We start from the raw sequence: 134,825 nt of genomic DNA, 5'->3' as shown, positions 1-134,825 counted from the left end.
CTCTAGATTTTTCAGGGAGGGCAGAAGTTCCAGATTCCTTCAAAGATTTTTGTTATCTGGTACAATGTGCATTGCATTCACATTCAGCAATTCTACCATAGATTTAATCTATTCTTCTGTTATTTGGGGCTTCCTATATAACTGACTGCTTCACCCTCTCCTGTGGAGATACCTCAGAGGGCATGGACATGCCAGATGGATCTCTTTATGGGTTCCCCAAATCATTTTTAATTAGGTGAAAATTATTTAAAAAAATGTAGTGGCTCCTGGGGAATCCAAGCTTCCAGTTTTTCTCTTTGTTAATGGAAAATAAAAAAGATAAAAGCTGTAACAGTGGACAGTAAATACCACATATCAGATGCTAGACGGTTTGTGCTTTAAATGACTTTGGAGAGGGTGCACAGATGGGCAAAAAGGGATGGGGATGATATTTTAAGGCTCAATTCTGCCTTTTAGGCATCTGAATTGTGCTAAGGCATAGTCAGAGGTGCACCCACAAACTGAGCAATCTAAGGAATGCTGCTACACTGAGAGCATCTTTTCAAAAGGGGCAGCCAACCATCACCCTTCCCCCTGTGCAGGCAGCTTGATGGGAGCCATGGCTTTTTCTAAACCAAATACAACTCCTCCAGAGCCATGAGCAGTACTAAACTCCTTCCCACACCTCACAACTTGCACTCCTAATGCTTACAAGTTTGCCTCTTGTATGAGTATATTGGAATGGGAACAGACCTCCTGCATGCTCATTCCCTCCAACACATCCCTGTTCAAGCAGTTGTAATTTAGTCCTTAGTATTGTTAATGCTAGATAAAGATGATAATATAAATGGATTGTTTACAGTGAGCTGATAAAATTGTTCCATTGTTATACAGTGGCAATCACACTAGATACATTACACTTAACTTTGAGATTTTGTTCTAGGCTGAATGTGCTGTGGTAAGTGTATTGTGGGACATCACCTTACATTAATGGTAATCTGTTCTATTTCCAATCAAACTATTTTTTTCCACCAGGAGGATCTTTGCATGCCTCACAGGAAGTTAATATGTAAATCAGGCTATCACTTAAATGTGCTGCACGTGTCCTTATTTTCCTCTAGTAAGAGGTTGAAGCAGAATGCGTAAATGCCACCAATAAAAGATGTACCAAATCATTTTGTTTTCATATAAACATTGAGTTAATGGTATAATATCCCACTTACTGTGTCATAAAAATTTGGAGTTTTAAAATTTGTAATTTTGTAGCATAAGGTAATATTTCTGAACAAGAGGATGGAACTCTGAGTCAACAAAGGGAAGATATACATGTAGCTGAATTTAGTTCTGTAAAATGAATGAGGTTGGGTATTTTCTGACATAAAATACAGTCTATATTACTGTCTTCATTTACTGAGGAATTGAAAAGTGGAAGACCTTTGCAAAATACTAGAATGATCCCTTTCTAGGGATACCAGCTCCTCGTATAATTTAGTTGCCACTAAAGAAACATTCTTTAAACCTACAATCAAAATGTGAGACTAAATGCAACTGACTGAAGCCCTTCTGGTTTGTTAATACACAACGTTTTTAAATCCTAGGGGTTGTAGATACTTTTAGTACTCATTACCAGTCTTTCTGTGGCATCTGCCAGAGTCTTAAAGACATGTCCTAATTAGAAGCACATACAGTAAGATTGTGTTTACCTTGACCATAGCTCCACCCGCATGTATTTAATCTTGCAAAAGTTCATTTGGTTCTAGAATAATTTGAGTAAAACTGGATGAGGGAAAGATATAGTAACTTTCTTTTATTTCCTAACAAGCATTTAAGAGGTGCTTAAGTTCCCTTTGTGAATCTAACCCTTACAGCCTTGTAGCTGCTGAGTTACACCCTTTCGTATTAGTCGCTTAGGCGCTGTTATACCAGTCATGCACTCCCAGAGCACAGTGTGCTCTGACTACTCATACACTCCTTCCGACTAATGCCAGGCAGCATAGCACAAAGCCAGCTACACTGGTTCTATGCCATCTGAGGATTCCTGGACTAAAGGAGGAAGCTTACAGCACTTTTAAGTCCACTTGGGCTGCTGCAGTGACACAAAGAGGTCTGAACATAAGCCAGGAGCTGGCCTTTGGAGGCATAAGGCAGGATGAAAGGCTCAGACATTAAAGTTAATGGCTGTTTTAGCGATCTGAGAACATTACTTTCTGCTTTTGGCTAATATTTGCATCACCAGCATTCAGAACATTACGGTCTAATTCAGCTGCATGGAATCACCAATCCTTTTAAAGCTACAATCAGACTTCCCAAATTAAACTATCTGTGATTTAGCCAGCCATGTCAGTAATCTAATCAAAGTGTAACAGCACAAGCAAGATGTAGGAAGTAACACACTGAGAGAGAGAGAGAGAGAGAAACAGAGAGAAGTAAAATCCCAAGTAGTGTAAGGTATAGGACAGCCAAAGGATATAGGATAACAGGAATTTATTTCAGCATATTTAATAGACTGAAGTGGGATTTGTTGAAGGATGGGGAAAGGCATGGCACACTTAGGGGGATATAGATGGCAGATCACTGAAAGGGGTGAAATAGGGTGGGAAATGGGGCACTGAAGAGGGGATGGGGTACAGGGTTATAACCATTTGGGCAAGCATTTGAAGATATTGAATAAAATATTCCACTATGAAAGCTCATTTCAACTTTACAGTAAAATTATTCCTACAAAATAATAAACATGGAAACTGACTGAGGCTGACATTGCACCTGACCCAACTCCCATTGAAGGCAGGGTAAAGATTCTTATTGACTTAAATGGGAGTTGGACTGGGCCTAAGTTTAGGCTAAAAATATTCCTAATAGAGTTGAAAGGGCCTTTTTGCATTAGCTAGGCCATTCCCCTGCATTGTTGTAAGCCAGTTTTTGTATGTTTGTGTAAAGCATTTCTAATACTTTATTTATAGACATTTCTATAAGAGCATATTATCATAGTATTCAAGTGCTTCTGATTTATGGATCTGTAAATTTTAACCCAGAGAGGCTGTGAAAGCGGTGTACCATGTGAAGAATTTCTGGGTTTCCCTTGACTAAGTCCAACATTTAGGCTTCACTGGGATTCACAAAACCCGCGCTCATATGCTGCCTAACCCTAAATTGCCTAGGGCACAGATCTACATAGGTAATTAAGTGCCAGTTTTCATGTCTACTGTGATACACAAAACTTCCACCTCACCCTGTAGGTGCCTAACTTCACTTGGGGCCTATGATTTCAGGGTTATTGTTTCCTAGGTATCTATGTGTCTGCCTCTGGGCATGTGCACTGATGCCTCGCTCTAGGCATCTGCCCATCACAGTCCCAGAGCAAGTCATGAAATAAGGGAAGATATGTGTTCACCCATCTAGCTCATGGGCAGGGACTGATCAAGTAGGCACCTAACTGAAGCTTTGTGGATCACAGGATTGTTCCTGTGATTCTTTAGGTGCCTAAAAGTTAAGACATTGTGATGCTGAGTATTGCAACACTAAGTTCCTTTGTGGATTCAGGCCTAGGTGCCTATGTTTTTGCCTTTAAAGTCCTTAAAATGCCTAAATTTCAGCAGGTGGGCATGGGCCCAACCACCTCAGCCCTGACCCCACCGAGCAGCAGGATTCACAAATGAAGGCTTCCCTCAAGCTTGCCTTTTGGGCCCAAGTTTGTAGGTGTGGTCAGAGCCCTGCTAAAGCCACACAGAGGAGGCAGTGGCAGTGGCAGCTTTTTCCCTGCCCCTTTCAGTTGACTAGTTAAGCACTCACACAGGATGCAAGAGACTCAGGTTCAATTCCCCCCTTTGCCTGATGTCAAGAAAAGATTTGAACATAGCGCTCCCATCTCCCAGGAGAGTCCTTGAACACTGCTGGACCTGTTCGACTGTATCTAACTTGTTGCACAGAATTGGGGCAGAAAGAGTGAGAATGACTGAATAACCTAGTGGCTAGGGCTCTCATCTGAGACATGGAATCACAAATTTCAGTGCCCTTGCTCCAGTGGGCTAAAGGTTATACATGGTGTTCCTCCTCCCTGTTTATTTGTGAAAAACCACTAGCCTGGCATAAGCACCTAACTTCAGGGAAGGGTATATGTCTGTGAATCCAGAGTAGAGAGAGGTACTTCCCTCCCTCCCTCCAGCCCAGCAGTAGGTGCCCCCTTTGACAGATGGGACTTTGGTCATGCCCGCTCTGCCTTTCCATTTCCTATTGGATAGCTTAGATGGCTCCTCACTCAGCTTCTGTGAATCCCTTTTATAAGATGTCTAATTGTTCTTCTGCATTATATGGGGAACTTGGGTGCTTAGAAGTCACAAAGGTATTTAAACACCTAACTCCCATTAAAGTCAGCTGGAGTTAGGCACCTAAATTCTTTTGTGAATCTTACCCTAGGCACCTATCTTGTGGTTGTAAATTCCACTAGGCAGCAAGGCATTAAAGTTCCAGATACAGAAGATGTTCAAACCCAAAGACAGAGTATTTTAAGTTTGTCCAGCTAGTACACAAGTCCAGTCTAAAGTTAATTTGGGAAATTTGGTTGTGTACAGACCAACAAATTAGATTAGACACAACACATCCTGCATCTTTGTAGAGGATTAGAGGGGTACATAACAAATCCTGCATCTTTGCAGAAATTCATATGAGCTTTACAAGTTGCCAAAGAAGAAAGCCCAGATCATTGGATGCATTGGAGCAGTTCTCAGTGCACCAGAGATGTGTGGTAGGGAAAGATGAATTCTTGCCATCCTGGGGCTAGCAAGATCCAGCCTCACTATGTTGGCTTTATACCACTCAAGGATACCCCTTGTTTAGGGAAATCACCAGCTGACTTTTTAAAGCTAGTTTTCCATCCCTTTGGCTCTGTTGGAATGGCAAGAGATGAGAGGCAGAAGGGGGTTGAGGATATGGTATTGTCTTTGGTTGACTCCATTTGATATTAAGAAAAGGGTAAAATTGCAACCTCTGAGTAAAAGTTCTAGCTCACCAGTGTTGTGTGATCCCCAGCTGATGTAAATCACCATAGCTCATTGAAATCATTGCGGCTCAGGCCTGTTCTGATCAACTTTGAGCATGTTTGACAGATTTATCAGAACCGACTTAAAGTAAAATGTAGCTAAATGCATCTGAATAAAAAAAAGTCTCTTTTTTAAAATTGAAAACAATCTATTAAAGAAACATCACAATATGTTTATCAACCCTTCATATAAGTTTTTATAGTATGCATAATCATAGTAATATATCAGACAAGTTATAAACATCAGTATGTTAACTCTGTTGGTTCTAAGTGGTGATCATACAGGGAAAAATAAATATTTCCCGTTTTGTGACATATTAGTGGCCATGCATACTAGTAAGCCAAGCACAGTATATGACCATCTTTTGACCATTACTATTACCCGGGTTTTACTCTGATGTGCTGTAAGCATTTTCTCTATGAATGCATTAGTTAGGTTATGTCAGTAGACAAATAACTTTCAGATTTAATACTGTAGACATTATATAGATTCACTAGACGCTAGTACTTATGCGTAGTGGACATTATAATTAAAAGTATAGCTATATGTAAAATGGCAACAATATAAAAACCATCAGTTTAATGTAGGCAAACAGAAGTTATTTCCAAAATGAACAAACAGTTTCTTATATTATTTTAAATACAAGAAAATGGTTGTATTACATTTTCCTTAGAGAGAGATTTGATGAATGCAAGAAATATTTTAAATTATTTCATATGAATAAACATTAAAAGCACGGGAACTTTTTAAATACAATGGAAAGGAAAAGCTAAATAATTCTAATAAATATGCAGAATACATACAACAAATGAAGTAGATAATATGGTTTCAGGTACTGTGTTACTGGTGCCACTGTTTATCACTTTCAGTCAGAATCAGAATTCTCACAGTCTTTGCTAAGTGGGGGAAATGTGGTTAGCCCTTCTTTCCTTGCCATTCTTAGTTGTCGCAAATGTTCCTTCGTTTCCTTGGAAATGTGACAAATTCTTCCTTCTATGCCAGGCACTGCAACTACTGATGTGCTTTTATCTGTTCTTGTTTCAAAGGCTTGTGGTAAATTCATGAAATGTTAGTGCTAATTAAGCTAAACAACCTAAATATGCATCTGACTATATTGGTATTAAAATAATTAACATATTAAAAACCTGCCTTACTTACCAGTAACTGGAATTTTCCGATTGGCCCTTCATAAATTCACGCTCCACAAAGCTTACCACGAGTACTCCTTTTGCAGACCCAGAGAGCTATATTTTAATAGTGTTATCTCAGACATCAACAAATGAGCTAAGCACAATTCTCTTACTTGTTGAAAATATGTCAGAAATAATTTTTGCAGAATGTGAGCCAATCTGCCGCTGTGGCTCTCTAGATTTAAAATACATGAATATAGGATTAATGACTGTTCAAGAGATTAGTAATGGGATGGCCTGCTGCCTTTCACTTTTAGGTCCCTAGTTCAAGTCTTACCTAGACTGGTGAAGATTGAATGTTGAAACTATTCCTCTGTTTTAGATATTTCAAATGTACTCATCACTCAAATTAAGGCTAGCACATACATTGTGCAAAAGGAACATCACACACTACCATTCTGATAGAAGACAAAGTCAAAAATGTGAAAAAGGAAGCAGCAAGATTAGAAAAAAGGCAGAGAGAAAAAGGACAGGAGTTAAGTAGGAGCCTGTAGATGAGGAAGAAGAGTTTGAATAAGATGTGGTAAGAGAGAGGAAGCAAATATGGAATTCAAAGAGGACAAATACCATAGTTTGAGGTGGAGGTGAGGAAGATGCTTTCAGCCCTGCATTTTGGACACAAAAGAGAGTTGACTAGCAGCAAGGCCAGACAAGGTAAGCAGCTGATGGACATGTGTTTAGCCATTCGTTTAGTAAAAAGAGTGGATTTTGAATATATTAAAAGTAAATGTGGTTTAATGAGAGACTAGATATGTAGGAAGAAAAAGAAAAGAGTCAACCTTTATGGGCCAGATTATCTGATGCATTGAGATTCTGCTTGCTACAGCAGAAGGGAGTCTATCCAGTTATGGCTCCCTGATTCTCTGTCTTGGACCCAAATAGAGTAATCTGGGGTTGCTCTTCATGCACCAGACAACAACAGCTTTGGATAGCACGAGTACAGCATGCTGAAGTCATGCCTCTTTGCACCCAATGCTGCTATTATGATAGGGATTGTAGGGAAAGGTGATTAGGAAGCTGGCTATGCCAGCTTTATGCCCACAGCAAGGACCCCATGCAGGAGGTAATCCCAAAAGGGAGATAAAGCCAGATTTTCTCCCCTTTGTGCCACCAAAATAGTGCAAAGGAAAAAGCAGGTCCTCTGAGTCCAGGAGACAAGGAAGAGGCAATGGAGAAGAAGGAGAGAAGGGGAAGAAAGGGATTAAAAGAAAAGATAAGAGGTTAAGTTTTGAAGAGTAAATCTGAGATGGTAACTGGGCATCCAAGAGGCATCCGAGAGGCAACATTAACAAACCGCTTTGTCTAAATGCAGATTTCAGTCCCAAGTAGTGTTATCTTGATACATAAATTATTGATTGCTAAAAGTAGTTTTTTAGCTTGTGTTTCTGAATAGAGTATACAGTACTTTGGCTTTGACCTGGCTTCTCCTGTGTTACCTGAGACAGATGCTTTGTGGGATTTGGGGTTAGAAAATAGTTTGGCAGCATTACAAATAGGAATATTGAACTAATACACAGAGTTTTGAGTCGGACTTTTTAGTAAATTGTTTATACTTTTTAGCATATAAATCACAGGTGAATATGACAGTCTGTCTTGCCCAATTGAGAGCTCTGAGGATATTTTGAAGTCCAGTTATCTCAACATTCCATAACATTCTCAGGATTAGATGAACTGCACCAAAAACATACAGCAGACTGCTTAAACACAGAAAGTCAAGACCATCTTCTGGAAGAGATTAAAGCATACTTGACACTGTACCTGCTGCAAAGAGAGCTATCTAAAGCATATCCCACTTCACACAAATGCTCTGAATTTCCTGTCTGAAGGTTCTGAAAAAAATCTGCTCTGGCATATTGTGAGGTGAATTATGATGTGCAAATAAGGCAGATTCTGGTTTCTTGGAAATAGGGAAAACTGAAAATAACTTAAGATAGAGATTGTTAGAGGATTCCTTAGCTTACTTAATTATGGATAGAGACTTTTTTAGTGCAAGGATGCAATATACAATGAATAATGCATTCTTTCTGGATTCTGCATGTCCCTGACTAAAGGGAAATATATTTTTATGCAGAGCTTCCTGGATTACTGACATGATTTTTCTGACTGTGTTGAAATTGCCAGAAGGGAACTATGTCTTTTTTACTGTTATGGAGGTAAGAGGAAATATTACATTTTATCCTATTGAAATTGCTGAATAGATGCACAAGTGTCTGGCAGAGAAGGTCTACAAATTGGGATGGAATCAATTGAGGATGTCTCAAAAACAGTACCCTCTCCTTCAGACAAATAATTAATATTCTTTAAAAAGGCAGCTTTTGTCTAATATTCATTGGGAAGAGGCTGACATTAAAGAACTGGGGACCACAGTAAAAAACTTTAAAGAATAAAATGCTGGGTGGGATTTTCAGAACTACCTAGGTAAAGTTAGGCATACAAGTCCCAAACTACTACTTCTTGTTGCAGTATGTGACAGAGAAGACATTCATGTTAGTTCCAGGTGTAATTCAGTATTGCCAAAAGTGCTGAGGTATAAAGTATACATTTATAATACTGAGCGATAAAGAGATATTCTATTAGTGCTTGATAATATCAACCTTGGATTAGTTCCATGGTGCCAAGATTTGTTGATTGAGCCAAAGTCATTTGGCTGATACAGTTCCTCAGGAAGAAATAAATGAGAGCTCAAGATACTCCTGCAAGTTTTGCCGGCCCCCTATTGTAGACTAGTTGAAAAATTACTTTCAAACTATGCAATAAAAAACAGCTAAGTATGGAAATAATGGAAAAGTAGGAATTTAGAAAAAAAGAGAGGGAGAAGACAGATCTAAATGAGGGTCTGCAGCCACTAACACTTGCAATGGAGAAAGGGAATGGAACTTTAACTTTTTACATACAAAAGATAACTCTATTAAAATGTTAATTTCAACCAGTATTTAGATTGGGGTGTTGTAGAAAATTATGAAGAGCTGGGATCTGTGAGAAAGATCCCAAAACAGAGCACAAGCCTGTTTTTTAAAGGCTTTAATTTGTCTTAATATTTCAATGCCAGACTGAAAGTATATATTAAGTACAAGAGTATATATTAAGTACAATTCTATGAATTTGAATGTACTTGTAGCATAACATCCATATTCTATATGCAAAAAAGTGTATGTAGAATTTGTGCAGTATCAAACCCAAATTTCTTATAGCTTCTCAGATGTATTTGCTTTTTTTCTTAACAAGGAACACCAATTACTTCAGTAAATGTAAAAAATCTTTAACATTTTATCAAGTTTTTATAGATCATTTAAAGCTTTCTAGTTCTATGGAGGATGCCATTCTCACCAGGCATTACAAATCAGACCAGATCACCATCCAAAATTGGAAAGAACCAAGTCCCTCTTTCTAACATTTCTCCCTAAATTATTCAATGATTGTTCTTGGCAAGCCCTCATTCCAAGCCATGTTTGCACCCTAATGATTGTTGTGAAAAACTCACCACAATTATAGATACTGTATAAGGCATCTTATTAAATTATTAATACTAAAGAAATAATAGATATTGTAACTTCACTGTTACATTGATAAATATATCCTTATCCCCAAAGGAATCAAATTTTGCTCCTATAATCATCACACAACAAGATTCAGAAGTCAGACAGCTTGGAATGTCCAGTTGTCTTTGTAATTTTTCCTTTTATGCTACCATATAAATACACTTGATACAGCAATCCTTCAGTCTTCTTCCCCAGGAGGTGGGCGGAGTCACTTAGGCTTAGATCCAATGAGAGTTAACCACCTCAATAGCTTTGAGGATCTGGGCCTTAGTTCACAATGCTTAAAATGAAAGGAGGTATGGATGACTAGCTCATTTTTCATTTACAGAGTGATTTATTTCAGGCTAAATCCAGCCTGACCCTCTGTGATCATGGAAGACTCTAAAGACAACACAACTTCTGCAATTGCTGCATGGAAGAGTAGGGAAAAGACAGCTACCCATTCTTCAGAGGGATACTACAGTTCTCTATATGCCATGGATCTGAGATCCATAGGGTGATGGATTGTGAGAGTGTCAGTAGACCTACAACCTGCGAAAATCCTCTTGCCAGAGATACTGTGTAGGGGGAGAGGGATGAAGCAGGGATACTATAGAAGGCTGTGGCTATTGATACAGACCATGGGTTTTGTCCCCCAAAGCCTTAGATTGCTCCTTCATGTTAAGTCCTCTTACTGAAGATTGACAAAGGAGCCCAGAATTTCCCCCCAATTTAGGGGTTTAAGCTTCTGAAGTCTATGTTCTTCTTCCATTTTTCCATCCCTTCAGAAATCTCACCTCCACCCCCCTGTGCAGTCTGTCACCATTCCCTCTGCAGAAGACAACCCTCAGGGAAAAAGAGGTCAGTCCCATTCCCACACAACAGACCATATGCTCTGATTGCTACCTTTAGTGGATAAAGAGATTATTCTTTGAGAAATCACTATATGCTGCACAACAAATTAAGAAAGTGAGGCGCAAATACACTTAATTATTTGTATTGCCATAGTACCCAAAGTCCACAGTAAGGACTGCAGCCCCATTGTGCCTCAAATTATATATTTTAAATTACCTGTTAGTGATGCTGATTTGGACATGGTAATTAAACTCATTCGGTGACCTGAGATGCACTTTTTGATGCCATGCACAATCTTGATAGATTCAAAGTGATTAACAACAACTGTGGAAAGCGTCTGTGCAGTTTCTGTATCAAACATCCTTGGACAGTTCTGAAACATTACATAGCCATCCTTTCCCTGAAAAGTAAATATATTTAATGACAAATATCTTTAAAATATGAGCACTTAATTGCCTATTTCTAAACTATTATAAATTATAAATTTGAATAACAGCTAGGGTTGATTTCATGAAAAATATTGTGTTCATTGACAGAGTAAGAATGAATGTTAGAAAACAGACTTTCAAATAACTTCCAAATTGAACACACACACACATTTTTCATGAAAGTAGAGTCAGTGGAGCTACTGGGTGACCTACTACTTGATTTAAATATGCAGAAACAATTTTTGCATGTGCAAAATTCACCAGCAGAATTATAGTGAAAGATAAAGCACACTCAGAAATCAGGTCTAATATTTTGCAAGGAATAGGAAGGGGGTGGAGAATTATAGGGTTTTTATAAGAAATAAGGACAGATAGAAACTCGGGGGGTGGAGGGAGTGAACAACATATAAAAAAGTAAAATAGAGTCAAATTACAATCCCTACACTGTCATAATTAAGCCATCAACACAAGGCAGTATTTCATAAAAACAACACTCTTGAAGCATGAAAATCATTCAAAATATTTAAACACATTAGAACTTACATTAGCTAAGTATTCCTTAATGGCAAGTCGATAGATTTTCTTTTTCTTGAGATATTGTCCTTGAATCTTTACAGAGTCTCTTATAATTCGGTGCCCTGGTTCTGCATTTGGATCAAATGCAAATTCCATTCCTGCTACTTGAGGAAACCTGGAAGTTAAAAAAAAACAAACTTTTTTTTGGTATGTAGAGAGAATAAACCAAAGTCTGACCCTTCCAGAATCTAGAACAAGTATACTTCAGTAAACTGCCATCATGAACGCTCAATAATTAATTCAGTGTTTGAGGTATGTTTGTAATACTGTTTCCAAAGAGAGTACTTTCACTGATTACCATATGAAATACTACACTGAAAAGGCAGCTTTTAATCTTTTTACCAGTGGTGTCCATTGGTCCCAGGGCTACAGAGTAAAAGGTCTGAATTTTCCAATTCTTGCACCATGATCACAATGGTTTCCAAGTTTCATTTTAAAGCGTCAACTGAACTTTTGGACCAGTTGCTAAATCCCAATCTGTCATACGCACCCAATTAATTCAGACAGTCTGAAAATTCAATTAATGAATCTATTATCTGGGGAATCAAGTAAGTTCCAGAATTTAACCTCTGCTAGCCAGCAATATACAAGTTTCCTTATTTTTGTTATTTGTTTTTTATTTTTGTTATTAAAAAATAAGTCATCTCCAAATAAGAATCACATTTATTTTGTATAGCTTTTCATACATTGTGTGTGACAAAGATTTATCTGTATCCATAGGTTTTATGTTTGTACTTACAGTAGTCATTTGTCTTGCTTAGATGGAGTATTAACATGCTCAATACAGTTATCACACAGGCTTGTGAATTTTGAATGTTAATATTAAAGTGGCTACTCCTAGGGACAGTGTGGAGAATTTCCACAAGTGTTCAGAACAATTGGCATTTTCACATAAAAAGGGGTTGGTTGGATAAATACTCTATTTACCTTCCATCAAGAGCTGGATATCTGAAGACTCCATTTTCAAGAGCTTCCAGCAGTTGTTCTCCTGTAATTCTGACTACTAGAAGTGGGTCCACAATGGGAAGGATTGTTAAAAGATCATGCATAGTAAAATCTCCTGCAGGATGTATGTGGTTTGAACGAAGGGTACCTACAATAATCATAAAAGAAAATCAAGATCCTCCCTGGTGCTTTTTCTACCGTAGGTAAATAGCCTGATTATCTAATACAAATGATACAAGTTTTAAGGTCTGTTGTCTGGATGAGAAAGGATTTATATTGTTAATAATGATTACTTCAGTAACATCATGGACTCTGGTTCAGCAAAGACTTAAATACATGCCTAACTTTATGTGCTGTGAATATTCCTATTATTTAAAAAACTAAGAAAGTATGCTAATTTTAGTGACTTCAATGGGATTGTTCACACTGCATAAAATTAAGCATATGTGGAAGTCTTTGCAGATTGTAGACTTATTTCTCAAGGAAACACAAAGTACTTTACAGCTCTACTATAGTGGATGCTGCATAACACCTACTATAGATAAGCTTACAGAACAGTTTCCACAAAAATTCCGTTTTTATACATATTCTTAACTTTCCAAAACCCTTTGGCCTGTAAGTTTTAATTTTAGTTCTCTGCCCAAAAAGTGAGTTTTCCAGGACAATAATTTCAATTTTAAATTAACAAAAACCTCTCTGACAACAAACTTGCTATTTTAAAAATGAAAAACCATGGCAAACCATCTCCTTCTTAAAACAAAAAACAGACTCAAAGACTCCATCTAGCACCATCATGTTTTCAGTTTTAAAACATACAAGCAACAATTCCCTTTTAGAATATAAAAAGGTACATTCAGTATTTTCCCTTTAAAACAAACATTCAGCAAAAGCCCAATTCTACACTGAAGAACTATGCTGGCAACATTCTCTTTTTAAAAGAAAACAACAGCAAGACAAAAAACAGAATTGAAATAGGCATATTTTTAGACCCTGATTGTACAAATACTTACACATATGGGACTACTCACATATGTAAATTTTTCACTTGCATGTGCAACATGTGTTTGGAGGATCAGTCTTAATTTTAAACTGAAAAACCATGCTGGTAACAAATATTGCATCCAATTTTAAAATAAAACCATGTAGGCACCAATCAAAATTTCTTGTTTTAAAGGAAAACTATTTATAAAAGAATAATTGCTTACTAGGAAAAGAGGAGCAGGGGAAAGGGGATTTTAATCTAACCAAACTAACTTTATCCATAAAGATTTGTGGAAGCATTTTTTTAAAACAAATTTTGGAACGGGTAGGAGAGGGAAGCAAATGGTTCTCTGTACCAATGTGAAGTGTGTACATGTGGAAATTGGCATATTATTATTCTTATTATTTTATTATTTATTTGAGTGGGGAGGGGAAGGGGAAGAATTACAAAATGGGGCCAAGATTTTGCCTTAGATATTTAGTTTCACTGAGATACTGTTGCTCCATAACCCCTTTAAGTCTCGTTTACTACTATTGCTATCCTTAGTTTGTTTCCAGTAGAAGTACAAACACATGAGGCATGGTTCCTACCCAGGAGACCATACACTTTAAGAAATAAAGAAAATAGACAAAGATGGAGGTTAGGAAAGGGTACAGTTTTCAACAAGGTGGTAACTGGTCACATCCTGCTGATATGGTGCTTTAATACCATTTTTGTTTGTTTCGGTAAGATGTATAAACTTATCATGTACTCCAAAATCTTACCAAAATTAGCCAGTTAGCTTACTTGTTTACTGTTCTGACACCCTAATATTTTAGATACATATTATAATTGTCACACTGTCTATGAACCAATCAAATTTATTTTAATTTGTTATCCACTAAAAACTAGCTCCTGATTTCTTCAGGGGCTTTTGTCATTTTTAGGTAACTCATTTGAAGTCTTCAAATCTCTTGACTTCTTGAGGTACTCTTACTCAGATGAGTGGCTGGGACCACACCTAATTAAATCATTAAAAAATATGGCAAACATTGCTTCAATCCTAATAAGTAAATTAATGTTAAAACATTCCAAACATTTTGGATTATAATAAATGTGTTTTAAAAGGATAACCTGAATTAAGTAATGCTACATCAGCATGAGTAGCTTCTAACATTGCATTAGTTATCAGGTTTCCCAGGTTGCTCTCTGATCTTCTTACAGTAGAAACACGACCATCTAATTCTGTGTCGATTGGACAAAGCACTTCCTCTAAAAGAGGCTAAAAAGAGAGAAGGGTTTATAACACACTTTATTTATTTGAAACAAATTTGTCCTAAAAACTAAATAATTACACTGTAGAAATGTTTAAAATTTTGAGCAGAAAACAAAAAAGAGAAAAAAACAAAGCCACGATATGAAAAAAGAATATAGTCTCTTCTCAATCCCCAATGAATCTGAATAGATGTACAGAAGGTGATTTATTCTGGCAATGACCAAACAGCAACAATTCCAAACCCACCTGGCTTCCATTTTACACCTTCACTGATGAGAACTTAACATTGCCCACAGATCTGCAAAAATATATTTCTCTGAGTTTGACTAGGTAGGGGAAATCCCATTTTGTTATTTCTTGTTGTTATATTATATACAGACAGGGTGCAGATAATAGTAATCAGCAAACAAGAAAAGAGATCAAGAAATCTGTTCTGAGGTTTTAACCACAGTTTCTGAAATGCAGTTTGTTCTTGTTCTTGTTATATTATATACAGACAGGGTGCAGATAATAGTAATCAGCAAACAAGAAAAGAGATCAAGAAATCTGTTCTGAGGTTTTAACCACAGTTTCTGAAATGCAGTTTGTTCTTGGCTACTCTTTCACATAGCCATATGCAGCACAAATTCAAGTGCACTCATTGACAGTCATTATCAGAAATGGATACTTTTCCTAGCATAGAGAAGCTAAAAATAGATTCAGTCATTCTGGGATTACAAACAATTTTAGAGTCAATCTGAGTTTAACAGTTTCAAAGTCCTCCTATAATGTGTGCTAGTTTTTAGTACCCCTGTGAATGCAGACAATGCAATTAAACTTTCCTTGTGAGCTTTAGTCCCTTTAGCATTGTAGAATACAGTAGTTCAGAGATGTACCCTCCTACACAAACTAAAGACTGCTGTGCAGGAAGCCACCATGGACTGAAAATGGTATCAATGTTGCATATCAGAGGAACTAGCTTAATTGGCATTTTAACATTTTGTCAGAAATATTTTATGCTCAGTACATATGTACTATACAAATCAACAGTCATAGCAAATTAAATGTACTTAAATATAAAGCTCTGGGGTTCCCAGGTACAACAGTAATACAAATAATAGACAATAACTGTAATAATAAAAGAAAGGAAATTCTTAATTAAGGCTAGTGGCTTTCCATTGCATTCATTGAATGGAGGATTCTATATGCTACTACATTAATTCACACATATATAGACACTGAGATTCTTAGGATTCACTGAGGAAGGGACTTCAGTGGTGTTCTTTTTTGCCATGAGAGCTTTAATATATATTATAAGGACTATATTTACTGCAGATACAAAATGGATAAAATTATCTATTGTTCTGAGGCTCCTGTGCTTACACTTGGTCTCAAAACTAAGTTTGATATGGTGGTATCTTTTAATCACAATCCACTCATGGATGCACTATTTAAAGTTTAACTTCCCATTAAAAAAAAATAAGCTGAAGCCAATAAAATATAATGGGCCAAATTTCTTCTTAATGGAATTCCATTGAAGTCAGTGGAGCTACATCAGGAAGGAATTTTGCCCTCAGTTTCAATCTTAATGCACTTATCAATTTTGGTAGGCCTGAAATAAAACTATTTCTTTTGTATCTGTTTGCAAATTCAATTTAATTTGTATTTGTACAGGCAAAGTAATTTCACTGACTTCAGTGTAAATATCGTGTTACTCCATTGAATAGAATGTATTTAATCCTGATTTATATCATAACTGAGATGAGAATTTGGCCCACTGTTAGCAGTCTGGTCATTTAAAACAACTATTATTAGCTTCTTCTTTCTAGAACAAGGTATTTAAGGAAGTTGTATCTACCTGCAGGTTTTGAGTATAATCATCCACCACTGATTTTATAAAAGAATCTTCTTCTAGGTTCCTCAGAATGTCATTTCTATGAAATGTGTACTGACGTGATGCACCAAACTTTTTTATATTTATTTTTGAGAAATTCCTGAAGTCAGACCCACTTTTGACGATCCAAGTTCCATTCACCTTTTTGATTCCATACTCATGGTCATGGCCTCCCAGAACCAGATCTATTCCTTGGGTATTCTGGGCAAGTCTGATGTCATTGCTCCATTTCATGTGTGTCATAGCAATTATAAATTCTGCTCCTTCTGCTTCAAGTTCTGCAGATATTTCATTAGCTGCTTTGACATAATCTATGTAGTTTAGGTTTGATTTGTTAACGGTAGCCAAGGTATCCAGCCAGTCTTCTTCTACTAAACCCATTAAACCAAGTTTTGTATTATTCCATTTAACTACTTTTTTTACTGTTCCATGGCCTAGTGGTTTAGAGGTAAATCTGTCATATACATTGCTGAGGAACCATGGAAATTTCATTTGTTGTATATACTCTTCCAGAACATCAACACCAAAATCAAATTCATGGTTTCCTAAAAATAAAAAAGTTCAGAAACTAGCTTGTTAAGGTTAACACAAAAAGCTGGTCAGATGAGATTATTTTAGTTTTTATATATCATTTACAATAGCTTTAGAGATATGCAAGCTTTTTTCCTTCAAACTAAACAAAGGACCAAATTCCTCTCTTTTACAGCAGTGAAAACCATTAGTCATTCCATTTATTTCTGTAGTTACTCCAGATTTATACTGTTGTAAAGGATAACAAAATGCTTTGCCCAGACTATCCACTTTTATGCATCTACTTCTTTTTATACATAGGTTATCTAATTTTTAACAAGCCCAATTTTTATGGCTAGAAAAACATCTTATGTAATACCCAGGGCAAGATTCTTGAAAGAAAAATAGAGATACATCTCTCAGTTTATTATCATACCATGTTTTTGGTTGACCTTTGAAATGTAATGGAGGGGTAAGGTGGGAAAGGTGCTTTATGGTACCATGCCAAAAGCTATCAGAGATTACAAAGGTATGTGTAAATAATGCTGACTGTACTACTTTTAGGCCTGTTTAAGAAATACTCTTGGTACAGCCAGGATTAATCAGGTCAGTTGGTCAAGTCTTGGACCCATTATTTGTGATCTTGTATGTGATTTTCAGGAACCCCTATATCTACTGTGCATTATGCGAAACAATTATGTATGTCAAATTGCTTGGGAGGACGGTCCAAATGTTAATGTGCAAAAACCCACAGGCCTAGAACGAACTCTTAACATGCAAAAGGGGGCAATTTCATGCATAGGCGCCTCTTAACATGCACAAATACAGGTTTTTATGAACATACCCATTGCACTCTCTGAAAATATGGTCCTTTATCTAGTGCTATGGTCTATATAGTGCTGTATAAATGTACACTGAATATTTAGAATAGGAAGATTAGGAAAACACAAAGTTGGTGTTACAGAATTTATTTATTTATTTATTTATTTATTTTTACCGTCAGCTGAGCGGCTTTTGAGTTTTGCAAAGACATGACTGATAAGTAGAAAGGTACAGGGAAAATTAAAAAAAAAAAAAAAGACTAGCTAACCTTGCTCTTCTGCTCAAATCAATTTGCATTGGAAAAGACAGGCATCTAGCCTATGCTGTTTGAAAAACCAAACATAATGACGAATAAGTAGTTGCTTTATACATTTCTCTTCCCTCCTTTTTAACCAGGAAGAAGCCCTGGTGCTGGCAGAATGATCCCTAAAATGCTACTCTCACCTTAGCCCTCTCTCTCTATATATATATATATCAGACATCTGTTTACCTAACAGAACTCTAGACCCAGATACAGCTTGTGTTTGTTTGATTTATTATGGTTAATAAGAATACATTCTGCTACCTGAAAGGATCAGTTAGCTGGTCTACAGGTGCTGACATTGTTGGGTCTGGGGTTATTCAAAGGATTGGGCATTTGCTCTTGGTATCAAAGGAAAGTTGGTTTCATGTGGCGAGTATATTAATCTGTTTGCTTAAGTGCTGTTTCTTTTCACAAGCACATTAAACCTGTGCTCTACCTTTTGCACTGGCTGCCTATTGGTTTCCAGGTTGATTATTGGTCAAAACCAGTCTTATAAAGCCCTAAATAGCCTGGGGCCTACCTCTCTAAGAGGCCTTCTCTCCCCTGTGAAATGATGCCATATTCATGAACAGCAGAGGCATCTGAATTAGAGCCTGATTGGTATATGCACACTGTATAAAGAAGAGGTGGCTGCTGGCAGGGCATTCTTTGTTATGACCCCTTGCTTCTGGTATTTGCTTTCCCCTTTGATCCCCTATTTATAAAGGCAAATCCTGCCACCTCCTCTATAGCTGCAGAGGGCATCCTTCAAAGGGAATCAGTACAGTTATGTGGCACAAAAAAAGGGTGGGGTTTGAAAAGGTTCTGCATGGTGCCCCCCCCCCATGCATTGTGAAGCCTTGCTCCACAGAAACTCTCTTGTGCCATAACTTGCAGGGGCAGAGAGCAAGGCCAAGGGAGCTGCCATCATACAGATCCTATAGTGCTTGCTCCAATGGAAGAAAAGGCACATTGTGTCTGCAGAGCACTAGTCCAGACCTTAGGCTGAAGTATCCTGTAGTGAATGGCTCCCCAGCTTCCTGAGGGAGGAGACAATTTCTCTCCCACCCACTTGTGCTTGGCCATTAGAGCTCAGATCAGCTTTCAAACAAGCTGCTGGGTTAAGGATTTGATCCATCATGCAACAACATAAATTATGTTTTACAAGACATAAGAACATAAGGGACACACAATCTAAGTCTTTTAGTCACTATAGAGCTTACAATCTAACAAACTCTAGGTGATCCTATAAAAGGTAGCCATAAATAAACTAGCATGCCACAGGTATTATGAAATTCATCTGTAAATAACATTTACTTACCAAAGACTGCAAAGTGTACTCCCACTGCATTTAATATAGGAATCATATGTTTTCCTTTTGTTATTGAACTTAAAGCTGATGGGTTTAAGCAGTCTCCACTAAATATTATAAGTGGATTCAGGGAACTGAACATTTTTATAGCTGTAGCAAATCTACAAGAAAAAAATACCACTTTCAGCTTGCTTTATTAGATACGTAGTGCTGTTGGACCATCTTTGTAGCTTCTTTGTCTGTGTGGAATTAAGCTGTTTTAGAGTGTGGCAACTGCTTCAAACTAGGCAAAGGTTTACTTAAATACAAAATAAGTGGGAAGGAGTGTTCATTCCATTCTTTGAGTTTTTGTAGAAGGAAGGTCTCTGAACAGAAAGGGAGGAAAAGAAACAGGGAGGAGCTGGAGGCAGAAAATAGCAACAGCCTTTTCCCCTTAGCACAATTTCCCCATTTAACACAAATAATAAATAACATCTCTCTTGTCTTTTCCATTTCCTTATTTCTACTTTCACTTCCCCATGCTCTTCCGCTTCCTCTATTTCCATCTTATCTATTCTCTTCTTTCCCAAATACTATCTATTGTCTTTTAGCCTTTCCCCTTTCTTTGCTTTTACACTCCCATTTCTAGCTTATCCCTTTCTTTCCTTTCTTCCATATTACTCTATCTTCCTTATATTTAAACATGCAAATTATTGGAATATTTCATCAGTGCTGACATTGCTGCCATTAAACCACTTTACCAATGCTCTACTAAGCCAATCTTTTTGAGAACAGCACTTCCAACCACTGATTGACAATAAAGATTGCTCTCAGGAATACTGATTCTGCAAAGTGAAAAATATGTGGCAGGAATGGCAAATGCAGGGGGAGAAAAGGTCTCAGTATCCAACAGTTACATGACTAGTCATAACTGAAGTGAAGGTACCCTTAAATCTAAAGTTGATTTTAAGCTTCCTGGGTGCTATAATAGATAATAAAAGCTTAAACAATATTCTGTATATTGAGAGTGTTCATTCCAGGGTGAGTATATTGTGTGTCAATTTCATAGTCATTACATTAAAATACAAAAGAATATAAAAAACAGATTTGTGCAAGTTTATGTGTAGACAAGTCCTAAGTCACAAGGAGAAACCTGAAAGCAGAAACCAGCTGAAGAGTATGCTTTACAGAGTCAGTGTCTCCTTTCCTCTAGTTAATCACCTTTGTCCTGAATTAAAATGTTTTTCCCCTGTAGGAAAATTTATTGGTAGAGTTCTCCTGTAGTAGGGAGAGGTCATCTTAAATCGGGAGGGGGTGTATGATTGGTCAGAACTTATTAGAGGTGGAGCTCAGGAACTATAAAGCCTGCTTCAATGCAAAGTGGGTCACTCTAGTGTGGTAATCCATTTTAAGTAGAGATCTCAAACCCTGACACTGTTACTCCAATAACACTATAACACCATGAAGTTGAAGCTGATTTATCAGACTTCCCAGTATCGTGAATAAATCTCTTCAATATTGTCTGTACTGCCTTATTCTTGGAGAAAGAATCCTTCTTGCATTACAGTATACATTTAATAATATCAGTTTTAATAAAAATATTCTATATGTGCAATATAGATGATTTATGGTTACTACTTTTGCATTTTCTAACTTTAGAATGTTTTAAATTTTAGCCTTAATATTACATTTTTTGGTGTTAGCTAAAGTTAAAATGGTTTGAATCTTTCCATCCCTTGTACACCTCATCTCTCTAAAGCATCACCGCTATTATAATCTTTCCAAGCTTATCTTTATTTTCAGGATCTTAAACTAGGAGAGGACTTCACCTGACCCTGTAGTTACCAAGTTTCCTTAAATACCTCTCAAGGTGGTATTTTACCAAAAGCATTTCTAAAATCTAAGAGACAAATTCCATCTTTGGATGCATATGCAAGTCTCCCTTTGAAGTCAAGGGGAACCACACGTGCATTTGCACACAGAATTTTATAATTAATGCACAAAAATATTTGTGAAGTAGTAAGAGTTGCTACATACATAGCATAGGTAACACAAACCCACAAAAGCAGGGAAATGGAAATTTAAGCCACCTAATAATGCATACTGTCTTCTACCTCTGTAGAAGCACACACCATTCACATTATCACAACCATCATACATTAGAGACCAAGCACACTAACCTTGACTTTCCCACTTCAGCCCACCCTCATCCATGTAACCCTTTACTGAACTACCCCTCCCAACACTGTTTGTTGTAGTAGTTTGCTGTTTGGGGATGAGATCGTTTGGTGATGTGGTGATGGAAGCCAGCATCTACAGGGGGTTGCATTAAGGTTGCGGGGCATGGTCTCTGATGTATTGTGGTTTTGGTAATGGTAATGGGCCTGCAGATGGACAAGAAGAAGGTCTGAACTGTTAGGTAGCTTACTTTTTCATATTCTTGCTTTTGAGTGAGCATGTCAGCTGTGTCGTGTGTAGTAATTATAACTGCTTCACAATGAATTTTTCTATATATCAATTCCTAGGATTTTATAACATTTAAATGGGGTTTGGAATTTGGTTCAGAAACGGTGTGGGTGAACCTGAATCAGGGAGGAAATGCAGCTGCTGACAGAAAAATTTTATTTGCTAGCCACTGTACACAAAATCCTTCCTCTGTTATGCACAACTGCACATAAAACCCTTCCATACTGTAGCATAAAACCCTTCTACACTGAAGCTTAAAAATCTGACAGTCATGATGGAAAAGATTTTATCTGACAGAAATATTTTCATGTATGCACTGGCACACAGGTATTTATGTACCAGTTTATATATCATCACACACAAAAAGTTTATGCATCTGTGCTGGCACATTAACTTTCAGCTATGATGAATAATAATTAAAAATGACCCTAAGTACAAATTTTAAAACACCCAAAGAACTACACCTTGCACCACATCTACTCAGGATTTACCTATGCACCAAAATTAGCTAGATAATACTTTTCAAGAGATATCAGTCAACAATGAAAGATTGGATTGCCAAAGACAAATTTCAGACAGAATTCATCTTCAAGGATTACCAACTGAAAAAAAGTATAAAGAGAAACCAAACAAAAACTACTTAAAAATCTCAAAATACATAAAAGCTAAGTCAACCACCAGCTTTTAGAGTAAAACAGGAATTTGTCCCTTTTTCAGAATACAACCCTAACTATGGTATCACAACCAGTTGCCACCATAATGGGTAATATTTTATACTGTAAGTAAGTTTTCTCAAATACTATACTAGCTTGTTGTAGTTGTTGCTGATTTCTGCATCTGTTTGTCCAAGCTGGGAACCGTAGGCCAAATCTTGCCTCCCCCTCCATTTCCTAGTATAGTGAAGACAGTGCTGGAAGTCAGTTTCCTTCATTCCATCATTTTCTCTTATTACTGGAGGGATAAATGGAGAGGGCACTTCCTTGTTCTCCTACTTTTCTTGGTGATATCCTAGGTGTGAATTAAAGGGAGGGAGGATTTCCTCAGAGCACCCCTTTTCCTGGTATCACAAAAAAGGCTGAAGGGAATTTCTTATTCCCTGGTGCCTCCCTTTCTCAGTATCCAAGAATGCAGGGCAAGGTGGGGGGAAAGTTGAGGGGGAAGACACTATCACAAAATGGTCCCCTGTAAGTCCCTTTAGAGACCACAACCATGTTTTATTGTATTTTATATTTACAGTGAGTCACTTGCTTCCCCCTTTGTTTCAGGGGAAGGATACCATAGCAGCAGCCAGTCCTACCTATTTCTACCTTCCTTCAGGCTCTTCCTCTTACATAGCCTTCCTGTCTGCTTATATAGGCCTAACTGCTGGGGCTACTTCCACCTAATTAGCCCCTCAACTGTATCCCCACCCAGTTAATTGGCCTCCTCTGCCAACTGTCTGTCTTTCAATCAAAGCTCAATTAATGTACACAGGTGGGGATTTGAGTGACAGGGTACTTAGTTAGCTCTGGAGTCAGCCTATCCTGTTACATACAGATATGGCAATTTCCTGCAATATCCTTGGGAAATATTATTGAATTAGATTTAAGTATCTTTAGGGTGCATTGCATTAAAGGAAGGGTTTATGTATTATTGTGGGCCTGGATTGTATATAACCTCTAAAGGGGGGGCAGATGTAACAGATGTGATACCTGGGTATTCAAAGGACTACACCAAACATGTGCCAGAAAAGAATGGACTCTTGGAACAAAATGTGTTAAGTAGTTTTCCTGGGGAATATCTAGGGGGAAGTGAATACAAATTCCCCAGCTCTGGTTATGCAAATACCCAGCCTTCTGAAGCTGAGGGGTGAGCCATTGTCTGTTGATCTCCTGTTACATGAGGCCAAGATCAAAGGCCCAAGCTATATAAAGGAAAAGTCTGAACAATCCTGGAGGTTCTGGTTCTGAATCTGAGACATTATGAACTTGTAACCATAGGGAAAACCCAATTGAGGGTTTTGAATGACTGACACCTACCAGATCCCAATTTGGAGTTGCAGGAGGGGAATGGGGAGTTAATTCCAGTAAGTTGTTTAGCATGCATGTAGGGTTGGTTTGGTTTTCTTAAGATGTTTTCTCTGTAATGCTTTCATCTTAAGAATAAATATGTTTGCTTATAAAGAATTGTGCAGTAACTTATAACTGTAGGCCATTAGGCCATTCATAGCCTTCAAAGAGAAAGCAAAGTGCAGACGCTGGCCTGGTTAGCCAGACTGACTTACTGCAAATATCATATGTTGGCAGGGACCTATGCAGCCTGGAAAAACACCAGTCCAGAAGGAGGGAGACAGGGATCTCTACCCAAGAGAGGTGATGGCTGAAGAGCTGATTGCCTAGGCCGGGTACTGTTGTGGACCACAGAGGGGAATACAGGTGCAGTTGCCCTGAACTGTGACAGAGGATAGGGATGAAGGTAATTTCCTTTCTCATAGACTATAAGGTCAAAAGGGACCATTATGATCATCTAGTCTGACCTCCTGCTCAGCACAGGCCACAGAACTTCACTCACCCCCTCCTGTAATAGACATCTAATGTAAGACTGAGTTATTGAAGTCCTCAAATAATTATTTAAAGACTTCAAGATACAGAGAATCCACCAGCAAGTGACCCAGGCCCCATGCTGCACAGGAACATTTCTCTTCCACAAACATATTCTGTCAACGTGGGAGGGTGCAGGTAGAGTTATTTCCTTAGTTTTCCATCTTTCCTAGTACCACAGGGAGAAGGGAATGAATATTCTTGCATTTCATATCCCAGAAAGAGAGAGGGAAGGGAAAGGATATTTCCCTAGCTTTTACACACCCCCTCACAGCTGCCAAATTTTGTGTAGCTCTGAGTGACATCTTGTGCAAATTATTTAATGAAATTATTTGGAAATAACCATAATCTTTAATTGATGGTCCACACTCTGACACAAGAAGTGGCAGAAGTCACACACAGAGTAGCACAAAACTTGGCAGCTGTAGTTGGGTGGATTTCTGGATGTGTGGGAAGACAAGAAGCACCCAGCTGGGGTGCTTGGTAGCTGGGTGGGTGCTGGAAGGTGTCCAGGGGTGCTTGGGTTAGTAGGTACTGGAGGTTGTTGTGTTGGGGTGTCTGAAGGGTGCTGAGATTTCTGTAGTGTCTGGGTGCTAAAGTATCTGGGCTGGGGGAGGGATCTAAGGTATCTGGGTGCTGTCTGGGGGGTAGATGGAGTTATATGGGGAGTGGCTGGGGTAGAAGCATGGGGGGGGGGGCTTTGGGGAATCCTGAGTGCTAATGGGATGCTGCCTGGGAGGGTTATTGGGATCTGTGTGGTGGACTGGGGTCTTGTTGGGATGCTGGGGCCTGTCTAGTGAGCTGGTGGCTAGTAGCAGGACACCAGCTGGCCCCTGTAGCTACTTCCTGCTTCTCCTATCTGCACTTACCCTGCTGGGATCCAGCAGTGGAAGCGAAAACAGGAAAGACAGAGAGACCACTGTAAACCTGCTCATGTGGCAGAAAGGTGGAACTACAGCCTTATGCTGGCTGCCTTTCTTCAGCCCCGGAATGTGGACGAGGCTTCAGCCACAAGGCAGGAATGCCTGGGGCTGTCAAACGTGCGCATGCTCTGTAAGTCTGTGATACTGAGCAGCCATGCCCTGCCATCACTCACCTCAGGAGGGACAGGGTGTTTCCCTGCCTCCACCCTCAGGAGGGGAATAGGAATTGCGATTCCTCTCCCACCACACAGCTCAGTGTCTGGAGTGGGCCAGGGGTGGCTCCTACCTGGCAGCGCCTCCTACCGGCTCCTCCTGCCTGGACTCCACCTCATAGACGTCATTGAAATGGAGGATGACTAGGTCACTCTGGCTCTCGCCTAGGAGCTCCTGGCTGGGGCAGGGGCAGAGGCCAGGGCCAGGGCCGTGGCTCTCCTTGTCCTTGTCCCCAGGCCCAGCAGCCACAGAAAAGGGAGAGCAACCCTGCTCCTGAGGTAACGAAGGCTCCATCCCCACTTCCCCAGCAGGACAAGATGGCGCCTGAACACCCACTGCCAGAGGGGTGGGGGAGGGGTGAGCCAGGCCCACTAGATTCACATAGTCTGTGGGAGGGGGAAGAGGAGTTGCTGTAGCTCTTATGGGACTCCTGGTGTTTTATCTGGAAGGCCATGAACATCTCAGGGTGGTGCCCTCATGGATCCCCCTCACACCCATACTCAGCCAGGTGCCAATGCATAGCACCTCACATGGATACTATTATTGCAGGCAACCCCCTCCCATGCCATGGCAGCTTGACAGGAATCCTGCCCGTCTGCCATGAAATAGAGCGATGTCCTCCCTAAAACATGGTGTCAGGACCAGAACGGCATGAAAAATTGATTTTTTTGGTTCAGAGTTGAACAATAACAATAAAAAAAAATTGCATTTTAGATCAAGCCAGAATGGAAATTCTTCAATTTTTCTCCACTCAAACCAAAACTGAAAAGATTTAAATAAAGAAAAGAGTTAAATAAAACATTTCATTCCTCCCGAACAAGTTGGGTTCTTTTGGTTTTGGGTGCTTTTAGCCTTTTGGTTTTTTAAATAGATTTAGCTAACTTTCTAAATGAAACTTCATTTCTAACCAAAAAGTCAAACTGTTTTGTCTCAAAAATGGCAAAATGAAAGTCTGACCTTTCCAAATTTATTTTTTTCCTTTTTTTCCCCCAACCCAAACTTTTCACTGAATTAGATCCAAACTAGTGACTACTTGTGGTTGATCCAAAACTGCATTTTTTTATTGAATAAACTATTCATTGAAAAAAATTTGTAGTTTTAGTCAGCACTTATTGTTAGGATCCCCAGTCCTTTCAGTTCTTAGTTCGCTGACAGAAGCAGAAGTCCAGAATCCATCCAGCAACAGGCAATACGACAGGTTTATTGGGATCTTTTCAAGCAAGTGTTCATTAGGACCCCCCAGTCCTTTACACCATAAATCTTCCCCCCATTTCCTGTTTTACCTCAGTTTTTATAATGTGTCTTAACCAACCATTTATTTAACAATATTACAAGATGATTCTTTAACCAATCCTAACATACTGTAACATAATGCTTTAACCAATCATATCCCACCACCTTAACTGATCAACTTAGTTATGCAACAGACAGAAACAATCAAAGAACCAGACAGAAATCATTCAAATAGATAATAGAGAATTTGGTACCATAAAGACAAGTGTAGGAAGAAGTGTAGATTTTACAACCACAGCTGTTGATAAGTAATTATTTTGCCAGACAGAATGCTATCAAACCAAGTTTCCTTTAAACATTCTAGGATCTTTTCTTTATCTGGAGGTGTTAGACTGGATCACCGTCTTAACAGCCTGGTATTAGATGTTATGTTGGAATGTACGTATGTGACCGCACGCTTCCCACATGGCCGCCACTCCTGCCATCTGAGCCAAAGTACAAGTCCTCAGACTGTCACAGTGAGAGAAGGCCTGTGGTTTTGATTCTTTGTTTTATACCCCTATAACCAGCTAAATGATATACTTACAAAACATGGGACTTTACAGGCAGGCCTGAATATCTATATTCTATATATGTAACCCCTCTGCCAGACAGAGCTGGCAGCAGCAAGCACCGGGTTCTATATCTAGGGTCCCTGTCAAGGATACCACACCAAACTGGCTCGAGCCCCCACCTAGTCACCTGGGAAATCACACACTATCCCCTGGGTGCCCCAAAGGGCAATACTTCCCTCTCGCAAGCACAGAGTCTGAGTGTAGAAAGTAAACCTTTTAATAACAGAAGGGAAGTAACACAGCACTGGTTTGGGAAACAGTGCAAACAGAATTCATGAACTCAATGAGCCAAACCCACCCCAGAGTGCAAGGCATGTCCTTCACCTCTCCCTTCTTGCTTTCCCCTGTACTGACCATTGTAGTTGCAATGTCCACCTCTTGTCTGGGGCTCAGCCAGTCCCCTCTGCCGGCTCCTGCCGGACGCAGGCTTGACCAGGCTTCCTCCGCTGCTGCCTCCTGCCATCTCCGGGCCTCACTGAGTCCCCGCTGCTGACTCTCACCGTCTGCTTGCACCAACCACTCTTGGCTCCCGCCGTCTGCTGGTCCCCACTGTCTACAGATGCTAACTGATCCTGGCATCTGCAGGTGCTGACCGGTCCTGGCTCCTGCTGTCTGCTGGCGCCAACTGATCCCACCATCTGCTGCCATTGACCGCTGTTGCTCCCACCATCTATTGGCGCTGACCGATCCCGCCATCTGCAGGTGCCACCCACTGCTGGCACCTCTCTGCCGGTTGTCAGTCAAGGTTTCCCAGTTTCTCTAGTGATTCAGCTCTTGTGAATTTTGGCTCTTGGGAAAACCTTCTACTGACACAGAAGCAATGCCCTTTTTAACAAAAAAAAAAAAAAAACTCCAAGAGGAATCATTAATTCTACCTTTTAACAGTGGGAAGAGATTGTCAATCCATGCCTGAGGGTAGCCCTTTGCCATTGATAGTGCAATCTCAACAGGAGACTTCTCACCTCCTCCCTCTCCCCTTGCAATCCTGAAACATCCGTCCGCCACCCTTGCAGCTGACTGAGCAGGAGGGAGTGCCACTCAGACCTTGCTTACATATACTAACACTTAAGTAACCAGATGGCTGAGAGCTCAATGACATTTTACATGCTGGAATTTGTTGCCTCTGCAGGCTGCTGGTAGTACTAAGAGTGAAGGTGGCACAGATTATTTATTACTCTTGGATACAAGTTAGATCAGGTTAATTTTACTCAAGAGGTATTAAGACTCAGACATGAATACATGGAATCACTTAAAGATATCCAATTAAACTAGGGCATATTATATGGGACTGTGATGGGGTGATTCTCTTGCCTTGCATATGATAGGGTAAGAACGCTGATTAGTCGTGCTCCATGCCTGGAAGGGGATTAACTAATTGCCATCTGGCCAAAGAAGGTAGTGCTATGCTTTATAAGGAGATGAGGGAGTTCAGTAGAGGAGGAGACTGGCTGGAAAGCTGACTGGAATTTTGGCTGTTTGGGCTGGCTGGGAGAGACTGGCTGAGTGGGCTGAACTAAACTGAAGGCTGCCATGGTGGCTTGTTAGAGAGGCTGGTATTGTGGCTGGCTGGAATGGTCTCAGATCAGAAAAAAAAGACTTGATATCAGGATTTAAAGAAGGAATGCTTAGAAAAGAAGAACAAAAACAGGATTAAAGTCAACACTTTACAATTGTCAAGTCAGTGACAGAAGCTGTGAAAATAGGAGATGTTAACCCCCTGAAAGTGATGGGATGGATAAAACAAGGTGATGGTGACATACAAACAGCTAAAAGAATGCAAGATGGAGATCTACTGATAGACTGTACACATAAGGAGCAAGCTGTAAAACTTCTTAAAACTGTAAACTTGGGTAAACGAAAGTTACTTGTCAACTGCCTAAATACCTGATGGATGCAAGAGTGGTTATGTGTGGAGTGCCATTAGGATTGGCTGAGGAAAATATCAAAAAGAGTACTGGTGAAGTATTGTTTGTTAAATAAGTGCTTAATAGGAGAGAGAGAGAGAGAGGAAAAACAGCTATGTATGGCTGTATGCATAATATTAAAGGTGGGAGACTTCCAGATAGGATCCAAATAGGATATAAATCTTTCTGGGTTAAGCCATACATTTCCCCCAACCCCCAAGTGAGGTGCTATAATTGTCAAAGATTTGGACACGTGGCAGCCATTGGTATGAGAACAAGGAGGTGCAGTAAGTGTGGAGGAAGTCACTTATGAGACCTGCATAGAAGGAACAGAACCTAACTGCAGCAATTGCAAAGGAAAGCACAGTGCAGCATATAAAGGATGTGTAATAGCAGATGGAGCTAGAGAAATACAAAAAATTTAAAATTATTCCAGAAGTATCCCATGTGGAGGCTACCAAGAAGTAATCACTGCAGAAAAGAGAAAAAGAAAAGCACTCAGAGAAAGATGAACAGGGGCAGCAGAACACATCTCTGGTCAGGGAGGAGAACGTGAGAAGAATGGGAGATGATTTACAAGCAATAAGTTAAGAGAAGTTTTATAATCATTATAGAAGTAATTTAACTGAACTTTGAGAATTAAAATCATAGCAAAAGCAGTAGAAAATATCTTAAAATAGACCACCTCTTGAAAGACTTCATTCATGTGATTTTTTAAATCAAGGCAATAATACAGCTTAAATAACATGGTCTTAATGATCCTTAGGTGGAGTGTGCATAGTTTAATAACGCATGGACAGGAATTTAAGAAAGCTATCCCCGCTTGCCTGCTGCCTAACACTGTAAGCACCTAAATACACTCAGCGCCTCAATTTTTTCTGTAAAAGTTCCTGAAGCACAAGACTACCTCACTTTAAGTGTCTGGATTCCTATCTCCCACCGAAGCCACAGGCCAATACACAAACCAGTGAAAGATAGGTGGAGGAGCACCTATCTCACCTGCGGAGCCTGATCTGGTACTTGTGGTCAATCTCTCCTGTTGAAGCTGTTCCATTGTGTATAAATGAAAATAACTGTGCCAGAGAAAGAAAAAACGAATGACTTTTGTAGCCTGGTGGTTAGGACAACATATGGGAGGTAGGAGACTCAGAGTCCATTCTCCCAGCTCCAACAACTCTTTATTTATACACAGTGGAGCAGCTTCAACAGGAGAGATGGAGGGAGGCCCTCATCAGAATATCCCTTAGCTTAATGGTCAGAGCACCTCTGAACAGTGAACGACCCCTGTTCAACTCCTTTCTTTCCCTCTGCCTAAGGGGGCCATGGAATCTAGGTGAATGATCTAATCACTGGACTAAAAGCTATAAGATGGGTGGTACCTCCTCTTCCAGTTGTTTTGTGTGAAGAGAGGAAGGCACCTAGCTCATTTTCACAAGAAATTACTTAGGTGCCTAAACTGCCTGAGTTGAGTAGAGGGTTCCCAGCTGTGGATCACAAGAAGGGAAAGGGGCCTTCCTCCAGTCTGGCTGTAGGCACCTAACTTAGAGGGGCGGAGCTTGGGACATAAGCCTTTCATCTGCATCTCCCATCGGCTATCTTAGGCATCCCCTGCCTAGTGTGCTGGCTTTGTGAATCCCATTCGTAGGCACCTATCACTCTGCATACATTATATAGGGAGTCTATGTGCCTAACTCAGGCTTTGTAGTTCCTATAGTTTTTCCCTGTGATTTTCTAGGAACATAAGTTAGGCGTTGCAATGCTGATTGTTTGTGGATCTGGGAATAAGTCCATTTTCCTCATGTGAGCAGATTACATTCCCACCTTGCTATAATCAGTCTTTAAATGCTCTAATCAGTCTAATCAGTCTTTAAATGCTTTATAAAAATTCTTTATAAAAATCCACAGGTCCCCTTATAGATTCTTGCACATCTGAATAGACTGTCAACAGCACTCATTCAGCAGCTCTGGATTGTGCCTTTTCCCACTCCTTTTCCAAGTGCTATGGGCTTTTTCTTGCTTAATTTAGCCCCTACTTAATATCTCTGGTCTCCAGATCTCACTAGCACTGTTCCACCGTTGTCTATGTCAAAGCTAATATGTCTTGAATCCTGGTTACTTCAGAGATCACCCCTTTCCATGAGCTGCTACAGCAATAGAAGACATCTGGAGCACTTAAACTGGCAATTCCTGGATTGAAACATTGAAGGTTTTGGTACTTGGGTGTTCGGAGTGGAGGGCCTTTGACTCTGGAATTGCTTTCTTAGCTGGTTCAGAGTCTAAGCTTGTTTTCTTTTATGTTATAGTGCAAAGGCCATATATTATCCCAGATATTTTCCTGAAGAGAGTAGATGGGAGAAAGATTGGTTTGGGATTTATCCACTCTTTTTTTGTTTCTGAAAAGTGGCAGGCTTGTAAATGAGTTTTTACTAAATTAAGTACATGTACCCTGAACTGTGTGGAAGGTGTAATTCATACCTGTAATAAATAAAACTATTTACTCTAAATGGCCACCAAACAATCTGCCAATACAACACAGCCAAAATACTGCATTCTCTGAGTAGGCTTGCATCAGTATGTTTAAAAAAAAATTAATTAATTAATTGTATTCTCCCACATTTCTATCTAACTGCTGCTTCACAAAACCACCACTTTTCCTACCCATTTCATTCTTTGTTCTATTTTATATAGGTTCTTGTACTGCTCTTGTTGATTCCCTTGTTGCCCTTTGAGAGTTTAATCATTGCTGCTCTGTAAGCAACATACAGAGTTATTGCACTGCCATATTTCTTTTAATATTTTACTGACAACTGCCTATGATTGATATATCCAAGAACAATTTCACTTAAACAATCATCAGGATTTGAAAGAACCTAAAATTGACCTATTAATTGTTAGCTCTTAAAATGCTTTTAAGTCCTTAAACTGAAAATGAGATACATGAACTATAATTTGAAACCATTGCATTCTGTTTTTGTTCTGTGACTATAATGAAAGTCTTATACATAAGGTTTAATTTTGTCAGATTATATTGTATATATTATATAAATTAACATGGAAATTTCTGTACTATGTTTTGACTTTTATACACAATTTTATTTTCTTTGATTAATTTTCTATCACACAAAAGGGGAAATAGTGATAAATGCATATTTAGTTTAAGCACATGCAGCTCCATTGATTACTGTAGAGTTATAACTTGGGCTAAACTGGACTTGTATGGGCTGTTTTCCTCCCTGCTGATTCTTTCATAATAAACTGATAAGAAAATAAAGACAGCCATACTGGGTCAGAGCAATGGTCCACCTACCCCAGTATCTGGTCTTCCGACAGTGGCCAATGCCAGGTACTTGAGAGTCAATGAACAGAACAGGTAATCCTCAAGTGATCCATCCTGTCACCCATTTCCAGTTCTGCCAAACAGCAGATCTCAATCTTGTCAGAAATCATTTTCAATTTCTACTTTTTAAAGATTTGTAATGCTGCAACTTTCCCCCCCCCACACACACAAGAAACCTCTGTATTTTTCCTTCTTTTGACCTCTCAGTGCACCACAATCAATACGTTTTGATCATAGTACTGATTTTTGATAAATGAAATAGTCAAATTACATTTACACAGTTTGAAAGTAGAGAATGATACCTGGTTTTACAGGCCATTTTCTGGGATTTCATTGATATTATAAAATCATATATGTCAAGGGCCACATTTTCAGAAATTTGCAGATGTGCACACAAATCACCATATGGGTATTTATTTTGGGACACTAGGGAGATATGGGAGGGTATTGGAGGCTAGGTGTGCCCACACCCTGTGAGCACCAAAGGATGGGTGTGCGTAAACAAGCTGGCTTGAGGGTGGGTCACTAGAACAGACTTCCACAGCCTATCTTCAGAATCATGTGGGATTTGGCCAAGCCATCTTTGGTGTATGCAGATTAATTGTGGTCCAATTAACTTGGAGGCACAAGACAATATGGTCTTCATTTAGTCCTCCCATGGCCCCTATACAAAAATAGCAGCAGCTGGCAGGGAGGGAGCCAAGGAACAAGCGAAAAAGGTGAGATAGCGGATAATGCAGGAATCTATTGTACATTACAGTTCTGTTTTGGACCTAGTGGATAGAATGCATGTTTTGCTGTGAGCACCTGACGGCATGATGTGGTCTGCAAGAAAATAGGAAATCCACTCATTTTAGAAATATGGTGGCTGGCTGCAGTGCCAGAAAGATCTTTGCTGCTATGTGACCCCATTCTCAGGAACCTGTCCTAACACCTTAATCCTAGGACACTCAGAACTTTCCAAGGCTTTGCTGGTGGCATAGGTTGGCTGCTGGTTGAGTGCTGCCAAAAGCATTTTATACATAAATCCATAAATATTGATTGATTGCAGCATTATGTATATATATATATATATACACATATAAACACATATATATATATATATATACACATACATATATATATATATATATACACATATATATACACATATATATATATATATATACACATACATATATATATATATATAATGCTGCAATGTGTAACAAGGGTAAATCCTTTCAGTTATAGCAGACAGAAGCTTATCCAGGCACACCTGGCTCATGACTTCTGTAGCCCATTATCGGACTCTAGCAGAGAAGTAGCACAAGTTAAGTACCAAAAAGAGCCTTTGATATCCTCAAGACCTGACTGAGGTGTCGCTAACAGTCTCTTGAGAGACCTTTATGTAGCCTGGAAAAGGAAAGATTCAACAGATGAGGCCACCTTGATATTTTTTCCAGTCTAAGTGTGATGCTGCACATAATCATGATCTGTAGTGAAATGTTTTCCATAGACGTGATCAATTTGCACATGCTAATTGGACAGGTTAGCCAGCATCAGTAGAGACTGCATTTTGAAAACATCAGGTGACTACAGTGGTGCATGAATTTGCACTATTGCAGCTTTGCCTACAACAAGCTTGCTATCTTCCACTTATGCTTTCTATCCATTTACCACTTTGCTCCATCAGATGTGCATTAGCTTTGTTGAATACTCTTACTGATGTTGCACCTGTACCTTCTCTACCATCCCCATCTAATCTCTTTTTACACACTTAATTGAGTCTTGGCCAAAATTAGTTACAATTTCCATATAATTGAAGCACGCTGCATCTTGCACAACATCTGCAAGGGCAAGGACGATTATTTTCACATAGAGTGGTCTCAAGATACTGCTGATTTGCAGGCCTGGTATAGGCAATCAAAACCTGCCTCTAGTATCACTGGGACTGGGTACAAGTGGGCAAGGGAAATAAGGGATGCCTTCTGTGCCTGCATTCTTGGAATTATGGGTGACATGCATGATATGTAATGCTACAATAGCAGCCTATAATACAGTAATTGTTTGAACTGTTTTAATCAATTTTTACTTATTGTAGCAGGACCACCACTTCCAAAGCAACCCCATTTAGCATGCAAGGTCCTGCAGGCACCCCCACCCCTTTCAGTTCTGTCCTGAGTCTAGCTGTAATTTCCCATGGTCCAAATATTTAAAACACAATTCCCTTTCTGGGGTCTAATTTACTGAGTCTTTAGATGGTTTCCAGTATCCCTCCAGGACCAAACCACTCCCTCTTGGCTAAAGGACCACACAGTTCCACTTCCATGGCTTGTGCTGTGCTTCTGCCTAGTCCTTTTGCCCTTTGCTGGTTCAACCCATCCCAGCAACAAAGTCTTTCAAGACACAGAACTCAAAACAAAACCTTCATAAGAGTAGCTCTTCCTCCATGGCATCTCTGCTGGGCTGCAGCCTTTCAGGCTTCCCTTCACTTGGGGGCCAGGTCACATCCTTTCTCCACTAGACTCTCTCCTGATATCCTAAGGGCTTCTGCAGGAGCCTTTTTGCTCCCTGCAGCTCCTCTGGCTCCAACCTCTGCTTCACCCTAAGCTTCTCCCCAGCATCTTTCCCTTATCTACCTCAGAGGCCTGATTGAGTCATATGACCCCCACATCACATGACCTTCATTTTTCCCACCTGTAGGAGAGTTGGCTGTGTCAGAGGTGGGGTTAAGACCCATTTCTCGTTAAAGAGCCAGCCACCCTATGACACTACTGTATTGTATTACTCTACAGCTGTCAGTTTATTATAGGTTTTATGTGACTGTAGGTTTAATGTGATTTTTAGGTTTTATGTGATTGTGTGATTTTGTTTCTACTTTATTTAAAGCTTAGAACAACTTCCTGGCTCTTCCTTCCTTTGCAAACACCCACACAACAACCTATTGTACAACCAAACCAATCTGTTAATAATACCAACAGAACTAAAAGGAAAAAAAATGTACCAAAGCCATTACAGTCATACCAGCTTCTTATTCACAAATAAAAATGAACAAGTATGTGGCATGAACTAAAGTGTGCATGTGTGTGTGTGTGTAAAACATTGAAAACCAGTGCTAAAAAGTGCAACTATATGAACCCCAAACTCCAAGTTTCTAATGTCTGTCTCAATGGCAGTGAAAGCCATTATCTGAACTGCTTCTCCTGTTCTCTTTCCCCCTGGCAGAACAGGTTGCCCATTTCTCCCAGTACAGTGTGTGCAGGCTGTAGAGGGGTAGAGTACACAGGTACACCTGTCCACTCCAGGTCATGGAGGTGGCTATTGCCCAGTCAACCCCAGTGTTTTCCAGTGCCTGCACTGGCTCCAGGATATGGTACCATGCAGGAGGGTCTATGGGCATTGGTGCTGCCACAGGCCACAGTACTGCAGCTGTTGGAGAAGGCAGCTGTAGAGCTGGTACTAGAGCTGGTTATGGTACCCTTTTGGCTACCTGGTTTATTAGCCATTCCATAAACAAATGGTCCTGTTCCCTATTCCTCCATTCTTCCTTGAAGAATTTGCCAAGCAGTTTCTCCACCCAGCCCTCCGTCACTCTCTAGTACTTCAGGTGGTCATCACTCTTGTGGGCCACATCGCCAGACATTTCAACCCTGACTCTCATCCATTTCCTCCAGTGATGGACGGTCCTGTCCCTAGGATTCCTGGCTTGAGGGTGAAGGGTTTGTCCATCTAAGGTGGAAGTGCCTCCAAGACAATGAAAGAGCTTTTTCTTTTTGTCATGGGGAGAAAAAGGAAAACATTTCCCTATTTTACCTTCTGCATCAACACAAGGACATAGTTTGCAATTTTTTATCTTTCTGGAATGCTTTTATTGCTCCTTTATAAATTGTTCTGTTCAGACACTCCTGCCTACTGTCAGCCCTTCACAGACATACTGTGGTAAGAATTATATATTCATTTCATTTTTAAAAAGTAACAATTTGGACCTAGCAGAAGGAGGGTGAGGTGAAGTCTTAACAAGGGCACAGTTACCACTGACGAAACTGACAAAACAAGAAGGACAAGCACTGAGGTTAAAAAGACTCTACCCCTTTGAATAGCCCTCGGGATTTATAATCCATGCTGTCTTGGACAGTGCTTTGCTAGTCAAAGTTCAAACATAAAATATTACATAAGTGCAACTGAGTTACTAAGGAGCACTATTGGCAAAGATCCTTGCCAGGTATGTAACCCTTTACTTTTTTTATTTATTTATTTTTTCTGTGCAAAGAATAATTGCAAAGGTAGTGTGAAAAAGTCACTGGTTGTGTGTTTAACTCTTTCCCTCCCCCACAACATCCATCTTGGATCACACATTGTGCGGGAGGGAGGGAAAGTGAACTATGGAATGTTGTGGTTTCTGCCCATAACCACAACTGACACCACCCCATTCCCTGGAATATTCCCCATAACAATTTTATAGGTCAGAACCTGGAAATCCCTCCTTCTTAAAACCAAAATTTCACCCATGGCAATACCAAAGATGGTGGATGGCTGTGGATGGCTCTTCACTGCTCCCTTTCTGAGTTGTTCCCCGAGTCCATCCTCACACAAGTCTTTGGAAAGTAGACTCAGAATGTCTACTGGCCCATCCAGCCAAATAGGCCAATCCAAGGCTTCCAGTGCCACTATTTTTTCCTGGGACTAGAACTCTGCCATGTTCCTGAGACTGGAACATCCACTGCTGTCACCACTTCCCCTTCCTCTGCATGAAAAGGACACCACCCTCATTCAATACTATGTCATGAAGGACAATGGGTTCTGTGCCTGGGACAGTGGTAAGCACCCTGTCAAGCTCTTAATAGAAGGGGCATATAGAAGGAGAGTTGCTGGACCTGCCATTTCCATGCTTGGTCTTGGGGTACAGGGTCTTCAGGTGCGTGATGCACTCCCTGCATTGCACAGCACCCCATCATGTTTAATATATTCTTGCAGAGGTGGATATTTCTGGAACACTGCTGAAATCATGATCCTAAGTGTACTCACAGCAGAGGTTAACTAGCACTCTAGTAGGCCATTTTATCCAGCTAGCTGCGTCCTGGGTCGTGAGTATCTTCTGCACTGTTTGGAAGAGCTGGACTGAGCTATTCACAAACTGGAGCAGGCCTCATGAAAAATGGAGGGTTAGATGCCTAGCAAGAGTATATGAACTGGCAGGTAGCTTCCAGAGGATTGGAGGTGATTGAGAAATGAATACGTAGAAAGGTCGTAAGATATCCATACAGGGAAATGTGGGAATGGTAGTGAAGGACTAGCTAAACTTGAGCCCAGATGTCCATGCCTTTGTTACCTCCACACTGTAAAGTGGGTGGATGGGGTGAGCCTCACAGCTCAACATGCATGCCGACTCATACCTCCAGAGGAGCACAACAGCGTGGGCTCAATGTAACCCTAGATGTGCTTGTAAAGGCTTTAAATGTAGATGATAGGGGGATCGGGCAAAAATCCATGGCACAACATAGAGCAAGCCTGCAGTGTAGACATACCTTTGGTCTTTCCCCCTCAAACCCTCTCACACTCACTTCCTTTCTCAATCACTGTGGACAGAATCACCATCCTGCCTGTCACTCAGGCCTGTAATGTGGTCATCATCTTTGACTCAGATTCTTTTCCAGGTCCTCATATCCAGGCTATTTCTAAGTCTTGCAGATTCTTCCTGCATAACATCTTTAAGATACAGCCTTCAATGTCCATCTAAAACTCTTGTGCAGGATTTCATTATGTCACGTCTCTGTTACTATAACATCCTTCTCTCTGAGCTTGATAAATACAATCTTGGCCCACTCATATCCATTCAGAATGCTGCTACAAAGATCATTCTCTTAGCCCATTGCTTTGGCCATGTCACCTTTCTCTTTGAGTCCCACCACTGGCTCCTGCTTCTCAATTGCATCAAACATTAGCTACTTGTCTTCACTTTCACGGCCCTTCATGATCTGCCTCATCCTACCCAGACTCTCTCATTCACTGTCAAAATGTTGACTCTCGCTTCTGATCAACCAGTGATGCCAACCTCCATTGTTCACTTGTTAAAGTTTCAAATAGGCTCCTTTGTGCTTTCTCTCATGCTGCTCTTCACATTTGGGAGGAGCTCCCCATAAACATATTCAAAATTACCTTTTTATCCTCCTTCAAATACCTTTTTAAAACTCTCCTCTTCCATGATGCTTACAAAGAAACTCACAACAGTTAGGTCACTGGTGAGCTGGCACCGCATGCCTATCATGCTGACCAATGCCGTCTCATTGTTTCCTGGTACTCCTCATTTATATCCATCTGTTGTCTCATGTTTTATATCTAGACAGTAGGATCTGTGAGGCAGGTACAGTCTTTTTGTTCAGTATTTGTACAGCATCTAGCACATAGAGTTTGGGTCCATGCCTAGGACTCCTAGGCACTATGGTAATTCAAATAATAAACTAGGATGCTGACACTTTGTAACTTCTGCAGTTTGAGCTCATTGTACACAGTAGGGCCTCCTTACATTCCTCCATCTCTTTCAGGACGCTATTTAACATCCTGAATATCCTTCTTGATGTGGTTCTGTGTGCCCCTTATTTTCCCCTCTTCCCATAGCTGGAAAACATTTATTTCTGTATAACTTCAGAAAAAACATGTTGCTGCAAATATACCTGTGATTATTCAGGAGATGATTTTGTTTCCTTGTGGTAGAAATTTCAAGGAGATCCTCATTTTTTTTTCTTCAGAGGCAGTCTTTGATAGTCTATTTTGGAATTTTTCCCCAAAGACTGTGAAAATCAAGAAGCTGTACAGAACTGACTGTTTCTCCTGCATTTCAGAATGACTTGTTCTCTGTCTTTTCTGCTTCTCCTGAATAACCTTACTGATGTCATGAAATCTGTAACTTTCCATGATGATTTTAGAGGTCAGCTGTAAGGATAAACCAAGAAAAACTGAAAATTGCAAAATCATGAGTCTTAAACATTGCTAGAAAGCAGTAGAATTCATATACATTCTAAAATGGGGACATTTTGAAAATATAAGCCATCAGGTACGAACTCCTCATAGATTATTGGGAGATAAAGATTGTGCCAAATGTTAGTTAAAAGGTAGTCTCAATTTGATTTATGACTTCAGTTTCATATGGTAAAAATTAATTTCCATGAGTGAAATCCTGAGCCTATTGAAGTCAGTGGGAGTTTTATCATTGACTCTAATGGGACCGGGGTTTCACCCTATCAACGAAACATACTATCAAACAAAAAGGCACTTTTTTGGATTTGTTGTTATTCTCATTATTTTGTTAATTGTGTTACAGCAGCTCCTACACACCCCAAACAGGACTAAAGCACTGTGTGTCAGGTGGTGGATGAACTAAGAGTAAAAGACAGCCCCATCTCAAAAAGTTGAAATATAATTTAAGACAAGATGCATAATTGGATGCAATAAAAAATAGGAAGAAAAGAGAGGGAGGATGCAAGAAACAGTAATATGTAATGTGTTTGCATAAGCCAAATACATGCATACCTACATCATTTGAAACTGGTAAATATTTTTTTTTAAATTCCGAGCTACAAACAGCTAAGATAAACATAAGAAGTCCCTGGCCATTTACCTAGCCACTTTCTAGAATGTAATTTCGCATAAATTCAGTGATCCAAATTCATCCCTGATATAGCTCTGATGACATCAGTGGGTTTACACTAGGAGTTAATTTGGTCCGGTAAGTAGAACTCATTAATTTCTAATAGTTAATTTAGTTACACTGCATATACCAGCTCTTCAAAAGTGCAACTCCAACAGGTGAAACTAAGTTCCTTAGAAAAGATAAGTATTTTTGGTTCTGTAAGGACAGTGTAGGATGGTGTACCCATTGGTGGGTGTAAAATTAGTCATCTGTGCTTTGCCAGTGATATTGATCTGATTTGAACACTGCAAGAAGAGGCACAAAAATTGCTAGAAAAAGTAGTGGTGGAAGCAGAGAAGTTAGGTTCAAAGGTAATAGTGATATCTGAGTCTGTTGAAAAGATGAAGATATTCCTACCCAAATGTGAAGAGGCATTGGAGTGCACTGAGCACTTCAAATAGCTGGGTAGCATGAGTACAAGGGATGATATACATCACTTAGAGATCTGAAATAGAATTGGATTTGCAACTGCTGCTCTAGCAACATTCAGTCACATTTAGAGAAGTAAAGGTATTACTATGACTTGTAAAATGAAATTATGGCAGTTTCTTGTCTTCAGCACCTTGCTATATTCATGTGAGACCAGGATGCTAAGGAAACAGGACATTAAGAGGCTTTCTGCCTTCGAATTGAAATGCCACGAGCAATTGCTGTGCTTTGCCTATAGCTTGCATACAACTAATGAAGAGGTAACTTCACACATTTACAATATAACCGGAGTGATACCTGATATCATCAAGACCATAAGAGGAAAAAAATACTTGATGTTGTGGGACAGGTGAGTCAGATGAGAAGAGGAAGATTGACAAAGCAAATTTTGGAGGGACTGGTGCTGGAGCAGGGGGCACCCTTGGAAAGTATGATTAGATGATGGGGCTGACTGGACAGGATTTTGTATGGTGCACTTCCCAAAGCTGCATGAAGACTGTGAAATATAGAGGAACACAGCTGGCCAGTGACTCCCTAGTAGTGTGTTTACTGTTCATTGTGATATGACTTTATGGTGCTTTGTACTATGAGAATATAATAAATAAATAAGAACAATGACAGTGTAAGGAGAAATTGCTGTCATATCTTTGCTGTCTAGAGAAGAAGTGTAGTCTCATGGCTAAGGGCACAGAAGACTGGACATCTACGTTCTTTCTGGCTCTGCCCTATGAGTCAATGTGTGATGTTGAGCAAATCACTCACATCTCTCCAGGCTTCACTCTTTCCATCTGGAAAATGGTGATAATGATACTTGCCCACTTCTGTAAAGTACTGAGATATACTAATGAAAAGCACTATATAAGTACCAAGTATTATTATTATTATTATTACTGCTACTACATAGGGTTGAGCTATGGTACCTAAACTCCTTTGAAACATAAATTCACAGGACCGCAACACTGATTCAGCTGGATCCCCAGCAATAGTATATTACGCAGTTTACTGTGGAAAGAGAAATGGGCTGTTTTTCAAATGGCACTTATAAACAGAGATCCTCTCTGCTGTGTCTTGTAAAAGTAAGGTTTTGGCCCTTTGTCCTGGGCCACTGGTTCGCTGCTGCCCTCCATCTTAGACTGTATCTACTTTAGAGGTTTTTTTCCTAAAAATTTTCCATCACTGCTGCAACCAGTGCAACTCCACAGTGATAGTAACATTGGTAGTGTGTTAAAATGGACTGGCTGCCAGCATTATAACAACCATGTCATCAAACCCTGCTCAGAGCAGTGGCTACAACAATGGCGGTCAATGATAGCCAGTCTACACTAACTCTTCCACTGTTGCTCCCACTGACAGCAGCGCTGGTGGGGAAATTTTAAGAAAACAATTTGAATGTAAACAAGGCCATAAAGATGTCTGCATTCCAGTGATGGTCTATGTATCCTGCAAACAGGTCTGCAGCCTTGTCCCTTAGAGAGCTTAAGTCTGCATGTGCATCTTCATAGGCAGGACTGGGCTCAGAGTTTGTAACATGTTTAGTGTTTCTTTGGTCTTAAAGATTCTGTATATGTAAAATATCCCATATTGTATTATGAAAGATTCTATGTTTTGTGCTGTAGAGAAAGTTATCATGCAATACCCCAAGTGAGGCAAATGCAGAAGTGACTATTACTGCATTAGTACTAACAGGGATGGTGGGGGTAGGTTTGCAGTCAGGACTGGCACTGAAGTTGGGTTATCAACTGTATCAGGGATGTGCTGTGTCTGATTAGGCTTGTTGGAGAATGTGGCTGTTGACTTGAGCCAATATTATCACAGCATTGCAGCCTTCTCCTTCTGAGAAGGAAGGTGCATTAGCTCCCTGGGGTGTTTCAAACTTCACCCCACTGTGCAGGGATATTATGGGATTCAAGGAGTGGAGAGGAAACAAGAAGAAATGTTTTATATAATGCTTTCTACCCCCCCAGGAAGAAGGTCTGTTGTCTATTGGTCTTTTCTATACTGAGTCTTTGTGATGTGCACTGAAAAATATTCCCCTGCCCAACCTCAGACAAGAGCATTTTCTCTGAAGTGTAAAATTCTATAGAAAGAATATCTGTTATTTGTATTCTAAGACACCATTTTTGACCAAAGAACCAATGGTTGTTTAAAAAGACAACCCCTTCCTCTAATTAAGTAGAGTTATTGTTGATTAGCCCATGAGTTTTGCAAAAAATCAGACGTGCTAATTGTTGTAAAGGATACTTTTTAACAGTACTGTAGCTGGCTCAATGAGATCCAAGGAGATGCGCACTTCCTACAGCCATATCGCAGGGAAAGAGAGAACTTTTGGGGTACGATTGCTCACGGTGCAAATTGCTGAGCATTAGCAAGCTGTGAATCTGACAAGTTTTCATTTAGGGGAGTAGCTATCAGAGCTGACCTGGACACCTGCACAAATCAGATCAAGCCTGTCACAAACGCTTAGCTTTCCATATGGGCACGGGGTGACGGGTTTCAGGCTGACACGTCTCCTTTCTAATAATAGATAGGAGGCAGTAACGTTGCAATGGATGCTGGTTGAGGCTGGGACTGGGTTAAGCACGCCGGGTTAACGCAGGAGCAGGGGGAGTTGCGTTGATGGATCACATTAGTAATTCCTGCCCTATCAATGTGCTATGTTGCTAACAACGTCAGCCTGCCAGATTCCCTGCGTCTAACCGGTCCCTCCAAAGGCTTCGTGTGGGGTCTTCAGCAAGGCGACCTGGAGACCGGATCGAGGCGAACGATCAGAGCCGAGCAATTCGAGTCCAGGCAGACGCAGGCGCACGTCCACACACACACACACACACGGGCGCGCGCGCGGCCCTTCTTCTCTCCTAGGGACGGCGCTGCTCTGGGAGGACACCGCGAGAGACAGCCCTGGCAGCAGCGCCGCTTTGGGAGGCTGAATTCCCTTCTGAATGGCAACTCCCAGCTGCGAGCCACGGCTGTGTCTGCCCGCCCTGCAAATCGATGCCGAAGGGAGGAGGGCTCAGCGTGCCAGCGCGGGGCTAGCGCTGCAGGGGCTGACATGCTGCTGAGGGAGAGACATTGACAAGCCCGCTCCCCCTGCCTGGCTGTCTCAGTGGGGGCAGCGATGCTGCCCGGCACCGCGATCGCTTCCCCAGCCCGCCTGCCCGCGGAAGGTGGCCAGCCGCAGCATTTCAGCCTGTGAGTGGAAGACGGGCGGGGGTGACTGAGCAACACGACAAGGGTTTGTGGATCCCTCCCCGGACTGCCCGTCGCCGCGCTGCCGCTGGTGGCGGAAACAATTTTGCCCGCTCCTACTGGTCTGGGATCAGTGTAAAAGCAGCTGCTTTTGCTTGGTGGATGTGTATGCATGAGTTCTGCACCGAATGGGCGCAAGACGCGCCCCAGGACCGCTGGCTCTATCTTCCAGATCAGCAAAACCTCCCTGCACGCCAGGGACGGCGAACGCAGAGGCAGCAGCTCTGAGAGCACCTACAAAACCCAGAGAGCCCTGGAGGACTGCAAGATGGTGGGTAAAACAAAGGGGGGTTTTGTTCTTAACCCCCCAGTGTGTTTTTGTAGTTTGCGGTAGTACCACTCCCCCTTCAGTTTGTCTATTCCGATCACGTGCAGCTGCACTATTTTTAAAACTGCAGTCCCCGGTTAAGTTGACACCCAAGTCGTAATGGCTAAAGACAGACCATGTGCCGCGAGAGGGGAAAACTCCTGATGGACCCTGCAGATTTTTGATCCCCAGATTGTATTAGCAAAACAGAAAACCAGCGTAGAAGCGCCTAGTGCACCAAAATAATCCAGCCCCAGTGCATCCCATTGCAACAACAGTGCTTAGCCTGCAAAAACCCGGGTCCGGCAGTTGTTTCCCACAAGATCCAGCCACATTTTTGGCCCCGACCTCCCAAATTCTAATGGCTTGCCTAAACAGATCACAAGAGTAGCTACTCCGAATGCATTAATAAATTCTGTATCCTGATTCATCTCAGCCGAGCAATGCTGCAAAAACCAGGATCTGGCACCTAGATTCTGCTGAATTCTATCTATTTTGGCCCCAACCCCTCAAAACCCAAAACTTAAATAGATAACAAGTATAGGTGCTTTCAGTATGCCAAAAATATCCTGGACACCAACATGCCTTAGCAGTGCAAAATATTAGATTAAGTACCAGGATTTTACTGGATCCATCTAATTTTTGGCCCTTCAAATGTAACAGTACCAAATTTCTTCACTAGGGTAGTCGCTCTTAGTATGCTCTAAATATTTTGACCCCAATATGTTCCAGCAAAACAACGGCACAAAATCTCATGCCTGGCACCTGAATCCAGCTGGACCTTAGCAATTTTGGGCCCCAATTCTGCAAATTAGAGAATCTAACTAGAAAACAAGTGGATCTGCTGCTATTTTTCATGAAAAATCTGCATGCTGAATCTCAGCCCTCTAGCACTAGAACATGCATCGGGTACCTGGATCCTGCCAGATTCTTCCAATTTTTGGCTCTAATATTCCAAATTCTACTGTCTAAATAGAGGGAGAAATGTAGCTGCTGGTAGTGAACCAAGAAAGTCCAGACTCTGTTGTAAACTGTTACAGTGGCACCATAAATACACATATTCAGGAAGTGGACCCTACTGGATCCAGCAACTTTTTTTCATTCTAAGCCCCCATATTTGAATAGCTTAATAGAGAAGAAATGGAATTGGAGCAGCTGCACTTCTTCACTATTTAACAGGTAGCATGTTTAGGTTTGAGATTAAAAAAAAAAGTTTGGGGCCAAAAATTGCCAAGATCCAGCAGGATCCAGGTGCTGAATCCACCTTTTTGTGCTGTTGCTGTTCTCAGATGCACGAGGGTCCAGATTCTGTGGTGGCATAGAAGCAGCTACCTTTGTACTCTATTTAAGCAATGGCTTTGAGGTGATAACTCCCAACATTTGGCTGTCTACACCAGCATCCAGGTGCCAGATTTGAGTTTTTTTGGAACTATTGCACCACAATGGATTGTGGTCCGGATATTATTTTGCCCAATAGCATCTACACTTGTTCTCTTCTTAGGCCATGGGACTGGGGGACTTGAGGCCAAATTTAGCAGGATCCAGGGTGCTTCATCGGGGTTTTTTATGTTTGGGGGTTTTTTTGGTTGGTTGGTTGTTGGGTTTTTGTTTTTTGCAATGTACAAAGATGCATTAGGGTCTGGATTGTTTTGGTCCTTTGGTGTTTAAAAGCAGCTAGTGAATTTGCGGGTGGAAGGTCAAAATTGGCAGCATCCAAGTACTGGAGCTGGGGTTTTATGGCAGTCTTGCACTAGGAAGCATGAGGGCCCAGAATGTATTGGTTCAATATGAGCAGCTACACTTGCTTTCTATTTAGGCATTAGAATTTGGGGGGATAACCCCCAAATCTGGCTGGACCTGGTAGGGTCGAGGCAGATCCAGATTTTACCCCCTTCTTTCCCAATAAGAGTTGCCTTTATTCATGCTTTTATCTCTTGCAGATCATGCTTGCATTCAAAGTCAACATACATTTTGCTTCTTTAAAATAAAAAGAGCCCACATTGTAGATTAATGGAACAAAATAATAATCATCTTTCCAATGTTGTGAATGTTCCAATTCACCTAGTAGCGTCCAAATGTGTCTGCTAGTGTGATGCTGGGTTGGAGTATTTCTGTGGCAAGGCTGAGAGGTTTATTTCTTTGTCTATTTATTTCACACTGGCCAAAGTGCTTTCTGGAATACTAAGTGGAAAGTGCCTTATCAGCCAACAACTTCAGATCAATTTCAAGTCTGAAACCTGGGTTAGAGGCCAGTGACAGGAAGGAAATCATTACAAAATAAATTAGCAAAGGCTCCAGTGCATAAATGAATGTTTTCCACTGCCTAAATGTGTTGCTGATCAGAAACCAAAGGGAGTGAAAGGAATCATCTCTGGAGACATTTTCATCTTTCATTATGGTAAAAAATAATCTCTTGCTACCAGAAGAAGAGAAACTGTATTTATGTCTGCATAACATTTAAGATTAACTACCTAAAAACAATCAGAGGTATAGTGTTGGAATATTACTTTCCTGCAGGAGAACATTTATGGTACACATAAGGCAGCTCACATGAAGGCCCTTACCCATTTACTAAAGATTAAGGACTTGATCCTATTCCCTGTGAAGTCAATAGGAGCAGGCTTTGAAGTAGGAATGTTTTTATAAATGCCCCATTGTTTTATCAATGTGTTTCAATGTTTCATGTAAGCAAACAATCTGTTTTTCAGCTTGTTCAGGAGTTCAATACCCTGGTGGCTTTGTATCGGGAGTTAGTCATTTCCATTGGGGATGTCTCTGTCAGTTGTCCAGCTCTACGCGCTGAAATGCACAAGACTCGAACCAAAGGATGCGAGATGGCCTATCAAGCACACCAAAAACTAGCAGCAATCTCTGGGTAAGAGTCTTCTGGTACTTCTTCCATTCAACCAAGTACCTTCATAATATTCAAGTCTCTGGCTGCTAAAACGATTGATCAAGAGAGCTTTGGACAAAGGCACCAAACTGTTATGTTACTAGTTTATGCAGACATCAGTGTTACGATTTAAACTAAGAGATGTATGCTCTTGGATTTTACGGAATGTGCAAATCCTTATCACAGCATCATTTTGGGCCAAATCATGCTGCTGATAGGAATTTGGTACTGATGATAGTATCCTATTCATTCCATTGAGATTTTTATGTAAAGTGAGAAAAATTTGGCCTTTAATTGGTAGTCACAAAATGATCAAAAGAATATAATCCATGATTGAGCTTCCAGGATGAAATTCCAAAACCTGATCCTACAGTCCTAACATTAATGGGAATATTTCATGACTAAGGACTGCAGGAGCAGGCTTTAAGAGAATATGGTTTTATAAATACCTAAACAGCCTCTGCAGGAAAAGAAATCACCGTTGGATCACTAACGTATTCAGAAGTATTAAAATTGCACACCACTCAGAACTCATGTAGGGGGAATTCTTACATTTCTTCAAACAAATTGTATCAGGACAACAAAAATTCTCATTTTGGAGGTAAATGTAACAGATAGTCTAATGGCCAGATTTTCAAGAGACCAGCATCCCTTTTGCAGATGCAAATTACATTTGTAAAATTTGCACCTGCAACTGAATTTGGGGTGCAGGTATTGAGAGGTGCTAATATTGCTGTTTACACCTACAGTTATTTTGCATGTACAAAATAGGGAGGCTAAGCTTCTGCGCTTATGATCAACAGTTCCCAAAGATTATCCTAGTGTGGACCACATCTTAAAAGAGATGTTGTCTTGTGGGACCATCTCCTGCTTCATTCACAACTTTGTGACATCCCTTTGGGAACTACAGCAGTTGCTTACATGGAAAATACCTAGAGGGGAAATATTTATGTATTTTTCGTTCTCTTTAATGTAATAAGTATTTTGTCCTTTTTGGAAAAAAGTTAATCACAACATCTCTTCATTTCATCTTCTCTTCACATCTGTTCTGTTTCTCTCAGCTGAAAACAAGGATGAGAAAAAGCAAGCTTTCTATGGATCACCAGCAAGTGCTCCTCAGACCATAAGTGGTCCACAGACCACAATTTAAGGAGCTATTGTCTTAGATATTTTAAGTTTGGATCCTGCAGGTTGCCATGTGCCTCCTGCGTTTTAAAGAACCGCCTTATTGTCCACTAACTTCAATGGGTCTTGAACTAACTCAGCACCAGGCAGGATCAAGCCCTTGAAGTGGGACATATTTTAAAATATGTAGAATTTAAACATAAATCATTTCCATAATTTACATCTGTATTCAGCTATCACATTCTCCTATATTAAATCATCTTTCTTATGTCTGCTAATTCTCTAATCTATTTGTATTGAAATGAGGGCTACAGCCTCCCAGACCATCATTCCTGTTTGATTCTGCAGTAAAGCTATGTTACTAAATTTGTGACATCACATCCTTGTCATGGCAACAGAATGTGTCATCACAAATTCAGGATTGTGTCACATTGCAGGATAAACAAAGAGAAAAATTTGATCTCTCTGATAAAGGTGAAATTAATTCCACTTTCATAAAGCCTGAATATTTGGCTTCTGTGCAGGTGAAGTGCACATGGATTGAGAGGTGAAATCCACTTGCCTATTGTTGAGTCATTTAGTGGCTGCTGCACAGCACCCCTGCTTCTGCTCCTTCAGTCTATAAACTGTAGTAGCTGCCCCCAGTCCTTCAACATCAGTCGTGCAGGGTGTTAGGGACACTGGATCAATGTAAATGTATATCTCGGGAGCTCTCTCACCTCCAGCTCGTCCTAGCCTTCTGTGCCTGCCTGTGAAGATCCAACATGGAGATGCTTTCTGTGGCATATAGATGATGCACAGAGATTCCTTTGTGGCTGTTCTGCCCATGATTTCTCCAAGCCAGCCCCTATGGGGCTTAAGTCAGGTGGAGGGCATTGTATTGGCCTTCTTGCACCCCTGGTGAATCTCACTCCAAAACCAAAACAGGAAAAACACTGGCCAAGCACATTATTTTTGGTATAATTGTCTTCTTTTTTGATTTTGTGCAAAATTCTCTTTTAAAAATAGACACTGTTCACTCCAATTTGTTCCCCAACAAAAGACAAGCTCTTACAAAACCTAGCTCTGGCAGAATTAACACCTCCCCCCTCACCTCCGCCCGCCCCAAAAATAGCTTTTTAAAAAATGAATACTTACTGCATTGTGTGCAACCCAAACGTGGCAGCAGTGGGAACTTGAGAATGAACAGAACAAACAAAAGTGAAATTTACTCCATTCTTTCTCATCCTCAAAGGAAAGAGTAATGCAGAACGTAAACAGTGAATAGTGAAAAGTAACTGCAGTTTTTAGAGTTCATCTCGTTTAGGTGTTGTAACAAAGGTAAGGAAATATGCTTGTTTCAAATACGTGATTTTTAATGTGATCAGGTCTCAGATGGAAATCTAGTACACTTGTCCTGCAGGTTCAGTGATTGCTGTGAGACTGGACATTTTAATCTAAAACTGTTTTAAATAATGTCATATCCATAACAACGGGTAAGTATTAGAAAAACACCACCTTCTATAAATTACTTATTTAGTCCAATAGGCATATAAGAAGATGTGTTTCACATGCTTAGCCTTCTTCACCTGAATAATGAGGGCAATAGTGAGCGCCACATTAACTTGTTTCATGCACTGTTTGAGGACTGGATTTAAGAGAGCCAGATTAGGGATTGGGAATGCATTGAGAATTGAAAGAGGGAAAGAAATAGAGATGGCAACAGACATGGAGGATCTGTCCTTAATTCTTTAAGAATGATGTATTGCACATGGGTTGGGGTCTAGATTGAAATAGGGATAAGACATACTGGAGGGGAAAATGCATTAGGGATGATAATATAACACAAAGGAAAGCAGCAGGAGGAAAGATTTTTGAGGACTAGAATGCACCGGTCAGAAGGCAACAGCACTAGGAGAGGCGGGATTGGAAGGAAACATAGGAGGGGAAATAGTGGTGGTGTTGGGAAAGGACTGCAGTGGGAATCCAGTGGGAAGCCAATAATGGGGGTCTGAGGAGAGAGTTGGGATCAGAAGAGTCAGTAGTTTGAGAATAAAAAGATAGAGCAGGAAATAAATGGGCGGGAATGAGTAGGGAAAAGGAAGAGAAGGCACCAGTTGTAGAGGGAGGGAAAGGGTGAATCTAAGTGAGAGGGCAGCTAGAAAAGGAAAGGGAGGTATGGGTGTCTTCTGCAGCCTTTAAAAATAAATGAGAGGGAGACATAAGAAGAAAGACAAAAGAACAAGACGGCGGGAAACATACTGCTTTGGCACTGAGTTCGTTGTGGGGACACAGCCCTGGGTGGCCCTGCTGAATATAGAACGCGATGAGAAAAGTTTAAAATATGAGTGTTTTAACATTAAATTACAATTATTGGTTAAAATCAATACCAAGAAGAATGTCTAACATTTGTTAGCACCACTTAAAATATATTGAACCAAATTAAAGGAATAAGAAACAACTGAAAATAGTAAATAGCCATAAACACGTTTAATAAAAATGCATGGAATGTTCCTACACTGAATACCAAGGGAGTCTTTTTGTACTTTTTGTACTTTTTGTACTTTTAGTTCCTGAAAATTCTGATACAGCATCCAAAGTTACAGTTGTCCTGGGGTGTAGCATGTCAGCTGGCCACAGCCACCTCTGCAATACTCTCCCCTTCTCTTACGGACCTGGTGGAGGGGTTCACACAAGAAAGAGGGCAGAGACTGGTTAGGTTGCAGGTGAGGAGTGGGCAAATAGAAGCGGGGCCAGAGCCAGTGCAGAGAGAGAGAGACTCCCACTGATCTCCTAGAGAATTTCGGAGCCCCTAGGCTATCATATGGAGGCACCAGCCCACAACGTAACGATTCAGGAGGAACTCTGCAATAGAATTCTCAGGAGCACTGCCTCACTATGCCTCCAGCCTGCAGATTTTCCTTTGGGAGGGGATAATGCAGTCCTGGTTAAGGACTTCAGAGTTTGGCCCAATATTAATATGGCCCCTACTGGAATGTCCTATACTCAGAAAATGCTTCAGATAAAATAATTCTCTTTACACTATGAAATACTTTAAAATCTTACAAGTGCAGTACAAAGAAATTCACATCTAGTTTCTTGTGAAAAAGCACTCTCACTCCATCCCGGTGGCAATGGTGTAACAAGGGCCTAAATGCAAATCCATCCTAATATTAAATTGCTTGCTTATATATTTTTCGTGTTGAAACATGTTTCTCTGAAGTTCCATAAATAAGCAGATAGTGTATGAAGTAATATATTGAGGTGGCACCACACTCACACTACTATGACTTTTTGGGAATAAAGAATATAAATTAAAAACATTTGAAGTAGAAATATTCCACCTTTAGAGCTTCAGCTTGCAGCAATGGAAATACAAGGAAATCCTTTCTTGTGGTGCTGCTTGAGGTCAAATCCTGCTCACCTTTCTCCCACAAGAAGTTCCATTAATTTTAAAGAGACTGTTTCCAAGAATAAGGTGAATAGGATTTGGCCCTTGAGCTGAATTATTGCAATTTATTATGGTATCAGAATCTAGAAACCTCAGTGGAATTATACTCCATATTATATGCTTATATAGTAGCGCAGGTAAGGGTCAAAGCAGTAGAGACTACAGCAGCAGTAGAAAATGAGTCAGCAGGATTTTCTTTAAAGGTAGAGTTCAGAGGAAGATTTTAAAACGGGAATGGCATCTGGGTGATCTGGGTGAGGATGAAGGAGAAAGTATGTTTCTTTTTTGGAAGAGGGGCTGGTCTATAGGAACATGAGGGACTGGGCAGGGCAGCGACCGGCAAGGGGGCAACGAGGGGAGAGCTGAGTCTGTGGTCAAAGTACATTATTATTTTGGGGTATAAACAAGGACAGAAAGAGAATTCAAGGCTCAACTTTCAAACACAGGCATGCACAACTGCACACACACTTTTGCAAATGCATAATTTACATACTCAGATACCTGATATACATGTGCCATGCATATGCTGTGTGTGCCAACTAAACAGCTAACTGGCCATGTCTATGTGCTAATGTCTGATTTACATGTGAATATTGGCTCTTTTTGCATTGAAGTTGGTCATGCAAGTGTGTGTGTGTGTGTGTGCGTGCACGTGCAGTTTTGTGCATCTAACTTTGAAAATCTGGACTTATTGTTTAGACAAAGCTGTATTTTTGAGGCATTATCTAGACTTTATAGAACTGTGCAGAACCTTTGGCTATTTCCTGCTTGATACTATATTATTAGTAACATGTAAAATTACTCAAGGTTTGCCTCCAGAAACCTTGATAATATAATTGAGTATTCTAGTGTCTCTCTTGATAGAAAGACAGTAATAGTTAAGCAATTATGTAACATACAAGGAAAAATTCCCATCAATTGGTTATGGTGACATTCTAAGCCATGGTAGTGAATCTTGTCATGAGAATTCCAAGATAAAGTTTCCTTACATTACAGGGTGGTATATTAATTATTTTTATAACCAAGTCAATGCAAAAAGCCCTTTGTCAATGGAATTGTAAAGCAGCATAGTTTTCAAAAAAATCATAAAAACTCAGGAAAAACTAAAGTTAAAGCTCCCACAGCAACTTTACTTTGGCCACATTGCATTCCACTCCTCACAGCACACAGAAGCATTGAGTATAGTCTTGATTGAGCGATGTGATGTTTATTCAATGTTACTGTTGTTTTTTCCTTGCCGTTTTCAATACATTTATATTGTTTTCTGGACTCCTCTGGCTTATTTAATGCCTGTAAATTGCCATGGTTATAACAAAAAGCTGAGTTAAAATTCATTTCTGCTTGATTTTTTTTATTAAAATTTCTATGAACTTCCCCCAAATCAAGGGATTTTAAATTCATAATTAGCAGTTCTCTAAAGCAAACAAAAAAAATCTTGCTCCAAAATATTTCACGTTGAAAAAGTCAATTTTTTTAAAAAAGGACAATTCAAACCAATAACCGTGTGAGAGCTATCTGAAGACAAACAAAACAGGAAAAAATGTGACCATTAACTCGTGAAATTAAATAAGGCACTGCAAGAAGGAGGATCGCTCAGCAGAAACATAAAACTGCAATGGTCAATAAGGGCTGGTCAACAGGAGAGAATTTTTATAATCATGAGTCAAAATGAGGTAATGCAAGCAAAAGAACAGCAAACCAGAGCTCTTGCCACTGGGTATCAACTACATAGAACATGGAACTCAACCCTACACAGCTATTTTCACTGCAGCTGCCGGTTCAGTCTTTCCCCAGAGCACCCATACAAGGGGAGGGGAAAGTGATGCTGGCGTTAATTCCTTGAGGATTGGGGACCAAAAGTGCCCCTGTATCCTGCCACAGTTTATGGCTGTGGTATTTTTAGAGCCAAACTCACCTTTTGCTAACTTGGCTTTTTTACATATGGAATATTTTGGATCAGAGATCATAAACATATTGACTTCAGCAGGGCTTCACCTAGCTGTAGCAGAATATAGCCTATTGGGTATGTATAATTTTAGTTAAATAGAAAAAAGGTGGTCTGAGAAAAGGTTTAAATGAATTTTCACTGCAGTGTTTTATTTCTTATAGTAAATGGTGTATCTAGGACTCAGTTGTGCCCACATTAATCTGCCCTTGCCAAAGTATTGCAAACATTTCAGAATGACAGAAGAATGGATGTTTTATGGTGGATCTGACTTGATTCAGTAAAAACAACAACAAAAATGTCTGGCTTCTGCACTGCAGCTTCTTCTACCTAAATTATGTGGAGTAATACCTTACCTGGCCAGAAGTCCTATGTATTTTATAGGGACTAATCACTGCATAATGTTCTATTCAACATTAGTGAAGGTAGCAGAATCCAGTTTCACTGAACAAAGCTTGCAGGATCCAGCCCATGTTTGTTACTAAACATTCCCATCATAAATTAGACCTGATATCGTCTCTCAATGCACAACTTCTGTTAACATTTACTATAGTCCCCTTAAATGCTTACAAAAAATCTAACTGTTATTTAGTGGGAATACGTAATGTTGTGGGGACACATTCTGATTTATTTGCTCCATTTTAAATCTGGAGTTTCATTGATTTCTCACTTACAGAATTACTCCAGGATTTATACTGCTGTAAAAGAGATCAGAACTTGTCCCACACTGTCTGACATCCCCAAAGTACACTGTTTGACCGCTATATATATTTTTAATGATGTAAAGGGACACTGCAAGTCTGGCAGCTAGTCAATTAAAAAAAAGAATGAAAAATAGTTTCAATAATTACACGTGCCCTCATGTGCCTCTCCTGATTTTTGCAGTTTGACAATCAGGTGGTCTTATTTAATAAAATGTTTTGAAGTTCACCCTTGTGAAGAGAGCTAGCATCAGTCTATTTACCAATTAAGTACCAGTTAAGCCCTCAACTTACATGAAGCATAAGACTTACTGTCGTTTATTTGTTGCGTTACACTAATGCCTAGAAACCAAATCAAGAACATGTGCTACTGTGCTAAGCATTGTATGAACATATAGTAAGAGACAGTCCTTGCCCCAAAAGGATTTCATCGTAACTCAGTGAGCCAGTTTCATTCCTGATGCAACTATGTTGAGGTTAGTAGAGTTTCACCATGGACAGATTTGGCCCATGTGCTGGCAAATGCACAAAAGATCAAATTTACCCCCACGCAGAAAACCAGCACAAGACCCAGGTACCATTTATGCCCTGTTTTGAGCACTGGCCCTCTGCACAGGGTTGAATTTGCTGGATTGCAAAAGCCTTAACTAGTTGCTTGATGTTGGTATAGCATATTATTGATTTGTTTTAGATAAGAACATTTAAATCCTAAATTTTAAATTCTTAGGAAGCTGGATTCTTAACAACTGTCTTCAGATTCTGCGTTACTACCTCAATAGTTCCACTGATTTCAAGGGGATTACTTGTGGAGTGAAGTACTAGTCAGGATGAATAAAAGGATGAATAAAAGTGGCAGAATTTGGCCCACAATGATATATTATGGAAATATTGGGTGGAGCACTAGTTTCTAAAGTGCCTTTTATTGATTACTTTATATAGCTTTTATATCATGTGCAAGATTATTTTGAAATAAAGGCACCTGTTGACTCAAGGCACTTGCAGATACATTCCCGAGAAAAGTAAAAGCAGCAGTGGGATGCATAACAGTGAGAGTAACCTGTGACTGTACCCTCAGTTACAGTATAAAAGAGGCATACTCAAACCTACCGAGACCTGTAGAAGAAAACAATTTCTGAACACACTAGTAGTAACCCTATTGCTGTATTTCCTCCCACAGCAGGCTTCATCCTGTATTCCGTACATCACCCGAACTCCTCATGTTCCACAAACCATTATAAGTTTGGGATGGTCAAGGAATGCAATATCAGCCCATAGAAAGTAGGAAGAGCCCAGTTACCTTGCCAATTGTGCACCACACCCCTTGATTTCAATGGAAGTTGTCCATGTCCACTCATGGAATAATCAGGCCTTGAATTTATTAAAGTATGAGAAGACTGCATCTCACTTGGTCCATCTGTTTGGGTCTTGTTTATGGTCTGCTAATACTGTAAATTCTCTGATGATCGGAGAACACAGAATGACTAAATACTTATTTGTACTGTATTCAAAGATGCAAAACCCTGTTTTCCAAGGAATCAATTTATACAATAAACCACAGTCAGAACCAGAAGTCCTTTTAGTCCATTTATTCCACAAATTGCCACTTTGCAGAGGTTTTTTTTAATTCTGTGCCTTCTTAAAGGATGTATTTACTGTAGATCTGAAATAGAACTAGCTCATGTGAATCATTCGTTTAGACACAATCTGTCTAGCAGAATTATATTTACTATTCAAGCAGGAAAACTGCTACTTACCTTAGAAATCTAGTAAGGGCAGACTTTCAAAGCCTTGTGCGGAATTTAGGAGCTCAAGTTCCATTGAATGCAATTTAAATCCCCTAGGTGCTTTTGAAAATCTCCCTCTAACTGGAGAAGCATGAGGCCCACAGTGAGACTCTAAAATCCCACTGACTCCAGTGGGAATTTAGTGTATACGAGGAACACCTGTGTTCTGAATCGTCTTCATTGAACTCCATAGCAAAATTCACAGTGGCAGCAGTAGGAGTAGGATCAGGCTCTGAAAACAAGGTTGGGCCTTAAATTTGTACCTGTACTCAAGTGTTCTTCCAGATTTCAAAGTCACCTGCTACTGTCACAAACGGGACTGAGGTGAAACTGTCAATAATTGCTATGCTGCAAACATTCACTGACTATTCTTTCTTTCTATGGAATTTAAAAAATAAGACTGATCTTTAATTATGGAAAATTAATTAATTTTAGTATGTTTAAATTATATTCTGAATTATCCTTAGACTCACAGTGGTATTTCTTTGGTTAAGCTTTCATAGAAGGGTATTATTTATTTGTATAAAAAAGTTAAATAGTTTGGAAGGATGTCTTTTTTTATTACCAGAGTTTGAGACACTGTACAGGAAAAGCAGAATAATGACAAACATCCAATTTATCAATAATGTCAGAGCAAATTATGTGACATTTGTGTGACTGCATTTTGTCAGCATGTGTGTATGCAGAAAAGTGTAAGCCCTTGTTCACGTTATTAAAGAGTATGTTGTATTTTAGAGTATGTTGAACTTGGGATCAGAGGCAAATCATATAGGGTGATGTTCACCCCTGTAAGAGGACCTGGATTATAATGGTTGTAAACCAATTAAACCCATATTTGAGGGTTTATGTGAGGCTTTCATTGTGCACATCCCTCATGCTGGACCTTAGTACAGGGGTGAATTTCAGTCATAATGTCTTATTCTCCAGTGCATACACAAGGGAATAGCCCTGCTGACTCCAGTGATACTACTCATGATTAGGGATTACTCATGGGAGTAAGGGTGGCAGGAGCCAGCCTTAATTTGGTTTAAAAATATTTTAGAGCCAAATTCTGTGAAGTTCTGAGCATGGTGCTAAGCATCCACAAACCCTATTAATGTTAATGGGAGTTGGACCTTGCAGGGCAGGACCCTTAGTCTCCATATTGCCCAAGCATTTAAAAATAATAAATCAGGCTCCTCAAAATCATGAGATTAGTTTTAAAATCATGAGATAAAATTTTGGGGTTCTTTTTATTTGCCTTCTGCTTTTTGAGTCTTTAGGATTCATGTTTTCAAGGTTTCCTCCTCCACCAAAAGGGTTAGAAACTTTGTTTGTTGAAAGAAATATGAGTCTCATTAATAACAAGACCCCAGGTACTGGGGTTTAAGAAAAAAACACCAAATATTGTGAGACTCATGAAAAAATCATGATTTATACCACACAGGGGAAATGGAGTTTAATATGCAGTGGCTACAACATACTTCAAATTATGACAGTGAGTTAAGTGGAAGTTTTGAGTGCTCAGAATGGTAGGCCACTTATTTAGGTGCCCAAATTATGGATTTAGTGCCTAACTGAACATTTTGGTTTCATTCTGTAATACTCAATTTCCTGACTCCAAAGTTTGTCTTTTAAAGAAGGAAACAGCTTAGTTCAGATTGCATCAGTAGTACTGTATTTCTGCTGCCTTGTGGTGACACCATTTATATTATAAACCCTTACTTAAATGGGTTTATGACTCAGTCATGAAAATTGGCTCTGGACTAAAACATGATTTGCAGAATCTCATTTAAACCCTTTTAAAATACAAATTGTGAATGAAATCGATTTAGTCCGTTTTAAGTTACAGGGAAAAAAGAAAAACCAAACAAAAATCATCATTTGTGATTCCAGACACTTTTAATGGCTAGTCTCCAAGAGTGGAATCGAGGGAAGCAATTAATGGAGGAGAAAACAAGGTTATTTACTAAAACCGGCATTCTCAAAATATCTGGCCTCCACAGATTCACCTTTCCTTTGTCCCTGCTTGCCTTTGGAGAGATGCTCTGGGTAGGCAGTAGGATATTGAGGATGCAGAGCATAAATGCTTCCCTTTACAGATTTGTTCTTAACACAATAAGGTATATCTACACTGCAGTCACAGGGTGTGATTGCAGTGTGTACAGACATACCCACACTAGCTTTAATCTGTCAAGCTCAGGTACTGGCGTAGTGAAGGTGCAGCAATTTCTGCTTCAGCACTGGTTATACAAGCCCACCCAGAAACCTGGGTAGTTAGTTGCATGGCTTGCCCATGCTGCCATGACTCCACTACTCTGACCCCCAAACTAGCAAGATTAAAGCTAGCTTGTTTACGTCTACACAAGCTGCAGTCACACCCCGTGACTGTAGTGTAAATATGCCCTTAGTGTGCATGTGTCCAGGCATTCTACTCACTTAGGCTCTAGCTTTTTTCCATGGCTCTGAATCTGTTTGGCACCCAGAATGTGGAGATGGGTAAGGAATATATTATGGGTACTACAGTTATAGGTAAATAAATGTGTCTGTACCATTATCATAGCAACACTATGTGTAAGGTTGAAGTAGCTATTTGGGTATAAGCTATTTCTAGCTAAACAAAACCTTTTTAAATCACAAGTTTGGAGGGAAAAAATGCCTATGGAAACAAATATATTTTTAAAAACACGACCACATTTGGAGTTTAAATTAGGTTGTCAGTGTCCCTTTAACAACGCTCCAGTATCAGAATACACTGATATAGTTAGACAACACAACATATTTGCAACCTTTATCTTGCTCTCCCTTACGCTCTGGTTCACCACCTACTATTGTCTCATTCTGCTCTTCCTTCCAAAACAGTGCTTTTTAGCTGTTAGAGATGAAAAGCTTTACTGAGCTTCTCCATTAAAGCAGTTTTCTTAGGAGGGCATATTACATTTCTTTTGGATAAAGAACGATTGTCAAAGCTTTTGGAACTGCACGGAGCTGCAGAAAAGAGCAAAATCAAGAGCCTCTAGAAGAGGTAGTTTAGGTGGTAGAAACCAAACAAGACAATGGTTTTTCATCTTGTCTATCAGTGTTTTCACAGCGAAAGCGTGTTTAATAGAACTCAGCTCCTTGAGCTGGAATGTCTAGGTTTTCTGCCTGGCTCTGCTACTAATCACCTAGGCCACCATGATTTTCAAAGCTGGCTTATGATTTTGGGTGCTGTGATTTTCGGGTGCCCCACTGGAGACACCTTAAAGCAGTACTTCCCAAACTGTGAGCTGTGGCTCCCTTGGGGAGCCACGAACGATTCATGGGGAAGCCATCAGAGCTTTTTGGTGGGGGGATGGGGGGAACAATCAGTATGCCTGCTGGTTTTTTTCTTCCTAAATGAGCAACTATTAAACTAGGCTTAAAAATCAATTCTATCGTATCTATGTATCTGCATCTTATGATGCCGGTGCTGCTGCCAGGGCTGGGAGCCTGTCTGCATCCTCCAGCAGGAAGTGTCATGGCTGAAAGCCCACTGGTGGAGTGGAGGGCAAAGAGAGGCTTCCAAGTGCCAGCAGGGGCAGCATCAACACTAGCAGATAAGGGAAGAGGGCTAAGGGAGAGACAGGTGTGTCTTGTCTTTCTAATGGAACAGTTTTTACCGAGTGCTACGCCTACATGAGCAAACGCTCAGCTGAAGGTTATGATGATTTTATTAAAGTTTGTATGTTTTGTGTCTCAGTATTACTGAGGAAAGTCCACAGCCACAATGTGGCATTTGTTTTCGAGTGTTAGCGATTGACAGTCTGAGGCCTGGTGAACCACAGCGACATAGTGTATCCCCTGTATTTGTAACCAAGAATGGCGATTTTTTTCCTTCTGAAACAAGAAGAATTAAACAAAAGAGTCACTTTTAGAGAAGCAACTGTTCTTCAAAAAGCCTTAGAAGCATCTTATGTTGTGGCCATGGACTTGCGAAATGCAAATCACCATACACCAATAAACAAGCACATACCATAGTCATGACACTCCTACTTCTAGCAGCCAGATGTGTGTAGAATTATGATTGGGGAACAAGCAGCCATGACACTGAAAACCATTCCTGTGTCAAATAATACCATCTGCTGCCTCACAGATGACTTGTAGAAAATGTCAGGACCAAGAGGTAGAATAAATTAAGAAAAGTCAATATTTTGCACTGCAGCTTGATGAATCCACAGACATAGCTAATATGGCTCAGCTTCCATGTTATGTGAGATTTGTCAAAGCAAGTACAACAGTTGAAGAATTTTTATTTTGCAAAGATATCTCAACCTGAATGACTGGTGAGGATATATTCAAGATTCTTGATAAATGATCTTAATTGGGCTTGGTATGTGGGGCTGTGCATTGATGGGGTGGCAATTATGACTAGAAAGAACAATGGGGTTGCCACACAAAAAAGTTGCAAAATCATCTGAACTCTAGTGTCCTTGTTGTATCTAGTGTCTGAGTTGATTAAAAAATTTTTGAATGGCATTTGGTTGTGGGGAGCCACCAATTTTAAAATATCTGTAAGGAAGCTTCAGTACTAAAAAATTTGGGAACCACAGCCTTAAAGAGATTTGACTTTGAGAAACGAAGCACTTGCCCTCTGAAAATCAGACCCTTTTAAGATGTCTGAGGCTTGGCTCTGAAAACTGAAGCACCCATAATCACTAGTCATCTCTGAAAAATCTTGGTTTTAGTCCAAAGTTTTCAAGTGTTGGCATCTAAGTCCTTATTTAAGCACTTAAATAAAAGTGGCCTATTTTTATTTTGCTGACCAACCACAACGTCTAATTTAGATGCCAAAATATTGATTTGAGACCCCATAAAGTTTGAAAATGTTGGGTTTAACCTCTCTTTGTGCCTTAGATTAATCACCTGTTAAATGTATAATAAAACAAACCTACCTCCCAGGGGTATTGTGAAAATTATTTAATACTTTTAAATCACATCTCAATCCTTGGAGTAAAGGCATAATAGAAATGCTAAGTATTTTCATTTTGCTATTATATGACTTCCGAAATAGGGCAAGTAAAGATGATATTTTTATAATAACCTTTTTACTAAAGAGGCAATTGGGATGTACCAATTTAGTGGTTTTTTTCCTGTAAAATAATTGCTGCAAGCTTAGGACCCAGTGCTTGAAGTGCTGAGCACCTCTCAATAAACTATCAGTATGTCACAGGATGAATCCCTTGCTCAGTGAAATATTCCCATACAAAACCTTCATTGATATAGATTTAAATAAATAATACTTTAAAATGGGCAGAGGGCCAAATTTTTAAAGGTCCGTAGGCCCCGAAAGATGTGCGTAGGTAGGCACCTGAATACCTTTAAGAATCAGGCCTTTAGAACCTAGTAGAGGCAGAATGACTGCAGATATCATAAACTGCTCTCTAAACCACATCGTCTCCTTTAAACCATAACTCAGACCACTGTATGTTTCTGGCATTTCTGTTCTGTACTACTGTCAGGCCAGGACAAGATACAGTTCTCAAAGGCCAGCTCTGCTTCCATTCATGGGTTAGCATAATGGTCAGACAATCAGATAGAATGGGGAAGCTAACCAGTTTTTTTATTAACAACTTCAACTTATACAGTATTTTATCATGCCAGAACATTTTTCTTTGCAGTGCTATTACAGTTCCAGGAATAATAATTGCTAGATAGTGTGACTGCTGTTGCTTGGCCAGCAGAGGGAGCACAAAATATTGAGGTAAATTTTTAGTGTGATGCACTCTGTGTCATGATTCCTTAACACAAAAAGTTGCATGACTAAATCCATACACATATTGTCTAAAGTTTATCCCATTATGGTTTCTTGAATTCTGCCAAAATAGATGCTAGTGGATTTTGTTGTTTTTGCTTTAAATTTCTTATGATGACAGGGTTTTTAAATAGCTTTTTGAAATTAGGAGTATTTTTCCCATCAGAATAATTCAATTTACCATAAAAGTCTTATATCATGACCTGGAAGTCATTTGCAGCTGATGAAAAAATGGAATTCCCACCCTGTTGACCATGCCGATATTTCAAAACATGCCCACTTTTTGCAGAACAAAAGTCTAAACATTTTTCAACATTTTAAAAAAAATTAAAGGTTTCAACATTCCTGAATCAAAGCATTTCATTTCAGGTTATCTAAAATAATCTGCATCTGCCTATGCTGCCGGGGTGGGCTTTTGGGAGTTGTAGTTTGGGTGTCTCATGCCCTTATGGGCCAGTCTCCTTGGCTGATTACATTTCCCATGATAACCTGCGGTCTCTCCTTCTGGCTTAGCTGGGAGAGGTGGTTCAACCGAGAAGCCCAGCCCATAGAGGACAATGGGGGCATGAGACTCCCAAACTACAACTCCCATGAGACACTACAGCAGCATAGGCAGATACAGATTAATGCAACTTGAAACAAACATTTCATTTAAAAATTTCTGATGGAACTTTTTTTTTAAAATGGCAAAATGTTGATTTTGCAGAAATTACATCTTTTGTCAGGAAAAAAAAACTGAACCCATTTGGACTGACACTAGTTTTCTATTCTGTATAGGTTTTTATACTACGTTCATCACTGTAGCATCTGAGTGCCTTCCAATAGTGTAATAAGCAACATGACTACACCACGTGTTGTTTGCTTTCTCATCCTTTCCTCCCAGGGAGATGCATATGGAGTGGAGTGTCTTGCTTTGGTAGGGTAGTTGTTGTTTGTTAAATATATCTGTTACCTGTTTATTTCAGAGAAGGCCAAGTCAAAGAAATGGGCCCCGCACTTTAAGCAGAATGTAGGGAGATTTGTGGTGGTCCTTAGTTCCTGGCCTGGGAAGGTTCTGTGTCTTGCACAAATGAACTTTACTTTTATTGCTGAGAATTTCATTGTGCCTGAGGAGGAATTGGTCGACCACAGTCTTTGTTCTGGAGCTTTAGGTAGCCATTTAGGTATCCTGAACCCAGGCCATGGAGCACTTTGATGATAAAGACTGAGACTTTAACTTGATTAGAAATTATGTGCGGGTTTGTTAGATTTAGAGCAGCCTGAGGTGCTAGGCTGGCAAGGAACTGGTCCCAGGACCAGCTGGGCAGAAATAGCATCTTTGTGTCTCTCTATGCCCAATGCTTTATGGGCCTGATTCACCTTGTATTACTTTAATGTCATTTCATACATCTTCACTGAAATACAGCCTTGAGCACAGCTTAGAATCCAGACCAGTATTTTAGTTCCTCTATGTAGGAGGTCACTTTCTGAAACTTTGCTTAAATTTAGAAAATCCATGTTACTAGAATTTTGAGAGTTAGAAGTTCTTATATTGGTTCTGTGTTGCTTTAATTCCTTTAACTTCTATAGAATTATTCCTTATCTCACCGACCCTCTTTTAAATCTGGAATATTTTTTTTAAATATATATTTGCATTTGAAAAAGGATGGAACAAAGACAATCAATACATAGATGAATTAGCAGCAAGTGAGAGAATTAGTGAGAACGGTTAACAGATACCTGGAATGAAAGATCAGTTTGTAAATGTGTTAAAATAAGCTTTTTAAAAAAAAAAGAATTTCAGGTTCTTTCAGAACAATGAACAGAATTAAACTGAGTTATTATACCAAAGTTCACCATCTGAAACAAATGCAAACAAAAACCACTCACCATTTTGTTTTATTTTAAATAAATAGTTTAAATAACCATCTTTTGCAGTAACTACTGATGAACATCGAGGGTCACTGTATGACTTTTATAGTTTCTTCAATAATGTTGTTTTATACTCACTACAGTTCATGCCACAGACTATCTCGAGGGTCGTTCATTATTTATTCTTTCCAATAGAAGCTTAGCTATCTGTGACCACTGAGGAGTGGGTAGGATTTGGGGTCAAATGAGAAGTCTGATCCTGCAGTACCACATTCGTAACTTCTTTTCACTGAAACAATTGCATTTATCTCTACCTTTCATCACATTTCCTCGACCTTATTTTAAGCCAGGGAGCTAACTTTCTCTTTATCAGTTACCTGTGCGCCTTAGACATTAACAACCTTTAATGTGAAACTTTATCAGATGCTTCTGAAAATCAAAATATTTGATAGCCTCTTGATTTTCTGTTTCTCCTTTGACATTAATATCCTCAAGGAATGCCCAGAAGTCAGTGAAGCATGTCCTTCCTCTTCTGCAAGAATGCTGACTAATTTAATCAAACTGTATTTTTCAAAGTAATATTATTTGCAAAACCTTTCCTCCCCTCAGCTGATGGTTGGCTAACTGAAATATACAATCTGATATCTCATTAACCTTTCTCAAATAATATCATACTTGCTGAGTTTTTTTTTCTTTGTTTTGTTCTTTAAGATTGACTTTAAAAAACAAGTCAACTAAAGATTTCTCCATTTTTTAAGCACTCTTGAACACAGTATGTTATCTGATCCTGGCATTTGGTATTTTATTGATCCTTCTGTAATTACACTGAATGTTACTCATTCATTAACACCAATAAGTTCTCTTCCCATTAATTTGATTTCTCAGCGAGGCAAATTGGCCCTCTTTATTTGTATTTGTATGGAGATTAAAAACTCTGGCTGACATTTTCAGAAGTGGCCACTGATTTTGTTTTCCTCATTTTTTGGATAACTAACTTGAAATATCTTATACCTGATTATCGGAGGTGCTGAGTTTCCACAACACTCATTGCACTTCAGAGTCAATGCCACTAGTTTGGCTTTATTTATATTTTATTTTATTTTATTAATTAATTTATCTCTTCTGTGTCTTCATTTTATATTTGTCCTACCATAAAGAGTGAGTATTTTGACTTAATTTTTGTCAGCTCCATAAGCCTAAATGCTTGTTTGTCAGTTGAGTAAACTGTTAGCGATTACACAGTTAACAGAGGTTGTACAGGCAAGTAATGTAAATGGGAATTTAGCTTCTGCAAAAAATTATGCACATGCTTAACCTCGCACACTACACTGCTCCCACTGAGTAAAGTTAAATGTGTGTATAAAAGTCCTTGCAGGATTTGAACCTAAGCTTCAGTTGTTACACTCATGTTTAGTTGTTTGGTGCAATAACTATGTTTGTAAATAAGTAGCAAGCAGGCACACAGGTGGGCCAGCATATCTAAAAAAGGCTTTGTGTGGTATCTTTATAAAGGAGTAGGCACTTGGGATTGTTTTGTGATTATGTCATATTTCCCTGGAAGAGCAGAATTTCTTTATTGGCATTTCAGTTCAGATTAAAGTTGTTTGTCTGTTCTTTTATATGATATTAGTAGTTCTGATAGGTTTCATTTCTCCTCCAACTGGTTCTGGGATTATCCAATTCAGGCTGCAGTTTGTTCCATATGTCACATTTCTTATGTTTAGCCTGGCCACATCTTAGTTGTAAAATCATATTTCTTAAGATACAGCAGGGTGCCATATTTCCTAACAGCACCTGTTAAGAGTTTGAATGTGTCGTTCTGGATTGTTTTGAAGAATGTGATGGATATTTCCCCAATATATAATTGATGAGATTTTTTTAATCAGGATTTTTGCAGGCTGATCAGAAATTTTGGATCTGGCCAAATGTGTGTGAGGGGATCTACCTGCCTGCAACTTCTGAGGCAGAACCTGTTTGAGTTCACTTGGCCTGATGCAAAGGCATTGAAATCACTGGAAAGCCTCCCACTGATTTCAGTGGGCTTTGGACCAGGCTGTTAATGACAACTATTCACACAGTTCAGTTAATGATAATTAGCATGTAGATAAAATCTGGCTATTTCCCAATGGAATGTGTTCCAAGATTGAGAGGAGGTGGTGGCATGAGCCACTCAGAGGATATCTCTGCAAATGTCTTTTTCTATGGGATTTTATGATTCTAATTCCCAGTTTTCTTTTAGATCCAGTGATTTCTCTCTTTCTGTGCCATTCAGGGCTGCTTAAAATCTGACTATTAGTCCTTTAGTTCTTCCCATTTGGCTAAACCTTTTCAATTCAGTTTCAAATTTAGATTGCAGCTAACACATTTTCCCACTCAGAACTGGCATTAAGATGGCACACCAGCTAAAGATATTTATGAAAATCTGACCTTTCCTGTTGGTATAATTGAATCAGTGGCTCACATTATTTTAATCTGGAAAAAATTGGGCTAGGTGAGTCAAACTGTTCTTCCTTGTACGGGTTCTGCCGCCTAGGGAGGCCAGAATACAGTCTCAAATATGAGAGCTGCGCATGAATTAGAATAAGAGTCAATCTTTGGCTCTTTAATTCCGTGTTTATACTGGCTTTCACTTTATTTATTTAATTTTTAAAAAATGTACCCAACTCTTCCTGTTATCCCAAACATTTCTGTTAATTCTTGGTAGCTCTCTCACTGTTTTCTGAAACAGATTGCCTCTTATTAGCAGTGTTGGCACCACTCTCTGCCTGAAAGAAATTAGGTCTCATCCTGCATCTCAACTCAGGCAATGCTTTCACTGAAGTCAGCAGGAATGGTGCCTGAGTAAGGTGTGCAGGATCAGGTTTCTAGATTACATTCTTCTTCCTTGATTCATGTACTGCCATAACCTTTGCATCGGTAGACTTTCTGCATAGTAATCTAAGCAAAGTTTTCTTATTTATAGTGAGTGACCTCAAGACTTCATATTGTCTGTTACTACTTGCCGCCCAGAGACCTGATTGTATAGGACACTGTGCACCTCCTGTAAAGTGTTGCGCCCCCAACTGCAAGATCAGCAACTTGTAAGATCTGGTTCTAGCTGAACAAGAGTACTACCAGCCTTATTCAGGCAAAACTCCCACTGAATTACAGTTATCCTTAAGATCTGCAGAATCAGCCCTAGAGTTTTTTATTTTCTTATGATTTTTATTTCCTAATAATCAATTCTCAGTCAGTTTTCCAGTCAGTATAGTCTCATTTCAGCAAAGCACTTAGGCATTTGCTTAAAGTTAAGCACAAATCATTCCAGTGAGGACAATGAGGCAAGGCATGTGCTTAAAAGTTAAACACATATTTAAGTGCTTTGCTGATTTGCTGCCTATAACTATATCATATTTCTCCTTAACTATGCATTTGTAGAACTGCAGTTTGACTCTGTGTATTATGTAAAGTCAGGAATAATACACACAGCTATTTGTACAGAAACATCTTATTCTCAGTAGTTCCCCCGGCCCCCTCCCGCCATTCCGTTTTTCTGCATGCTATTCTTATCTTCCTTTTTTTGAATACTTTCTGCATTAACAACATTTTCATGCCAGCAGATGTATGTGCAAGAGTTCCAGTACTGTCATTTTATATTAAATGATTTGTTCTAAGTTGTTGAAGAAAGTGCCTTCCCCTTAACAAAGGAAAATGAGTTTGTATTTATTGGGTGAGCACAGAAAACCTGACACTTCACAACTGTCTATCTTGGCAAGATTCAGACCCATAAATCAGGACAGTTGCCGATCCACTGGTGTTTGCAATAGTGGAGGGTGTTGTGTAAAGAGAGTTGGCATTTATACCATAGGGTTCAGAGTAAGATTAGACAAGACAGTGATAAAAATACTTAAGTCTTGTCTATACGACAGCCACTGTTACCGCCACGAGTGCAGCTGTGACGCAGAACTCCACTCACTTGCTCCCCAGTAAGGACTGGAAGATACAGCACTTAGGGTATGTCTACACAGCAAAGAAAAACCCACAGGATCCTAGACCCCGGGCTTCAGCCCAAGGCCAGAAGTCTACACGGCAATGAAACAGCCTGAGCCTCGTGAGCCCAAGTTGCTGGCACAGTCCAGCCACAGGTTTTTCTTTGCTGTGTAGATGTACCTTTAGAGGCAGTTCTGCCCCTGCTCCCCATCCACAGGCTGAGCAGCAAGGGTGCATGCTGGGGGATTTCAGTGGGCTGGGAAGGGATCCTTTTCCCCAAGCCTCAGAATGGCACCGTCACTACTCTATGGTCACTGCTGTAGCCCTGAAGCCACAGTAACCCCTGCTGCTCCTGCAGCCTCACTCCACAGGAGAAGAAACAGCTGGTGCATCGGTGCAGCTGTTAATTTGATTGACACATTCAGGCTGGAAATCAGGCAGACATTTTTAACAGTGAGAGTAATTCACCCTGGAAACCACTTACCAAAGGTCGTGGTGGATTCTCCATCACCGACAACATTTAAATCAAGATTGGATGTTTTTCCAAAAGATACACTCTAGGAAATACTTTGGAGAAGTTCTATGGCCTGTGGGATAAACGAGGTCAGAGCAGATGACCACAGAAGCCTTCTGGCCTTGAAATCTATGTATCCAGGTACTATGTTCAGATGTTGGGCCCCATATAAGATCCTAGATAAATTCTTCTCCGGCCCTACTCTGCCTCCAGCAACGCTAGGCAGTGCAGTGAGCAGGAGCTACAGTAGTTCCAGTAAAAGCAGATCCCTCAGTGGCAGTGGAGAGCAAGGCAGGATTGAAAGAATCTAAGCAAGTTTTGGCACCCATATGGTAAATACAGGTTAGTATGAATACATTTCCCGTAGTAAAGCATGGGTGACGAGCCACACTTATACTCAGTAAAACGTATGTCTTCTTACTATTTCTTTTCTTACTTTCCTTATCACTCTCGCTCTCTTGCGTCTACAGTTGTTTCCCCCTCCCCCCCCAATTCAATTGTGGTGTTGTGATATTTAAAGTCCATAAATCCAGGATATCCTGCTTTGAGGCCAGATTGTGACTTGTCCTAATGTTGCTGTGCAGGGGAATACAGGTGAGAACCCTCTGCACAGCCACATTAGGGCTCCCCCATGGCAGGTCCAGGGTCAGGGTGAGAGCTGGGGGTGTGGGCCTGATACTTCCCACATAAACAGGCGGGTTGGGTGTGGGCAGAAATAGATGGGGAGTGAGCAGAGCTTTTTCCACCAACACTCCAGCCAGTGCAGTTAAGCTCCTGCTAGGAGGGAAGTAAACTGCATTCTTTTAAAAGGTTGCAGATTACTCTCAGAATCACTCTTCCTTCTAAGGCCTACTGATACTTCCAAGAGACACAGCTATCCAAATAGTCAAGGCTGAGCCTGGGGGCTCAAACTAGCCCAGAAACTCCTGCTGCAGAAAATAGATAACTCCGTGTTATTTTAAAGAACTTTTAATTATTAAAATATTATATCTAGACATTTAGAATGATTTATACGTATTGCAGTCGAACAGAGAATAAAATGGAGAAAACAGCTCAACCACATCAAATTAAGGCGGAAAAAATGTATAAACATTTCCCATACCTCGCTAAATAAAAAGAAATTAAATCACTGTGCTGCAAATACGCTATGTAGCATAATCCTTCTGAGATTATTTCCCACAAAGGGAAAAAATATAAAAACTGTCAAATTAAATCCCAAGATTTATGAGATTAGGTTTCTAGAAATGAGGTTTCTCACTGATTGATTTTAATGACAATCTTCTTTTAAATTTATTTGTGGAAGTTTAATCTGCAAACATTTATCATAAATAAGTCAAAGTTTGGTGGGGTAAAATATTGCTGCCTGGACACCTATTTAGCAACATCTTGTTTTAAGGATCTAAATCTCTATATATGGGTTTCAAAGTTCCATGTAGCTAATTTTTCTTTCTGACACATGTTGAGGTTTTTTCACAGTCTCTCAGCTGTGATTTTTAACTTAGCTGCCAATAGAGATTTCTTCAGTGAAATGTCTTCTAGTGCTATCTGATGCTTGCAGAAGATAATAATAAGTGTATAATTCTTTATCCTCCTGAAGACTAATATGGGCAGGTATTGAATTTTTTCATTGAAAAAGAAATTCCAGAGCTCACCAGTTACATAAGAATATGCATACTCAAAAAATTGCAAGCAGCATTTTATACATCTGAGTTTCCAAAGTTTTCCTCAGTGTGACCTGCCTGTTAATGAAGATATTGTTTTGCAGACTTCCTCCTTTCCTATTTGGAATTATGCACTCACAACATTTGCTTACATGGAAAACTAATATTAAGAAAATGATCGTGTATTTTTAGCAGTCTTTTAATACAACTTGAGTCTGATCCAAAACCCGGTGCAGCTAATGGGAGTTTTTCCGTTGACTTCAATGGTCTTTGGATCAGACCTCAAGTATTTCATCTTGTTTAAAAGTAGATAATCAAACTGTCTGCTGTTGGTTTTCATTTCATCTTCTATTCACATCTATGTAATTTCCCTCTGTTTGAAACAAGGAAGGCCAGCAACACGTGACTAGCTAGCTGTCCACAGACTACCAGTTAGTGTTTTATGGACTAATGTAAAGGAACACTCAAGAAAGACAAGGTCATTGCAGCTAAGCTAAATTCATTCTTTGCATTGGTCTTCACTGCAGCGGATGTGAGGGAAATTCCCATACCAGAGTCATTCTTTCTATGTGACAAATCTGAGGAACTGTCCCAGATGGAGGTATTGATAAAGGAGTTTTTGGAATATTGATAAATTAAACAATAAGTCACCAGGACCAGATGGTATTCATCCAAGAGTTCTGCGGGAACTTAGATACAAAATTGCAGAACTACTAACTGTGGTATATAACCTATCATTTAAATCAGCCTCTGTACCAGGTGACTGAAGGTTGACTAAAGTAATGTCGATTTTTGAAAAAGGCTCTAGAGGCGATCTTGGCAATTACATGACGGTAAGACTAACTTCAGTACCAGGCAAATTTGTTGAAACTATAGTAAAGCACAGAATTATCAAACACATAGATGAACATGGTATGTTGGGGAAGAGTCAACACAGCTTTTGTAAAGGGAAATCATACCTCACCAATCTATTAGAATTCTTTGCGGATATCAACAAGCATATGGACAATGGTGATTCAGTGGATATAGTGAACTTCGATTTTCAGAAAGCCTTTGACAAGATCCCACACACAACGGTTCTTAAGCAAAGTAAACCGTCATGGTATAAGAGGGAAGTTGTTCCCATGGATAACTAACTGGTTAAAAAAGATAGGAAACAAAGGGTAGAATAGATGGTCAGTTTCAGAATGGATAGAGGTAAATAGTGGGGTCCCCCAAGGATCTACACTAGGACCTGTGCTGTTCAACATATTCATAAATGACCTGGAAAAGGGGGTAAACAGTGAGGTGGCAAAGTTTGCAGAGATACAAAATTACTCAAGATAGCTAAGTCCAAAGCTGAATGTGAGGATGTACAAAGGGATCTCACAAAACTGGGTAACTGGGCAACAAAATGGCAGATAAAATTCAGTCTTTATAAGTGCAAAATAATGTACATAGGAAAAAATGATCCCAACTATACTTACCAAATGATGGGGTCCAAATTAGCTGTTACCACTCAAGAAAGAGATTTCAGAGTCATTGTGGATAGTTCTCTGAAAACATCTGCTCAATGTGCAGTGGCAGTCAAAAAAAGCTAACAATGTTAGGAATCATTATCTATCCCTTTCCTAATAAGACAGAAAATATCACAATGTCACTATGTAAATCCATAGTACACTCACACCTTGAATACAGCATGCTGTTCTGATCACCTTACCTCAAAAAAGATATTAGAATTGGAAAAAGTACAGAAAGGGCAACACGTTAGAAGTCTACAAAATCATGAATGGTGTGGAGAAAGTGAATAATGAAGTGTTATTTAACCCTTCATATAACACAAGAACCATGGGTCATGCAAATAAATTAATAGGCAACAGATTTAAAACAAACATAAGGAAGTATTACACACAAGACACAGTCAACCTGTGGAACTCATTGCCAGGAGATGTTGTGAAGGCCAAAAGTATAACTGAATTAAAAAATGAATTAGATAAGTTCATGGAGGATGGGTCCATCAATGGCTATTAGCCAAGATGGTCAGGGATGCTACGCAATGCTCTGGGTGTCCCTAGACCTCTGACTATCAGAAGCTGGGACTGGATGACAAAGGAGATAATTGCCCTGTTCTATTCATTCCTTATGACGCATCTGGCACCAGCCACTGTCAAAAGACAGGTTACTGGTCTAGATGGACCATTGCTCTGACCCAGTATGGCCGTTCTTATGTTACTTGAGAGTTGGTTCCATATTCCTCTAAATTCTAATTTCAAGGATTGCTATTTCATTTTAGAAAGCAAGAGTAAAATTCTTAATTCTCAAAACAGGTTCAAAAAAAGTTTTTTTGGTTTTTTTGGTTTTTTGGCTGAACATGGTTTTTGTTATTTAGTAAGCACTGCTCAGCCGATACAGTTTACCAGAATAACACCTTCAAAACAGAGATATGATTTAATAAAACAAGTTTTCCAGCCATATAAACACAAATCCTTTAAATTATCACCTGCTTTTTAGTAGATTATCTGTGTACCGGAAGAAGCTTAATCTGTTCTCCATCTTGCTGTTGTCTAGGATGCAGTACTGTTCTGTTGTATCACCATCTAACGTTTCATCACTAAAGATTCATTACATTGCATTAGCATAGAATGAAAAACAACATGATATATGGAAATATGACAACAATTTCTAGGAAAAGGCATGTATTTTAGAAATGAGTACCCTTTGTCCGTATCCAATCTGAAATGACTGTAGCAGATGGGAATAGAACAAACAAGTATGTTTTCTCAGTATCCACTTAGAAGAGAACATTGCAGTTTGATTACTTTATACTTTTATTCAAAATAGTTCACCATATCCCTCATTATCATTTTAAAAGATGAACTGGAAAGCTGTTCAGGAAGCAAATAATATGTTTAAGATATCACTACAAAATCAGAATGTTTTCCTAGACTTGAACATTTCAGATAAATACATTTCAAAATAGAACACTTTTTTTTTAAAGTTCTTCTTTCACTGATAGTCCTCACAAGTTCTGAATTCAATATATCGTGGTTCTCCTGCAGTAGCTGGTGATAGGTCAAATTCTGAAATGATGTGTGAAGTGGCTTAAGTTAGACCTTTAAAATGTTAGACTCCTTTAGACCTACGTACACCCATTTTGCCAACGTATAAGGGGATCTATGTAGGTGTGACTAACACACTAAGGAGCTGAAAAAGTATCAGAAGCCACAGGTTTCATACAGTGGGAGATGTTTGTGTTTAGTGAAGAGAGAAGTACCACACCGAATGTTCTATGATGGCAGAATAATTGTTGGGTTTTCTTGCACCTTTTACCTACATTTGACACTACATTCATTTAGGATCTTGAAGTGAAGTGATGTGCTGTTGCTTCTGAAGCTATTGCCAGTAATCCAAGAAGTGGATGAAAGTTGTAGAAATTTTGCGCTTGACGGACCTGATTCTCCTCTCACATCAGTTTAAATCAGAAGCAACTCCACTGGAGGAATAAACAAATTCCCTGTGCAATAAGTATAGCATTTTTCAGCCTCTGGGAAAGGGCGTAAGTTCTGAGCTTACACCTAAATCCAAGTCATTCCCATGGCATTTTATTTTTCAGCTTCTGTACCTGGCTAGAGGGTTTTCTAAGTTGTAGGGCAGAATGTGAGCTATAGAGTAAAATCCAGTGCAAAGTGGTTTTTCCTTAGTCGATCAAACCAATTTAAAATTTAGTGATAATTCAGAAATACCCATTTCCTTTGTTCATACTGCTTCAATTCACTCCTGCTTTTTAAACCAATGTCTGTAAGTATAATTGCTCACTTATCTTTAACTCCTGTGGACTATAGTTGAGATTTTCAAAGTAGATTAATTTTAATGGAAGACTCTCTAAATCCCCTAGATTGCTTTTAAAAATCTCAACCTACATATGTCAATATCTGATAACAGTAGGCCATATTCAGGATTGCAATACATATTTGTAACTCATTCACTTTCATGGAAGTTGTATACATGTAACTAGGACAGAGTCTGATTGACCCACAAGCATTTTTATTTGTGTATTACCAATACTTTAGTTTCCCTTCCTTGTTATTGTACATCTTAAAAATATATATATCTGCATCATTAAATGCATGGATATTTGCCAGTGTGCCATGTTGGCTTAGATAGTACAGTTTTACAACTGTTCATATTGTTCACAAAATGAGACTTTCCCCTACAATTAATTAACCTCAGGCTTCATCAAAAAGACACTTTAAAAACGAAAGCTCATATCAAACACCCTAATTGACTTGGCTTTCCTATCCTTGTATCTACATACAATACATTGTATGTATTTTTTAAATATTGTTGATACAGTGTGCAGCCTAGAACTGCACTAACCATTGTTAATGCATGGCTACGATTTTCTGGTTGAAATAAGAAAATTAGGCCTGATTCTTCTCTCACTTTTACCAGAATTACACTGGTGAAATGTACACGTATTTCAATGGAGCTACCCCTGACTGACACCAGGAATAGCCTCTACATTTTTTTCCCAATCTGAATAATCATCCTAAAGATTTTAAAAGCGAATATAATAAAATTAATTATCCATAAACTATTTTGAAATATTTGCAGCTTAAGAAGAATGTTTTGAGTTAAAAAGCAATAACCATTTTCATATATAATATTATTTTTCATTTCTAAAGGAGAGGTAACTGATCCCTGCATATTCTTCTCTGTCTGAAACTGATTATCTGGCTTCTACCACATAGAAAAGATAATGGTATAAGAGCTCCCTCTATGGGTGTTATATTAAATGTCTTAGTTATTCACAAAGACAGCCATAGTCGATGTATTTATTATCAGTGCTTCATAAATCTGTTTAGTTCAATTTATGTTAATGGGTGTATTTGCCTGATTTTTTTAAAGAAGATATAAAGGAAAGAAAATAATTAAAGTATTCAATGCCCAAAGCATAAAAATACACAATGTGGCAGATTACTTTTAAAACCTGAAAAAATACAGAACTTGAACTACTGGAATTACCTGAATAAACCACTGACAGAAATATGTTTTACATAGAGCAAACTACAGAATGTGAAATTGTTCTTAATAGGCAATATCAAACACACACTAAATTTGTCTGCTAACATGTCAAAGTATTAGTTTCTGAGAAATTAAATAAGCAGAAACTCAGAATAATCTCCATATAGACAGAAGCATGAAAATCTTGCAATGAATTCAAGGTTATGAACGCAAGAATCATGAAAATTAGCATGTCGGATTTTTCTCTCTCTTTTGCAACCACATTTTAGTACTCCTAAATACGAGGTTCTCAAACTCTGCATCGTGCATACCACATATTAAGAATGTCTATGGACCAACTCTCCTCCTGCTCATGACTATATAACATCCCTGTGACAAGTACAGCAGTGGCATGCAGGAGAAATTAGGAAAAAGCATTTAATGCATTTTTTGCTAACTTTCAGTGTGATTTAGCAAAGGGAAATGAGGAGATTTAAAAAGATACATGACCAGCTCCAAGGATCACCACCAAGGTTTCTGAGGACAACCAATGTTATACAGACCACAGTTTGGAAAGTATGTTCTGAACAGTACTTTACATTACCATCAGATTTTCTTTCATATCGCTATTAGTTATTGTGCAGCAAGCCTTAGTGTAGTTAAATCCACTAATAGTTGTCCCAGATATAGTGAAACTTCATTTATAATGGAGTCAGAGCTGACTTAAAGTCCTGAGTTTTTTCCTTGTATCTCAAGTGGAATTTCACTTTACATATTATATAGATCCATACATAAATGCTTGCACCAATTTTACACATATGTACAATGCTAGACAAAAATTAGACGTTTTAATTTTATTTAATCTGAGATATCTAAATCAATATCAGTTATAAACTGTCACACCGATTTACCTTGGGGGATGATCCTTTTAAGAATTTTAATTGCATTTAAACATTTTTTTTTAAAATCACGCTAGGTGACACAGTGCTGACAACGACTGACTAGTCAGTATAGCCAAGAAACCAGTCATGCTCAGCATCAGGTCTTCTAATCATGGATAAATCCTGGGCCCACTCTTTGCTAACATGACTTGTCCTTGTCTATACTGCCCAGTCACCATCATGGCAACTAATGGAATTGTTTAAGCCTTATTTTAAGATTTTTAGATTGTTAAAAGAAATCTAAGAAAGATAGGTGCCTGACTCCAATTGAAATTCAGTACAATTTTGGTGTATAATTCCCTTACGCTCCTTTGAAAATCGGAGTCTAAATTTCCTCTTGAAGAGGCTCTGACAAAGTTCACCCCTGTGCAGAGGGCCAGCACAAGGCCTATATATTATTTAAACCACAATTAAGTTTCCTAAACAAGTTTAGACAGGTATTAAGTTGTGCACATACCTTGTGCTGATCCTCTTGGTGAATTTCACCCCGTTTGGACTAACCATTACCATCTGCTCTAGCATATTTACCCCTCAACTCACTCCTTCTCAAAAAACAGAGAACAAATAAGCTTTGAGTGTGTCCTGAAAACAGACTAGGCTCTATCAAACCAAGGTAGTTCCACAAATTACTCCCTCCAGTCCCCTAGGTGTAGATTCCACTGTACTAATCCCTTGGAATGGAGCAATGATCACCTACCATGTTTTTAAGTGCTGTGTTCCCATGAGTTTATCTGTACCCTCTCCTCATCTGCTTTGGCTGGGTAAACAAATTGCCACTGACCCATGAGGGCAGGAGTTAGGAAGAATTCCTGGCTCCCAGCTGTGTTGCAGTAGCTCATAGAAAGGAGCAAAGAGGAGCTGTTTTGTTTTTTTGATTGGTTTGTCTTACTGGGGAAGATTCTGCCACTACTCCTATGGCAAAAAGATGCTAAAATTGGCCTTCTTCTACTGTATAACTCCACTAACAACGGCTTTTCAATAGTAATATCCATTGAACTATAAGAGACGTTTCCTTGGATATTAAAATGGCCTTCAAGGAGAAAATAGCCAAGCAGGAAGCTGAAAAGTTGGTGGCTAACATTTATGAGGTGATAGTTTAAATTTATAAGACTATTGTTACCATTTAAGTAAAGACCAGTTTACTATATTTTCCACTGATACAACTGTATAATACATTTTACACCTATATTTAGTTGTTAAACATCTCTTAAATGATCAGTATGTGTAAGTTACATTATGTACCTATCCACTCTTACAGCATATATTTTTATAGTGTGTGTAAGGGGAAAATCAGAGGCTTGACCTCCTGGCATGGACAAAAAAAATTGCTGAGAGAAGCCAAACCATGCTGACTACATTGAAGAGAGTTTTTAAGTACAATACAAAGGATGAATCATGAAACTGGGTTACAGTAAAACCATCAGTGATAGTAAAGAACATTTAGTACAAGTTGGAATCTGTGGGTCAAACTCTGCCCTCTGGTCTGTGGCTTCCACTGAAGTAAATGGGAGTGACAAATGCACTTGAGAGCAGACTTTGGCTGAAAACAAGTGGAATCCTTTCAGAGACACTATATAAAAGAGCATTACAGTAATTGATCAACAGATCAGCGTGAAACTGAGTCAAAAGGGGGTCACAGTGTGAGATAATTAGGCGTTACTGTAGAAACGGGGCCAAATTCTGTTCTTGGATGTCACGGCTAGTACTCTGGACTTTTATGGGTGTAAATGAAAGCAGAATTTGGCCTTTGGTCTAACTACAGATGATAAATATTGTTCAAAGGACAGGTTTGGGTCAGAAACTACCCTCCAATCATTTCTCTATATGTTGTGGCTCTTTTCTGAATAAGGTTGATTTTTTTTTTTTGGACTACTCAGGCACTTAAGCATTTATCAGAGCAAAAAACATCCCTTACGACTTCTGTAATTGCTTTTTCTAACTCCTGTTGTAGCTTGTGGACGTGCCAAAAGTCACTTAGATGTGGTACTGGAGTTAGCTGAAGAGTGTCCTTTCTTGTCAGTAATTATTTAAATAGTCATATGCACAATTTTTAACTTCTAGCCTTATCAGAGTTATCAGTAAGACCAGTTTTAAGGGTGGTTATTCAACATCTCCCCCTCTCAGAAACCTGACACTATATGAGAAATGTACCATTTTCTCATCCCATCTCCAGTTCCTCATCTTTTTTTTTTTTAGTGACAGCTATGAAGAAAGTGACAGACACTGATTATTGTAAGTATAGTGTCCATAGCAACTGTGACCTAAATATTTTTTTTAGATACAGTCCTCCTCTTACTCATTTTACACTTTCTAACACTTGGAATGAAACAGACAGAAGACCTGAATGGCAATCATCTATTTCATCTAAACCTGCTGCAGTGAAAAGGATCATCTCATACTCTTGCCATCTCATGGTTGTGTTCAGTTTGGAAAGTCTGCTGACCCTGCAAAGTGCAGTTGTGACTCTGCAACAACATATGTGAGGCCACCACACAGAGATAAATTGTGCCATTATGCTGACATTGGGGGTTTGACCCCAAACCCACTGAAGTTGATATGGGTCTTTCAATTGATTTCAATGGACTTTGAGGCACTGTGACACTTTTCTTCCACATCGACAACTAGAGGAGCTTGAACTGGAGGAATGTGCAAACTGCACCACACCTAAGGAGGATACAGCATGCTCTCTTCCAGGTGCATAGGGTCATGGACTGTCTGTTTTGGAATGTGTAAAAGAGTTAGGTTTTTCTCCCAGACAGTGGGAGACCTTGGCCAAGCCCAGTTATCTACACTGACTGGCTTATGTTCAGGCCCCAGTTTCTCAGTCCTTGCAAGCAGAACCTCATCCTTTGCAGGCTTTTCTTACGTCTCTTCTGATGGGGGATCAAAAAGAAAACAAATGTTCCAACACACCCATGAATGGTTCTTCACAGAGCCAACTCAAAGGGAAAAAGGCAAAGTCAGCAGTGCCTTCTTACTTCAGGGCTGTCTGTGTAGTGGTTTTCTAGGAATCCTTCTGGCTGGGGAGTTGAAGCAGGCTCACTCTGTCATGTTTACCCTGGGAGTTCCCTGCACTCCCCAGAGGGCTGGGTGTGGAAATCTCCTGGATGGCAGTCCACCCTGTGGCTTTAGGAGTCACTCTGGCTGTTTTCTGTTCAGGGTGATCTCTCCCTGCAGCTGACTGTCATTTCCTCGCTTTTAGAGGTCTCCTCCATACCATACGTGATTGACAGGGCTGGAGAGACGGGGCTAGCCCCACACACAAAGCCTCTCTGGTGCCTTCCTCAACTCTGAGGGATCTATAAACCCTGTCACAGGGTGGCTCAAAGGACATGAACAGGGAGCAGCCTGTGTGCAGTCAGAAAAGTACAAAGACTGCAGTTGTGGGAGGTAAAATAAGGAAAATCTCCTAGCGCCCGATCCCCATCCTATCTTTGCACATTCATGCAAAGGCCAGGCACAGTCCTGCCCACAGTGTTGAATTGTCAGTATTCCATGCAGTATTACACATGAGAATGTAGATGGCATAAAAGAAAATGAGAGGACTACTGTCTAAACTAAAAGACGGGACAAATCAGGACAGTGAAAGTCTCTGGACAATTTAAATAAATACCAGTTGACTATTATTAAACATGTTTATCAAAGGGAAAAAACAGCTATCTGAGAATGACCCAAGGTACAGGAATAAAAAAATGTTGCAAAGTCAGAAACTCTGCTGTGCTACATTTCAGATTTATGTAAATTGGATTAGATGACTCAGAAGGTCTTTCCATTCAACTTACTTAGACTGTTTTCTGCAGTAAAGCTTATAAGAATCAGATGGTGCTCTGAAGTTCTCATTGTCACTTCAAGTCCACTCCTGAAATTGCACCTTGCACAGAATTTTGAAGTCACTGAGAGTTCTACATTCAGAGCAACTATAAATTTAGAGCCAATGCTGATCTCATTTACACTGGTATAAATCAGGAGTAACCATTTACTTCAATGGAGCTGCTCCTCATTTAAACCAGAGTAAAGAAGATCAGCATCTGACCCATATGTTTTATCTAGTCTAAATTTGGGCAACTCCAGAATGTGATCATCTCAGCAATCCTTCTCAGCATCTGCCAACTAAAAACGGTAATGCTGTTAAATTTAACAATAGTATGGCAATCATTATACTAGGGAAAGAGAAGAGTACATTTCAAATTACTTAAGGTTTATAGGTCATATGGTTGCAAGTCACCTAATATCTAGTTTTTCTTTCATTTTTAAACATTGTGAACCTTCATAACTGCAGGGGATTTTAAGGTTTAGATGTTTTTAGGATACTGCAGTGGTGGATGCTATCTGGATATTATCGTGAGGAGTGCATTGGATAGATTGTAAAATACTGTAATATATGTAGTAGAATCAGTGTCTGAAGAAGCCATTATTAAGTGCATTTTTTAAAATTAAAAATTAATAGTTCCCTCACCGTGTTTTTTTCATATGTGTTCCCATAGTGCTGTCGGACTCCTTCTAAGCAGTGCCTTCTGCTCTAATTAGCAATCAGTCTTCCTATCGATTGAGCATTATTGAAACCTTCTGCACATGGCTCTGTTGTTTGAAAAGAATGTGAAGCTAGAACAAGTATTTATTTCTAATAAATATATGTGGTCATTCACAGTCATAGAATGTTTTTTAAGTGAATTGATTAAGAATTAAATCTGAGGTCACCAGTGAATTTTTCAGGGAAGTATGTGGATTTAAGCTGTTCATAAATACTTTCAGAGTTACTGAGAAGTTATAGCCAGCATCTGAAAAGACAAGACATTTGATCTTTAGGATACTGAGGATGGAGAAGTGGGGGACGTTTGTGTCCGCATAGCCTCACTCAGCATCAATACCAAGAGGCAGTAAATACTGTACAGTATATGGCAGAGGTCCCCATGCTGTGGGGCGTACCCCCCTAGGGGAGTGCATAGGAACATTTGGGGGGGTGCAGCAAGGCCCGGACCTCGGGGGGGGGAGTGCCCCCCAGCCCCATTCTTTCCCAAGCTCTGTTCTGACCCCGCTCCCCAGCCATGGCCTCAGCACCCAGGTCCTGGCTTCCTGCCCTCAGCCCCGACCGTAGCCCCCCAACCGTGGCCCTGCTCCCGAACCCAGCCCCAGTGTGGAGGGTGGGGGCACGCAGGGTAAAATGTTTGGGGACCACTGGTATATAGCATGATTTCTGAGGAAATATACCCTTCCCATTGAAAGCAGAAACCATAATATATAAAAGGCAGAAGTGAGCGAGCAGAAATGTAGGTACTATATTGTACCAGAGGGATAAGAAGGCAACTGGGATAATGAAGACTATTTCCCTGTATATGAGATGGACTTGATCCTGAGAAGAGAATAAACCACAATCATTTTATTACTTATGCCAGCAGTTCCCAGGCATTTTCTGAGGGACCCCACCTTGCAATGGATTAGTAGATGGGAGGTGTCTTCCTGTGTCCACTGTCACCATGTTTCAGGACAGGTTATGTGTCCAATATTTGGGTCCTTTTTTACATTTTTCTTCCATTTTGGGTTCCCCCATCCCCCTTTCTAACTTTTATTCTTTATTCTTTTGTGAAGTGGCACCTACTCTTTGTGCCATACTAACCAGACGGCTAATGCTCCTTGAGGCGGGATCATCAATTGGTGATTCTGTGGGCCTGGGACACGTGCTGTTGCAAATAAACTGAGTGCTGTCCTGGCAGCTGGGGCCTAAGCTTGCAACTCTGTATGTATGAGCTATAGGAACAAGAATGGCTTTCAAGGAGTCACTTGTTGTTTTCCCCATGGTATCAAGAGTACCCTCTGTGGAATTGGGACAGATCCAGAGCCATGCAGTGTCTTTCTCCCTTGTCTTTTTCCTTTGCCTGTGCCTCCCCTGAACTAGTGAGAGACCTCGATAGCCAGGCCTGTCCCCCAGGCTGGAAAACACTTAACTCAAGCAGTGCTCAGTGCAAGATATTTCAAACCTCCATTTCTAAAAGAAATTTTGAAGGAGGAATGAAAATATTAAGACTAAACACAACAATGTGCATTATGTATTCACAAGCCTGCTTTGGGAGCTGGATTGCCTTTTAGTACTTACCAAACCTGACATATCGCAAAACAGCAAGGAAGAAAGCACATTGTGTAATTAAGTGGAAAATCTAGTTGCATGTGAAGTGGGGCAGTTTATTTAGAGGAAATTCCATGCAAATGAGGTATGTTTATCCTTCCCTGTTCTAGAGATTTAGAACTTTGAGCTTTTCCCATTTATGGAATAATTTAAATTATCCTCATTTCCCAGGAAAGGACCATATTCTGCCTGGGGATTCAAACTCTGCTCCCATCTGTAGAGATCCTATGGTTGTAACAACCTTTTTGGAGCTTGGAGGGAGGATCAGAGGTTGCAGGAGGCACCAGGCAGTCTTCCTGAGTGCATATGGGATAACATTACCAATAGTTGCATACCTCTGTAAATAGGTGCTTTAATGAAGAACTAGTTTAGTTTAACAAGCATGGAGTCCTCTTACATTGATACCCAGCATGATGTACATAAAACAATGGTCATGCTTAAAAATTTGTCTGTTGCCTTAGATAAATGACTAACACTATCTCAGGTATGCTCTTTACAAAGCACAGGGAAATTTAGAGGATTTGTCAAAAACAGATGTAATGCTATTTAGTTATCAAAATCAAAACTGGAAAGTTTGTAAATGCAGACGTGATTTTAGGAGCCAGACTCATAGCACCAAAAGTAGAAGTTACTCACAAAATCAGTACAGCATGGCCAGGTGCTGTGAAAGCCTTTTCCCAAATGTGCACACCAGACTTCAAAGGAATTTACATGTCCACATCCAAGGGTGGAATTTGTCTAAAAATGAATATGCCTCAGACTTCTTACTAAAGTATTTCGAATTACAAAAAATTGGAGACAATTCAGAGAAGAGCTATGAGAATGATTAATGGATTGGGAAATTTAGTGACTGAGCTTCTTCAGTCTATCTACTTAGTTTACCAAAGACAAGGTTAAGGGGTGACTTGGTTACAGTCTACAAGTACCTCTAAGGAGAACAAAACTTTGTTAATGGGCTCTTCATTGTAGCATACAAAGATATAACCAGATCCAGAATCCGGAAGTTGAAGCTAGACAAATTCAGACTGGAAATAAGACATCTTTTTAACAGTGAGAATAATTAACCATTGTAACAACTTACTTAGGGTGGTTATGGATTTTCCATCATTGGCAATTATTAAATCAAGAATGGATGTTTTTCTAAAAGTCATGGTCTAGTTCAAACTGTAATTAATTCAAGAAAGTCTTATGGCCTGGGTTATACAGAAGGTCAGACTAGATGATCACAATGGTTCCTTCTGGCCTTATAATCTATAAATCAATGTTAATTTGAACTGAATTTGTTCAGATCAAATCAGTGCAAACTGGTGGGCTTTAGCTTAGAAGTTTTAAGCCTGTCGACAGCAAAAACTGAAATTAACCTTTCCACCCAGCCCACAGTTTGACAAGCATCAATGACTGCTTAACCTCTTGCCATAGAGTACCCATTTGACTGGGTTAAATGAGCATCGTTTGCTGTAGGTCTCAAAACACTTCAATATTGATTGATGTTTAGAAATTATTTGAGCCTAACAGCAGAAGTAACAGAGTAGAACTGTTGCAAATCATTTATCAAGTTAGTTGCTTCAGTTCCCTTGAGAAAGAAAGCCCACAAGTCTAATTTTATTTCGACACAAGAGGCTATGTAGAATTAACAGTTTAGCTATAGGAAATTACACATCTTTAAACAATGCTGGAGCCTGGCAAATCTTTTTGTTGTTAAAACTTCATTTATAATATCCCTGCTCTAGAAATCTAGAGACACGCTATGAAATGTATCCAGCCCCATATTACTGCTGCTCAGAAATGCCTTTAGATTCACCATTTATTCAGTTAAGCAAGTGTTTATATCTGTTTTATAATCCAGTTTTCTATTTTATTTATTTTGTTTTTCTTTTGCCATTCAATAAGTCAGTAGCAAGAATATCTGAGTATGAGCCAGCTGAAATCCTAAATCCTTGAACTGAATAACCAACTGTATAATTAAAAACGTTGTTGGCAAAGGTGATTGTGAGCCCACCTTTCAAATTTGGCTGGACAAATCTTTTCTTTGGACACTCAAATGAACAGTTACGCTCATAAAATAAACATTTTTATGCCTATATGCTATTTTGAGCCTGCAAATGTGGGATTTGGATGCTAAATTGGCACACAGGTTTGAAAATTGGATCCTGTATGTGCCAAATTATTGTATCTGTGTTCTAAAGAGTAAATTAGAAATTGTGCTCAGTTTGAAATTAGTGAATGGATTTTTGTAGGCCTCGTCATTGTTTCTACTATTATTATGACAAAGATGTTACTCAAAAAGTTCCTCTTCCAAAAGCCCTATAAATCCCAGACCTCCCCACACTGCAGTGTTTGCTAATCAGATGACTAATGTTTTTTAACATAGAGAATAACAAACTGAAAAAAATTCATACAGAAGTCATGGAACTAAAAAATTGTACAGTCAACTTCACCATTCAACCACTCCAGTCTATCATATTCTATCCCCAGGCATGGTTGTGTGTTGTATTCTTAGATTGTATACTGTTAGGGGCAGGGACCTTGTCTTCATACTTTTCTGTGAAGTACTTAGCGTGCTGTTGGATCATATTTATTATGTGGTTTCATGCATTAATGCTGAAACAGTAACATCTAAGCAATAGAAAACAAGAACTTATAACCAAAGACCCTACTAGATTACAGAAATCATGTCAACATAATGGGCTTGACTGCCTGGCCCTGGATTTGTGCCTCTATGCAATACAATTGCACTAGGACTGCATGAGTCTGCCAACACCATCAAAGTTATGCTCCCACAGAGCATGTGGAGAAGGAAAGAATGCTCAGACTTTGCAGGTTACAAATTATTTTTTCTGCTTTTGTCAAAAAAAAAATATGCAGGAGGAAGTAAGTACAATACACATTAGAAAGGACTTCCCACAGGTCAGAGAAAGCTTGTGACACAATGAGTAAAACTTCCAAAGTATTAAGAATAAAACACCTCCTTGATCTTGATATGAGAGGTAAATAAGAATTTGTTATCACTGAAATTGGTTTAAATATTTGAAACACCTCATGACTAACTGGAGGTGGAGAAATCAGTTAAATTGAATGTTTTATAAAATATGTGTAAAGTTTATATGGCTAAAGACTTATTTTACATAAAATTCTCTAGAAATAACCAGTTTTCTTTAAATTTTACAGGCAAGACAGCTGAAGACTATATTAAACAATTCTATTTTAAGTACAATTTTCCTCTTTTTTGTTGCAGCCCAGAAGATGGAGAGATTCATCCTGAAATCTGTAGACTATATATCCAGTTGCAGTGTTGCTTAGAAATGTACACAACAGAGATGCTCAAGTCCATATGTCTGCTAGGATCCCTCCAGTTTCATCGGAAAGGTATTGAATTACACAAACACATCACAGACACTAACCTTCAGAACTCATCTTTTTTTTAGTTTTCCTTGGATAGACATACAGTATGTATGTCACTAAATTCCTGAATGGTCTCTACAATTGAGGGATTCATGTAAGCTATGTGACCATCATTATAAAGATGTGTTACATCAGGTGTGCCTATCTAATGTACTATTGTGATTTAAGAGCCTGAAACTGGAATAATGTGTGACCCAAAATGGAAAGTTTTAGCTCCCTGTACCAGTTATTCAGATACCACTGAACAAGAAATGCTGTACATTTGCTGGAATAAAGAAGGCAGTATGGAAAATTCTGAACATTTTTTATTCAAAAATATCAAAACATTTCATTTCAGGCTACCTTGATATTAAATTGTGACAGCCTGAGCTGCCATGATGCCTCATGGGAGTTGTAGTTCAGGTGCTTTATGCCTCCAGTCTCTTCCATAGGCTGGACTCCATCTCCCATCATGGTCATGACACTCCCATGATGCACCACAGCTGTTCAACTATAGGGTTTCATGGGAGATGAGGTTCAGCCAGAGTCCAGCCAATAGAGGAGAATGGGCACATGAGGCACCCAAACTCAACTCCCATGAGGCACAGGCAGACACTTTGATGTTGAACTGACCCAAAACTAAACATTTTTATTATGTTCAACATGCCAAAATGTTGAGATTACGGTTAACCCACCTCAAAATGAAATATTTTGTTTAGATTTTCTTGATGTTTAAAAAACAAACAAACCATTTTATTTATTTATTTATTTATTTATTTTTTTCAAAATCAAAATTTTCCTATTTAAAATTTGTTTTTCTGGAAATTGGATTTTCTGTTAAAAAACATTTAGATGGAAAATTCTTGACCAGCTCTACAGTTCAACAAGATGATGTAAGCAATGGAGCTTTTGATATTAGCATCTGGGCTGACAGGAACCCCCTCCTGCATCTCATGTGGAATTTAATAGAGGAACCACCAGAAGCATTTGTGAAGTGATCCTCACAACAGCCTCAGTTCTCACTTTACTCTAAAGTCACCTGTTCTGCATACTCTGATAAAGCAGTACTATAGTATGGCAAAAGGAAAATCTTGATATAATATTAAATATCCTCCTTGCATTAGTATTTATGTTTAGATAGATAGATTAGATAGTACCACTATACCCTAATTGCTTCCTGGCATACCCATGAGTGCTGATTTCTTGTGCAGAGGTTTACTCATATTGCTGAGTATTGTGCATATCTCTGTGCAATGAGGTCCAACTGTGTATTTTCTACACACTGACAAGCACTTACTCATGCAAATAGTCCTATTAACTTGAAAGGCATGAATGAATGTTCACAGTTGTGAACAATAGTTGCACAGTCACAAAACTAAAGGTGAACTTTAAAACTCTAACACATATAGTTAATGCTATAGTCATTTTCCATTACTAGTCCCTATTTTCAGATGCTTGTAACTTTGTCAAACATCACCCATTCAAGCTAATTTTCCAGGTTTGCTCTTTGAAGCCACAATCTCTCTCCAAAATATATTAACGTTATTTTCAAGACAAGATAGAAATTCCATCATTATTAGCATTTTAACACTAGATATTTATCATAGAATCATAGAAGATGAGGGTTGGAAGAGATCTCAGGAGGTCATCTAGTCCAACCCCCTGCTCAAAGCAGGACTAATCCCAACTAGACAAAGCCCTGGCTGGGCTTTGTCAAGCCACACATTAAAAACCTCTAAGAATGGAAATTCCACCACCTCCCTAGGTAACCCATTTCAGTGCTTCACCACCCTCCTAGTGAAAAAGTTTTTCCTAATATCCAACCTAGACCTCCCCCACTGAAACTTGAGACCATTGCTCCAAGTTCTGCCATCTACTACCACTGAAAACAGCCTACTTCCATCCTCCCTGGAACCTCCTTTCAGATAGTTAAAGTCTGCTATCAAATCCCCCCCTCATTCTTCTCTTCTGCAGACTAAACAAGCCTAGTTCCCTCAGCCTCTCCTTATGAGTCATGTGCTTCAGCCCCCTAATCATTTTTGTTGTCCTCCGCTGGGCTCTTTCCAATTTGTCCACATCCTTTCTCTAGTGGGAGGCCCAAAACCACCTCACCAGTGCCAAATAGAGGGGAATAATCATTTCCATTGATCTGCTGGCAGTGCTCCTACTAATGCAGCCCAATATGCCATTAGCCTTCTTGGCAATAAGGGCACACTGTTGACTCATGTCCAGCTTCTTGTCCACTGTAACCCCCAGGTCCTTTTTCACCAAACTGCTGCCTTTCCAGTTGGTCCCCAGTCTATAGCAGTGCATGGGATTTTTCCGTCCTAAGTGCTGGATTCTACACTTGTCCTTGTTGAACCCCATCAGATTTCTTTTGGCCCAATCCTCTAATGTGTCTAGGTCACTCTGTATCCTATCCCTGCCCTCCATCGTATCTATCACCACCCAGTTTAGTGTCATCTGCAAACTTGCTGAGGGTACAATCCACCCCATCATCCAGATCATTAATGAAGATGTTGAACAAAACCAGCTCCAGCAACGACCCTGGGGCACTTCGCTTGTTATCGGCTGCCAGCTAGACATCGTTGATCACTACCTGTTGAGCCTGATGATTTAGCCAACTTTCTATCCATCTTATAATCCATTCATCCAACCCATACTTCTTTAACTTGCTGATAAGAATACTGTGGGAGACCGTATCAAAAGCTTTGCTAAAGTCAAGTTATATCACGTCCACCGCTTTCCCCACATCCACAGAGTCAGTCATCTCATCACAGAAGGCAATCAGATTGGTCAGACATGACTTGTCCTTGGTGAATCCATGCTGATTGTTTCTGATCACCTTCCTCTCTTCCAAGTGCCTCAAAATGGATTCCTTGAGGACCTGCTTCATGATTTTTCCAGGGACTGAGGTGAGACTGATCGGCCTGTAGTTCCCCAGATCCTCCTTCTTCCCTTTTTTGAAGATGGGCACTAGATTTGTCTTTTTCCAATCATCAAATCATTTGCATCAAAAGGATTGTAGATGTCTAATTACAGGATGTAGCTAAAGTAGAAATCCTTTTTATTCACTCACAATCAGAGTAAGAGGTTTGTGACTGGTGAATAGTTTATTTTTAATCATATGGGTATTCATAAAATATTGCACTCCAGAAATGACTAAAGCCTCTTCTGTAGTTTGTACATATACATCTTTGCACATCTGATTCTTGGGAGTAAGCAATGAGGGAGCTTCTCAGACTGAAAGATAACTATTCCGAACCCAAAAGGAGCAGAATGAACAGTACGAGTTACAGAATTAACAGAGCGATAGTGTACGAAGATATTAGTAGCTACTAAAACATGTTTTTCTTAAAGCTACAGACAGATCACACTATACCTCCCAGTAGCTGTCATTAGCAGTTTAATCTCTCTAAGCAGGTAAATCCCCCTGAATAGAGTAAATATTGTTGAGTGTAACCATTTTTTGCAGTACAGTGGTTTTCATTTTAAAGTCAGCATTTACCAAGTTACTACATAGTGATATTTGAGATAGATTAGGACACAACTGCACAAAGCCAGTAGGGATTCTGAAACTTACTAGAAATCTTAAAAACAAACAAAGATGACCCAGCCTACTAAGTACTTTAAAAAAAAATACATTGTGCAAGTTGATCAGACAATCTTCTCCACTATATTTCAGTAATAGCTTGTTTCCAGAGGTCTTAGCACAACTTGTCAGTTGTTTTACACCTTAAAAATCTATTTATACCTGACCACTAGATCAGCAGGATAACTAGAGACTTAATTTTAACTCTGTTGTGGAATGGAAGGAGTACTCAAGACATGTGTATTCCTTTTTTGTAGATAAAGGAAAGAAAATAGTTCATTTTTCTGTTATGTCTCTATTTTAATCTCTTAGACACTATGATCTGCCTTGCTGGAGTCGTTACTGCTGCTGTTGTATTTTAACCAGCAATCTTTCAGCACATGTTGAATCATAAAATATGTCTTGTTTCTCATTGTACCAACTTTTCCATCTAACAGAATTAAACTTTAGCGCCTACTTCTTTAAATTCATTCCTTAAGGAAAAGGTTTATACATTTGGGCTTGCATTATACTACTTATATCTGAGAACAAATAGACCTTTTGATCACTACAGAATGCTTTATGTTGTTTCCTAATCTAGTTTTCTGAAGCTTTTCAACAGCATCTAAGGAGCAATGTTGAGAATAAAGATCCAATTAATTTTCCTTGTTTACTAGGCATAATACTCATAGAAATAGTAAATGATTCCAGTATTTACTAATGTTGTTAAAATGTGTATATATGTCTGACCTTTTCCCTACCACTATAATTACTTGCCAGGTCTTGTGGCTCATTTTTGAATTGCAGTAATATATTTTCCATTTTCTGTTCCTCTAACCTGTCAGGGAAGTTTTAAAAAATTTCTCTTGAGACTTCAAATATTCCTTTTCTTATTTTGGAGCCAGCAGATTCAAGTAGAATAACATGCAGACTGTTCACACCAGCCTGCGGGTAATAAATAATAATCTGGGTTCTTGTACATTGACCAGACATTGTCAAGCAAACTGTAGATTTGACAAGAGCATGAAAGCTAAGGCAGTCTGCTTCTTATGATGCTCTGTCCCAAGGGGACCCCAGCCAACTCTTTCATAGAGGATCTAGCAGGAGATAGATGTTTTTCTGGAGATTAATGGAACATCAGACCACAAATTGAAGTTCAAAGTTTCAAGTACTTCTTTCTCCCTCGCTCTCTCTCTCTCTCTCTCTCTTTTTTTTTAAAACCATCTCCAAACTTCCCCATTTCTCTCTATTGTTGAATAAACATTCCTACATTGACAGTACAGAATACAAGGCTTCCTGTAGAGTAATTTCCTGCATACTTACAGTCTTCAAGACAGCGTCACTGCTGCCATGTAGCCTCTGTTAGAAAAGACAAACACCAGTCTCCATTACTTCTTTGTATAGCTATAACACACATAGTCACAGTGAGACCAACAGCCAAAAATATGTCCAGTTTTGCTATACAGCAAATAAGCTGGGGGAAGGGGTCTTTTGTAAGTTTATTTCTGTATTACATACAAAAAACTATGTCAAAAGACCATTATTAAGGTGCCAAAGTCAAGCACTCAGAAGTTAAGAAATGCCAGAATTAAGGTGGCCTGTGCCATTTGCACTACCTTGGCAGTTTCTAGTTATCTTCCCTTCAACTTTGCCTGCTAAGAATACCTTTACAATACAAACCCTTTGGCCAGGAGGGAAGGCAGAGCTGGAAACTATTAAGTATCAGTTAGAAAAAAAATGCATGACTCTGGAGGGCTCTTTGTGGCATTAAGGAGCAGTTCCCTTGAGCTCCAGATCTATTTCCATCCAGAGTCCAGGGCCCCAACTGACCTCCAAATAAAGGAACAGGTACCCCAAATTCTCTAGAATGTCATCAGGCAAAGATGTGTCTACTGGGAGCTCTGCAAGTACCTGAAAAACAAGGTTCTGCCCCTGGACAAGATAGCTTCTGCTGAGGGTACTGTGTCTACGGTGGCTGTGGTGGAAAAAGTTGTTGCCAACACAGTAGAGAGCTAGGCGACAACACCCCAATTAACTTTTCTCTGCAAGCGCTGACAGGACAGGTGAATGAAGCAGAAGAGAGAAAATGGAAGATCAGGTACAAGGGCTCTTAGTCCAGGTGCAGCAAAGCTGCACAGTTATCTTCACTTAAATCTAAAGTGACAGACTTTGAGGGAAGTTCTTGATGCAATAATTTGAGAATTATAGGAGTACCTGAACAAGCAGAGAACAGCAACCCCCCTGGAATTCGTTTCCCAGCTTCTTCCAGAAGTGCTCAGCCTGCCGAATGACTTTTACATTTGATTTAGAGAGCGCACATAGATCCCTGGCTCCTAAGCCAGCCTGAGATGCCAAAGCTCATGCACTGATTGTCAAATTTATCAGATTTACTGTAAAAGAAAACATAGTGCAGCTAGCTTGTGGAAAAAACCTGTTTTGGGGGGTGCCACAAAAGAAGATAATGATTTTTCAAGACTTTGCAAATGATGTGGTTGAACAGAGATCAGCTTTAGAAGAGCAAGGGGACTTGCCAAGCATCTACGAAGTTCCCAGCTCAGTTTCATGTCAAGGTTAGTGAGGAAGTAAATCTGTTCCAAAAGCCACAAGCAGCAGAACGTTTTTTAAATAGCCTGCAGTGAATTGAGTACCTGTTCTGTTTTATACCAAGTTTACTTCCCAGTTGTTATGTCTGCCCTACCTGCACTTAGGAGCTTATCCAGTTACCGTGACTCACAAACTTATTTGGGTTCTCTCTCTCCTGCTTCAAGCGGATACTTTATTAACTTTTGGGACATGCATATCAATTCTCATCAAATGGCTGAATGTGAATCATCCCAGCAGGGGAGTTAAAGAAACACCTTGTTCCAAATTAGTCTCATGGGAGTGACTGTGAAAACTGCATATTAACAATATTAAGTGTCTTTGCTTCTGCATTTGTGCTGGGGAATTAATTCAACATTGGACAACATGAACATCGACATTAATTATTCAAGACCCATGTGTTAGCTCAGCCCTGATGTACACCAAAGAGATCACTAGAGGGCAGCGCAGCTCCCTGTTGCTCTGTATAAATCTGAGGGCTCTAGTTGCACTTTTTAAAATTGGTGCCAGTGGGAGACTCTGCTGTATTACCACACCCTACTGCTGGGGGTCCTCATGACATCTCATGGGCTGGAGTCTGAGAGACAGCTCCCCTCCCTGCCTGCAAGACATCATGGAAAGCTGCACAGGGCTGAGCAATGTAGTTGTACCCTCTCTAGAACAATGGAGCGGAGTAGAAGACCAACACAGGTTGCTGAGCTACATGGGCAGTGATTTCTGCTCTCCTTATAAACCTCCTGTTTCCTCCCTTTGACCTTGCTCCTGCTTGCTCTCTTCCCCAATACCAATCTCTTTCCTCTTTGTGCACCATCCCTTTCAATCCTCCCTTGACTTCTGCAGTCCCTTCTTACACCTTCTATAAGCTCAAACCCTGAGTACATGAACAAGAAGTATACAATTAATATAGAGAAGTCACTTGTTCCATTGGATTATTTGCTGTGTTCTTTGGTGCAGTAATTTACAGTTTGTGGGAGTAGTTAGATTCTCCCATTAGCTATATGTTTACTTAATATGGGGACGGGAAACACTGTTTGGTTGCAAACTAAAAGGGGGAGAGGTTATGTGGCCCTCACAAAGTAACCCTCACAACATGCAATGTCTCTTTCAGTGCACCAAGTTGTATTACTGATACTTTGGTGTTTGGTTTGGCAAACTGAAGAGATTACAGATTAGGGGATAATACACAGGCATTGACATATCCTTGACATATCAGGTTAAGAAATATTACATTTGCAAAATGTGTGCTTCCTTTCTATCTTCTTGTAATGTAGGTATTAATTTGTGGTCTGGAAATAATGGGATGCCTGTTAAAAATAGCAAAGAATGGATATTGGTGGAGCTTCTTGCCTGGATGGTGTGTCTTCCCAATCCACTCCCACCAAAATGTCCAGCTGGTTTTGTTTTGTTTGTAGTGTTAGATATTTGATAATTGTTGCCATTACATTGTGCTCTACTATGCTTGGTAATAAGTTACATTATTTTATGTGTTTTTATATTTTTGCTTTAATTTGTCTTTTTGTGCTCCCCGTGCTTCCTTCCCCAATCTCCCCCAGAGCCCTCTCCTCCCTATTCCCTGGAAGTCTGGCAAGTGGCAAGCATCTGGCAAGGTAATCCAAAATCTCTGGAATAAGTGTCAGACATTTCATCCATAGACTCCTCCCCACCCCCATGGGTTTCTGTGTGGGAAATAAGATGGGATGTAATAGAGCAAGTAATACAAACATTCCCTCATCTCCATTTGTAAGAGTACTCATACAAAAATAATTCTTAACACAGTCAAATGGCCCTGAATCTTAATTTAATTTCCTGTAATGTGAAGGGTCTCAATACACCAATGAAAAAGAAAAAAAGTGTGCTCATTATTAATGAAAGCAAAAGAAGACATAGTATTTTTGCAGAAGACACACTTGACCACAAATGAGGCTGCTAAATTAGAGCGTGACTGGGTAGAAAAAAACAGTATCTTGCAGCTTCTCATCCAGATCCAGAGGGGGAGCCAACCTCTTCCACAGAGCACTGCAAGTAACAGTTTCTGTCTCAATTTGAGAGGTTCAAGGCAGATTTTTAATCCTTCAAGTCACCAACAACGGATCTGAACTAGTCACTGCTAATATGTATGGGCCTAAGCTTCATGATCCTGAAACCTTTCATAGGTTTTTTTTTAACAAAATTATATGAAGACCCCAAGAATCACCATAGGGATATGGGGTATTTCAATTAAATGCTTGATCCTTTTATGGACAAATTTTGGCCTCAGGGGCATAAGCCAGCTAAAACTAGAATGGCTCTCGAGTTGTTCTTTAAAGATCTGAGACTATGTGATATCTGGCAACTTATACTTCCAATGGGTAGGAACTATTCATACTTTTCTCCAATACATGTCCTATTCCCCTATAGATTGTTTTGATCTCCAGGAACTTGGAGGAGTCAGTTACAGAATTAACCATTAATACAATTGCTGATTCTGATCCCTATAACTCTTTAAATAGCAACAGACCCAGGTGAGAAAAGCCATGTAAATGGAGATTTAATTCTTCCTTTTCAAAAAACATTTTGAAATGGGGCCAAATGAACATGAAGTTGGTCTGTTTCTGGAGACAACCAACCATAAACATCTTCTGACAGGTTAACATGGGAGATGTTCTAGGTATATTTGAGGGGTAGAATTATAAGTTTCGCAACAGCTAAAAAGAGACAGAAGATATGAGAAAAAAGTAAAAGAGCTTGATTTGTCTCATGCCAGAGCCCCATTTCCAGATTTGCTTCAATCCCTGATTTATTGTAGATGTGAATTTAATAAGATGCACTCAGCGCAGACTCAATTCACCCTATTTTTACTCAGGCAGGATTTCTGTGAATTTGATGAAAAAGTTGGCAAGTTGCTGGTGTACCACCTAAGACAAAAAGACCTCTGCATGTAGAATCATGGCCTTCCATGATAAATATAGTAAATTATGTGCATCACCTAAAGAATTCTTCATTAATATAATTAATTTCTATAACTATTTGTATAAATTGGACACAAAGCGTGCCACACATGCTTTGGATCAATTTTTCAAAAACACTACATTACTGCAAATTACTGCAGTCAGGTGTAGAAACCTTGACATACCCCTAACCAAGGATGAGTTAATTGAGACCACTAAGAATATGAAAGCAGGGAAAGCCACGAGGCCAGATGGCTTCCCTGCCAAATTCTATAGTAGACACTTCCTCGACCCTCTGTCTGACAAAATGCTTAAGATGTTTTATGAATCACTCCTAGAGTGCACCCTTCCCCTACACTGAGGAAAGCCCTACTATCAGTTATTCCTAAACCAGGAAGAGACACTAAACTATGCTCCAATTATAGGTCAATTTCACTTACTAATAGTGATGTCAAAATATTGGTAAAAGTTCTGGCAATGAGATTGGAGATGGTTTGGGTTTCTATCATACACCAAATCAAGTGGTATTTGGTCAGAAGCTATCATGACTCTGATAACTTATTGATGTTATAGCAGTGAAATACAATGTCCCCAAAACACAAGCTGTATTAGCCTTAGATGCAGAAAAGGCTTTTGATAGAGTGGGCTGCAGGTATATGTTTTATACCCTACAAAAATTTGGGTTTGGACTCATATTTATTTCCTGGATTCAACAGTTATAGTCTCACCCAACCCCTCGCATCACAACCAACCTTGTGACCGCAGCCTCTTCTAGGTTACTCGGCGAGGCCCCACTGTTGCCATTAGTTTTTTATTTGACTCTTGAGCCCTGGTAGTAGGTATATGGGCTCATCCGATTAACTGAGGCATACAGCTTGGTTCCATAGAGTATAAATTGATCTTATAGCAGACGAGGCTCTTTTATATATATCCAAACCAAAACCCACTATTCCAGCCTTCCTATCACAAATTCAAAAATTCAGAACAATATTTGTCCCAAATTGTCATGTAGTGGGGCTTTTTTGCAATGGAATTTCCATAAACAAACTGATGGAATAAAGTATAAAATTACCAAGAAACATTAAACTAGTGAAGATACAAATTTATATCTTTTTCTCTCTCAAATAACTAGTGATATAAGTAGGTTGCACCCTCTCTCCCTCAGCCTGTGGGAAAGGGTTAATACCTGAAAGTCAATATTCTGCCTAGGCTCCTCCATAGTCTAAGGGCCTACCTATATATATCCCTCAGTCTTATTTTTGAAAATTTAATAACATAAGTAGAGTCAGTCTGAGAGACCCTGGTCAACACCCATGACTATCACTTAAACTCAAGTGCCCTATAGTCAGGGGTGGGGGGGAAGGGTGAGGGCGTTATGCAGGAATGGGGCTCCCAGACCTACAAAATTACTATTATGCTTTTATCATATCCCAGATGTCACATTGCTTCCACATGGGTGGATATTGAATGGGTATTAATGTATCCAGTTCTCCCTGCAGGTCTGCTTGGTTTCTCTCTTTATCCAATAGAGAAAAATAAAATGCCTACAGTGGTGGCTGTGCAAAGGGTCTGGGATATCCTAGCTAAGAGAGGTACCAATTCCATCGTCACTGTCATGCAAAAGGACATATCTGGGGTAGCCCAGACTTGTAAATTGGGGAGAAAAAAACCCCCTATAATTTGTAAGAACTGGCTGAGCAAGGGCATCATATGGATTTCCTAATTAGTCAAGGATGAGGGCTTTGTCTTCTTTCTAACACTAAAGCAACATGGTGACCTGCCATCCTCAGTGGAGTGGCAGTACTTACAACTAAGATACTTGCTAACATATCAATTTGGTTCAGATACTCGAGGACTGACAAAATACTTCTACACACATATGGGAGTAGACGTGGTTCGGCCTAGAGCTTGGGCTCTGAAGCCTAAGAAGGGGATGGGGCTTCAAAACTCGAGCTGCAACTTCAAAGTGCTGTCTACACAGTTAGTTTTAGCGTGGTGATATGAGTCCTGCAATCCTGAGTTTGTCAACCTGGCTGGGAGGCTCACTGCCATGGACCATGTAGACATACCCCCAGAGCTACTGGGAACCTCGGAAATGCTTCATAAATTCTCCCACTATATATGCTCTACTAATGAAAAGGAACTCCAGTGGTCTGGAGATCTTTGGGAAAGGGTGGAAAGGGAACTTCACACAGCCCTTTAAAGAATCCTAATAGCAGCACACATTACAGAATGTTAAAAATGCTTCTGTGGATCTCAGACTATGCCTGATACAGCAAAAGATTTTATTTAAACTATATCGGCCACCACAGAGATTGTACAAGATGTGGGTCTTGTCCTCTGTTGTTTGTTGATGCTGTAATAAAGAAAAAGAAATCCCCTGATGCATATGTTATAGGACTGTCCAACAGATAGCTGTGGAAAGAGGACATGAGTGAACATAGTGCTTGGCTTCAGCAACCAAATCTCATCTGAAAATTATATCTTAGATTATGTATCTACTATGTTCAGTTTAATTCCACGACACAGGCTTTGGTTCTTGAGGACCTCAGGGATTAACAAACTCATGATTTTACCAAAAAATGGAGGAGTTGGCTGTTTCTGTTTCTATTCTGAGTGTTCTGATCTGTCTGAGTTAGCAGCAGCGGGGGGGAGGGAGGGGCGGGAGAGTGAGTGGGAGGAAGGCTTATTGACATAGAGAACAATTACATGAATTCAAAGAAATTTGGACCCTGTTTCTTGATACACTTGGATAAAGAATGCAGATATAGCTCAAATAATGCCAGACTTCCATTCCGCCCGTCCACTTTTCTTTTCCTCCTCCCTCTTTCCCCTTTCAGGCCCCTCCTTCCCTTTGTTTTTGTTGGGTTTTTGGGTTTTTTTTGCCTACTTGTGTATGCCTTTTATTATATTATTATTATTATTATTACTATTGCTGCTGCTCCCACCCCGACATGTTATGTCTGGGTACTATTGTCTGGTTTTGTGTTGCCTGGTTTTGCAGCTTTGACAAGTCGTAAAATTGCATGATTTTACTGGCGATCCTGTGAAGTGTGTGGGTCTTTGGAAACATATACAAACTGTAAGACCTTTTTTTTTTTTTATTGTTGTTGGTTTCTTTGTGAAAATTAATTTTTAAAAAAATCGTAAAAAAGCACATGAATTTAGCCACATAACTAACTAAATTGAACAGGTTAATGCCTTTGGAGGCAGCACAGTCCAGCAAACAGAGCAATGGATTGGGAGTCAGGAGTTCTGGGTCCTATTCCTGTCTCTGTCATAGACCTGCTGTGTTACTTCAGTCAAGGCTACTTCACTTCTGTTTAGTCACCTTTGTCTGTCTTTGTCTTTACTCATCTCTGTCTATTTAGAATGCAAACTCTTTGGGGCAAGCTTGTAGAGTATGTAGCACAACGGGGGCCCTGTTCTCAGTTGGCATCTCTAGCTGCTGTTCTGTTAATAAATAACAGCCCTAAAGCAGTCAGCGGAACTCTTTATGAGCTGATTGTTCCTGTGTTTCTTAATAAAGCCTCGTATGACCCTTGAAAAGATCAGTCTCTAAAGATCTCGGGGAATACTGTCAAACCCCGGCCTCAGGCACAAGAACACATTTTAATTATAGTTTAGTGGGAAGCTATGTAATGTGGAGATACTCAGGACTAGCTTAGGAACCACTCTGCAGCATTTACAAAATTCACCTTGGCTTCCTGTAAATAAGAAAGGCCTCTTGTTTTACTAATCTCTCTGCCTATTTCATTGACCCAGGACATGATGCTTCCCAACACTCAACGTTCTGGCCAGTGTGAATAACTCTTGAGTTAGTCAATTACCCACTAGAAGGCATTGTAGGAATAATTTTCTTTTGAGACACTCCTGTCAGATAATGTGGAGTGATGGCTGTTTGTAAATGCATATTGACTATATCCCGATCCATCAATAATTAAACCAATAATTATCATGAAATTATTAATAACACTGTCAAATGTCAGTGAATTCTGTCACATTCTGAATTGTTTGCACTGTTGTTGCCTCAGGATATTAGATAGACAAGGTGGGTGAAATAATATCTTTTAATGGACCAACTTCTGTTGGCGAGAGAGACAAGCTTTCGCATTTACACCACGCTCTTCTTCAGGTTTGGGAAAGGTACTCTGAGGCCAGATCTGCACTAGGAAATTAGATCAGTATAACTACATCACTTAGGGGTGTGAAAAATCCACACCTCTGGATGACGCAGTTAAACCAAACTCCTGGTATAGGCAGCACTAGGTCAATGGGAGAATTCTGCCATCAGTGTCGGTACTCCATCTCCCCGAGAGGCAGTAGCTACGCTTACAGGAGAAGCCCTACCATCAGTGTAAGTAGCCTCCTCATTGAAGCACTGCAGTGGCACAGCTGCTTGCTGCAGTGTTTTAAGTGTAGACCTGTCCAGGTCATAAAGCAAAATATGAGGTGGAACAGATTGTTTAGCATAAAGGAGGTAACATGTTGCAAGAGACCATTCAAGGTGAAACGGGCACTGAACACCTCTGCAATCATAGGACAAAGGAGGCTTAGTGGGTTATACAATCTGTTCCCTCTTGTATTTAGCTGTGACACTGAGTACCTTTCCCAGACTTGAAGAAGAGCTCTGTGTAAGCTTGAAAGTTTGTCTATTTCACCAACAGAAATTGGTCCAATACAAGATCTCACCTACATTGTCTCACATATATTTCTTAATATCCCAGAATATGAACTGATACAATATACAAGATTTTGACTATCAACAGCAAATATTTTTTAAATTGGTTTGGGTCTGTAATAGTAACTGATATAATAAAATAGTTCTGCTGACTCTCTTTTTCATAGTAATAAGTCCAATGTAAAGTAAGAATGCTAGGTGATTATGTTTAAATATTGGTTTCACAGTGATGGGGTTATTTGGATATCATGTTAACGAAGGAGATCATTTTTAGTCACTGCAACCTCAATTAGATCATTTTTAGTCACCAAGAGTCATATTACACTGGAGTTGCAGATTGATGTGACATTTTATAAAGTCAGCTAAATTTATAATGAGAAATATTTGCCCTTTTTGTGGCCATTCATAGAAACCAAACCCTTATTCTTTCATCACTTTATCCATAGATAGTCACATTTTGCCACTGGGCAACATAAAAAACGTGATTCTCATTTATTTCAGACAGTCGTCATTTCAACCACAGTTCTGTTAAAATACAAGGAGGGATATTTTATTACTTTCATCTTGTTCGGAATCAAGTTGTTCTAAATAAGTGAGGATCCTCTTGCACCAAAGGACTGTGAAAAATTGTTGTACCTATTGAACTGACAGATTCTGAACTGTGGAAGTTTATAGATGGAATCACTAAAGTTTAAATTGCCAAATATATAACACAGCAACCAATAATTCCATGGTACCATCTCCAGATTTTAATAGCCAGTTTGGTTACATTGTTACTTATATTAGTATACTATTAGTTCCTGGACACATTGGATTAATGATAGCAATGTGTTTTAAATCACTGAGTGTTGTCATGCTTGTATACTCCTACCAGTCAGCTATGCATCATTGGAACAAGCTAGCTCTTCCTATGCAAGCCTTGGGTAAAGATACATGCAGGAGACCAAAGAGGAAGTGGGGCAGGAGTTTTGGAGGGCAAAACAGAGGGAAGCTATAAAGGGTTTTCCCCGTAGTCTAATACATGCCTCAATAAAAGCCACTGTTTCAAGGAGTTAAAAACTCCTTTTTCAGTTATCATAAATTTATACTGAAACTAGACTAAAACTAGACTGTTAATGGTATGAAAATCATATGAGCTACTGGTCTGATCCAAAGCCCATTGAAGTCAGTGAGCTTTGGGTCAGACACTAAATGCAGCATGTTGACAGGTAAACGTTTGTGCATCTCTTCCATTATAGCATTACACTTGATTTGTAAAGCTTGTAAAAGTTATGTGACATATCAATTTAGAGTTGTTGGGACCCCTTTCACAAAAGGGCATATCACACCACACACACTACAATGCAAGAGGTTGAGTAAAGGGTTCATGGCCATCCTAACTCAGATATTTTGTGCCTTCCTGGGTTTTCTTTCATGAAGTGCTTTGTCTTTAATATTTACTGTGGTTAATAGTGGTCAGACTGGGGCATGGGACTTACTACACTGGATTTGTCTACTTTTCAAAAGAGTTTATATAATCATGCAGAGTTAAACTCTACCCTCAGATACTCACACATGGCTCCCCTTGATTTCAGTGGGAATTCTGTGCGAGTATTAGAGGTCAAAATTTGGCCTGTATGTACTATATTTAAGGTGCACACATGCTGTCTTGAAAAATACATACACATACAAAAGGGTGTCCAATTCGGCATGAGGGTTGGGGTAGGAGTAGGATGGGAGGGGAGTCTTTCATTTTGGACTTTTTTCCCCCAAAGTGAAATTTTATTCAATTTGCAGTTTCTTAAAATGAAAGGAGAATACTTTACAGCTTGTCATTTTTTCAAAATTTATCCTTAACAAAACCGTCTATTGACACAACCTAAGGAAAGAATGAATTAGTACGGCCATGTCTATACTTACAGCGCTGCAGCTGTACCGACACAGGTGCTCTATGCCAATGGAAGAGAGCTCTCCCATCCGCATAGTGCTATGCACACAAGCGTTTATGTCAATGTAACTTATGTTGCTCAGGGAGTGGAATATTTACACTCCTGAGGGACATAAATTTTGCCAACATAGGCCATAGTCTCAGTTTCACAGAGTTACATCTCTAATTGAGATTGCAGTGTGTCCCTGAGGGATAGTACAGGCAAAGCCAAGGGCAGAAGCAGCATTCCAGGTCTATACTACAGACTTCTGACAGCATAGCTATGTTGAGGTGGTTTTATGATAATATTCTGCTAGGTACCTCAAGAAATATCACAGAATAGATACTTGGATTAGAAAGGAAAGAATTGACCCTAGTGGGAGAATTGTGTGCATGTGTCATGGAGAGAATACACCACAAAGCTTCTGTGATGTAAATTCAGAGTGATCTAGTTACTGTACTGTATGTGCATCAAAATAATTAAAATTCTAAATTACAGGTAAATGTGTACCATGCACAATACAAGCTCCTTACAAATTAAAGTTCCTGGCATAATTGTTGTTTTTCCTCATGCATTTTTTGGGAATAACAAATGTCATCTTGAAATAGTACATAAAAGCCTTTGATAGCTTATATTTTAGATTTTAAAAAAACCTCATTGAAATCACAGTGTCTTTTTCTGTGTAAATTGTATCCCGTTTAAAGTTTTGGGAGCATAGGAAGAATGGATTGCTTAACTGATGTGCTATAATCTCATTACTCGATTTCAACGGTTTTCAATCTGTGGTCTGCAGACCCCCTAGGGGTCCTCAGACTATGTCTAAGATTTCCAAAGGAGTCTGCTCCTCCTTTTGAAATGTTTAGGGGTCTACAAATGAAAAAAGGTTGAAAACCACTACTCTAGTTGAAAACTGGTGTGAAAAAGAAGGACAAAGTATGAGAGAAAAAGAGAAGTACAATACACATGAGGAGAAATAAGCACTTAAATACACTGAACTCTCCTTGGGAAGAAGGAAAGAACAAGTCAAAGCCAAGTTTGGAAGGGAAGCATATCATCCCCTCTCTAGCCTTATGAAGTTTCCCTACAAAATATAACAGTGTCGACTGTTTTTTGTTTTTTTTTACCATTGTTATTGTTTCTATTGAGACACCTTTTCATTCTCCAGAGAACCCAGGTGCAACCACAGCTGGAGATAGAGTCATGATGCCAGGGAACAACAGTTGGGAAGGGGAGTCAGGCCAGTATAGAGCCTCCGCCACATTCCCAGGCTATGCTGGATTTGGAGGTAGTCTCCAGCCTAGCTCACAGGTTTAAGCATATGACCGAGACATTCTTCAAAGCCTTTATTATTAACAGATTCCCAGTTATTTTTCTATTGATTCAGCAGGCACCCTGAATTTCAAGGAGGGCTTCATGAATTGGTTAGGATCCAACAAAATTACTAGTGAAGAGCTCCTTTCAACTAAAGAGTACCACTCATATTGCCAAAAAATTGTACAAAACTGCCTTTGTGCTGACGAAAAAAATGTTACGGTCACTGTAGATCTGTCCATGGAAGGGAAAAAATAATCCTTGTTTTAAACCATAGCACTTTAAAATAATCGTAAAATTAATCAACATCAAATTATTAACACTGCTTTATATTTCTATATCACCAATGACAAGTTGGATCACTTTTAAGGGCAATCCTATTTCATAGAAAGGCTGTAAGCGTGTGACATCAAAATTGTGTACTAGGCTGGTATAACTCACTGGTCTTCCCAGGACAGTGAATAAAATAGTCAAGAAGACCAGACAGATAGGCAGTTAAGGTTTCACGTTGAGGTCTCTGATAAAACAATGACAAATGATCCGGAAAAAGGGGTAAACAATGAGGTGGCAAAATTTGCAGATGATACAAAAAGTACTCAAAATAGTTAAATCCAAAGCAGATTGCCAAGAATTACAACAGGATCTCACAAAACTGGGTGACTGGGCAACAAAATGGCAGAGGAAATTCAAGGTTGATAAATGCAAAATAATGCACATTGGAAAAAAATTATTCCAACTATACATACAAAATAATGGAGTCTAAATTAGCTGTTACTACTCAAGAAAAAGATCTTGATGTCATTCTGGGTAGATCTCTGAAAACATCCACTCAATGTGCAGCGGCAGTCAAAAAAGCTAACAGAATGTTGGTAATTATTAGGAAAGGGATAGATAAGACAGTAAATATCATAATGCCACTATATAAATCTATAGTATGTCCACACCTTGAATGCTGAGTGTAGTTCTGATCACCCCATCTCTGAAATGATATATTAGAAATGGAAAAGATACAGAGAAGAGCAACAAAAATGATTAAGAGTATGGAAGTTTCCATATGAGGTGAGATTAAAAAGTCTGGGACTGTTCAGTTTGGAAAAGAGATGACTAAGGGGGATATGAGAGAGTTCTATAAAATCAAGAATGGTGTAGTGAAAGTGAACAAGGAAGTGTTATTTACTTCTTCACATAACACAAGAACTAGGGGTCACCCGATGAAATTAATAGGTAGCAGGTTTTAAACAAACAAAAGGAAGTACTTTTTCACACAATACACAATCAGCCCGTGGAACTTGTTGCCAGGAGATGTTGTGAAGGATAAAAGTATAAGTGGGTTCAAAAAAAGAACTCGATAAGTTCATGGAGGATAGGTCCATCAATGGCTATTAGCCAAGATGGTCAGGGATACACACCCATGCTCTGAGCATCCTCTGACTGCCAGAAGCTGGGAGTGGATGACAAGAGAATGGATCACTTGGTAAATGCCGTTCTATTCATTCCCTCGAAAGTATCTGTCAGTGGCCACTGTCAGAAGACAGGATACTGGACTAGCTGGACCATTGGTCTGACCAAGCTTGGCCATTCTTATGTTCTAACTGGGATGTACAATTGGGAGCAAGTGATAGCTAAAGCTGAAGCAAAGTAGGAGATCACCCAGGAGGTGGGTTTGATTATCTCTTTATTAAGGGGGAAGGGAGGAGTCTGGAGTTCAACAGGAGACTCAGAGAGAGATGGAGCTGTCCCCTGTGGCCATGAGAGGTTTAATTAAAAAAATAAAAAAAGGAAGAAAAAAAAAAAAGAGGAAGCTTCATTCCCAGTTGGATCCTTAGCAGAATGCCAGGCTGAGATCATGCTAACAGCTCTGATGACCTGAGCAGTTGGACGATGGAAACAAAACAAGCAATTTCTTCTACACTGTAATTACACTGATGAAGTTTAGGTAGGTGATATCTGGCCAAGTTTAAAGATTAGATAGGCATTCAGACCACGGATTTTGTTTTAATATTAATTTCTCTCGGTTTGTAATAAGGCTTACTGAATAAGAGCTTTCTGGTTGTAGATTGTTTAGGCAAATCCATGAGGGCCATTCAAAAAGAGGTGAACAAACTTGAACTTCGAAGGAAGGTGTCTGGAGCCCAACTCTGTTTGAACTTTCTCTGTTCAAATGGCACATACAAAAAAAAAAATCCATCCCATCAGATACCTGGTGCCAGGCCTACACTTGGCTCCACGCCAGGATTGCCTAAGGGCCATGGACTAGAAACTTGTCAAGGCATCAGCTAATCGCATCAACCCTAACTCCTTTGCAGACACCACCACCGCGGCCCAGGCCCAACATCTCCTTTTCTCACACACACACAAATGTTCCCTAGGACCTGGCTACCACCCCTCGAACACTAAGCTCTAACACCTCCTTTTATTGTCTTGTAGTAAGAACGAATCACAAACTTTGTGCAGATTTGGAATCTGCTGCAGTTTGGGTTGTGAATCTTGGCAGGTGTGGAACACTATTAAAACTTGTCAAGTACAGAACTGCACATTTTGTCCTACTTTTTCAGCACAGCATAATACTAACTAGCAAATGTGCATTGTGCTGTTCACTGATGTTAGAGTTTTTTAAGTTGTTTTCAGTATATGTACTACAGTTCACTATTTTTTGTTCCGTGTTGTCCTTTAGTCTCTGGCACAGATTTTACACATAGCTCCACACTCCCCTCTTTGACCTTGCTCTTACCACTGCTGCTGCTTGGCATAAATAATTCCATGGCCAAGCAGCAGAGCTCTCATTAGCAGATGGAGAAGTTGCCATCCACTCTCCATCCTGCTCGCTTTCCATGTTGAGTTTGTGTTCATAACTCTCTGCACCTGTGCTGTGCAGTATCAAGTCCAAAATACCATATTTCAGTACTGGTATAAGCTGTATTTATTAACAAGGATGTGTTTTGGTTTGTCTTAACATTTTAAAGGAAAAGAGCCTTGTGCAACACCCAAGATCATAGACAGTAAACTGGAGGAGAGTTCAGAAGTACCTATTTTAGAAGAAACATCATCTTCGCCAATAGATATTCAACAGCATTCATGGCATGTTTCCACCGATATTGAAAACACTGAAAGGTACGTGTAGAACTTTTTTCCTAAATACTGGAAGTTAAGTCTAAGGCTTTATTCAGCCCTTCCCAAACAGACAATCAACATTGTTACTTGTAAAGTTATCAGCACATTAAAAAGGCATTTTAACATTTCTTCAGAACTTAATGTACGTGACAGTAACTCCTAAATCAGAGAGGACACAGAGATGGGCCAGGAGTGAAATACTTGATTTAGCTGAGTACCACTGGGTGTCACTGTCAAAGCATGAAAGAGATAAATGGACTACAGAGATAAATGGACCTACTTGCAGAACAGAGAAAATAAGACTGATTTTCAGTTTAATCTTAATCAGGCCTCTGCTTTTGTATCCCAGATTACCTGGTCTCCATTTTTGCACCGGCAAGTCAGGTACTTAGACATCCAGTTGACATCAATTGTGCCTGATTGTGCCTGCCAATAATTATGAATGTGTGGAATAAAATAAGCATATACCAAACTGAACTCCATTCATCCTCTGGCTATCCATGTGCAAGTTAAAGCTTCTATAGCCCTTTAACAAAAATGAGATAACCCTAGTGGTCATTTCCTTTCTTACTACAACTCTTCTATTATCCAAGGCTTTGTGTGAGTTACCACTGAGAGCATGAGGGCTACCATATTTACTTGTATATTACCATATTCTGTTCTGTTAAAAGAGTAGTTAAAAGAATAAAACTAATCAATAGGAAAAAGTTACACTGCTCTCTTTAGGAATCATATTGTAGCATCAGGGGTACCCAAATGAATGAGGCAAAACTGTCTTTCAAACCAAAAACCCTTTAGAGCAGCCTGAGCCCTCACACAGAAGAGCAGGTCTGTAGCACCACACCCGCACGCTGTTTCTCTTTCACTCTACAAACCCTGAGCCACTCTCAAAACACACACATACCCCTGTAACCCTGCTATGGGAGCGGGGAAACCCAATATAATATTAATGGGGATTATTTAATCTCTTTTCTCCCCTTTGATATTTTGAGCAAATCCCATGCACTTGAGAGGGGTCAGATTGACACGCTGGATGAAATGTTCTCTTCATCCGTTCCCTTCAGGTTGTTTATTTATTACTTTTTAAACTCCATCTTTGTTCTTGGTACTGTACAAGATACCAGATACAGACGGTCACTGTCCCAAAGAACTTAAAGTGTAAGTGTTCTTTGTCTAGGGGCAAGAGGGTAGTGCAGCTAACACTAGTTCTGATAAATGCCAATTGTGCTGTATATGGTGCATCTTTCCACTAGGAATGGGACTGAGCCCACCAACTCATTTTATAAAGATCACTCAACAGCCAGAAAGTGGTAATTAAATCATACTCTTGGGCTAAATTTGAACCAGAAAGCTACCAATTACAATCAAATCAGTTCTCCAGTTCCTCCTTATTAAATCTAAGGGCATATTCCTCTTGTAACAAAAATAAATAATTAGACTGGCTTTTACATGGGAACCAACTACTTGTCCATTAGATAGATCCAAAAGAGCCCTTTCGTCCCACTTTGAGTTTCATCTTTAATTATTTTAGTATATTGTACTATTCCGACAACCCTCAAAAGCAGAAAATAGGTTATCTATTTTACTTTTAATTTCCACAGAGACATGAGAGAAATGAAAAACCTTTTAAGCAAACTCAGGGAGACTATGCCTTTACCTTTGAAAAATCAAGGTGAGTCTTGCTTTTTCTGTATGTAATGTAAATTAAGACATTGAAGTGCTTTGGCTTAGTTTAGATCAGAAAAATCTACATTTTCTACTAGATATTACAGCAAAATATTTTGAGTAAGTCCTGGCATCACTGAAGTCAATGGCAGAACTCCCACAGATATCGATAGGGCCAGGATTTTACTCTATGAGGTTAATCCAGCACCTTCTAAAGTTAGTATATTTTGGAAATTAATAGCTAAGTTATGTCTCTACTGAGGAGCGCTGTACTGGAGAAAAGGAAGTGGCATAATAAAATTTTATTATAAAATTTGCAGATGACACCCAGGTCAGAGGCGTTGCAAGCAGTTAGGAGGAAAGGATTAAAATTCAAAGTGACCTTGACAAATTGGAGAATTAGTCTAAATTCAACAAGATGAAATTCAATAAAGAGAAGTATAAAGTATTTCACTAGGAAGGAAGGTGCACAATTACAAAAATGGGGAGTAACTGGCTAGGTGGTAGTACTTCTGAAAAAGGATCTGGGGTAATAGTGGATCACAAATTGAATACCAGTCGACACTATGATGCAGCTGCGAAAAAGGCTAATATCATTCCAGGGTGTGTTAACAGGAGTGTCATATGTAAAACACAGGAGGTAATTGATCAGCTGTATTCAGCACTGGTGAGCCCTCCACTGGAGTAATGTGGCCAGTTCTGGGAGCTACTCTTTAGGAAAGATGTGGACAAATTGAAGAGAGTCCAGAGGAGAGCAACAAAAATGAAAAAGTTTAGAAAACCTGACCTCTGCGGAAAGTTTAAAAAAAAAAAACTGGCCCTGTTTAGTCTTGAGAAAAGAAGACTATGGGGGGACCTAATAATATATTTGAAGACTGTTAAGGGCAGCTATAAAGAGGACAGTAATCATTTGTTTCCGTGTCCACTGAAGAAAGGACAAATAATGGGCTTCATCTGTAGCAAGGGAGATGTAGGTTAGATATTAGGGAAAACTTTAACTATAAGGGTAGTTGAGCTCTGGAATAGGCTTCCAAGGGAGGTTGTGGAATCCCTATCTTTGGAAGTTTTTAAAAACAGGTTGGCCAAACACCTGTCAGGGATGGTCTCTGGACTCTCTCCAATTTGTCCTTAAAAAATGAAAAGCTAGGGTGTATTCTTGATATCATATATCAGGGGAGGCCAAACTTACTGACCCCTGACGTCCCTGTGCCACTGGGCAGAATCCTCTAGCCCCATCTCCCTGCAGCAAGGCAGAAGCTCCAAGCTCCCCACCCCAGTCTGGTAGGCGGAGAATTGGGGGGGGGGGAAGCATACTGGGCTCCATGAGCCACACTTTAACTGTAAAAAGCCACATGTGGCTCATGAACCACAGTTTGGCCACCACTGCTATATATTATATTAGGACCCCTGCAAAGAGCAAGTGCTGCAGGCTTGTGGAATCGGTCAGCGTTATGCTCGGCTCATGCGGCGTCTCAGACACCATCAGGTGGTCCAGGGACATCTACATGGAACATATCACCGGGCATAGGCAATACCATGAGAAATGAGCCAAAGCATGCTGGAAAAACAATGCAGAAAGACCTGTGCTTTGTGGATCGTATTTGCTAAATGGACTAACCACCCTGAACTTATCAATGAGGGACAATCAGCATTCATTGCTATACTTGCTTGCCACTAACCAACTCAGTATTTCTTTTGTATGAGTGATGTACCCAAATGTTTAAACGCTTATATCTTAACTGCATCTATAACTGATAACCATTAATCTGGGATATTCCAGATTATGTACACTGCATTCTAGGACTTTCGAACCAAACCTCGTACCTTTTGGATAATCTATGCATTATCCTTAGATGTACAGAAACTCTTTCCTTTAAAAACTCTGTATTTCACTACTTCATAATATTAGCTTGAATGAAATATTTTATTTCTGTAATGCTGTCAGTGTAGAAGACAGTACACAATAAACAGAGTATGCTAAACACAACAAGTCCCTGTCCCAAGACCCTAACAGAGTAAAGGCACAGGAGTTAAAAAACACAGAATGGGGAGAATGCATTGAATTCCAGAAGTTTCATGAAATGGTGACGGTCGCAAAGGGTTTGGAAAGCGGGGAGGAAGAAATCTCAGTGTACATGATATGGAAGGCCATTCCAGGTCAGTGAGACAGATGGTAAAAAAGGCACAAAGTCTGGAATGGGGCAAAGAGAGAAAGAGGACGCTGGACATAGCAAAGGAAGAGACACAGGCAGTGGAATAGGAGAAACTTGGACTCAGTGCAGAAGAGAGGAAGGCCATTCAGAGTTCCAGGGATGAATCCTTCCTCTGCACTCTGGCCTCTTTATATTGCTGTTGTAACCCTTCTGCCAGGTGGAGTCGGCAGCAGCAAGGGCCAGGTTCAATGTCTAGGGATTTCTTTTACCACTACAAAATAGAACCAGCTCAAGTCCTCACTCTAGCAATCTGGGAAAACAAAACCCCCTTGGTGCCTCTCAGAGGCAACACTTCCCCAACCACAAGCACCGAATCTGTGTACGACAAAATAAAACTTTTATTAAAAGGGAACCCAACATTAATTTGGGAATACACCACAACCACAATTCGAAAGCATGTGCAAACATCCATCCCACAGTGTGTTTGGCAGTGTCCTTTACCTCAGTTTCACACCTTGTGGTATGAGTCCAAACAAATGTCCCTTAACACACCACTCCCCTCACCTGCAACTGCACCCTACTCACAGTTAGCTGTCCTTTCTTTAGCGAAGACCCCGAGTTCAGAGGTACATTCAGAGGGTTCACCTCCCACCCCTGGAGGCGGGGGGATATCAAGCAATGCCTCTGCAACTGGCTCATAGCTGTCTCTCTGCCACCGCCGCTGGCCACTGCTTGGTGCTCTCACAACATCATGTTCTGAGATTCCACCACTTAACACAGCTCCTAATGATTTCAGCAGCTAGTGGGGAACCTCAGAGCCAGTGCAGCCTTTGTTGTCTTTCACTGTCACCCGCACAGTGTCTAAGGCTTAGCCCCTAGACCTATTCAGCAGTGATAGCTCTAAAAATCACTAACCAGAAACAATGACTCTCAACTGAGTTCAATCAACTCTATCATTAAATGCTAACCACTTAGTGGCAGCAGCATCCCCCCTAGAAACACCTATCCCCACCCACTCATTTTAATGGGACTGTGGCTTCCCTACCCCCTCCTTAGCAAGTAAGGTTCAGTTTAGTATGATCCCCTCAATGAGGGAGGGGGTCACAGAAACACAGCTCTGCTGCCCTTTACTCATACAGTAAGGATAAAAACACTTCATTACCCCTGCATTCAAATACTAGAGTGATTTGTAACCCCATACCAGCCAAAATTGATCATTTTGGCAAAGCAGCTTGATCTGCTGCACACCTAGGCAGAATAGGCAGGTCTATGCAAACGTGGTCTGCTCCTGAAGCTTTTTCCCCCAGCTCATCCATGGGAGCTCAGGGGACTGCTCATTTAGATCCTGCTTACACTCTGCATAGATGGCTGAAGATCTCTGGTAAATGCTGTAGAAACTTTCAGGGCCATGCAGCAGGCAGATGCACTTTTAAGTAGCCCTGAGACTTCCCTAAACTATTCTGGGGGCCAGCCCCAAGATCAAGAAGGTATAAACAGCTCTTTTGCTGCTCCCACAAAGATACAGCAGCTATGTTCAGAGCTTACTACCCACTTCTGGGAATTGAGGTCTCAAGAGAAGATGATCATACCTAGTACTGATTGAAGACATAAAGTGCTATAAGTATTCTAAGATCATTAACTAATTAATTAAAACTGCATTTTGGATTCATCAAAGAGGGAAAATAAGGGAGAGAAGACCAAAAAGGAGATTTTAGCTAATTACCAGGGTATGGGCTAATAACTCTAATGATTAGAGGTGAAATTAAGAGTGTGGTTTTTAAAAAAGTTGTGAGATGATTTGATACTGTTGAATGAATCAGTCCTTACAGGGCCTGATCATGCTCTCAGTGAAATCAATGAGAGTTTTCCCACTGAATTCACTGAAAGCAGGGTGGGCTCACAATCCCTAGTCTTTACAAGCTTAGTATAATGCTTCTGAACTTGCAGCTTTGCCTGCAGTCTGATTGAAGAAGTGTTCAGATACCCAGATGTACTGTGCAGGTGCAGTGGGTGACATTTAAGGAGAAGGAGAACATATTCTCTCAAAGGAATCATACACGCAAGACAATCCATTTCTGACCCTTGTATTACAGCTGCATGTGCAGCACTCTCCCTGCAACTGGCATGTGTAATATAACCATTCTCCTTTGAGGTGGTTATCAAGGCTGCACTTTGGATCACCTACCAGGGTTTCCAAGAATATTTTTTACAGCAACCTAGCCCCTTCCCACCCAGGACTCCTCCATTATGCACTCAGGCCCACAAACGGACTTAGGCACTGCAACAATGAGCCTCACAGCTCCTAACTTTTAGGTGCCTAGCCGCATAGGAGACTCCACAAACCCTGAGTTAGGCAACCAGGCTCCTTATGCAATGCCTGGGGAGAGTTAGACCTCTAAGGAAGAGATCCACAAAAATCAGCATGCTAGGTGGGGAGCCAATAACAGGTGCCAAAGAAGGGGTGTGTCCTAAGCCTTACCCCACTCAGTGAATTACACTCCTAAGTATGTGATGGAGGGAGGCACCTATCTTCACTGGGGATTCTAAGCTGTGAGATTTCTCTTGGAGTCAGGTGCCTGAGTAGTTTCTTGCAAAAATCCTCTTGCTCTCGTATGCAGACATCAGAGCTTGATATGCAGACACTGTAATCAGTGGTACCAGAACTAGGGGTGAGCATAGTATGCGAGGCAAGGGGCTGGGTTGTCCCCACAAACTGCAAGCCTTGGGCAGGCATGGAGCGGCACCAGAAGGTGCCGCACTTCATGGTGAGGGGCTGAAGTGCGCCTTAACTCCTCCCTTGCCACGAGGCCCTGCCCCTTGCCATGGCCCTGCTCCTCCTCTTCCTGCTGAGGCCCTGTCCCGGCCAGGCCAGAAGCCGGAGCTGGGCCATGGTAAGAGCCGCCCAGGGAGACCAGGCTGCTGTGGAAAGCCCCGGACCCTCCACCTACCTTGGCTGGCGTGCCCCAGGGGGCAGGGAAATGGGCTGGGGTCTGCTCTCAGGCACCTCAGCCCCATGCCCAGGGCAGGTGGAGGGTTCAGAGCTCCCCACAGCAACCTGGGTTCTGTGGGGAGCTCTTCCCAGAGCCCAGTTCTATATTTCACCCTGGCCGGGGGGGGGAGGAGGAGCAGGGGGTGAGGCCACAGACGGGGTGGGGCCTCAGGGGGAAGAGGAGGAGCAGGGGCAGGGCCTTATGTCCCTCCCTCGCCCCTCTACTGAGGTTCTGGGACAGTTGACTCTAACCAGAGGATAGCCTCTGTATCAAGGGAGGCTAGGCATTGTAAACAGCCCTCCAGATATTGAGACGAGCACTCTTCCAACTGTGGGATGAATTATTGTTTGCAACACTGCCCCACAGTCACAGTATGGAGAGGAAACCAGGCCAAGCTGGTGCATAGTTGTGGCAACTCTGTATGACCCAGAAAGTAGCCTGTTGAGCCTGGTCCAGGATCTACGATCAAGTGGATAAGGATGCAGGTGCATCAACAGACCCCTGAGCTTACTTAGTGTGTTAGATTCTCTTTCCCATTGATGCCTCCACTCTATAAGAAAGTAGTTTTCAAAGCTCCCTGCTGGCACTGATTGTTCAGATTAGGTAGCAAGTCTACTGCCTTCATGTGGCACCCCCTGTCAGTAGCAAAAAGCAAAGCAAAATTCAACAAAATGCAAAAATCTGAGCTCTTACAAGCATGGCAATGGTGCACACCTAACTCCACACAAAACAGCTGGGGTAGGAAGGAGTGGTCAGAAATTGTGACCTCCCTTTTAACCTTTAGCCCGGTGGTTAGGGAACTCATCCAGGAGGTGGGGAACCCTAATTCAATTCCTCCTTGTGCCTGTTGTGGAGAAGTGATTTTAATATAGGTTTCCCCCTCTCAGGTGAGTGCCCTAACCACTGGACTGTTGAGTTATTCTTTCTCTTTGGGCCAGTGGATATTTATTTATACACCGTGGCATAGCTTCAACAAGAGAGAGCCATCTCAGACTACACCATAGTCCAGTGGCTAGTGCCTTCATCTATGAGGTGGGCCAATCAGATTCAAATCCCTTTGCTACATCATGCAGAGGAGGGAATTGCAAGGGGGTCTCCCATGTTCTGAGTGAGTTCCCTAACCAATGGGCTAAAGGTTATAAGGGAGACCATACTGCTGCTTCCAAGGAGGATAGAGCGAGGCTGTTCTCAATGGTAGCAAATGACAGAACAAGGAGCAATGGTCTCAAGTTGCAGTGGGGGAGGTCTCAGTTGGATATTAGGAAAAACTTTTTCACTAGGAGGGTGGTGAAGCACTGGAATGGGTTACCTAGGGAGGTGGTGGGGTCTCCATCCTTAGAGGTTTTTAAGGTACGACTTGACAAAGCCCTGGCTGCGATGATTTAGTGGGGGTTGGTCCTGCTTTGAGCAGGGGATTGGACTAGATGACCTCCTGAGGTCCCTTCCAAGCCTAATCATCTATGATTCCCTCCACCCCACCGGGCTATTTTGTGTAGAGATAGGTATGCTCAGAGCACACCACGCCCACAGGACAGATGGTCATTCCCCCACTTATCTCACCTGGTTTGAGGATTAGGGTTTAGGAGCAAGCCAGACAGCAGCTGTCAGGACTGAGGCAGCAGTGCATGTGCTCAGAAGTAGACATGTAGGGCACTTTAATGCCAGGAATTTCAGCGCTTAGAGATATTAGGTGCCTCCAGGTTTAGGCAGCAGCTTGGAAGGAGTTTTGAGAATCTCAGTGGCACCTAAGTTTTGGATTTAGGCAACTGAAGTGGGAGTTGGTCACATAAGTCCTTGTGTGGCTCAGGCTTCACTCTCTAGTAGTCTGGGAGGTGAGAACCTCAAGGTCAGTCCTGAACCCATGTGTCTAAATCTAGCATTAATTTTTTCCAATTTTGGAAACCCTTTTCATAGTTAGCAAGCATTTTATTATTCATGTTTTTCCCTTAGCAGTGAAACACTGTTATTTTTATAAACAAATATTATAAAAATCCTGGGTGGATGGAGGCGTAGGGCTTTTTTCTTATCAAGGGAGAGAGGATAGATGTTGCCAAAAGTTAGGATCTTAAATCCATATAAAAATAGCTTTCATTTAGGTTCCTATTCCTAACCTAAATCCTAGGTTGGATTTAGGAGCCTAACTTCGGGCAACCAAGTTTGAAAATTTTGGCCCATGTCTGCAGCTGTGAAAGAGTAATTCCTCTCAAAGTTAGTGACTTACCTACTATTCCTTCTGTCAAGATTTTCCATCTTTCCTCCTCTGCCTTTTTTAGTTATCCATAACTAGTATTCTGAAACATTGTATATGTTGTTACGCAGCCATGGCCATGGCTCTATAATTAGCATTTTAAGACTCAGACTGTATAAAACAAAACTATATTTTTGGAATAAAATGAACGTAGGACAGTGTTACTACAGAATTGCATTATCATGTACATATCATTATTCATATTGTATGGACATGCTCTTTACAAAAAGGACTGAACTTAGATGCATTTAGATTGTAAGCTCTTTGGGGGAAAAACCTTTTTAGCCTGAGTTTGTACCGTGCCTAGTACAATGGTGCCCTGAGCCACTACTGGAGGTCCCAGGTGCTACTGGTATACAAATAAATACGCGCCAAGGGGGGGGGGGGGTATATGCTTAATTGTATTAAATTTTGTACTTCTCTCATTACAGATGATAGCAGCCTCCTAAACCTCACTCCTTACCCATTAGTGAGAAGACGGAAGCGAAGATTCTTTGGACTGTGCTGCCTTGTTTCAAGCTAAAAGATTCAGTGGAGAAACACCAAGAAAACCATAACTTTCATGAAACCAATATTATTTGACCCTTGAAAGGATAAATCTTACTGCTCTTGATTATAAAGTATTTTCTACACTGCCCTGCCCGATTCCTTCCCCTGTTCCCCAACCCCTTTTCGAAAAGGAGTTTTACAGTTCAAAGTTATTGCTGTCAAGAACCAGACAGGGAACAGATTTAACATTATTATGAATTTTTTTTAAAAGATTTTGTAATGACATCCTGCATGTCTACTTTAAACCATTCAGTGAGTAGATGCGAGAATTATGGTTAATTGCTCATCCCAACTTTTTTTATTGTACAAACCACAATGGAAATTTTGTGTACAGTACAATACTATGACTATAGCTCTTATTAGTATCATATTAATAGAATATGCTCAAATATTGTAAACAATCTTTAAACATAGAGAACTATTTCAAACATCAGAAATGTGTTAAACTTCTAATATTAAAAACAATCTATTGTAACGGAACATGCACAAACTCTCCTATTGCTTTTTGTGCTCTCATTCATATTTAGTCTTCCACTATATCTCAATTTATCAAAGAACTTCAAAATAAAATCTCTTAATTTATCATACTCAAAATCATATATGAAAAATATTCATATTTGTAAATACAAAGTAATCATAATATCTACATACTGTACAGTGCACAGAAGTTAATTTCCTTTTTAACCAATGGTGTCTATTTCAACTTTTGGAAGAAGGGAGCAATTGAGTTAAAAGATGATGTAGTACAATATACAATTACCCTCCAACATAAAGCAGAAAATTATATTTTGTTTCCATTAAAAGTTGAAGCATAGTGTTAACTCTTACAGGGCATGCCAGAATTAGCTCAGACTGTAAAATATTAGGCATTTTACATTGTTAATAAAGTTTTTTAGTTAAACTAAAAATTGTTGGGTTTCTAATGATTATATCACTAGAAAGTCAATTGACTATAATGTCTCAATAATAGTATTTGCTCCATTTTCAAAACTGCTGTTCTCAAAGGAAGATGACAAACTACAATCAGCCCACATACATTATTTAGACTGACAACTAGTGGCAATGTTATGTATTACAGGACATAGATATTTGGGGACTATTGTCTCAGATACTGGGAAGACAGATAAGACACCAAGAATGTGGTTTAACTAGGCTGCAACTTTATTAAGTAATATATCTGGGAACTTTCCAGTAGTTACTATTCCAGGGCACATCATCCTTCCTTTGTAATCCATAACACCTGGTGAAGGGCTGGTGTCATACCTCCCAACAGTCCCAAGTTTGTGGGATTGTCCTACTTTGCCCCCAAAACCCTCTGTCCCACTTGAAGTGGCTCCTGTTTTGAGGGGCTGTCTGGGCTCAGCTCTCTGCTCCAGGCATTGCGACCTGGCCCCTGGTGCATGTGGACACAGTGCTGTTCAGGTTTGGCCTACCCATTTCCCCTTAGGGGCAGGACCTGACCCTCCCTCCTGGTCTTCCACCCTCTTGAGGGCAGGTTCTACCCTGCTTTAGCCACTGAAAATGTTGGGAAGTATGCCACCCCTCCACAGCATTAAACAGGTCTTATCACTGCTGCTGGGACCCCCATCACCCTTCTCTCATATGAGGGTGGGGAAAGGGGTTGTGTTTTCACTGCTGTGGACATTAGGACCACAAGCCATCTTTTCCTCCTCCCCTAGGAGATGCCTCATCCTAATCTGCTTCCAACTGTGCTTTATCAGGCAACCACCCCCAATCAAAGGATGCCTGCACGGGCACCTGCTAATGCGACAGAATGCATTTTACAGTCAAACCTACTCACTGGAACCCTGGACTGCTGAGAGGAAATTAAAAAAAAAAAATCCACATTGTCCAGGCTGATTTGGCGGTGAAGGAAAGATTTCCTGGCCCTCCTTAAAAGGCGACTAGCATGATGCCCACAGCAATGCCCAAAAATCTCAAGGAGATGGGGAGGTGGTGCTTTTCCTCCCAGTGCAGAATGGTGTCTCCAGGCAGGCAGTGTCCTCATGCAGGCTTATCTGCACCTTTGAGGCCAAAGGATCAGCTACTGAGCCCCACTCTAACCCACAAGGAAGAGAAGTGCCTGCAAAGGGGAGGGAAGGAGCACTCCTTAAAGGGGTCAAAGGTTTTCTTTTCCCTTCTGGCCCAGACAAAGGCTTCCCATCTCTGAGGCTGAGGAGTGGAGGGAGGTGTTCTTTGGATACATGACATACCCATTCACAAAATGGCATGGTTGAAGACAGTGACCTGATTTGATTTTCAGCCCAGATATTTATCTCCCTATAAACATATTGGTGGGACTATAGGGACTTGATCCTGCTCCTATCAAAGTCAATGGTAATCCATCCATTGAGTACATTAGTGAGAGATGACCCCTTACGTGTCTTAAAAAGACTGGGACTGTTCAGCTTAGTAAATAGACGACTAAGGGGGGGATATTAGAGAGGTCTATAAAATCATGAATGGTGTGGAGAAGGAATAAGGAAGTGTTATTTACCCATACACATAACACAAGAGCCACTGGTCATGCAATAAAATTAATCAGCAGCAGATTTAAAACAAAAATAAGGAAATACTCCTTCGCACAACGGCCAGTCAACCTGTGGAACTGATTGCCAGGGGATGTTGTAAAGGCCAAAAGTATAACTGGATTAAAAAAAAAAAAGAATTAGACAAGTTCATGGAGGATAAAGCCATCAAGATGGTCAGGGTCTCAACCACATGCTCTGAGTGCCCCTAAACCTCTGACTGCCAGAAGATGGGACTGGACAATGGGGGCTGGATCACTCAATAAATTGCCCTGAGGCAATGCCCAGAGATCATTCCCGCTGAAGTATCTGGCACAGGCCACTGTTGGAAGATAGGATACTGGGCAAGATGGACCATTTGTCTGATCCAGTTCTTATGTTCAATCTAACATCACACAAATTACATTCATATTACAAAATCCATTCCAAAGTTAAAAATATTAAATTAAAATGTCTAGTTTTAGAAAGATTATAAATGACCCTCTCTCTGAGAGTCTGTAACAAGGAGGGGAGGCAGCTCCTTAAATAAAAATTCTTAAAAAAAATAAATCAAGTATTTCTGATATGTTGCTCCCCCCAGCTGAGGCGAGACAGGTGTGTGGGTTAAGAATGAAGATTCTACAACAGGCCGACCCCCAGCAGCACACATGGCAAGTACGGGGTGTAGGAGGTTACATTTATCTCTCTGTCAAGGTACTTATATGTCCCCTGCCAACACTGTCTGAGCCGCTGAGGAAACTGAGGCAAGCAAGACTGATTTTCCCTAATGCTATAGAGAAAATTGATGTCAAGTCCATGAGTACAACAGGAGTTACAAGATCCCAAGCCTGGGCACTGGAACCTGCCCCGTTCTATTTTGGGGAACAGAAACATGTAATAATGAAAAGGAATATGGAAAAAAGTAACCAAAAATGTTTGCAAATCTCAGAAACGTTTGCATCAGGTTTGTTTGTATTTTGGACTAAGGTTCAGACTGATGAGGGTGAGACCTACTTTTATCTGAACTAATTTTACCAGTCCTACACATTTCTCCTTTTAAACTGTCTTGGATTTCAGAACCGCTATTGTTGTGGGGGTTTGTTATTGTTTTTTGTGTTTGTTCAAAGAGCATTTGGAATTTTCACTTTGTTTGTGAGTAGAACAGTGATGGTGATAGGGCACCTATAATTTCCATTCTTAACAATTAACTTTTCATCACTTTGGTGAGAGCTCAGATCTCCTCTAATGACAATGTTAAAATGGTTTCTTCCTACTCCTTTGCTCTCTCGGAGGATTATCTGCTGACTGTATTGACAAAAGTAGTTTTTATACTGGCTTTTTATTTTTGCTAGCACTGCAGATCCAAAATAGCTAAGAGAGTGAAAAGAATTGCTTACTAAATTCCATTCTTTTAAGCCTGCACAAACAAAGTAAAGATGTCACTGAAACCATAAACTCTTCAGTGGGAATTGCACAAATGTAACTGGGGGAGTTTTTTTGGTATGAGAGACATTTTATTACTGGGGCTGATTTGTGAGAACAAAAGAAGCCAACTTGATTCTCAGGTCCCACATTCGGTTTGCAGGTCTGATAGTTAAAAAAAGCATCTGTTTTACTTTAAAATGCAACATTTGATACAAAAATTATAAAGAAACAATGACTATGAAACCCCCACAAAACCCCATAATGCCATGTTTACAGTTACTGTTCAGAACTGCTCTTCAAGTGACCCACGATGGTTCTGAAAAGCCCATTTTTTAAAAGGATTTTTGGAAAAAAGACAAATGTATTACAAAACCTCTTAGTGGATTACACTGTACTTAGTGAAATATGCACTACAGTGAAACCTTTGTAATTCAGTATTTTTATACGTATGAAGGCTTTTGCTCAATGTATATAGCATATTTGACATAAGACTGTCAATGTACTATGAAACCTTAAAACCTCACTTCAAAAACAAGTCTCCCCTTCTCCTCCTCCTCCTCCTCCCCCCAAAAATCAAGTCATGTAAACTAAAAATGACGTTTAGACAAGTGCTAACATGCATTCTATCTATTCTATTGTTTTAGTTTAGTATAGTGCAAAAAAAGTTACCACAGCAACCTCTTCAACCCTTATCAATATGCTGCCAGTACAGTCTGTACAAATCACATACATAATAAGTTGCAAAGTGAAATTCTGGAGCTCTTACTTCAGCAAACACAATGCTCTGCAACACACATACATTGGATAAATAACACATTGTAAAAACATTTTTGATCTAGAGAGTACGTCTGCGAAAACGTCATATGGACTGCTGAAATGTGTCTGATGTGGCAGCTATCTCCATTTCTTTTTTGTTTTGCCATGGGAGAATGAAAGCCAGTTGGTTTTTTAAATACCTGATTAAGGCAGGGGTGGGGAACGTCCAGCCTGCGGCGGGCTGTATAAGGCCCGCGAAATCATTTGGTCCGGCCTGCGGCGGGCTGTATAAGGTCCGCGAAATCATTTGGTTTGGCCCTGGCGGCGGCGGGGAATTCGGCAGCAGTGTGGTTTCATGGCGGCGGCGGGGTTCCGTGGCGGGGGGCACTGCCCGCCGCCGAAACTCTGCCGCCGTTTGCCCCTTTTTGGCGGCGGGCACTGCCCCCCGCCTCCCACAGAACCCCGCCGCTGCTGTGAAACCGCGCCGCCGCCAAATTCCCCCCCCCCCCCCCCCACTGAATTCTCCCCCGCCGCCAGGGCCACCATCAGGCCCTTGAGAGAAAAAAGGTTCCCCACCCCTGCTCTAAGGCATAAGGCAAGAAGTAGACAAGACCAAGAGGCAATTATATCATGCAGGAAGTCAAAGTAGATGATCATAATTGTCATTTCTGGCCTTAAAAATCTATTAATCTAATTGAACCCAAATAATGTACTGCCATAGTTTTACATCTAAGCACCCATAACACCATGTCATACTGTACTGTCACAGGGATTGAAAAAAGTCTCATGATTTATCAGAAGTCTCACATGATTTGGTGTTTTTCTTAAAGCCCCAACACCTATAGGCAAGTGATTACATGAGAATATAAGCCATCATCTCACAGGAGGTTTCAAACCTTTATGGTTGCAGAGAAAAGCCTGAAAACCTGCCCTGAGGGCACCCTAAAGGCTCTGAAACCAGAAGAGAAATAAAAAAACAAAATGTATATTTAAAAACTCCTCATGGTGTAGGGGGGAGAGAGGGGCTTGACTCAAGGTTTGTGAACAGTTGGGGTTGGCAATACTGAAGGGCACAAGGTTAGTTAGGAATATAGGGATCCCCAAAAGGTGCACCAAAAGAATATCATGTAAGGTTTCTAATGACCGCCTGTGTCACACTGGTCATCATAATCATTGCAAGATGTATGGATGAAAAATGGAGTTATGTATATATACTAAAAAAAAAATATTATCTAGGTCTGTGAGTTAAGGCAGGTCACTAAAGGTAATCCACATATTCCTAACAGGTAGAGAGGATGAGACATTTATCTCATGCTGGCTGGTCATATGCAAATCGAGTATTGTATCATCATGTACATCATCATTCACAATAAATGCCCATTACAGTCTGAGCAAAATGCTGATCCGTAGATTGCAGGGCTGGACGAAAAAATAAAATCAGGAGAAGTTACTCTGTTTAAAGGTGAGACAATGAACTTTTGAAAATATATTTGGGGTACAGATGAAGCCCTAGATATTCCTTCACTTTCTGAGGACAAGCTGCCAGCAGCCTTATTTTTTTTTACCTGAAATGGTCTCAACCAAACTGGTCGAAAATACTAGGGGAGAAAACCTGAAGTAAGCTATCTTGTAGAACAGTGACTCTGAACTGTTCCAAACACCCATGCCCCTTTCTGGAGTCTCATTTCTCTTGCGTATCCCCAAGCTTTACTACACTTAAAAACTATTTGCTTACAAAATCAGACATAAAAATACAAAAGTGTCACAGCACTCCATTACTGAAAAATTGCTTACTTTTTACGATATAAAATAAATCATTTGGAATATACATATTGTACTTATATTTCAGTGTATAGTACATAAATCAGTATAAACAAGTAATTGTCTGTATGAAATTTTGGTCTGTACTGACTTCCCTAGTGCTTTTTATGTAGCCTGTTGTAAAACTAAGCAAATATCTAAATGAGTTGATGTATCCCCTAGAAGACTTCTGCAAATCTCTAGGGGCACGTGTATCCCTGGTTAAAAACCACTGTTGCACGAGATGGGGGAAGGCCTTGTTAATTAAGGTTAGTCTCTAGAAAGCATGTTATGATTTTGTTTTATATGTAATCATTTGTTTCCAATATTCTTACTCACTGTCACTTGAATCTCTGTTCTCTGATAATAAACTGATTCTTGTTTTCACTATATATATATATATATATGTCCTGTGCATTAAGCAAAGTGGTGATACTGAGGTGAATTTTACTAGTTGGTGTGCATTATTGCTTTGGGAAAAGTAGATATAAGACTTCTATGTGTGTTCAGTGGAGCCACCAGGGGAATGAAGTTCTGGAACAAGAGGAATAGTTGGGGGCAAAAACCCTAACTGGTTTTAAGACTGAGTTTGATAAGTTTATGGAAAGGATGCTATGATGAAAATGCCTACACTGGCATATGACCCATCCATGACTACTATTAGCATATATCTCCAATGACCAGAGATGGGACACTAGATGAGGATGGTTCTGACATACTACAGAGAATTCTTTCCCAAATGTCTGGCTGGTGAGTCATGCCCACCTGCTCAGGGTCTAATTAATTGCCATATTTTGGGTCAGGAAGGAATTTCCCCCCAGGTCACATTGGCAGAGACCCTGGGGGTGGAGGGGATTCACCTTCTTCTGCAATTCAGCTTACAGGTCACTTGCTGACTAGACCTAGAGTAAGTGGTGGATTCTCTCTAACTTGAGGTCTTTAAATCAAGATTTGAGGACTTCAGTAACTCAGCCGTGGTTATGGGCCTACTACAGGAAGTTCTGGGGCTTGCAGTGTGGAGCAGGTCAGACTAGATCAGTGATTCTCAACCTTTTTGGCTCAAGAGCCACAAATATCATTTTTACAACCCTGAAGAGCCACCAGTCTATCAACTCATAAAAAATTTATTGACGTATACACCATTAAGAACTACAAATCACTATGTATTTAAAGTAAACATTTTGATGCTACTGTGCTCATTTTTACATTCACTATTTTACACCTACATATTACTCACAGTATGTCACACACTCACAGACAAAGCACTAGTGTAGATGAGTGACTGTTACTACACACCGAAGCACATAGCCTGGCAGCTAAGTCACAGTGGGTGGCCTGCTAAGTGCAGGCCAAATGGGAAGGCACTGATTTTTAGAATCCTGCCTCTCCTCAAGCATGATGGGTCTGGTTGCTCCATCTCCCCCCTTCTCACCTTGCCCACTGCTGCCAGATGGGAAGAGTTCAACAAGGAGGCTGCCTCATTGCTGATCTCCTGTCCCCCTGGCTGCAGCATAGAAACCGCACACGTCCTGTAGCCCCATGCGCTCCACCTGGGTCCCTAGGCAGTGGCTTTCTTCTGCAGCCAGGGGAATAGGAGATCAGTGCTCCCCTCCCTCTGGCTATCTGAACCCTGTATCCTAAAGAAGGGGTAAAAATTCATAGGCAAGAGTTGAGGACCAAGCTGGATGAGTAAGCATCTCAGACAGGTGATTAAAAGAAAGCAGAAAGCCTACAAAAAGTGGAAAATGGGAAGGATCAGCAAGGAAAGCTACCTCTTGGAGGTCAGAACATGTAGAGATAAAGTGAGAAAGGCAAAAAACCAAGCAGAGTTGGATCGTGCAAAGGGAATTGAAACCAATAGTAAAAGGTTCTATAGCCATATAAATAGGAAGAAAACAAAGAAAGAAGAAGTGGGACCGCTAAGCACTGAGTAACAAAGGCGGAAAGGGAGGATTTACTGCAAGTATGTGGGTACAGGCCTGGCCCTTATGCTGATATGCTGTGTTATGCAATGATGCCTCCACAATTAATAAAAGAGTGGCAGGGGAAAGTGTCCTATCACAGTGGAAGAAATAAGGTTGCTCTCCTCAGAAATCTTCTGCAAAGGATCAGAGTACCTAAATGAAAGTTTCCTGGAGATATCCTTGGAGGATTCTCAGAGCATCCCTGTGCACATAAACATTCTTTTCCAGGGGGGACCCCTTGCTTAGGTGAACTAACAATGAGGAAGCCCATCCCCATTACCACATTCATTTTTCCCCCACTATGACAAGAAGCTGGACTGGGGAAATAACCAGAGAAATGAGATTTCAGTACATACTCACCACAAGTGCCTTCCCTGGTGTTCTGCGTCTGGCTGGGCTGTTCTGGGGTTACGAACAGCTCCTGGCTTTCAGGGAGAATGGATTCCCCAGTCGTCTGCCCCCTGTTCTCCTCCTCCTCCTCATATACAGAGTCCTCCCCATTCATCCTGGATTCCCCAGAGGTGTCTATGCTGTATGGTAGTACAAGTAGTGAGGTCACCGCTGAGAACCGCATGCAGCTTCTCATAAAAGCGGCATGTCTTTAGTGACAAGCCAGAATGACTATTCGCCTCCCAAGTTTTCTGATACGCCTGCCTCAGCTCTTTGATTTTAATGCAGCACTGCTGCACGTCTGTCAACTGCCCCTTTCCCAACATACCACGCAATATCTTTTCGTAAATATCTAAATTCTTTTTGCTGGCTCGGAGCTGAGCCAGAACAGATTCTTTGCCCCGCAGACCGATGAGATTCAAGACCTTAGATCAACTCCAGGCTGGAGCACATTTGGGGTATGCAGTCACCATGATCAGTTCTGCTGGCAAGCTCTCTCCACGCTGACAAAACAGGAAATGGGAATTCCAAATTTCTCGGGGCTTTAGGGGAGGGACTGTTTCCTGTGTACGTGGCCGCAGTGCAGCAGAGTGTGAATGTGCAGAGCGGCCACAGCAGAGCATTGCAGGATAACTCACAGAGGCCAGTTACATCAAATTACACTGCACTCCGCCTACCCTGCCGCTCATTCAACCCAAACAATTAGATTTCAGTGCTACGCCACTTGCGGAGGTGGTTTTATTACATTGAATTTTCCCGCGATTTAAGTTGACGGAATTGACCAGCCAGTGAAGATGCATACATTATGTGGTCGACGGAAGCCGCATTCCGTCAACCTACCTTCACAGTGTAGACCAGGGCACAGTCCCTGTCTGTGTTGTCCACTATATAGGGGATTGCAGGCCAATGTATGTGTATAACTATGACCTAGGTCCTACCTTTCTCTGTCCTCTTAGGAGCACTGTGCACTCTTGGGAACTGAACAGAGTGTACTGCAGTTGTGACATGCAGTGAACAAGTGGATAGGTGGGTCCTTGCTTACCCTCATAAGTCTGTTAAAATAGCCAGCTGCAGGTGTTTTATTGCAAGGTAGACATACCCTCTCTTTCCTTTTGTAGATAGGATCTTACTCTTCCCTAAAGCCTCAGAAAAGCATTGGAGGTGGATCTTGTATGTTATCACTTGAACAACAATAGATATGATAAAATACAATTTTTATAAAGTGTCTTTCATATAAAATAATGCAGCACTTTAGAGAGCAAAACAGAATGAAAATATGACACTTTACTAATTAGATATAAATGTTTCTCATACAGAAAGGAAGACAAAATGATGTACAAACCTGGAACAGAATAAAATAAAAGAACAAGAAAATTTTGTAGACTCTACAGCGAACAAATGGATTTTGAGACAAGCTCTGAAGAGAGGAAATGACTGAGTGACTTGGAAGGCTGAGTTCCTTACCAGCATTGCAGAGATTCTAGCTATTCAAAATGGCAATGTACTGTAGATGAGTATAAACTCATTACAAGAAAAACATTAAAGTATTAGACACAATTCTGCTCACAAGATTAGAGAAGATGCATTCGGCTCCAATACACTAATTCCATAATTACTAATCTTAGCTAATAACCAATGAGTATATTGACTGTTGCGTTTAAAAAACCCTAACAAGTAATTTAAAATATCTGTCTAGTGGAAGGGAGTTATCAGAAGAATATTCACAAGATGCAGTACCATTTTCCTAGAACACAGTTAAAACGATCTGTGAAGCAAACTCTACATCATCTCCTTAAAAAAGAAATGATTCCAGAAACATTTAACAGGTATAACAGCAGAGGTTAATTTCAACACATTCTAAAACTCTCCCTAAAGTTACGGGTTTTAGACACAGAAGCAGGATGGAGTAAAAAAAAATTCTTCATAAAAACATTTTAAAAGAGCCTGTTCTCCAAGTCTCATAGAAGCACATTCAATTCTGTGCCTTCATTTCAATTGTCTATGTCTATTTGCTTGTGATCAGAACCATGAAGAATTTTTAATCATTTCAAATATTTAAAGAAAGTGTATTTTGTCTCCAGTTAGTTCCAGGATTTGCATACTTCTTCTACCATGGAAAGTTCCAGTCTTTTAACTCTTGGAAGTGGTAAAAAAGACTAAAGTGCTTAATTATCTATAAGTCAAATAGACACTTTTTCTGAGAATCTCAGTTTTCCCTATGGAAAATTCAAAAACATTAAAAAGTTTGTATAACTGTGCTCTATAGTGTCTAACACTATTAGATAAATAGTAGATGATAATAGGAACACCTGCTCCTGCATTGTGACTGCCAATTTACTCCCAGCTAGTAGCAAGAGTATGACATTATAGCAGAGCTAGTGCTCTGATATAGTTAAGTTTAAGACCAGCTTTCTACTTAAAGCTCGACTCTTAAGCGCTCTAAAATCTGCACAGTTACTTTGATTCCTCTGTAATTTGGTGTGCCTCATGGAAATACAAGGTTTGGTTAGTGATCCAAATTTGGGGACATTTGACCAATGGGTTCCCACGATACAACTCTCTGAAAAAGCAGCTTTTCCAAAAGTTGACATGTTTTGAAAATTTATTTTTGAAAACACACCCACAGAGATCAGTCAGGGCTGAGATCATTGCACCAGGATGTCAGATGCTCTGGAGTTACCCCCAACAGAGTGAAGAGAAGAGAGACCCAGTCTTCTCTCACATGCATGAAATTACTGTAACACCATGTAATAAACATGTCAACTTCTTGGGATAGACCACATCTAAAATGTCTTTCACTGCCTGTTAGCAGCTACACACTTCAAACATTACCATTATCCCTATTCCATGACAATAAAATAGGTGGGGATAGGGTTGCCTTGGAATTAGATAGCAATGGTATGGCCTATTGGCGAGAACAGTATGCTAGAACTCAGAAAACCTGGACTCTATTCCCAGTTCTGCCACCAGTCTGCTGGGTGAGTTTGATCAAGTCACTTCACCTCTCTGTGCCTCATTTTCCCCCTCTGTACAAGAGACATAGTGATGTTTCCCTCTTTGAGATCTACTGATGAAAAGTGCTATGTAGGAACTAGGTATTTTCATTACCTATCCGCAGGCGCATCTGAACTGCACACTATATGATAATTACAAATTCCTAAATGATTCCTACCAACAACATTTCTTTCTGTTTAAAAAAAAAAAACCTAAGAAATTAGATGACAAAATCTTCATTAAGGCAGAATTAATTTTCCCCAGTGATAGTTCATACCCTTCCAGAATGTTGAGTCCAGCAAAACTCAAACTTGTGAAAACCAGATTAAGAGCTTGTCCAAGACTTCATTTTACCTTATGCATTCCCCCTGAAGCAAGCACCAAATCAGGGCTCAGCTGACTTTTTTCCTCTTATTTTCTTTTTTACTCAGCCACACTGAGTATAAGAACTAATATAAAGTAGAAAACATGCACAAGGTCATTTCAATAATCATTGCTCCACTGTCTCTAATGTAACAGAGCCACTATTCATCCCTTTTGCCATGCAATCTTTCAGCAGTAGTGTCTTAGATTAGGTACATTGTAACCTACACTAACCTAGTATTGCACCATATCACCCTTTAGCAACTAGATCGTATTTAGAAGTTAGAGTCTGTTACTATATTCAAACTAAGAGATCTGGCTCTTTAGCTCAAGTAACAGAGGATCATGCTTTTACATCTAGAGGTCTCAAGTTGATCCAAACAAGGACATTGTTACATTTGGCTGTCCACACCCAGAGCCAGAAATAGAAATCAAGAATCCTAATGCCCAATGTTCCACTGCAGTCTCACAAATACTTGTATAATGTGTGGGCAATCTGTTTGCTGTGTCATATTGTGTGGGCTGGTCCCCATGCTTACCCTGTTACTTCTATAGCTGAAACAGATGCAGTCTGTGCTTTAGAGCTCCGGTGGTGTGTTCAAACACGGCTAATGACCACAGAGTAACTATTGGAATTATTTTGTATTGCACAGCACATTTAGCAGAGAATCTGGATGTGATGCCTAATTTTGCTCTACTGTTTCATTTTTATTATTTGTATTCAGCTAATGAGAGCTTTTCCTTTTAAGAATAAGACATGGCAGATTTAGAGTGTGTTTGAGACTGACAGCAGTGTGCAGGAGATTTTGCCTGTGTCTAGAGAATGGAAGACTTAGCCTGTGTAAACTCCAGAAATGTCAGGATTTAATAAACGTACCTTTCTGGAAAGTAACCTCTTTCTTCAAGGTGTAACATCAATGTTTATGAGGCACTGAATGCCAATGGCATTGCTAATGGGCTAACGAGCCTTTCACCAATCTTACCGACCTAAGCAGAGATTAAAAATTGTTCCTATCTCATGATTATTTGGTAGCACTTGTATGAGATGAGTTTGGTGAGTCCCAGTTCCAACTCCCATATCCCAAACTCACCACCTTGTTTTGCACTAGATTGCAAGTTCTTTGGGCAGCTACTGTCTTTTACAAGATGTTTATATAGTGCCCAGGAGGCTGAGGCTCTGATGATCGTCAGTTCTCTAGTGACAGCTCTTTCAGCAGGTACCAAAATCACCTTACTTACTATAAATGTGCAAGAATTGTCAAGAATGTAATTGTCCCATGCAGACTGGGGTGGGCAGAAAAAGTTCAAAAATCAAACGACAGACCAAAAATATTATTTCGTTTTTCAATTTCATTTCTGGGCCCATTTCATGATTATTTGGGGGTGGGAGAGAAGGTATTGACTCATGATATTGAGCTTTTGGAGCTAGCATTACTGATGTACACTAGTTAAAACAGAGGGAGAAGTGAAGTTCTCCCACCCCCTTTGTATCCTCATCAAGTGTTATCACTTCAGAGACCAAAGCCAGAGAATATGGCATTGTGCTGCAGATAGGAACCAGGGACATACACATATAGTTGAATGAGACCTATTGCATATATTAAATCTTTAAATGCCTTCAACCAAATGTCCACTCTCTTAGGGCAGGTTGACCCTTAAAACACTGCAGCAGCACAGCTGTGCCACTGTAGTGCTTCAGTGAAGACAATACTACGCTGACAGAAGCACTTCTCCCATCAATGTAGTTAATCCACCTCAACGAGAGGCAGTAGCTATGTTGAAGGAGAAACCTGCCCATCAACATGGTGCTGTCTACACAGTGGTTAGGTCGATATAACTGTTTCACTCAACAGTGTGGATTTTTCACAGCCCTGAGCAATGTAGTTATACTGATGTAAGTTGTATAGACCTGGACTAAAAGAAAAGCTGGGAAGATTCCTGGGTAAGAAGAAAGTGAAGGAGTAACTAATACAGCCAACTTCCAAAGAGGAAGACTGGGGACTCCTGCTTAAGGAAGGACTATAAAGGAATAAGCCAAAGAAATAAGAGACCTACTTTCAATTCCTTCCTCTGCATGATGTGGAGAATGACTTTGAACTTGAGTCTCCTATGTCTCAGGTGAGGGAAGAGTTTCAATAGGAGAGAGTGAGAAAGACACACACCACAATATCCCATATCCCCAGGTAAGAGCACTCATTGGGTTGGGAGGGAGGGCGTGCACTCAGATTCAAATCTCTTCTTCACAACAGGCAGAGGGGGATTTGAATATATGTGTCCCACATCCACAGTGTGTGCCCTAACCACTGGGCTAAAGGTTAAAAGGGAGTTTCTGCTACCACCTCCTGCTGATGCATTTCTTGACAACAGAAAAAGCATGTAGATGGAGGAGAGAGTTCACAGCTGCAAATCCTAAGTGGCAATAGGTGCTTCCCCCTGGCCCTAACTTAGACTAGGTCTACACTTGCCGCCAAATTTGGTGGCAGTCAACGGAAATACGCAAGCTATATAGAGTAGCTTGCGTATCTTCCATCGACTTCCTAACTTCTACTTACCGCAATGTCTTCAGTTTGCTGCACCGACGGGAAATGCCTTCCCATCGAGGCAGCATTACTCCAGCTGGCAGAAGTGAATTAATAGCGTCAATTTCTGGGTCGACTAAGCAGATCTCCACTTCCGCTCAATCGATCCGAATAAATCGATCTGATGGTGGTGAATTTGCTGCTGTCAGTCTAGACATAGCCTGAGTCACCTAAGTCCCTTGGAGGGGTGGGGGTTAGGACCCACCTCACTCCTCAGTGCCTTTCATTGGCTAATTTAATAAGCTCCCTGCTCAGCATTCTGGCTTTTGTGAATCTCATTCTTAGGCACCTATCTCTCCCTATTCATTGTATAGGATGGCTAAGTGCCTACTTCAGAGCTGTGGATTCCACTGGATAGCCTAAGACCTTCTCTACACTACAGGTTACTTCAATATAACTTACGTCGCTCAGGTGTGTGAACAATCCACACCCCTGGGCAACGTAAATTATACTGACTTAAGCAGGGGTGTAGACAGCGCTATATTGGTGGGAGAGCTTCTCCCACTGACATAGCTACCGCCTCTCACAGAGGTAGGAGTTATTAAGCCAACAGGAGAGCTCTCTCTCATCAGTTTAGAGCACTCCCACCATAAGTGGTGCAGCTGCACTGCTGTAAGCGCTGTAATGTAGATGTAGCCTAAGTCTTTTTAGAATCATAGAATATTAGAGTTGGAAGGGACATTAGGAGGTCATCTATTCCAATTCCCTGCTCAAAGCAGGACTAATCTCAGCTAAATCATCCCAGCCAGGGCTTTGTCAAGCCACAGCTTAAAAACCTCTAAAGATGGAGACTACCTCCCTAGGTAACCCATTCCAGTGCTTCACCACCCTCCTAGTGAAAATATTTTTCCTAATTCCAACCTAGACCTCCCCCACTGCAACTTGAGACCGTTGCTCCTTGTTCTGTCATCTGCTACCATTGAGAATAGCCTAACTCTGTCCTCCCTGAAACCCACTTTCAGGTAGTTAAAGGCTGCTATCAAACCCCCCTGCCCCTCATTCTTCTCTTTTGCGGACTAAACAAGCCTAGTTCCTTCTTTGTGGCTCTAGCCCTTCAGTTCTGTTCCTGAATACTACTCTGTGTGGGTAAACCCTCATACTTGTGTAGAACCCCACTGCCTTCAATGCAGGGGCACAGGGATCTGCTGTGCAGAACAGTTTACAGGATCAGGGCTTTGGTCTGTGCTTCTGATGAGCTATTTTCTAGTGTTGTAAATCATGCCAAGGACAAACTTCTCATTTTAGTTTAATACAACTAATGTGTCAATCAGAAGACATTTGAATGAACTATTATGAGGATAATTATGCAAATGAATGTCATATTCACCTAGAAAGACAAGAATTCAAACTATTTTTCTAATAGCTCATAGGATAATTTGGTCACTTCCAAATTACTGATTGCCTGGATTAGCTCTTTGATCTAGATCTTAACCAGCAGTAGTTGTGGTTTATCGTAATACATGCTCATTATTAATGAGATGACCAAAGTGAATGTATTAATAAGGCATCCAAGAGACACAGAATTTGACAGTAATAATTTAAGAAGAAATCAAAATGATGCACTAGTGGTCCAGATTTATAATCTCACACATTTATTACAAGAACAAAATTCATTAAGATCTGTGTCCTGTTCACCTCTGGCAAATACAAAGGAGTTGATTAAGTGATCTGCTTATGGTTTGCTCTTGCACAGAGCAGAGTGTTCTTAATTCCTGCTGATTTTAATGGTAACAGAGTGCGTTTAGCACCTTGAAGACATGAGCCTTAATTTAACAGCAAATTTGAAGACTTAAATTTATAGCCACTGTGACAGAGTATGCAACCCATTGGAAAACCAGGAGTATCTATCATGGGCTCAGCCATGGAGAAGAAAATGACAAAACTTTTCTTTCATCTGTGCTGCTCTGCAAATGTCTGGGCAGGAAAGGGAGTTTCAGGCAGAGGACATGTTGCTACTCCTTTTACCCAGTTCAGAAAGCAAACTCCTAAGAGAATGAAAAGGGCTTTATGAGGAAAGCTGGCAGACACTGACATTGGGTGTCTAGGTAAAGAAGAAAAATAGGTGTTTTAAAACCACATACATTTAGAAAACCCTGTTCTCCTTCATAGCAGCTCGTTTAGTTGCTACGAGATGCTACAGAACTGGTTCATTTCATCTTTATTTTTCAATTGGATTTGGGAATCAAAAACATTTTGAACCTCTAAAAAACAGTATTGATTAAGGGGATTATTGAAGTGGAAGCCAAGGTATGGTAACCTATAAATTTTATACAAGAAAGGCAACAGTATAGATGCCATAATCCTCTGCACAATAAATAAGCAGTTAGTTCTTCCAGGCAACCATTTCCCTTACCCAGACCCCATCATGCTATCTTAGATCATCCTTGATCTTGAGGAAGGTTTAGTCCTTGTACACAAAAATCCTCTGTTAAGTTGTATATTTATTACATTTAATATGTACTGGCATATTTTTGCATGTGTGTGATGGGGTATACAAACCCCAAACTGGGAAACCAGGGGTTAAGAGCTCATCCTGGGCCCAGCCAGCATTGCTCTGGCACACCTGCAACAAATGCTCCATCGGGTAGAACACTTAAAAGAGAGAGGAGAGGCTCATTGGGGTGGCAGAGCTGGAAGGAAACTGACCTGCAGCCCACAGCTCCAGTAGAGCTACTCTCAAAGAAGAGCCCTTCTTGACAGAAGAGAGGCCCCAACCCTGGGACAACCAGAGGAAGGGAGTCCTGGACATTAAGAATCCCCTCCCCACAACCTCTCTGACAACCACAGACTGAAGCACAACCACTAGGATATGCGCCCCTCATAACCTTCAAGGGGGGATGCACCCTTACAATGTGATAAATATTATATTACATTCAAAACATTAAAAGAATTAACTTTAAGGTTACAAAATCAAGCTCTCAAAAGTTAGGAAATGCCAGAAATAAGGTTGTCTGTGCAACCTTATATCAGCCCCCTTCTGTGTATGTATTATGGTACAGTGTTTAGCATGCGATCCTGTAATTATTTTTTCCACTGGGACCCTGTCTCATTCAGTGAACTGGTAGTTAATCAGTTTTTGGTTTTTTTAAAATCCTCCTTATTCAATGTATGGCCACAGGCCTTATCTATCATACACCGTCCAAATGCAAAGTTGTTATTAATTTCCTCCTGTTGTTTCTAGAGTGCTCTCACCATATTATTTGACTGCTTGACAAATATTAATGAATTCATGATCTAAAGACTCCTGTGAGATAGTATTATCTCTATTTACAGCAGTGAAATTGAGGCACCAACAGAGTAAAGCCAAAAGTGCCAACTAATTATATGTGTGTTCTACCTGACACCTACTGTCTGATTTTCTAGAATACTTAGCATTTTTGCAGCACTTTATATGTTCAAAGCACAGCTCCAATCAACTTCAACTGCAATCATGAATGCTTAGCACTTTTGCCAATTTTGCTTCAGTCTTCAGACTGAAACCTATTTTGCTTCAGTCGTCACTAAAAAAGGTTAATTATGACCAGATTCTTAATGCTCTTTTTAATATTAACAACAAGAGGGAAGGAACACAATACAGCATAGGGAAAGAACAGGTTAAAGAATATTTAGATAAATTAGTTATATTCAAGTCAGCAGGACTTGATGAAATTCATCCTAGGGTACTCTGGGAACACACCAACTCAAAGTGGCACCAGACCCTTTCAGAACAACAGATGCAAAATCTGCGGTTCTCCATTGCTACAATGATCAATGCCCCCACAACACATCTTTCAAGGTGCATGAGTCCTAAACATGCCTATCACAACATGTGGTGTACCTGATCCAGTGCACTAAGAGCCCCAATAACAACTATGTGGGTGAAACCAGACAGTCTCTTGAATGAACTCACACAGAAAAATGATAAAAGACAAAAGCAGCATCCATGTCATCTATGGGGGAACACAATCACTAAGGGATCACTGCATATCTGACCTCTCGACCCTCATCCTCAAAGGAAACCTGCTCAACGTTTTCAAAAGACGAGCCTGGAGCTTAAATTCATAACCTTGCCAGATGCTAAAAATCATGGTCTTAATAAAGACACTGGATTTATGGCTTATTACAACAATCTGTAACCCACTAACCCCACTTTTTGTCCTACAACTATAAGAGTGTTAATGGGCCACTTCACCTTGAATGGTCCCTTAGAATATGCGCTAACTCCATATGCTAAACCATCTGCTCAACTTTGTATTTAGCTGTGACACTCTGAGTACTTTTCCCAGACCAGAAGAAGAGCTCTGGGTAGTTCGTAAGCTTGTTTCTCTCATCAACAGAAGTTGGTCCAATAAAAGATATCACCTCACCCTCCTTGTATCTCTATTATCCTGGGACTGACACAGCTACAACACCTCTACATGCAATATTTTTGCTAGTTTTTTTCTAGCTGATTTTTTTTTTTTTTTGCATCCCTTCACAAACTGGAAATTTATCCTCTTTGACCAGCTTCACCGTCAGTACAAGCTTCAAGTCTCAATTTAAGCATATGAGCAAGGATTGTATAATATGGCTCTTCACTTCTGCCAGCTTTTGTCAAAGGACTGCAGGATGAGTTCCCTTAAGTTGGAAGTCTCCTTTGTATGTCAGTTAAGCAGGGTAGAGTAGTGGAAGCTGCAATCTCCAGAAGATAGGTAGGGCTGTAACTATGCATCATTACTGTGGAGGTACTTTGTCTTGAAATACGGAGCAACTGCTGTTTAGGAGACTCAGCAGTCCTACAGGTGGAGGCGCAAATTTAGGCTGGATACAGCCCATAAATAAACTGAACTCCTTCCAATCT

At 40.1% G+C, this 134,825-nt stretch overlaps 2 protein-coding genes across 3 annotated transcripts; one reads left to right on the top strand and one right to left on the bottom strand.

The window, feature by feature from the left end:
- Positions 1-5,700: 5,700 nt before the first annotated feature.
- Positions 5,701-26,018, bottom strand: LOC137167053 (mannosylglucosyl-3-phosphoglycerate phosphatase-like). Its single transcript, XM_067569012.1, has 8 exons — positions 25,798-26,018; positions 19,574-19,725; positions 16,602-17,182; positions 14,623-14,770; positions 12,510-12,675; positions 11,550-11,697; positions 10,795-10,978; positions 5,701-6,062 (listed from the first exon to the last, which is right to left on the bottom strand). The coding sequence occupies exons 1-8, from the start codon at positions 26,016-26,018 to the stop codon at positions 5,881-5,883; spliced, it is 1,782 nt and encodes a 593-aa protein (XP_067425113.1). The 3' UTR covers positions 5,701-5,880.
- A 17,678-nt stretch (positions 26,019-43,696) lies between these two features.
- On the top strand, positions 43,697-116,242 carry RGS7BP (regulator of G protein signaling 7 binding protein). Of its 2 annotated transcripts, none has more exons than XM_067568557.1 (6): positions 43,697-44,427; positions 47,181-47,338; positions 85,369-85,499; positions 105,476-105,623; positions 107,225-107,295; positions 115,111-116,242. In XM_067568557.1, exons 1-6 carry the CDS (start codon positions 44,269-44,271, stop codon positions 115,200-115,202), a joined length of 759 nt encoding a protein of 252 aa, XP_067424658.1. In that variant the 5' UTR covers positions 43,697-44,268; the 3' UTR covers positions 115,203-116,242. The 2 variants fall into 2 exon arrangements, with proteins under 2 accessions (XP_067424658.1, XP_067424657.1); XM_067568556.1 differs by having other exon boundaries at positions 47,172-47,338.
- Positions 116,243-134,825: the final 18,583 nt, after the last annotated feature.

Source organism: Emydura macquarii, unplaced genomic scaffold, assembly GCF_026122565.2.
Source record: "Emydura macquarii macquarii isolate MOO-44397 ecotype Brisbane River unplaced genomic scaffold, CSIRO-AGI_Emac_v2 contig_2897, whole genome shotgun sequence".
Lineage (NCBI taxonomy): Eukaryota > Metazoa > Chordata > Testudines > Chelidae > Emydura > Emydura macquarii.
Note: the sequence above shows the minus strand (reverse complement) of the source record. Positions and strands in the feature narration are given on the sequence as shown.

Bases quoted from the DNA above. Each gene is read 5' to 3' on its own strand.
- LOC137167053 (XM_067569012.1), bottom strand. From the start codon at position 26,018: ATGGAGCCTTCGTTACCTCAGGAGCAGGGTTGCTCTCCCTTTTCTGTG. The intron at 19,726-25,797 runs GTAGGAGCCACC...TTTTTCTTGTAG, and splicing joins CCGGTAGGAGGCGCTGCCAG to ATTTGCTACAGCTATAAAAA. The intron at 17,183-19,573 runs GTAAGTAAATGT...TTTTATTTTTAG, and splicing joins AGTACACTTTGCAGTCTTTG to GAAACCATGAATTTGATTTT.
- RGS7BP (XM_067568556.1), top strand. From the start codon at position 44,269: ATGAGTTCTGCACCGAATGGGCGCAAGACGCGCCCCAGGACCGCTGGC. The intron at 47,339-85,368 runs GTAAGAGTCTTC...TTTTTGTTGCAG, and splicing joins AAACTAGCAGCAATCTCTGG to CCCAGAAGATGGAGAGATTC. The intron at 105,624-107,224 runs GTACGTGTAGAA...TAATTTCCACAG, and splicing joins GATATTGAAAACACTGAAAG to AGACATGAGAGAAATGAAAA.